Raw genomic sequence first — 144,179 nt, forward strand, 5'->3', positions numbered from 1 at the left:
TGCAAATTTGCCCCCCAACACAGGCTTGTTGACTAGGTATTTAGAGCATAATGGTCTGTATAAATTTTGAAATGTGTGCCCAATAGATAGTGCCATAATTTCTGTAGCGTGTACACTATCGCTAGTCCTTCGCGCTCTATAGTTGAGTATTTCTTCTCTGCCTTTGACAATTTCCTACTTGCAAATTCTATAGAATGATTAATGTCTCTTTCACCTGGTTGGGTCAGCACCGCACCTAGCGCAATATAGGATGCGTCCACATGAACATGAAACTCCTTTTTCCAATCTAGGAACACTAGAATGGGTGTCGTGATCATTTTCTCCTTCAAGATGTCTAAACTGCTTTTGCATTGGCGCAGTTATCTATGCATATGCCTTGATAAAATTTCTATAATATCTAGTATGCTCCAACATTCCGCGCAGCCGTTTTACATTCTTCGAGGCCTCCAAATTAACAATGAGGGCTATCTTGGTAGGTTCTACCATCAATCCCTGCTTGCAAACTACATGACCCAGAAATATTCCATATAGTACATAGAAGATGCACTTTTTCAGGTTAACGGTGATTTGATGTATTCAACAGGTATCTAGCTTGAGGCGCAGACTAGCAACATGGGGCTTTACCAACCCAAACATTGTCCAATCATCAAAGTAGACCTCTAAAAGTTTGTGGATAAATTCCTTAAAAGCAGCAATTACCACTCTTGAAATGATTGCAAGCGCATTCTTTAGCATGAAAGGTATTACCGTATATTGAAAACAACTCCATTCTATTGCGAAGGTGGTCTTACTTCGATCCTCTGACACGATCTTCATCTGATGGTACCCCGAGAACCCATCAATGAACGAGTAGGCTTCCTTCCCTCCAACATTCTACAACACCTCATCTGTAAATGGCGTAGGGAATGGGTCATGGATGCACACATCATTCAACTTGCTTAGGTCTATGCATATCCAAATTTCATCCTGTTACTTATTTTCTTGGACGACCATGGAACTCACCCAGTCTAATTCCTCCACATGTTCAATGATCCTAACCTCCAAAATTTTATCCAACTCCTTGTGCACATTTTCCTTATATTTGGGATTTAATCAGTAGGGGCTCTGCTTTACAGGCTTCACATTTGGCTTCAAAGTAATCTTCATGATGCCCAAATCCCCTACTATCCCCTTTAGATCAGAGAACTTGGTGGGAAACAAGTCATGATACTTGCGCAATAGCTTCACACCCTTATCAACTGTATCTTCATACCAATAGTCTCCTATCTTAGCAAACATCGGCTACGCATCAAATCAAATATTTACCTTCTTAGTCTTTAAAGGCTCTGATATGTCGGGGATTGTTGCCTTAGGTCTCTCAACCTCGTGATGTCCTTCGGACTCAGGAATATTAATGTTTTTGGGATCATCTTCGCTTTCTGTTGTAGTCGCATTATAACATTCCAGCACATGGTGCAGTTGTGTACTCCAATCTGGTTGAACCCATTCTACCGGTTTCTCAGGTATTTTGAATATCGCTACTTTGATTTCTAGGAGTGCCTCATCGATACATTCAAAACCATCTTCAAAACTAAAAGTTAAGATAAAACTTTCCTTCAGGATATCCCATTCATTCGTCCCATGTCGAAGCTCAATTTCTAGGTACCAGTTCATTGGGATGGTATCCAAAGTGTGACAAAAGATATGAACCCATTCTGGTTGCAGTTCCTCTCCCCATGCTTTAGCCCATCACGCCAAATGTTCACACAAATCATCCTTCCCTATGTATTTCTCTCTCATATGGGTATTGGCATACCCAAACCTCAACTTCATCATTCTCATGTATTCTTTCCAATCGGTGAAGCAGTCCTTATGTGTACCCCACCAACGGGCAGGTGTAGCTCGTAGTGCCAGATCTAACGCTTGGAACCGATGCTCTTCTGGCACATCCCTTTCAAACTATTTCAAAAACAAATTAACATCTTCTAAACCATCATAATAAGGAAAATTGTGTACCTCATTGGATATGAATCAAAGTGATTTCATTAACATATTACAACGTAGTGAGGAGACTTCATGTAATCGGTTCTACCAATGCTCAAGCTCCTCATCAAATGAAGTGTAGAAACTATCCCTATCCCATGCGATCCTTCCATCCCCTATAGGTTTGATCCATTCCTCATCGTGTGCAGTGATTTTATAGCTCTAATCAAGGTCATCCTCCTCCACATAATCACAGACTAGTTCAGTATATTGCGCACCTTCAATTGGATCCAATTGAACAATAACCCGAAGCTCCTTTCTTTCGAACAACATTCTGCACTTTTTGAGATTAATAATCACATCCATATCAAAGTCCCAATGAATGCCTAGTAGTGTAAGGTAAGGGTTATTATCGTCAACTATCTCGATCACTTCAAAGTTAGCTAGAACACTCGCTCCTTCAATATCTATCGTTACCCCGCATAGGCACCCCATAGGAATGATGTTTTACTGGTCTCCCCATTCTTTCCCAAGTTTTCTTGGGCAAAACATTTGCATCAAATCCCATATCAAGAATTACATGATCCATTTCATACTCTCCAATTTGCGTAGTTAGTCTCATCTCGCGACCTGTTCGCTTCTTGCTTTTTCCCACTTTGTGTACTACACATTGTTCCAGAGGTTTAATCTTACCATTACAATTATCAATCAACTCCAATAGGCCTTCTACCGCCTTTCTATCTTGTAGAAGCTTCATAAGTCTTCAAAAATGTTGCTAGCAGTGAAGGGTCTATGTCCTATGTACTATTGTTTCCTCCTGACTTCCTAACGTAGAAGCTTCTGCGAACCTCTTTTTAGATGCCATAAGATTTCCTTTACGCGACTCAGATCAAACCCCACTTCCTTCTCAGCAGCCTTGCGTACCCATCCTTCAACTTCTAGCTACTTCCCCTTATCTTTCCCAGTTGCTATACGCTTCATGTCACGATATTGATGCTAGGCTCCTCTTTGTGAGGCTCCGCTCTCATCATTTGGATATTTTGTGTAGGTTTTTTATCTTTCTTTTCCTGCATCGTTGATATAAGTACCGATCAATCTTCTATAACATGGTCAAATTGCGGCAATACTAACAGGACAGGTGCGTCTAATTCTGAAAGTTGTGTGCAAAATGGCCTGCCTCTCCACAATTATAACAAATAATTTCGCGACCCCTTTCAGCTCCTCCTCCTCGTCCTCTTCCTCAGCCTTGGAATCCTCCGAGCACTTCACCCACGCTCTGATTTGAGGCCAATTTTCTACCTGCATTCTATATGTAGGCTTCCTCTCCATAATTAGCTCATAGCTTCAGTACTTGCACTCATCATGCCTGACCGATTTGCAAAACGTGCAAAATAACTGCTGCGGGGTTTGCACAAAATTTTTCAGGAGATTACAGTTATCAGTTATGGGCTTCCTAGAGATTTGACAAATAGCGCACTATAAGGCTACTCCTGTGCTCATCCCAACAGTATTTTCTAACTTTAGGGGGACATGAGCTCCCCCAATAAGATAATTTTGATAGACTAGCCAATGGTCCTTCTCATGACCATGGCCCTTACACTTCAAGCACCAAACTTCCTCGCGCACCTTGGGCTGGACTTCTTTTCCCTTCTTAAGGCTTTGTAACTCCATATGTAGGTTGGCTAGCTGTGACTGAATCTGTTTTACCCCCATATTAGTATCCTACACAAGTGAAGCCTCCAATCTCATGGCGATATCCAAGGCTTCATCTTGCGTTCCTATTTTTTGTTGTGACAGTGCAATCTCAGATGAGGTAGGAGTGAAGCAATGTACTAGTCTCTATGTTGATCATTTGTGATTCTCATATTAGCCTCTTGAATCAGACACTTCATTCTTTGATTAAATTCCCATCCGGACTCATTTACCCTCTATTGGATCTCTTTGAACTCCATCACCATCTGGGCTTGTGAGTTGGGTTTCTTAAATTCATTGTTTAGCGCTTGTTTTGTTTCTAACATAGTCGCGTTCGGTTTACCTGAGAAAAACTTGATATACCAACTCAGTGCCCTGTCTTGTAGCTTTGTGACCAACTACGCTTTCTTCATGATGTCATCAGTGATTTGTTGTGCCTTACATATAGCAACTGGGACACACCAAAATTGCTCAAGGTCTTAAGTCCCTAGATCCTTAAATACAACCATCTTCATGTTCGCCATGTTGAATGATGGAGGTGGAGGTGGAGGTGGAGGAAAAGGTGTAAATGTGTGGGGTGAAGGTGGAGGTGGAGGTGGGGTGGATGGATAATGTATCCCTATGATACCCTGCCTTATGATCTGCATCGTTGTTGGCTTTTGGGGTCCTGACCTAGGTTAAGAGTTAGTTGCACCAACCAACAAAACCCTACACTACTGGCCCTTTCCGCAACAACTCACGTAGCGCAAGCTGCAGCCTCACTCGAAGCAGTATGGGAGGATGTTGGAACCAAGTTTCTAAATCCATAGGTCAGTGTGATGTCTTTTAGCTCCCTAGATATACCTTTGTGTAGATCGATAAGCCCTTAGGGCCCAGTACTGCAACTTTGTTAAAAAGGCCTTCGTACCTTCGCAAAGATCTACAATCAGCTTTTGTGGACCCTTAAGAGTTGATTTATCCACTTACATGTATGAAAAATCAACCCTATATTAATCTTCACTCATATCTACTTAAGTTATTATTAAACACAACAGAATTTATCCAAGTCTTCGAGAACGTACTTAACATGCTTTGCGTACATTTATTAAGACTTATTAGAGAGAATTGTGCATCATTAGATCAATATTCCATAAACACATTATTCATCATAGCATATATCATAAGCAGGAGTAAAGAGGAATACGTAATATTTCTTCAGAAACAACTCTTTATTGATTTCTAGTTCAGAATACAGACTCAAAACTTCCCTGTGCAATCAACTGCAAGGGCCCATGCACTCAGCTACATACTCTACCTAGGCCTTTGCGCACTTAGTTGTAGAGCCTTTCTCTCCTATATAACCCACTTCTTTGATATCACTTCTCTTCTATTGACCCATGACATCCCTCTTCTCTATCTTCCTTAGACTCTCTAAGACACACCTATTTTTACCTTTTTTCATACAATCCCATGGTCCACGGACCATTGGTGGATCTCAAAACCAACTCAATCTTTACATAAATAAGGGGCTAAAACCCCTTTGACTCCTACTCTTCTATTCGCTCTACATCCATACATCATGGAGACTTTACATTATTTATACAAAAATTAGAAAAACTTAGGTTATCTTAACCCCAAAACTTACCTAGGGTACCCCATCCCAACAGGCCCCCAACACAAAGACCGTGACTCACCCTCGAGTCACTCCGCTACCACTGTGATCTTGCTACGAAGACCCCCCAGCTCCACCTAAATCATTGTAACCTCGAAAGCGCTCTACGTTGCTACCTTCTTGACTTCCTCCACTAATTTTTCTGTGGCTAGCCTCATCATCTGTTGTGTCTGTTGCAATCCTTTAAGCTTATCCTAAATGGTAGTCATGACTTGTTAAGCTTCTTTCAACGATGGCTACAACCCGGCCTTTAGCAAGGCCTCCTTCTTCTGTGCTTTTTCTACCTGTGTTAGGAGCTTCTTCCCTTCCTAGAATTTGGCAAGGCATTGCACTGGTGCTATGGAGCACACGATTGCCCTGACTTCGTCGTATTGTTCTTACATCTCCCTTATCTTTGTATTCATTGTATGCAGGTTTAGATCCTCCTGCAGATTGGTCACTATCTCGATGGCCTGATCAAACATCATCACATAGTTAGTGACTGTGGCATCCAATTTGGCCATTCCCTCCTTAATTGCGTCTCCATGTTGCTCCCTGACCTCAGGCAGAGTCGTAGGCTGAAACTTTAATTGTATCTTTGTGATCTTCATGTTCAGCTCAAACTGAACTCGGCCAACCTTTGCTTTAGCTTCGCGCACACCAGCAGCTAATTTTCTAATCTTTTCTTCTGGTTGTTTAGCCTTAAGGATATGAAGCTCAGGCACTATCCTGCATGTCCATGTGACTGCTGATTCTAGTCGTAAACTCTACGCCTACAATGTCTCCTTTTCTTTCAAAATGTTCGTCTTTTCAATGAACAGTTGTTGATTATTGACTTTGATTTCACTGACAGCACTGAGTGCTCATTTTTCCCTGATGCGAAGCTCTTCCACGACTCCCTATAGTAATGCATGCAGCGACTCAAGTGATATCGCAGCAAGGTTCAAGCCCATTTTTGTGACCTTGTCAAGGAAGGCACGATGTTCCTTAATTTTGGCACAAACTGAACCTTTAGGGAAGGGGAATACTTGCACATCCTGCAGACACAGAACCATTTCCGTGATTGTACTTTTACCCTGCACCAAACTACCTTGTGCGTCACTCACCTTCCCAAATCTTCTTGGATCTTGGTTGCTTGGAGCTGCAACTCTTGGAGATCATTTTGAACTCCTCCCAATGTCTACATGTACTTTTTTTCAAACTACTACAGTACTTCTATTGCGGTTTCCCTGACTTTATCACCAATCTCATCAAGATCACTTTCTGTAAGCACCATGGGATCAACCTATGTTTTGTGGGCTTTCTGCTTTTTCTGCATTCCACCTTGTTACTCCAGTTCACGCCTTTTCAAATTGAAGGGGGTGCGTTGCCCTTCCTTGCCTTCGTCGCCTTGTCCTGTAAGATCTTTTGTTTCTATTTATGGTAAAGGTGACTTGTCACCTTTCTGGGACTCGCGATGCTCCTATTATGCCTACTCCTTAGCAGCGCATTCCTTCTCAACGCGAGCCTTCTCTGAGGCATCCTTCTTTTTCTGCGCGGCCAGGTTCTGCGTAGCCTGCTTACCTGCCTCCTTCCTTTTCTTTGTAGAAGAACTCCCCGCACCCATGCTTGGACCAGCAACTAGATCTGAAGGGGTGCGCCACTCTACGGGCCATCTCGCTATCACCTCCTGTACATCCATTTCTGTTACTAATTATGGAAAGTCATGCCACATCTGCGCTGGATCCTTCCGCACTCAGATATACACCCTATGGAAGTCAACCTTGAATGTTACGTAGGCTTACAGTTGTGTGTACAAGGTTGGGGACAACCTCGGATGCTCGTTAACGGCCATGTGGAGAATCGCTTCCATAAGGACCCAAAATATTTTTGTCTCTATAATCTACGTAGGGTCCTTTGTAGCCCATAAGGAAGCAAATTGCATTGCCTCCAACAATCCCTCCTCAAGCAAAGGAAACTAGCTGTCCTCCAGCAACTCCCATGTGACAAGTACAATGGACTGTAAAAACCAAGCGTAGTGAAATGGGTTGGTTTCATCCTGGGCCTCTCGGCAGTTCACAAGGAACTCCTGACAAAGGTATCTGGACCAATTGAACAACACACCCTTCGCTCACTATGTAGCTAGGGATGCAACTGGCACTGGAACTTCATCCACGTGGCACTTCCTCATCACCTTCCCTACCATGATCTGGGTGGCTAACTGTACTGTTGGGTCTGTGATAGACAAAATGGAATACCCTCGTGACCTCTTCACAAGGCCATAATCCCCCTTCATTCTCTCTGCTAGGTCTTTCTCCCCAGTCTTCCCACCAAACTCCTTGGTGGGGTTCAGTCCTTCGTATGGCAGGTGTGTGATTCTATGAATTAGCATGTCTATAATGGGTATAGGCCCTCCTAGCCACAGATAATTGTCGTATACCAATGTGAGAAGTTGGCACACACAAATTTTGTTAATGGGGGTGCGGTGGTAATGTGTCACCCATCTCAAGTTGAGCAACCCTAATTGCTCAACACCGTGGACCCATTCCTCTATTTCCAGCACTGTAACATCTGTATCTTCAAAATAAACTCTCTTCATGTATTTTTTTGTCACCAAGTGTGGGAACTTAGCATGATCTGCGAGGTTCCAATCCTCCATTTTCAATAGTGGGATCCAGGTGAGCCGAGGACCTTCAAACAGAACCTGCTCTGGTAGTAGAGGCGTGGAAATGGTAAACTTCTCTGAATCTAGGTCCTTTTTTATCTTCGCCTTTCCCTTCCACGGAGGGATATATTCGGGTAGCTTTGTGATGGGCTCCGCTCCTTCAGCATCTATGTCTTATGTTCCTTGGCCTTCTTCAGCCTCCAGGTCCACTACCTTCTGCTTATCTGTTGTGAGCTTCTTATCTTTCTTTTGTGTTTTTCTCGCAGTATGCTTTCTTGGGGAAGTGCATACCTGCCCCAGATTTTTCTGCTTTTCCTTTTCTGCAGGTTTCTTCTCTTTCGTGGCAGGTTATTTTTCTTTCTCCATGGTTTGTTTCGGTCTTGGTGACCTCGGTGCTATGGGCACTGTAGGCATAGCTTCTACACTGGATACTTCTGGTCCTGAAGCGTTGGATACAGATACCTCCAAACTCAGGGCTTTGGCAGGGTTGGTGGCAGGCATCCTTTCCATAAATAACTCACGGGCTTCAAGAGAAATGTCTGTGTGTGCCAAGAATTCCTCCCAAAATGCTCAGCTCATAGACAACATATAGAAAAATTTCAACAACAACTATAAGAGCGCAAAGTGTTCTCTGTTGGACTGGTACGCATAATTTATAGGAGGTTTTGAATTCAAATCCAACCGTTCCCCCCAAATATTGACAATAAATGTTGTTTTGGCAGCAGATCTTCAAATATTTTTTCTTTAAATGTCATCAGCTTGCTCCCCTTAACCGTCTTCTGGAGATCAAATCATGAATAGTGACTCCAACATTCACTTTTCTACTATGTTGCGCGGTAATTCCCTCCATGGCATAGCTTCTTACACACAGCTTCATAGGTTGCAACTTCATCACTTTTCGTGCAACCTGCTCGTTGTGTTGTCCTCTGAACTCAGCAATGTAGTTTATAGTCCCACGCTCCCTTGCAACTACCTGGAGTACTAAGACTATCCTACCACCATATAGTCATTGTGCAGTATCCCCTGTATACAATTTTAATCTGCTCGCATTCACTCTTCCCGGAAAGGGTTCTCCATTCAGCTTCGCGAGATGAACTGCACCTCCATTTGTAATTTCTTTGACAATATATGGCCCTAGCCAATGCATCTGGAATTTTCTCGGAAACTTAGTGAATTTAACATCATATAGCAGGACAAGGTCATTTACCTTGAACGTGCAAAGCTTGATGTGGTGATTGTGCCATGCCTTCTCGTGTTCCTTCTATACTTGTTGATGAAATCTTACCAAAAATTGATCCTCTTCGAGCTCCATCAACTGTGCGAGCTTCTCTTCCAGGGCCTCGCGATCTGCCATACCTATGAGGGCTTTTATGCATAGACTAGGCACAATATACTCCATTAGCATTATAGCTTCGACACCATATACCAATCTGAATGGAATTTGTCTTGTCAACATCTTACAAGTAGTCGTATAAACCCATAGTACTGCAGGTATGCACACATCCCAGCCATTTCGTTGTGCATTGCAGATATCCATTAGCACATTCTCCAAAATATTGTTGAAGGCTTCAACAGTTTCATTGGCTTGTGGGTGATACAACGTACTCTTCTGATGGTAGAGGTCTCATTCAGAAAGTGCATACTCATGTCGCTCATCAACATTTTTTGGCAGCCAAATCTAGTTAAGACATACTCAAACAAAAACTTTGCTGTAGTAGCCCCTGTACAATCCTTAATCGGTTGTGCTTCTACCCATCTGGTTAGATATTCCGTCGTGGTGATGATATATCACGCACCAGTTTTCTTCCCTAGGGGTTGAATTGGCCCAACAAAAGAAATCACCCATTTTTCAAATGGTTGTAAAGATACTTAAGGTTGCAGTGGCAATTCATCCCTTCACGATGGTCTTCCAGTTCTCTAACATGCATCGCATGCCTTACAATATGCCTTAGAATCCTTGTGTAGTGTTGGCCACCATAGACCTACGCGCAAAATCTTCTGCGCAGTCACCTTGCCTGCATAATGACCTCCCGCAGCCCCTCCATGAGCTTCAGCAAGAATGCTATCCCTTTCAAAATCTGGCACATATCTTCGCAATATTTCATCTACACCCATCTTATACACGTGTCTCACGATAACTAAAAAATCTACCATGCGCACTACTATTTCCTTCTTTTGTTGACTTGTATACCCCTCCAGTGCCATCCATGTAGTCAAGAAGTGAATAATATCTGCAAAATAATTATCTGCTACGCACACCGCAAAGCGTTACGCATCTGGCAACCCTTCCTCCAAATTATTGGGCTCCTCTCCTGTTTCGATCCGTGACAAATGATTAAGTCCTGCATTTAATCTCCCTGGCTTCACAATTACTTCAAATTCATACTCCTGGAATAGTAGCAACCATCTACAGATTTCCCCCCAACACAGGTTTATTGACCAGGTATTTTAAGGCAGAATGATTTGTGTACATCTTGAAATGCCCTCCTAACAAATAGTGCCTAATTTCAGCCTTCGATAATTTCCTACTTGCGAAGGCTATGGGATGGTCCATTTCTCCTTCACCGTGTTGTGTTAACACTTCTCCCAACACAATACAAGAGGCATCGACATGTACGTGAAACTCCTTTTCCAATCATGGGATACCACGATTGGCGCGGTGACCATATTTTTTTTCAATACATCTAAGTTACGTTGACATTCTTTGTCCCAATAGAATGTTGCATCCTTCTTCAGCAGTTTCTCCATGGGCGCGGTAATCTAGGCATATGCTTTGATAAATTTTCTATAATATCCCATATGTCCTAGAATCATGCGTAGCTGCTTAATATTCCTCAGGGCCTCTAGATTCACTATCACCACAATATTTGTAGGGTCCACCATCAACCCTTGCTTGCACACCACGTGACCCAGAAAGCTTCCTAAGGGAACACAAAAGATGCATTTCTTCAAATTTAGCGCGAACTGGTATCTATGACACGTATCCAACATTAGGCGTAGACTTGCTACATGGCGCTTCACTAATCCAAACTTCGTCCAGTCATCAAAGTATACTTCCAAGAACTTATGAATGAACTCCTTGAACACGGTGATGACTACATGAGAAAATATCACAGGCGCATTCTTAAGTCCAAATGGCATCAAAGTGTATTGAAAACAAACTCACTCCATCACGAAGTTCATTTTTCTCCTATCCTCAAGCGTGATCTTAATCTGATGATACCCAAAAAACCCATCAGTAAATGAGTAGGCCTACTGCCCTCCAACATTATCTAGCACTTCATCGGTAAATGGCATCAGGAATGGATCATGGACACACGCATCATTAAGCTTCCGCAGATCTATGAAAATCCTTGTTTCTCCCTTTTGTTTCTTCTCATGAATGACCATCAGGCTTACCCAATTAGATTCTTCAACCGGTTCTATGATTCCTACTTCCGGCATCTTATCCAACTCTAGGCAAACATTTTCCTAGTATTTTGGATTAAGGTGATACAGTCTTTGTTTAACAGACTTCGCGTCTGGATTCAGGGTAATCTTCATAACACCCAAATCACCAATTATACCCTTCAAATATGAAAACTTGGTAGGAAAAAGATCCTGGTACTCGCAGAGTAACTTAGCAACTTTATCCACTATGGCATCGTCCCAATAATCTCCAATCTTTGCAAACTTTGGTTCTGCTTCAGTACCAACGTTTACTTGCTTCGTCTTCAACGGTGCGGTGATGTCCGGGTTGTCTACTTGTGGGCCTTCGATTTCATGATGCCCTTTTTCCTCTAGAATTTTATTTTTTTTCAAATCTTCATCCTCCTATTCAGTGATTACATTATAGCATTCCAGCACATGGCGCAACTAGGTGCTCCAATCTGGTTGGACCCATTCCATATGTTCCTGCGGTGTTCTGAAGATAACTGCCTTAATCTCCTATAGGGCTTCATCGATTCTCGCAAATCCATCCTCAAAGTTTAAGGTCAATAAGAATCCTTCCCTTAATATATACCGCTCCGGAGTTCCATGGTGGAGCTCTGTTTCCAGATACCAATTCATGGGAATTGTATCCAAAGTATGGAAAAATATGTGTACCCACTCCAATTGCGGCTTCTTTCCCCAATATTTAGTCCATTTTTCTAAGTGATCGCATGGATCATCCTTCTCGCTATAATTTCTCAGTCAATCTAGTGTTAGGAAGCCCAAGCCATAACCTCATCATTCTTTTTTAATCGCGTTATCCATCAAAGCTATCTTTGTGCCTACCCCACCATCGTCCAGGCGTAGTGCACAATGCCAAATCTAATGCTTGGAAGTGGTGATCCTTAGGGACTTCACACTAAAATTCATCCAAAAACTTGTCCACGCCAGTTAAACCATCATAATAGGGTAAGTTTCTTACCTCTGACGAAACACAACACAACGACTTTGTCATCATATTGCATCACAGCATGGATACTTCATGCAAACGATTCTGCCAATGTTCCAACTCTTCGTCTGAATCAAAAGTGCAGGAACTCTCCCAATCCCATGTGATCCTCCCATCAGCCTTCAGATTGATCCAGTCTTAATCTTGTGTTGTTAGTTTGTAGATCTGATCGATTTCATCTTCACTTCCTTCATAATCATGGACTAGTTCAGCGTAGTGTGCCCCTTCTGTAGGTTCCAACAGGACTACAACCCGAAGAAATTTCCTTTCAAATGACATTGTCCTCTTTTTCAGATTGATAACCCCAGTCATATCTATGGCCCAGTCAATTCCCAGGAGTGTGGGGTATGGATTACTGTCATCAATGATCTCTATAACTTCAAAATCGTCTATCGTATTCGCACCTTCTATATCAACTATGACTCCATATAATTGTCCCATGGGGATGATTTTCTACTAGTTCGCCATTCTTAATTGAATCGGAGACCACTGTAGCGCAGGTCTCCCCATCCTTTCCCATGTTTGTTTTGGAAAAACGTTCGCATCGGACCCCAAATCTAAGATGACCTGGTCCATCTCATAATCTCCTATCTGCGTGGTGAGCCTCATCTCACGCCCTGTTCTTGCCTTATGTTTGCCAATTTTTCTAACTACGCAGTTTCCATCAAGGACGTTCTCTTTACTGCCACATTTGTTTATTAGCTCCTACAGGCCTTTCACAGCTTTTCTATAGCACAAAAGTTTCATGCAGGTCTCCAAGAACGTGGTAAGGACAAAGGGATCAACCTCTGTAGGCACGTCGGCTTCTTGCTCTTTGTTCTGGCTTCCTGAGGTGGAGGCCTCAACGAAGCTCTTCTTGGCTTCCATAAAAGTTTCCTTAGCGCACTCTAGATCAAAACCAACTTCCTTTTTTGGGGCCTCGTGGACCCATTTGTCCTCTTCAGGTTGTTTTCCTTTATCATTGTCAGTTGTTATTCCACTTCTAAGCATTATATTCACACTCTGATCCTTTTCGTGAGGCTCAAATCTCATCATCTATAAGTTCTGCGTGGGCTGCTAAGGCTATGCTTTCTTTTCTTGCATCTTAGCTATTCGCACCAGGAATTCTTCTATAGTATGGTAAAACTGAATACAGTACTGACATGACGAGCATGTTTGATTCTGACACTCCCACGCATAGTTCCCTGGTGTTCTACAGTTGTAGTAGATAACCTGACTGCAACCTCTACCAGGTCCTCCTCCTCTGCGGCCTCATCCTCTTCCCTGATAACCTCTGCCGCCCCTCCGGTGCCCTGATCTGGAGGTTGATTTTCTTCTTGCATTTGTTATGTAGTTGTTCTTTCCATCACCATCTCGTACCTTCGATAGTGGTGCTAATCATGGCCCACAAATTTGCAAAAATTATAGAACAGCTGCTAAGGTGTCTGGACAAAATTTTGAAGCAAATGGCAATTATCCGTCGCGTGGTGTCTAGTAACATGGAAAATGGCACACCATAGCGTAGCCCCCATGCCCAGTCCTGTTGGGGCTTCCGACTTTAGGGGAATTGGTCCCCCTCCTGTAATATAATTCGTGAATACAGGACGCTGGTCTTTATCGTGCCCCTAGTTCTTGCACTTCAGACACCAAACTTCCATGCACACCTCTGGTTTAGTCTCCTTGTCTTTCTTCAAGCTCTGTAATTCTAAGCAAAGGCTCTGTAACTGAGAGTGGATCTGTTGTACCTCGAAATTCACATCCTAAATGGGCATTGCATGCAACCTCATCACTATTTCCAAATCTTTCACATGTGTTCCTATCTTTTGTTATGACAGAGCAATTCTTAGATGGGGAAAAATCAAAGCTATAAACCATTCACGATGCTGACCATCTGTGAGCTACATGTTAGCTTCTCGAATTTGACATTTCAACCTTTGATCTAATTCCCAAGGCGTCTCATCAATCCTCATCATGATTTCCTTAAATCTAACTACTGACTGCGAGTCAGACTTAGGCTTACTAAACTCTTTGTTTAAAGCAGCCTTAGTTTCTACTAGCAATGCTAGAGGATTATCAGAACAATACTTAATATACCAAGTCAGCGCGCAATCCTGCAGAGCGGTAACCAATTGTGCCTTCTTTATATTATTATCAGTAATTTGTTGCAGGGTCCACACAGCATTTACAACAAACCAAGACTACTCTGTGTCTTCACTCCCTATGCCTTCAAAAATCAGAAGCTTCATCGCGTTCGCCATGTTGAATGGCAGTGGTGGTGGAGGAGGTGTGGGTGAAGGTGTATGTGGTGGAGGTGGAGGTGGAGGCAGAGTGGATGGATGATGTATTCGAGGAAACCCCTGAGAGATTAGTTGAACATCGCTTCGCAACAGAGTTCGTTCCACTTCTTCGTCATCACTTAAAGGAGGTCCAATCAATGGACTATACTCTAGTCCTAATCCTTCACGATTTCTAAAGAGTTGTCCACTTTGTGTAGCTCCAAACATCAAGGTAATGTCATCACCCATTTTTCACATAACAACATTTTAATCCAAGTATTCAAAGATCTTAAATACTTACCTCGTGTTCCTTTGAAAAATCATCCCTCTGCTTCATTGTAGCTAAATGAGGTATCAACTGCGAATTTTGTAACAAATCCTCCTATAGTTTGATCAAGCCAGTGATCGACAGCCCACGCGATCTTGTCTTCAGAGGCTTCTAATCGTCGTACTAGTTATGGAGTCTATACTATTGGACTATCAAGCTTCCACATCCCTCGATTGTCTACCAGCTTAGCTAACCACTCATATAATTTGATCGGGAAAGTGCAGAAGAAAATTCCATGTATCTCTATATACAAATATCTATCCAACCACTACTCCTTTGACAGGCATGGATTCCTGTTTTCCTGCGTCACAAATTTGTGAATCTTTCTATCCAGCCACTTTTCAATTTCTTTCTTGGTCAGATTTCAATGATGTGACATCCCACATCTCCTTCAAGAAGATCCTGGTCCCGGCAACAGAACCATTTGTTGGCTTAGGGGGTCCTGAGCCAAGTTCAGAGTTAGTCACACCAACCAAAAAAACCCTACAATACTGGCCCTTTCGTCAATAACCCGTGTAGTCCAGGCTGCAGTCTCACCCAAAGCAGTATGGGGGGATGTTGGAACCAAGTTTCTGCATCCAAATATCAGTGTGATGTATTTTAGCTCCCTAGATCTGCCTTCATGTAGATTGATAAGCCCTTAGGGCCTGGTACTGCAACTTTGTTAAAATAGCCTTCAGTCCTTCACGAAGGTCTATGCTCAGCCTTTGTGGACCCTTAACAATCGATTTATCCACTTACATGCATCAGAAAGCAACCCTATATTAATGTTCGCGCAGATCTACTTAAGTTATTATTAAACAAAACATAATTTATCCAAGTCTTCGTGAAGGTACTTAACATGCATTCCGTACATTTATTAGGACTTACTAGAGGCATCGTGCATCATTAGATCAATATTCCATAAACACATTATTCATCACAGCATATATCATAAGCAGGAGTAAACAGTAATATGCTAGTTTCTACAGAAACAACTCTTTACTGATTTCTAGTTCATAATACAGACTCAAAACTTCCCTGCGCACTCAGCTACAGGGGTCTGCACGCTCAGCTTTGAACGCTATCTAGGCTTCTGTGCACTCAACCGCAGAGCCTTTCTCTCCTATCTAACCCACTTTTTCTCTATCATTTATCTTCTATTGACCCATTACATCCCTCTTCTTTATCTGCCTTGGACTCTCTAAGACACACCTATGTACACCCTTTTTCATACAATCCCATGGTCTGCGAACCATGGGTGGATCTCAAAACTAACTTAATATTTACATAAACAAGGGGATAAAACCCCTTTGACTCCTACTCATCTATGCACTATGCGTCCATAATTCGCGGAGACTTTACATTATTTACACAAAAATGAGCAAAACTTGGGTTATCTTAATCCCAAAACTGACCCACGAGACCCCATCCCAACAAGCGCACTTCGTGGTGTCTTCAAAATACTACCTTCGTCATCATTATCAGATGATCCTAATAGCGGACTATATTCATATTCTGAATCTAGGTTCCTTATGAATGCTCTCCCACTTCGTGTAGTCCCAAACATCAATTTAAAGGCATAACCCGCTTTTCGCACAATAACATCTTAATCCAGGTCTTCAGGGATTTCAGGTACTTACCTCTTGGTCCATTGAAAAGCTTCCACTCTGCTTCACTATAGTTGGTGAACGTATTGATCGCAAACTCAATAATGAACCCTCCTAGAATATTATCAATCCAGGGGTCGACAGCCCGCGCAATTTTGTCTTCTAAAGCCTCCAAGCACTTCACTAATTATGGGGTCCACACAATAGGGTCATCAATCTTCCACGTACCCTAATTTTTCGCCAATTTGGACAGCCACTCATGCAATTCGCATGGAAAAGAACAGAATAATATCTCGTGTTTGTTTGTGAATAGGTATCTATTCAACCACTCTTCCTTCGACAGGAACGGATTCCTATTTTCCTGAGATTCAAATGGGTGTGGTTTCCTATCTATCCACTTTTCAATATATTTCTTATTGGGGAACCACTTATGACACATCCCTCAGACCAAGGTTCAAAGTTAGCTACGCCAACCAACAAAACCATAAACTGTTGGCCCTTTCGGAAACAACACATGTAGGGCAGGCTAAAGTCTCACCCAAAGTAGTATTGGGGGATGACAGAACCAGGTTTCTGCATCCAGAGGTCAGTGTGATGGGTTCCTATGGTTTCTACAGCTTAGTTCGGTCTTCGCAGACCCTAATCCTTCCAAAATAGGTAATTGCAGTAATTTGTATAAACCGAATCTATACCTTCACGAAGGCCTTTAAACATTCATAACATCAATAAATTAAGTTGATCTATTACTTTCATGCATCAATTAAGCAGTCATTCATATAAATTTAGATATAAAGAGAAAATAAAGAAATTGCAAAAGTAATTATAGATGCATAGATCGACAAATCATGGATCAAAATTGTCTTTATTAGATGTATTCTTTTAGTTACAGAGTCTTCTTCCCTACGCACTCAGCTGCAGGGGCTCGCGCACTCAGCCTGCGAACTTACCAAGGTCTCCATGCACTCAGCTGCAGGAGCCTTCCCCTTCGCCTAAGTACAAGAAACATACTTTCCTTCCTTAGCTTACTTGCCCCATTCAATGATCTTCTATCAATAAGTTACCTCCTAGACTTGCTATGACTCTTCTATATATAGCCTTCTCTTTTACAATACCGTGGTTCATGGACCATGAGCGGGTCTCAAAAATCCCTATCTTCTAGCAACCTAAGGGGCTAAATCCCCTTTGACTCTTATTACCTTCATGTTATGCTTCCTAAAAACACAGAGGCTTTACAATTATATAAAAATCAAATGCCAAAATTTGACCCCAGGGGACCTTATCCCAACAAATTTAAGAACTGAATTTGAATTTGGTTGAAAAGTTGAATGATTCCATAAAGTTATGAATAACAATGCTCCTTTATCAATTGGACAAGGAAGAGACTAAGGCAGATGGAGGGAAATTTTCTTACTCAAGGAGAAGGTAACATCAGTGTTGTTATGCAATCATGAGCCATAAAACTATGCATAACTGGAGAGACTGGAAGATTAAACTTGAGGTATTAAGGAAAAACACTCAATGAAAACCTTCCCTAAAATTAGATAAGAGCTTCATATTAGTCAGGTTTGTTTTCTTCTTAAAATCTTGATGAGATTTTCATATAAATTTTGTTCTTTGATATTCTTAAGAACCCACTTCATTCCACTTCTGCAGTCCCATGCTAAATTTCCAAATTTGTGACATTGATAGCATTCTATATTAAATAATAGAGAAATTGAAATGTAATAGACATTGGATATTTTTTCTTATTTGCTTGTAATTTTCCTTCTAGGTATTTTATGATAACCTTTGCAATCATTCTTGTAGAATGATCTATAATATCTAGCTTTATGACCAAAATTAGTGCAAGGATAACAATATCCAGATAATAAGGTTTGATACCTGGATGAGAAGAATTTCCTTGATGATTTCTTGAATTTTCTTTGTCATGAATGAGGTTCAATCTTTGGTTGATTCTCACAATTTCTTGCAACAAGAGAATATTCCTTGAAGTCGTTAGAATAACTTTTAGGAGGGGAAGCACTTGCAACATTATTTTAACTTTCATTGTGATTTTTCTTTTTGAATGATGTCACTTTCATATTTTTCTTCTAATTTAGTCTTTTGATATTCACCTATATAAACAAGTCCCCTTTTATCAAATGGTGAGCTTCGATGACTAAGAATGTCATCCAAATAATGAGAACTCTTTAAACTCTTGCATAAGTTGTCAACTTCTTTTTATTGAGACAATTTCTTCTTCAAGTTTCTCACAATCTTGTTTTTTGTTCGTCAATTATATCTTTATTATTGACATTATGATACAGGTGTTGTCCTTGATGGCAACTCACTCAGATGACAGTTCACAGTGCAGCAGGTCAACAACAAAGGATTACAGATCAGACTCCAAATAATGAAGTAAGAAAGGTATACGTTGGTTCACTTTGTCCAAAAATCATATACACGCGGGTTAATAGAACAAAAGAAGCATATAACATATACACACACTTTCACAAGAGGAAAAGCGTGTACATATTGGAAAACCAAGTTTTTGGTCCAAGGTATTTTGATCCAAGGTATTTGGTCTGAGGTATTTGGTCCAAGGTATTGACCCTAGGTATTTGGTCCAAGGTATTGGTCCTAAGTGTTTTGGTCCAAGGTATTGAGAAATGCCTAAGAGTATATAAGGAGGAGAACATCATTAGGCCAAGTGTGCAAGCAATAAGATTCTAAGGAATACTTCTATCTGAAGTATATTTTATGTTGCAAGGTTGTGTTTGGGACTGGATCTGAAATATTTATGTGCACCTTGAGTTCAATGTTGGATCAGGATCATGAGACATGAAATAACTTATTCTTGAATGATCTGATATTGGTTGAAACTAGATCTGATGTTTTGCGCCTGTTTTACTCGTTATCCATCAAGATTTGGGTTTGTCTGAAGTCTGGAATTGCAGCAAAGTTCTAAGTCAATATTTGCAGATCTGTACGCAGGTTCATCTCAGCCAAAGAGCGTATACACGCAAGTTCGGTTCTTTCAAGTAGCGTATACAAAATAAAAGCTTCTTTTTCAGATTTGACTGAACTATCTGATCAAATTCTGTTATTTTATTGTTGTCTGTCAATGAAGTCTTCTTAGATCTGAATGTAAAAACTGAATACATAAGGAGGATGGCATTTGATTGATTGATTGTATAAGTGAGAAGAAGTGATCTCTGTCCCTACCTGTGTAAAGCTCTGAAAGTTGACAGTAGATATTCAATATATTGATAGTTGGTACAAACTTGATTCAAAATTTTATGTTTGCAGTAGTTTTGAAGGTATACGCAGGTTCAATTAATGGAAGTAGCGTATACACACAGTTTGGGTGTAGCCAAGTAACGTATACATTCTAATGCATGATTTTTGAGGTTACAGCTGGTTCTGAATGACGATGCAAGGATCTAGGTTCAGTATAGTGTTCTGGTGTCAGTGATTTGATTGTTTAGATTAACTGAATATTGGTTGATGCAGTTTAAGTTTGCAAGATTTGATGGGTCCAGTGTGAAAATTTGATGAAACGTGTCCCTCAGATTGTGGTGTTGTGATCGAGGAGTATCCAGTTTGAAAATTCATGAAACGTGGTCCCTGGTGGAAGAGTGGAGTTTTCTATAGGCTAGCACCTACGTGCTAGTAAACATATTGACTAGTATGATAGCTAGGGGGTTCTAGCTCCATTCCAGTAGAAGCTAGAGAAAGAGAGAAGGTTGTAACCTTCTGCAGGTAGAAGCCTGTGTACTGGTATGAGTCTACACCAATACAAGATTGTAAACAGATTTTCTTATTATTAAAAGAAGGTAGAGATGACAGCAGCAAGTGGTTTTTACCCACATTGGGTTTCCACCTTAAATTTCGGTGTTCAGGTGTGTTGCTTATGTGTGATTCTTTATTCTTCTTTTCCTACATTGTCTAATAAATCTCTTATATAATGGTTTAAGCTCAACACATGATAAATTGTCTAAATCATAAGTTCTCTACATATACGTTGGTTTCTTTAAGCACAATTGCGTGTACACGCTAGTTCACTTCACTGAAGTAGAGTATATAAATCTGTTTGGGAAATAAAATTATTGATTTGATAATACTAATTCACCCCCTCTTAGTATTATTTCCAACAATTGGTATCAGATCAGGTCCTTCAAAAGAAGCTTGATCGCTTGAAGGGAGATCCATCAACATGAATAATCAATAAAGCATGGGATCCATCAGAACGCTAATATTCAATGGGAGCAACTTTGTTTATTGGAAAATAAGAACCACAACCTATCTACAATCGCTTGGAACGGATGTCTAGGAAATTGTGGAAGGAGGATATACATTTCCAACAACAATTCCTACAGATGTGGCAGGTAAAAAGCAATATGAAACCAATGCCAAAGTTGTCAATACTTTATTGGGAAGTTTGTCACAATCAGAGTTTGTCAAAGTCATGCAGCTCAAATCAGCCAAAGAAATATGGGACAAAATCGTTTTGAGCTATGAAGGAGACTCTCAGGTAAAACGTGCTAAGATTCAAACTCTCATAATTTAGTATGTTTCTCTTAAGATGCATAGTGATGAAAGTATAGCTAGTTACTTCTTACGTATAGATGAGGTTGTTAATTGTATGAAGAATCTGGGTGAAGAAATAAAGGAAGTTACCTTAGTTGAGAAAGTTTTGAGATCCTTGTCTGCTAAATTTGAATCCAAAGTGTCTGCCATAGAAGAAAAATAGGATTTGCATAATATCACTATGACACAGCTTCACGGAATCCTAACTTCCTTTGAGATGAGAAAAGGAGGACCATCAGATATGAGAGAAGCCGCATTTAAAGCTTCAGCAAAAGGAAAGGAAGAACACAATGAATCAGGACATATTTCAGAAGAAGAAGATGAGGTAAACTTTGTCAAGAAGCTTCAACGGGGTTCTAGAAGGTTTAGAGGTAAGCTACCCTTCAAATTCTTTGCTTGTGGCAGAGTCAGTCATTATGCTGCCAGATGTCCTCATAAAGATAAATATGAAAAAGGAAAGGAATATGCAAAAGGGAATAGAAAACAAGTTGTGAATAAAAGGAGTTACTATACTCATGAAGATAGTGATGGTTTATCTAATAGTGATGAAGATGAAACTGGACAAGATTATAGACTTCTCATGGCTTATGATAGCAATGATTTTTGGGATAGTTTAGAAGAGGATAGTGATGGTTTATCTAATAGTGATGATTATAGACTTCTCATGGATTATGACAATGATAATTTTTGGGATGCTTTAGAAGAGGAAGACCTTTATGAAGAAATATCTAAACTCAAAATCTGTTTAGAAGAAAAGAATATGATTACAGATACCTTGACATACCAACTTGTTGAAAAGGAAAAACAGAATGAAAAACTAGAATGTGAAATTGTGGGTCTAAGAAAGGATCTTGAGAAAACGAAACCTCTCAATCTTAGATTTGCTAAAGGATCAGAATCTTTAAATGAAATTATCAAAGTTCAGCGTTCCCATCTGATAAAGACAGGTCTCGGATATACTGAATAAGCATCTTAATCACAGAAGTTGTCAACCTCCACCAAAAGCTATCTTGATGCAGCAAAGACCAGTAAACAGTATGACAATAATCAGCAAAGGCATAAATCAAATGTTGGGTGTGGATCCTGATTATCTTCTGTATTCAAAGGTATCGCCACATTGGACCCCAGTTCGAAATGGGGCGGCAATGCCACCCGTAAAATATTCGCTGCAGGGGGGTTCCAGGGGGGGCGGCTGCGACCTTGGGGGCAGTGCCCCTGAAGCTAAGAATAGATGTAAAATTGCCTTGTAAAATGTTGTAATTTTGTATTCAATCTAGGTCATTGATTAGGTGAAGATCTGACAGTAGAAGTTATGTTTAATTTAGGGTTTTTTGCGCTAGAAGGCAACCCCTCACTATATATGAGGGAATTGTATTGCGTCTATGTATATCTGTATTCTGAGTGAGGAAGGGACAGGAGATTGAGAGTGAAGAGGGAGTTACAACGGATCTGTTGTAGGTTGTATCTCTTCAATTTGCTGGATAATATATAAAGAAGGACTAGCTATTTCTCCATGGACGTAGCCCAAACTGGGTGAACCACGTATATCTGTGTCTCTCTTGTTTTATGTGTTTTCTATGTTTATATTTCTGCAATATTTTATGTGTTCCATTGCTCTGTAATATATAATTCTCTAACAGTAGATCACCAGGAAAATCATACTCAATTCACTCCAAGGATGAATAGAAGCCACAACCAACCTTAGGCAAATCATACTCAAATTTCTCCAAAGATGAATATCAATAGAAACTGCGATCACCAGGTTAATAGATTCGATAGTCGTAGGAACTTCTTTAATGGGCAATGTTTTTCATGTCATAATTTTGGGCACAAATCTGCTCAATGCATTTCTTACAAAACCATCATGACTAGAGAAGCATGAAATCAAAGGAATGTAACAGGAATCAACAGAAGTTCCTATAATAACTTTTCTCCTCTTGAAAATGAAATAGAATGCTCAATATGTAACAACTTTGGTCATGAAGAATCTGAATACAGGAGCAAATTTCAGCAAACGTCTCAAAAGGAGAAAATGCCATTAAATCCCAAGATATGGAGAAGGAAATAATCTCAAACAGAAAGATGTGGTATAGCCTTGTATGCAGAAGGACAAGAAAATCAGTGGTACATCAACAGTGGATGCTCAAAACACATGACAGGTGAAAAAGAAAAACTTCACTCATATAATGCCTTAGAAAAAGAAAAGAATGTCTCATTTGGAAATGACACCCCTGTTGTCATAAAAGGTAAAGCCTCTGTTTTCTTGAAAGAAAAGGTTAAAGCTGGAAATGTTATGTATGTAGACGGTTTAAAGCATAACGTATTGAGTATCAGTCTAATGTGTGATCAAGGAAATGAAGTGGTGTTTCGATCAAATGGATGTGTTGTTCATGAGCTTGATATAGGAGAGATCATGATCAAAGGTACAATAACTCCAAACAACTTATACATACTCAAGGGAGGACAACAACAGTGCTATCTAAGCAAAAATGATGAAAACTAGCTGTGGCATAGAAAATTGGGACATCTAAGATTTTCTCAAATAAGAAAAGCATGCAAACTCAAGGTTTTTCATGATCTTCCAGATATTAGCATCCCAGAAAATACAATATGTAAACCATGTCAAATCGGTAAGCAAACCAGAGTTTGCTTCATGGAAAAATAAGGGTCAGCTAGTAAGTCTCTTGAACTTGTCCATACTGATCTATGTGGACCATCAAGGAAAAGTCACCTCATGGCGAATAATACTTTATTTTGTTCAGTGATGATTTCTCCAGAATGTGTTGGATAGGTCTTCTAAAGCATAAAGATGAATCATTTGAAAATTCCAAGCCTTCAAAGTTTTGGTTCAAAATGAATCAGATCGAAAAATCAAATGCCTCAGATCTGATCAAGGAGGGGAATTTACATTGGATGAATTCTTTGATTTTTGTGAAAAGAATGGAATAAAAAGGCAATTCTCCACTGCAAGGACTCCTCAGAAAAATGGTGTGCTAGAAAGAATGAACAGAACAGTTCAACAAATGGCTCGAGCTATGCTAGATGAATCTGGAACTCCTATAACCTTCTGGGGTGAAGCAGCATTTGGTGTCGTAACTATTCTCAACAAAGAAAATGTTCTGGTAAATAGCCCACAAACTCCACATGAACTTTGGTATGGAAAGACTCCTATTGTAAAATACTTTAAAGTTTTTGGAAGTAAATGTTTTATCAAAAGGACTGAAGAAAAACTTCGTAATTTTGAACCCAGAGCAGATGAAGGTATTATTCTTGGTTATTCGTCCAGAAGTAAAGGATATAAATGTTATAATAAAATACTTGGGAAAATTGTTGAAAGCATTGATGTTGTAGTTGATGAAGCATGCAAAAATCAAAAACAGATAAAATCAACAGAATATTATGACAATGAAGTAGATGGGGATTATTTTTCCACATCAAATCAAAATGATATTGAAGAAGAAACCAATGAAGCACTAGAAGAAGAGATAAAGGTAGAAGAAAAGACTCAGTCTAGGTATGTTCAGAAAAATCATCCAAAAACTCAAATAATAGGGGAAAAAGAGGCAGGTGTACAAACAAGAAGAAATATTACAGGGACCTCAAGCTATCTAGCATTACTATCTTCCACCAAACCTCAAAATGTAAATGAAGCATGCAAAGATGAATGTTGGGTAAAGGCCATGGATGAAGAACTTGAGCAAATTGAAAAGAATGATACTTGGGAATTAGTTCCTAAACCTCATGATAAAAATATTATAGGAACTAAATGGATATTTAAAAACAAGCTGAATGAAAATGGAGAAGTCATTAGAAACAAGGCCAGACTTGTTTGTAAAGGATATGCTCAACAAGAAGGTATAGATTTTGAAGAAATCTTTGCACCTGTTGCCAGACTTGAAGCCATAAGGATGTTTCTTGCTCTTTCTAGCTTTAAGAAATTCAAAGTATACCAAATGGATGTAAAATCAACCTTCCTTGATGGAGATTTAGAGGAAGAAGTTTATATTGAACAGCCAGAAGGATTCATTCTTGGAAATGATGCAAAACTTATATGCAAACTCAAAAAGGCTCTCTATGGTATACACCAACAAGGTTTTACAAAAGGTTCAACAGATAGCAAGTTATATACAAAGATTGAAACTGATAAATTGCTAATTATTATTGTTTATTTTGATGATATCATTTTTGGTAGCAATGAAGAATCCATGAGTTAGAATTTTTCTTCAGTAATGTAGCAAGAATTTGAAATGTCCTTGCTTGGTGAACTTACCTTTTTTCTTGGTCTACAAGTTCAACAAAATAAAGATAGTATTTTTCTGTCACAAACCAAATATCTCAAACAGATCTTGAAAAAGTATGGAATGGAATATTCTAAACCTGTATGTACCCCAATGGTAACAGGATGTAGTCTCAACTCAAATGATGAATCAGCAGCAGTATATCAACCAACTTACAGATCCATGATTGGCAGTCTACTTTATCTAACAGGTACCCGACCTAACATCATGCATGCAGTAGGAATAGTTGGAAGATTCCAAGTAAATCCAAAGGAATCACACCTTCAGGTAGTCAAAAGAATTTTCAAATATGTTCAAGGAACTCAAGACTTTGGTTTATGGTATCCTATAGATGCAGATCTTACTCTTCATGCATATACAGATTCAGATTAGGCAGGAAGTGTTGATGATAGAAAAAGAACTAGTGGTGGTGCATTCTATATGGGTTCCATGTTAGTGTCTTGGTTCAGCAAGAAACAAAGTTCAATTGCTTTATCTACAGCTGAAGCAGAATATGTGGCTGCTACATCTTGCTGCACACAACTACTTTGGATGATGCAAACTTTTCAAGACATTCAGATCACATGTACTCCACCTATCTCCATTCTATGTGATAATACAAGTGTCATCAGTATTTCAAAGAATCCAGTCATGCACTCCAAGACCAAGCACATACCCATCAAGTACCATTTTTTACACAAACAAGTGCTTGAACAAAAGGTCAAATTGGAGTATGTTCCCTCCAAAGAATAGGTTGCTGATATATTCTCTAAACCACTGCCCAGAGAAACATTTGAATATCTCAGACAAAAGTTGGGAGTAGTTGTTGCATCATCCTACTGTTAAATCCAATTTTTTTTAGAGAAAGGTTATTATACGCGTGTTTCATGAAGTATAGTCGCATACACACATGGGTTTTTGTGGGTCAAGGAGCGTATATGTTTGTCAGACAAGAAAAATAGTGGTGCGGGATCTGATATGGGTGCTCTGTCTGATATTGATGATTATTGTCTATCGATATGTTTTGTTCATTAATTTTTATCTGACTGACAAAGATGCCTTGATCATTGACTTGTTAACAATGCACAGGTAGCACAGGTTTAGGGGGAGAATTAGCCTTCACGTACATTCAGCATTGTTGGCATTATGGTTGTTGAGTCCAGCTATGGCTTCAGATATTTATACTATTTGTTGCTTAAGTCATGTAAAAGTCTAGGGTGTGATATGTCTTCTCATACATTTGAATGAGTCCCCTTGGACAAATGATGTAATTTTTATCCCCACTTTGTATGGGATGGATGATGTAATATTTATTATTTTTCTCATGTATAAACAATTGGTATATCCCCACTTGGTTGGGTGGATGAGTCGAATTTGGTATATCCCCACTTGGTTGGAAGATGGATGTATGTATCAGTCATTGGTGATAGGAAGGTCATAGTCACATAGTCGAGTTATAGAGTCATGTTATTTTGGAGAATATTTTTGCAAACTCTGCATGTGCTCAGGAGGAGCATGGACAGTTTTAGTGCATCTCAGCATGAACAAAGGGGATCTCAATCAGAGAATTCAGCATGTACTCAGGGGGAGCATGGACAGCATAATGTATTTCAAAGAGAGAGATTATCTTGGTCCGCCCTTTGCCCTTGATGTCAAAGGGGGGGAGTGCCTTGGTGTTGTTGTTTCCATCAAGTCCAAAGGGGGAGATTGTTGGCATTATGATATAGGTGTTGTCCTTGATGGCAACTCACTCAGATGACAGTTCACAGTGCATCAGGTCAACGGCAAAGGATTACAAATCAGACTCCAAAGAATGAAGTAAGAAAGGTATACGCCGGTTCACTTTGTCCAAAAAGCGTATACACACAGGTTAACAGAACAAAAGAAGCGTATAACGTATACATGCACTTTCACAAGAGGAAAAGCACGTACATATTGGAAAACCAAGTTTTTGGTCCAAGGTATTTTGATCCAAGGTATTGATCCAAGGTATTTGGTTCAAGGTATTTGGTCCAAGGTATTGACCCTAGGTATTTGGTCCAAGGTATTGGTCCTAAGTGGTTTTGGTCCAAGGTATTGAGAAAGGCCTAAGAGTATATAAGGAGGAGAAGATCATTAGGCCAAGTGTGCAAGCAATAAGATTCTAAGGAATACTTCTATCTGAAGTATATTTTATGTTGCAGGGTTGTGTTTGGGACTGGATCTGAAATATTTATGTGCACCTTGAGTTCAATGTTGGATTAGGATCATGAGACATGAAATAACTTATTCTTGAATGATTTGATATTGGTTGAAACTAGATCTAATGTTTTGCGCCTATTTTACTCGTTATCCATCAAGATTTGGGTTTGTCTGAAGTCTAGAATTGCAACAAAGTTCTAATTCAATATTTGCAGATTTGTATGCACGTTTGTCTCATCCAAAGAGCGTATACATGTAGGTTCGGTTCTTTCAAGTAGCGTATACAAAAGAAAAGTTTCTTTTTCATATCTAACTGAACTATCTGATCAAATTTTGTTATTTTATTGTTGTCTGTCAATGAAGTCTTCTTAGATCTGAATGTAAAAATTGAATACATAAGGAGGATGGAATTTGATTGATTGATTTTATAAGTGAGAAGAAGTGATATTTGTCCCTGCCTGTGTAAAGCTCTAAAAGTTGACAGTAGATATTCAGTATATTGACAGTTGGTACAGACTTGATTCAAAATTTTATGTTTGCATAGTTTTGAAGGTATACGCAGTTTCAATTAATAGAAGTAGCATTTACACGCATTTTGGGTGCAGCCAAGTAGCGTATACATTCTAATGCATGATTTTTGAGGTTACAGCTAGTTCTGAATAATGATTCAGGGTTTTGGGTTCAGTGCAGTGTTTCGGTGTTAGTGATCTGATTGTTCATATTAACTGAATATTGGTTGGTCCAGTGTGAAAATTTGATAAAAAGTGGCCCTCAGATTGTCGTGTTGTGATCTAGGAGTATCCAGTCTAAAAATTCATGAAACGTGGTCCCTGGTGGAATAGTGGAGTTTTCTATAGGTTGGCACCTACGTACTAGTAAACATATTGGCTAGTACAAGGGCTAGGGGGTTATAGCTCCCTTCTAGTAGAAGCTGAAGAACGAGAGAAGGTTGTAACCTTCTACAGGTAGAAGCCTACGTACTGGTATGAGTCTGCACCAGTACAAGATTGTAAACATATTTTCTTATTATTAAAAGAAGACAGAGACGACAGCAGCAGGTGGTTTTTACCCACATTTGGTTTCCACCTTAAATCTTGGTGTTCATGTGTGTTTCTTATGTGTGATGCTTTATTCTTATTTTCCTGCACTATCTAATAAATCTCTGATATACTGGTTTAAGCTCAACACATGATAAATTTCTAAATCACAAGTTCTCTGCATATACGATGGTTTCTTTAAGCACAGTTGCGTGTACACGCTAGTTCACTTCACTGAAGTAGCATATATAAATCTGTTTGGGAAATAAAATTATTGATCTGATAATACTGATTCACTCCCCTCTCAGTATTATTGCCAACATTTACTGCTTCTTCTACATGAGATGTTAGTGAGATTACTTCTTCTTCATGTCTCCTTTCTTGTTGATGCAATTTTTCTTCAAGATTGCAATAGTCCTTAGATATTTCTTCTACTTAGATCCTTAGGAGAACAACTTCTTCCTTTGTATAGTCAAGGTATTGATTCTTGTATTCAAGATATTTATTTTCTTGTTTTAATCTACTTATATATTTTAGAGGATCCATTAGTTATGCTTAAAGGTTTACTTCAACCTTTACTTCAATGTATTTTTCATCTTCATTTTCTTTCACATTTTTGGTGCCTTCATCTATTTCCTTCAATTCATGATCATCCTTGTGCTCTTGTTCCACATACTCTAGTTCTTGTTCAACAAGCACAAATCTAGATTCTTCATATATGTTTTGTAGTTTTTCCCAAAGTATTTTAGCTTAATAACATTGACCCACCTTGCCAAAGTACATAATTTGATATACTACTCAAGATTGCTTCCATTTCTTTTTCATTGTATTCTTTTGAATTTATGTACCTGTATTTCTAGTAACAATTGATTCACATACCTCATATCCTAGAGCCATCAAATAGCACTCCATTATGTTTCTCCATTACATAATTTGTTTCATTGAACAATGGATTTTTTCCAACTTGATTTACTTCCAATTTCATGATTGTGGAGAAGATATATTCAAAATGTTTCTATCCTTTCCTTCTTGAATTTTCCATTTGTGTTCCTAGGATCTACCTTCCAGCTATTAGATTGTTCTTAAATGAACTCACTCTAAAAAAAATTATTAGAAATACTGAGAGGGGGGTGAATATGTATTTCTTTTATTTTAAAATTATCCAATTAATATTTTTCTTTGATTAGAATCTCAATATACCATAACACATAAATAATAAAAAACAATTTTATTAATAAGGAAATTGATGACTCCAATCCTATTTTATCTAACTTGTACAAAAAAACCTCCAAATTCTTCAAGACTCAAACCTTGAATGAGGACTCTAATCCTCAAATATCAACCTAGGGTCCAACTTGGTCTCTCATAAGGCTCTAACCTTGTATGAGGACTCCAATCCTCAAATATCAATCTAGGCTCCAACTCGGTCTCTCAAAAGGCTCCAACCCTTTGAAAAAACACTTCAAATATAACTCAGTTACAAATCAAACAAATAGGTCAATGCACTACTTCATGGAGTCTTCTATAATTGCTTCAAGATGTCTCTAATGATTAATCCAAAATCCCTCCAATGTCCACTCCAAATTTTCTTCCATGACTGCTCAAAAACATGCTTCAAATGTTTCTCCATAAAGTCTTCAGGATATGCTCAAATTTCTCTCCATAGTCTTCTCTAAAGTGGTCACAAGTCTATCAAAAAATATGCTCCAAAGATTGCTTCAAAAGTCTTCAAGAATTCTCAAGAGGGTTGCTCCAAATTCTGCTACAAAGATCATAAGGATTACTCCAACAAGCAAGTCTAAAGTTTGCTTCAATATGGTTCTCCAAGGTTATTCCAAAATTTGCTCAATAGTTTGCTTCAAGACACTCCTCAAAGAATATTTCAATGAGCCCTCAAGTCTGTTCCATAAAACTCCAAGTTTTCCTCAAAATGTGTAGCTCCAAGAGGCTCTCCAAGGTTTACTTAGGATGACTTCAATAACTAATTTAGGTTCTTTCAAATAAGATGAGCATAAAGCTCTTTTAAAACACTAATGAAAGTAATAAAGTATGCTCAACAATAGTTGTAATATTGTTTGTAACAGGGATATGGATGTGGTTGGTTCTAAAGTTTAAATCGGACCCAAACAAAGGTTGAATCGTGAGGTAGTACAAACCCAAAACACTTTTGAAACAAGAACAGAGTTAAGGCCAAATCTTAGCCTAAGGAAACCCTAAAACAAGGCCAATATTCTTGAGGATAGGCCAAATTTTCTATGATAAGGAAAAATTTAGAGATAGGTTAATACAAGGTCGAGGTTAGAGGCTAAGCCTAGTTTCTTCACAGACCAAAATCTGCACTTTCCTCAGGTTGATGTTGCTCTCAAATGAAGAACTAATTTTATACTAGGAAGGTCAAATTCTTGTGCTTCAAGGGAGGTCAAATTTTTCTCCAAGAATAGACATTGGTTTTTTCCAAATTCTGGTCAACGAACCTTCAAAAACATTATCAAAACTAGGGATAAAGACAAGATTTTTTGCTTCTTTAAATGGCTTCCAGGTTCATGGGATATCAACCTCTTACTTCCTTCCACATGTCTGAGTAATTTCCCTGCTCCTTGACTGAGTTATTCACCAAATAACCCATGGCTTAGGTGAACTTATATGAGATGGAAATAGGCCTATTTACCTAAAACAAAAATATCTGTTCTTTTGAAGATCCACACCAATTTAGGATTTGAAATGAATATGAAGCTTTAGGTATATTAAAAAATATTTTTTGACTCCCATAAAGTCTTCATTTAAGACTAACTTGGTTTCCCATAATTTGACCTTATTTAAAGGCAACAATAGAATATTAAGACCATGATTTTGTGGGATATGATCTCACAAATCAATTATTCTCAAATATTTCTTTGTCTTTCCTTTGCAGTAATAGTCATACCCAGTTCATGCCTATAATTTATCATGGGGTTGCTCACATTCTTAGACATCACGCTGCAATGATTTAGCATATTACTTCTACATAGATATTTTTTGTACAGTTCATGGATTTGATGCTACTTTGGCCTTCTTCATCTTTGCTCACAACTTTGGCCTTCCAGAGTCTTGTGAATCTCAAGGCATCCTCATGCTAGTTACTATTGAAAAAAGGCTTTCAAAATTGATTGTTTTGGATTTTCCCATGCTTGGACCATATGTTCCAAGAGAATAACAAATAGTGTGACTCGTCTTTCCAAAATGTTCGCATGCATTATTAAACCAGTCCCCTTTTTCTGAAAGATTATTTTTCTTACTACAATTCCTGCAATCATTTTCATAACTTAAGAATGGAATGATTCCATATTAATATTATGTCATATTCACTTTATTGAATGGTTTTTTTCTATACAATATGTAGCAGTTTTTCTTATTACATTTGAATTATATCAATAACCTATGCTCTGCTTCTAGAGTGAAAGAAGAGGTAACCAACAAATAGTGACTAAGTGGATTTATCTTGCAACTTTACTCAAAAAACTTTCTTATGACTTTGGTAGCAATGACAAACATTGCCCAACATTAAGCATCTTCAAAATGTCTAATGATGAAGATTGGAAGTAGCATGGTTATGGAAGTAAAGAAGTTGAAATTAAATCCATTAAATTTTTGAAAGTACTATTGCAAATAAATAGTTTGGTTCAACAACAAGATGAGTTGGAAGAACTGTGGGTGCTAATGAAGAGGGTACTTAACAAATGGTACATAAGAAAGGAGGAACCAATCAGCTACAAAGCATGGCTGAATACAAGGGAAACATCAGCAGAACAAGAATAAGGTAGCAACAAAATAAAATATGGGATCCTAGAAGGACAAGGATAGTAATAAGAAAGTAACATAAATATACGAATGGAAAAAAACAAGGTTTGGGATCTAGGAGGATTGGAACAATTTGAAGACATATGACCAGGAGGTCATAAAATTTTTTAATAGGGAATTTGATGCAGGATCGTCCACCCCCTAGGCAACCATTTTTATTATACCCAAGAGGGTTATGAAATTTTCCCAAAAGGGGAGAGATTATCCCAAATCAAACATGTGTAGATCCAAAAATAGTAAATTTTGATGTAAATGCAAGTGTTCAGGCTCTAGAGAGAATCTAGGTTGTTAGGAATTTTTTTTGAGCTACATGTGACACATTATAAGTGTGACAAATTCTAGGCTGAGGTGTTCGGTAGTTTTCTAGGAGTTGGTATAGATGTCGAATTAGTATTCATTTTGTTGGGATATTTTTTATCCCATAAGAAGTTATATATCTTTGTAAAGTTAGAGGAGAAAAGGAGGGTTTTGGGAGGGTAACCCGAGGAGAAGGGCCTGATAGATAAGTCTGTAGGGATAGGAATACAAATAAAAGGGTATATGTTAGTCTATAAGTTGGAAATAGGTTAAAAAAGTGGTAGAGTGTGTCCATGTTGTGTAATTAGATTGTTATAATGTGTATAAAGTATGGATTAATTAAAGGCGTGTTCATTTTTCTTCCATGAATATCACTACCTTTAAGAGAAATTACATGTCTCTATGATAAGTATGAATGGTTTTACATGTGTGTTTCCCTTAAATCGAAATGAGTCCCTCTACATTGAGTTCATTCATTTCTAGATGAAGAGTGTGAAAACTAAGAGAAACGAAACCCATGTTTATACCCAGAAAAATATCATGACCAAGGTGTGGTCAAATCGTTGATGAGGAATTATCATTTATAGGAAAATGAACCAATTCTCTATGATTGAATATATTTTTGGAGATCTTAAGAACTTGTGTTGTATTTGTTGGATTAAGGCTCTAGAAATATTTGCAGACAACCTAACTATGTGATTGAGCTATGGAATCAAATTGTGGAAGGTGTTGAAGAAAGGAATTGATGCCAAATCAACTCTTCTTTGCATTGTATTTTAATTGAGCAAAGGTTTTGTGTGTGAATATGGATAGAAGTGGAGAACATGGAGTCTATGGGTGAATTTAATGGAGTGAGATTGACCCAGGAAGAGAATTGTAAGACATTGAAGGAGTTCTATTGGATTTTGATTTATATTTTATTTTCCTTATTTAATTTTTACCAAAGAAGCATGATCATAGTTTAGGCATGTTTGAAAGAGAAATTATTTCAGCATTGGTGGACATCACAAAGGAAATAAAATCAAGGGAATTCACTCCTAAAAAACTCAATCTTAGCAAGGTAATACTCACATCCCGATAAGAGGTTTCAATAGAATGGGATGATTTCACTAAGGGTGCAGGCAGGAGATAGTAGATAGTACCAGGAAGCCTCATAGGACAAGCAGTATAGTGTTCTGAAATCCAATCGAACCGTGGATTCCCCCTCCACCACTACAGTCATTGGATTGGGAATATCATGAGTTCATTTGTGCTCCCTACCTTCACCTACATCATCAAGGAGAACCCTTGCACTCCACATCCACTATGGATCTTCCTTCCTCCCATTAGATTTTTCTTATTTAATTGGTGACGAGGGCCCAGTTACACACCCCCCCCAATCCTTTGCCTACGTCATAGGGGGATGACCCCTGTAACCCGTCCACATTGTAGATATTTTCCCCTTGATTGCAGCCATAAATTTGAGGATAAATTCAATCAAGAGTGCCTAGTAATCAACATGGTCACATAGGGGTCGCTCGTGCGAGGCACAAGCTCTTTTAGGGTTAAGCCCTAGTTACTAGTAGTTCGAGATTGAGCATGGGTGTGGTTGTTGTGTAGTAGTTTGGGAATAATCCTAGAGTCAATAGTGCAGTCCAGCGCTTGTGTACAAGAGAAACAAACACCACAAAGGGATGATCTGAATACAATGAGGAAGGCTTAATAAAAGGCACATAGAAGGAGGCTCGATGCGAGGGCATAATTTGTGTGAACTGAGTGTAGGCACAACAAAGGCAAGAAGGAGACACTTGTAGGCTTATTGAAGATTGTAAACAGTATTTCAACAAAGGCATAGGCATCATAAGAAAACCCTCTTGAGAAAGAGGTTCATGGGCTTCATATGTTTAATCTATTCCAGCAAAGGTTATGCATAGGAATTATAAGGGTTCACAATAGTAAGCTACCATTTTGTATCAAATTTGGCTTTGCATCAAGTGGTATCAAAGCTAGCTCTACATCAAGTGGTCTCAAAGTTGGCTTTGTGTTAAATAGGCTTAGAAGGACGCCAATGCTATCCTTCTAGCATTATCATGTTTTAATTACATTTACAAAATTTAGGGTTTATAAAAGGGATGTTAATTATGTCATGTGTTTAAGTTGACATACTAACGTAATTTCCATTTAGTTGGAGCTAGCTTAAGTGGATTGTGAAAATAAATTCCTACATCCCTACCAAATTTAATGATTTTCTACTTGAGGATTCATGTGTCTTAGTGGACTAACTAATGTTATTTCCATTTAGCTTTAGAATAATATTTACAAACCTATGCTAGTTTAAGTGGAATATTTTCTTTGTACATGAATTAGTAGGTCCTTTTCAAACCTAACCTAGCTTAGGTGGATTATTTCCTTTGTAGATGAAATAATAGGTCCAAGGCCTATTATGTCATTTTGATGGATGTTTTATTTATGTTTAGGTACTTTATGTGTAAGGATGAATTCTAGGTTACGAATTTGATAGGTAATGGATACAAATCTTACTAAACCAAAAGAGAGAAAACATCATTAAATCAATATAGAGTGTTTTTTGTAAAAAATTAAACAACTCAACATCAAGTTATAGGATCCTAATCCACAACCTTGTGCAATTTAAGAGGAAAATAGTGCTTCCAATGAACCACAATAATATTTGTTGGAATACACATTAGGGCCCTTAGGATTTTCTAACAATGGCATTGTCAAATCATACAGTGGGAAAATTTCCTTAACACTTATTTGTCAATCCAAGGTAGGTAGTCTTATGATGTGGAGACATTATGTGTGAAAACTAGCTACTTAGGAGTTCTTATGCAAGGTAAAATGCAATTTAATACAAGTGATTCTCATAATTGATCTGGACTTAAGATTGTTTCCAATAGTTTTGAATCCAACTATTGACCTTACTATGGTAAAAATATAGATCCAAATAAATGCATCACATGATCACACTATATGTTTTATGAAATCGTGATTTATTTAGTCAAAGTGGTCAATAAATTCTAATGAAATATCTTAAGGTGAAAACCAATGTTCTAAGGGTAAAAATAAAATGCACTCCAACAATTGCAAATGTTAACTTGAAATTCAAATTCTTTTCAATCCAATCTTCTAATTATCACTCAAAGTATGTTAATTTTTGCTAATTCAATGGCAAAAAGTTAAATTCTGCAACAAAAAATCAATTATAGAAAGTAAATCTAACTTGATCTTGTTCATTAAACAACACCCTGTCACTCACAGACATGTACAGGAAATTACAGGAAAAACGGAGTATTCACAATTTGCATACTAATTGACAAGAATGATTAACAAAATAAGTCTAAACACTGGTAACCTTGTTAAAATAATTGGAAATGAATAAACAACACACATCAGGGGGGCCTTCTAGAACACGTTGTTATACAAGATACTCAGAAGTTGGAAAAAGATATCACACCATGTCACAAAAGAGGTCTTTGATATTAACGCAACTTCAAAACCTTAGTCAAAAATTAATGTTTGTTCCAAAATAACAAGTAAATACAACTGACTAACTTTTTCTCTTCCTAACTCATTCTCTTTATACAAAAGCTATAAAGTCATAACCAAATTTTCCCAAACATGGGGTTCAGTTCAGCATATTAAGCAAATAGAATATCTAAGATAGATAATAGGAATCTGATGTGGCATTGGATAGTCTTCCTTAATCTTTTCTAACTTCAAATCATGATCCTCAAGCCCTGGCATTCGAATTTCACTTATTGGAGGCAATTCTATTGATTTTTCTAACTGATTGCAGGGATTTCTAAAGTAACGCCTTTCGTTGACTCAACATTGACTTCAAGGATGTGACTCACTACAAAAAGGTTGAATAGATATTTATCCATATTATGAACATTATGAACATCCTCCAAGTGTAAGATTTGAATTTTCTTACATGGAACTATATGAACCTTGGAGGAATTACAAGAATTTTTTAACGGGTTGATATCTTGTGATTGCAAGAAATTCCTTTAGCTATTGATTTTCAAAATTGGTAACTCAATAAATTCTGTTAATCAATATTATGAATTAAAAAGAAGAAATTTGTCTAAGAAGGATCAATTTCCATATTTATGTCTTTTATGCCATTATCTCTATAAAAATGGTAAAAAGAAGGGGTTGTTGGCTCAAAAATGAAGATGGAAGGATAAATAAGATGGTGAACAAAATGTCAAAATTGACACCTAACATGCATTATATTTGAGTACCAATAACCACTATAAGAGAGAGAGGGAGAGAGAGGGGGGGAGGGGGGGGGAGAGAAAGAGAACACAACTTTATCAAATATATAATTTATCAATTTCCTCATTATCTTCACCAACTCTATTATACCACAACACAACTCATCATATCAATTCAATCACCTCTTCACATCCATCATGACATATGACAGGACCAACATAATATAGATGCCATGTGGTCGAGCAAACAAGATGTTAAAAAGGGTCGTTATTATGTTCTATTTTATCCAAAATAGATATAGTGCTTGAGTAGCTAACAATACATCATATTCCCAATTCAACCTAACCTTCAAGACATAACATATATAGAAATCTTAGAAATATTATAAAACTAATATTTAAGGAGCCTGCCAACAAAGGATAATATAACCAAGTCAAGGTTTTTAGCCATTACCTTTTATGTTAATTGCCTTAAGTGGGTTCATGGATTCAAAAACATGTTTATTAGTTGTTTATATGTTGGTAATTAGTATCCATTACATGGGGTGGCAGGAGGGGGGGGGGGGGATTCTCATTAATCTTGAAGGAATCATTGAATCTAGTTATGCTTGGGGGCTAGGCCGAAATACCAATAACCAAGCTAAAGCTTATGGAATGCTCCTGGGACTCATCCTAGCACATATAAATGGGATAAAAAAGATTCAGGTGTTAGGAGACTCCATTATAGTTATAAGAAGGGAAAATTTTAAGGATGGAATTTTTCATAAAGTTTAGAAATCTTGGCGAATCTTACTAGTCACTAATTTCAGATTGTAAAAAAATTTGTGATATTTTTGTAGAAATATTTAATTAGTTGATATAATATTTTGGCGATTTTTAAGGTAAAATAATGGTGTACTATAAATTTTGGGCAAATCATTTTAGAAAAAAACAAGGAAAATTAGACCACCTACGAATATTAGCCCCTAAAATTTTCCCTGGTTATAAGGCATATGATTAATACTTCAAAGGCTAAGATCTCTAACCTGAATCAAATCATTATGAGAGCCCGGAACTTGATCCTTGCTTTCGACTCAGTGACCTTCTATCATGATTTGAGGGGAAATAATCATGATGCTAAAAGACAAGCCAATAAGGCAAGCCATCTGGAGGAGGAAAAATGTGTCATCAACGTGTCATATGTAGGTCGGAAATAAAGCCACAATGGATAGAAATGAAATGAAGCCCCATCCTTCTCCCCCTAGCTCTCTCCAGTCATCCCCCCCCCCCCCCCCCACCCGCCTCCTTTCCCCTTTCTCCCATTCCCCCTCCCCTTACTCATTTCCCTCCCCTTTCGCCTTCCATGTGGCCCCTCCCTTTTCTAACCTCCACCTCTGCATTATAACCTTTGCCCTGAGCTCCTTCTCCCCTTGTCGCATCACCCTCTGCAAGTTTCTGCCAGCCATGCGGACTTGCGGCATGTCGGACACCCAAAATCGCTCGAAACGTGGCATCCCATGGAAATGTTTTACCACACTTGTTTCAAGAATAATTCACAGTGTGCAGCCTCATCGTTTCGGCCCTGGTTCTTGGAGAATTAGGCGACGCAACACCTCGGCGCATGCAGGGGTTTGAGTTTTATGGAGAAAAAATTAATTCAAGACCTCAGTGAAGTTGGGCTCGTTCGTGGGAGAATTGTGGGAATGATTGATAGAGATCAGGAGCTTGGTGGGAAATTAATGGAGGAGGGTGGATTTATGATGGAATACTCATGGGATCTCAATTGTAACAATCTTCTCGCTCATCTCTACATCACCTCTAGGTCAGGAAGCAGGTATAAAGTGCATACAGGTATGTGGATTGTGTATGTTATAAGGTCTATGAGTGGGTGATGGCCTGTGCGAAACTCTGGTGGCTAGACAATGGGAAATTTTTGCAACCAAGATAGACATAGCTACTGCAATAATCTAGATGGACCAAGAAATTTGAATCAGCTTATTGAAGCAATGATAAATTGATGTAAAGACCTAATTTTATTACAAACATGCGCGAATTTTTTAATATAAACTATACTCGTTCCGGTTAAAAAAATTATTATTATCCATTACCGTATCCTTCCTAGCACACAATGAATCCATTCATTGATATGCCACTTTTCATTAGAACTATGAATCGTGTCCTTCAAAACTTGTTTATTTTTTTAGTTGTTTTGATAAACCATATGTATTTGATATATGCTTTATATGTTGAGATATGTATTTTGCAATCTAAAAAAATATTTAAATCAAATAATACATACATAACATAAAAAATTATTAAAGATATTATTATGTCGCTGCATAATAATGACATCTATGAGCCATGGCTTTGTATTCGTTTTGTACGTATAAAAAATAGCAAAAATTCCCAAGAGAATGCTCTGAGCACAATCGCCACATCAAGGCTACAAAGCCCGAGGTGGCTGTGATTCCTTCATATTGTCTTTATCGCTAAAACTGCAAGTTAATAGCTGAGGAGATAGAAATAGGTGGCATAGAAAAAAATTATGACTAGCAAGTCAACCTGGCATAAGATGTCAATAGGATATAGAGCCCGAGAAGGTGAACAAAAGTCTCGTTTTGTCCACTTGGACAGTGCCCCATAAGGCCTTACATTAAATGTCCATTTCCCACTAGTTTCTAGCTTTGAATTAAACGCCCATCTGATGAACGGTATCCACATTGCATTAAACACCCATTGGTTTCTAACTTTGAATTAAATGCCCATCTGACGAACAGTATTCACATTGAGTTGGATTAAGTTGTTGTGACATTTGGTCTGAGAGTTCGCCAAACTATTTTTTTCGCGCTTGCGGGTTTGCAGTATGCAGTGGTTTGCATATTGCAGGTGTTTTATTTTTTGGATTTTGAGTTCGACACCATCGCCACATTTACGAAAATGGATAACTCTAAACCGTCTTTGGAAAAATTTGTGGGTAAGATTAGAGTGGAGCAAGGAATGCATCCTCCGTCTAATCCATGGGTCAGTCCATATTAATCAATTTTTTTCATTTATTATCTATAGCCTAATTTTCATTTGAAATCATGGAATCCTCATCCTCATCTGCTTGTAGGTGATGGAGAAGATAGTAAAACCGGTAGCACAATCCTGCAGGATCCATCAGCTAATAAATCTAGAGTGAACTGTGAGTCAAGAGAAATTTGTGGAGGCGATATGCAATGTGGTATTGGAAGTGGCATCGCGACTAGAGAAATCGCCAATGATAGTGGCACACAACCAGAAGACTTACGACGGTAAATCCATCTAAAAGTTTGTCAGGAATTCATAGGCCTCATTCTCTTCTTTATTATCTGTGATCCCAAAAAAGGAATCTCACTCTTTAATTTTCCCATTTTGATTCCAACAATTCCAAGCAAATGTTGTTGTTGTTAAGGAAGGAGTGAGAGCAAGCAAAGGTAGTCTGGGGAATCAAACACGGGCGTATTATCAGAAGGAAGTCTCATAGAAGCATTGTTATGCATAAGGATATTTTCATTATTATCGTTGATAGCATAGACTCAAGGGCACAAGGTAAGGGATTAAAAACACCTAGCCAACCCAAAGCAACGAAACTCGGAGCACACTCACAGACCACAATGATAACCGCACGAAGTGAGGTATATCTTATTGCTTAATTTATTGGTTCTCTGATTCTTTTATTGGATCAAATCCAAATATACCCAAGCCAAAAGGTACACACATCAATAACCACAAAGGGGTTTTATAGTTGTAAGATAGCTTTATGTTTATTTATTATGGAGGTTGGATAAAAATTATTAATAATCATGATGGTGTATTTCAAGACATGCAAGAGCTGCTCCCTAGAAATGATGATGGAGACCTTGAAAACTAATTGGTAGTTGTGTAATATGTTGAAGACATATACAAGTTCTATGGGAAGATCGATGTATGTTTCTCTATTAGTGATAGAAGATTTGTGTGAATGTGAAGGTAAAATTTATATTTTCATTTAGTAATCATTGACAACCCTGTATGTGTGTGCCTCTAGATTATATGAAAAGGAAATATGAAATCAACGAGACAATGATGGAAATCCTGATTAATTGGTTGATAAAGGTACAAATTAGTTCCAAGGTAATTTTCCCATTTTGATCCCAAACATGGAATCACACTCTTTAATTTTCCGATTTTGATTCCAGCAATTCCAAGCAGATGAGGGTGTTGTTAAGGAAGGAGTGAAGGAAAGAAAAGGTAGTCTGAGTCTAATTTATCCAAATAAATTAGTTGTTACAACAATTATAGTTCATATTGTTATATTCTTAGCCTATTTAAGAAAAGATACCAAGCAGTGATGGATACATTGTGACTATTATTTTCTGAATACAAATTGAGACTTGCCTTCTATTTCTTGTGCATACATTTATGTGTGATGTGAATGGTGATTTGTTGTAGCTGATTATCTTAAGGTGTACCAAGAAAAGGTGGAGGGCCCCCATACTGAGCTAAGTACACTATTGTTAAATTATGTGCATAAATGTATTTTAGCATTTTTATTTTCTGTGTTAATATTGTGAATATTTCTTGTATAAACTAACTTGCTTGTCATGGTTATTAAGATAGTGGAAAGGATTTCTCTCAAATGACTAGTTTCAATAAGGAAAAACCAGGTCTCTAAGTTAGAGTCTCTTCTTTGTTAACTAATATTGAATTGAAATCAGTATTTATGCATTCATTTCTTCCTACTTTCTTGAATTAAATGATTTATGTTTTGTTAACTTAGATGAGTGAAATTGGTTTTGTTGAATGAATAGAAACGATAAGGAAGGGCAACTAGGACCTTTGAGACAAGAGCCTCTTCCTTTTTAACAAAAATTGAATAAAATCACTATTCGCTTTTTCATATGCTTCATAGATTAGAATTTCTATGATTTTTTCATATTCAACAATTCATACTTGTAGCTTTACATTTTCAGGTTGTAATATGCATTTCTTCATTTTTGAGTATTTACGAAATTGTTTTCTAAACTAGCTAGGTCTAAGATCTATATATTTTGGTGTGTTTTTAAGTTTACCAACCCGGATTGATATTAAAATACATGATTTAATTTGTTCCAATAAATTAGACTTACAGGTAGTCTAAGGAATCAAACACAGGCATATTGTCAGAAGGAAGGCTCAAAAAGGCACTACTATGCATAAGGATATTTTCGTTTTTATCGTTGATAGCATTAGACTCAAGTGCACAAGGTGGGAGATTAAAAACACCTAACCAACTCAAAGAAATGAAACTCGGAGCACATTCATAGACTACAATGCTAATAGCTCGAAGTGAGGTATGTCTTATTGATTAAGTTTATTAGTTCTCTAATTCTTTTCTTGTTTTAAGTATTGGTTCAAATCCAAATATACTCAAGCCAAAAGGTACCCACATCAATAACCACAAAGGGGTTTTATAGCTGTAAGATATCTTTGTGTTTATTTATTATGGAGGTTGGATAAAAATTATTAATAATCATGATGGTGTATTTCAAGACGTGCAAGAGGTTCTCCCTAGAATTGATGATGGAGACCTTGAAAAGAAATTGGTAGTTGTGGAATATGTTGAAGACATATACAAGTTCTATCGGAAGATCGAGGTATGTTTCTCTATTAATGACAGAAGATTTGTGTGAATGTGAAGATAAATTTTATATTTTCATTTAGTAATCATTGATAGCCCTATATGTGTGTGCCTCTAGATTATATGAAAAGGAAGGATGAAATCAATAAGACAATGAGGGCAGTCCTAATTAATTGATCGAATCAGGTAATTTTGCTTGCTGCCAATTTTAGATCTAGAAGATCTTTATGTGGCCAATTTCTTAAGCTTTACTTAGAAATATTAAATTTTGCAAGTGCATCTGAAATGTGAACTAATGACAGAAACATTGTATCTCTCTCTAAACATTATGGATAGATATCTTTCTATTCATATTCTTAGAAGGTGGCAATTACAATTAGTGGGTATAGTTGTGATGCTTATAGCTTGCAAATATCGAGATACCTGGGCTCCTCAAGTAGGATGACTTACTGACATCCATAAGCATGAGTGTAAGGAAACCTTTTGTATATACCTAGTTGATAGAATACTTGGTTGGCTCTTGAAAAGTTCACAAACACACACTTTCAATATGGACAACAACAACAAAAAAATTCTATCAGCCTGTATGGACTCCCTCTTTAACACCATTAAGTCCCACCATGGAAGGGACATAATGAACAATGCTTTAAATTTTGAGAAGATGAGAATCTCGAGAGCTATTAATAAGCTCCGTAATTTTCACGCTCTCTCTTCTCAAAAACAAATCTCATTGCCCTGATGATGGACTCACTAAGCTAGTCCAAAACTTTGGTTTCAAATCTGTTCACAGGTTTTTCCTCAAAAAAAAAAAACAATCTCTATTCCAAGAGAAGAATTACAATAGTGCATAACAGCTTACGGAATATTGACATGAGAAGAATCAATTCATATTTGGCTATAGGTCAATAAATTAATCTACATCTCAGGATACCAATACGCATCCAGAATTATATTGGCTATGGTAATTATCTCTAACTCATAACTTTCAATTTCATTAAATTACGACATATTTCAAAGATGCAGTGTGAATGATACATTGATAATAATCCTTGGAATGAGTGTACAATATTAAATCGACTGAAATGCATTCTTACCATTCCCACTCCATATGTATTCCTTGTTAGGTTTTTGAAGGCAGTTGGTCCTGAAAAAGTGGTAAAGTGATGAACTCCATTGTTTCTTTTATATTGTCAGAATAACCTTCTAATATGTTGATCAAATCAACTTTCAAAATTCCTATGGAAAATTGAGATTGTGGTCTAAATATCTTTTCTCCTTGTGTTTCCTAATAATCCTCTCCTGCATTGCTAATAAATAAAATATGTTATCTCGATGGTTCAAATTGAAAATATATCATTCTACTTGGTTGAGTTGTGTTTGCTTCATTACAAAATGATCAAATACATTCCAACAATGCTTGTTGTTGTTGTGTCTATACTGCGCAATGCATTTTGAATAAGGATCGATGTTGGAGTAAAACAATTTATCTTCACAAGGGATACTCCAAAAAGTATCTCAATTAAGTCTTCTAATGCTCAAGGCGCCATGTTATTAATGAGTTTATCCTTCTAAAGGATGCTAACTCCTAAACATTTTAGGCTTTTTCATGAATTACGCAATATGTAGATTATATAGTCTAAACATAGTTGACTGACTACAACACTAATTTACTCACAACTTGTATGAAATTGTTTCTAATTCTAAATATGGGAAAGATTAATGAATGTTTAAATTTAGTTAACTTTTTGTTGTGTGCACATTTAATTAACTATGTACATTGTTAAGGGGTAACATTTGATTGACTTGTTCCAAGGAATGAACAAACTTCATGGTTGACTTTCACTTGAGTGCAGAAGGAAATGAGTTGAGAGTTGTTCATGAGAAGCATTCAGATCCAATTTTTGGCTATGTTGTTTTTTTAATCCCTGCCAACTTACCGATTAATTATAGTTACACCACTAGAAATTACATTATCATTTGTAACAGTGATAGCATAGACTCAAGTGCACAATAAGTGGGATTAAAAACATCTAGCCAACTGAAATCAAGGAAACACAGTGCACCATCATTGAATTCCATGCTAACAACTCAAGGTGAGGTATGTGTCACACTCTTACTTTTCTTATTTGGTATTGGTTAAACCAATATACACAAGCCAAATAGTCACCCTTGTCCACTCCAAAATTTCTAGCAAGTTTTATAGCCTTAAGATGGCTTTGTGTTTAATTATGAGGAAAGTTGAATGAAAATGATTAATAATATTGATAGCCTTTACATGTATTTGTTTTTATTTGTGATGTAAGTTGGCTAAAAATGATTAATAATATTGCTAATTAAGGGTATTTCAAGATGTATTCAAGGATTTCCATCAGTTGCTCCCTAGAATTGATCATAGAAACACTGAAAACCAATTGCAGTTCTTGAATGTGTTGAATATATATACAAATTCTCTTGGCCAATTGAGGTATGTTTGTATGTCAATGATTGGAATTTCTTGTGAGTTTGAAAGCAAATTTTTATTTTTCTGAACTAAAAATTGGTATTCATGTATGTCAAGGAAATGAGTTGCATCAGGTTAAAATCAATGCAAAGATGATGTCATTGATTGGTTGATGGAGCTACAACTTTTCTCCTATGATAGTTCCATTTGTTGTCAAACTTAGATCTAGATAAGGTTTATATGGACTATCTCTTTGGCCTGAAGTCAAAATCCTAATTTTTTTAGGTTCATCTGGAGTTTGAACTAATGCCAGAGACGTTGTATCTCATTATGAACATCATTGATAGATACCTTTATGTTCAGAGTGTTGTTGGAGAATCTAATTCCAACCACCTTCTAAGTGTCACATATTTCCATCCAAGTGTCTTAGTTTAGTTTTAGTTAGGCCAGTTTAGTTTAGTTTCACTACAGTCATTTCTACCTATGTCTCCAATGTAATCTTATTTAATTGATTTGTAATATTGAGAAGAGAAATCCTCTGCTCCATGATTTCTCTTCATTCTTTTTCATGGTATCAAAGTGTAGGTTGCATAAGACTCCTTGATAGTAGCAGAGAGAAGAGGTGAGGTTTCATAAGAATCTAGAGAGAGTAATATTTCATTTTTTTGTTACAAGTTTCGTCTAAGTTCGTGGATGAGAGGCCAAGGAGAAAGTACAATGTGAATTTCACACCTGTGAAAAAAGAGAAGTGTGTCAGCGTCACACCTGTGAGAAAAACCAAGTGTCATTTTCGTACCCAAACGAAAATAAGAATGCACAAAAGAATCTAAAATTTACGAAATTGTAAAATATTTAAGATTGACGCACCCCGTGAGTTGAAAAAGTGCGCAAAATTGTGCAAACCATCTTTGTCTGCGATTGTGCCTATCACAAATATTTTTAAATCAAAAAGGAGCATAATATGTTTATCAAGGGTTCCACGAATTTGTCTTTTCACTAATGTGTATGAGGCACAAAGCATCAAAAGTCAAGGCATGAAAAAAAAAAAATCAAGAACGAAAGTCAAAAGGTTTTTGAAAGTACTTTTTATTCGAATTTTTATTTAAAAGTATGAAAAAAGGTTTCATTCTTCATGAACATTATTTTCTTGAAAGGATTCAAGAGTATTATTTTAACAATGTTCGTGTATTGTTTTAAAAAGAGGCTTCGTTCATGTTTCTTTTTAAAAGAGGAAATTAAATTTGTTTGATTAAAATAAGGGGTTTAATTTTTTTCAAAGTTATATATATATATAATGGTTACGAAGGAAAAGCGACACTACTTTGAGTTTTTTAATCAAAAGGGTTCATTTCTAAAAAGAGGGGGAGTTGTGGTTGATTTAAAGAAAAATGAAGAGATTTAGAAAGAGGTTTTTTTTGGCCTTGTATTTGTGGTATGCATTGTTAGCCTAGAGCATTTTTCCTTTGTCAAAGTATTTGTGGAAATGTTTCCTTTGTGATGGATAAATATTGTATTGAAGGAGAATCCATTTGGGATTCTTGAAACACCATTATTGCATGTCACCACCATGAGCCATAGTTACTGTCATTATTGTTAGAACCAAAAGTTGTGTAGTAGAGAAGCCACCATAAAGACATTTTTATTGCAAGCAACCATTGTGTTTGTATATCAATTTGTTTGTTGAGCCACATTCTGTCAGCACTCAACAAATGGGAAAATCCAAGAGGATAAGAAATTTGAAGCAGCAAATAGAGATGTATGAATCTTTTTTGAAAGAATTGGAAGTGAAGAGGAAAAAGAACATCTTTGCATTGAAATGCATAAAAGAATCTTTGGATGAAAACATTCTTCCCCTGATTTCATATGCCAAGACAACTAAGGAGGCTTGGGACACCCTTGAGAGGATTTTTGGTGTAAGGGGGAGCATTGAAGTTGAATATGAACGTGGATCTATAGCAAAATATATACAGTGAAATGAAAAAAAATTGAATCCCACGGTGCTCGACCACATGTGGATGATGTCTATGAAGAATTTGTAGAAGGAGAGAATGAGCATATAGATTCTCGTGAATCCCACTATGCACAGCTGCAAGTGATGAAAAATTGGTGATTCCAGCAACAGAGCTTGCTAATGAAAACTTGGTGATTCCAACAACAAAGCTTGTTGATGAAAATTTGGTGAATCCAACAATAGAGCTTTCTCATGACAATTTGGTGAATCCAACAATAGAGCTTGTTGATAACAACTTGGTGAATCCAGCAACAGATCTTGCTAATGACGGTTTGGTGAATCTAGCAATAGAGCTTGTTGATGGCAGTGAAGTTTTCATTGAAGCAATCATTGCTATGGTGTATCCAAAAATTAATATTATTAATGTAAACTTGGATGAAGAATTGTTGCCTAATGATGAATGGTTGTGGATGATGCAACAAAAACATCATATCGACATGATGTTATTCAATGAGAGAAGCCCACTTGAATATAAAAACCAAGTGGAAGACAACCTGTTTGCAGCATCATAGGTTAGTAGAGAAGAGGAAGAGTCTGAGACAAAGATAGTCGCAGAGGCAAAGAAGGAAAGCCACAAAGAGAAGAAAGATACAAAGGCAGAGGTAGAGAAATAAGTGTAATGGAAAAAGCTCTCATTGCAAAGTGTAAGGAACAAAAACAATGTGGTTTTGCAGATTTTTTACACTTACCATTGATTTCCAATGTGTAGGTACACAGGATGATTATGAAGAAGAGTTAAATTTCCTTGAAACACCATGCCTTGATAAAGTATGCATAGAATCTGCAAAAATGAATGTTGAAGACAGCTTGGATGATGAAAACATCAATGAAATTTTCAAGTATTGGAGTCCTAAAGAAATATTTTTTTATTATAAACTTATGTTGCAGTAAATTGATGATGAAGATCAAACAACAAAAGATGACATGTGGCAGCAGTCCACGTACAAGCCAATTTTTTAAGAAGTCTACGACATGCTTAGACAACCTAGAAAAATGGAAGACCTTCACCAACAAATGAAGAAACTAAGGTTTAAAGAAAACAACAAGAAGAAAAAGCTAAAACAATTTAGAGGCTATAGGATCTGGAAGAAAAGGAAAAGAAAAGGAAATCCAAATGATATTATTTTTTTAAATTGTAAGCCTCGCTGAGACATAGACCAGCATACATCTTAATTAAATTTTTATGTGGTTGTAATTAAGGGGGAGTGTTCGAGAATCTAATTCCAACCACCTATTAGGTGTCACTTATGTCCATCCAAGTGTCCTAGTTCAGTTTAAGTTAGTCCAGTTTAGTCTAGTTTCACTACAGTCATTTATTACCTATGTCTCCAATGTAATCTTATTTAACCTATTCATAATATTGACAAGAGTAATCCTCTGCACCATGATTTCTCTTCATTCTTTGTCAAGTGTTACAAGGAGTAATTTTCAATTATTGGGTATCGTTGTCGTGTTTATAGCTAGCAAATATGAAGAAGTTTGGCCTTCAAAAGTAGGATAAATTACAAGCATATGTCAAGTAAGGATGGGTGTAAGGAAACCTTAATGTATATATCTAACTAATAATATACCTTGTTGGTTGTTGAAAAGTAAATACATTGCAACAATTTGTACTCTGAGAGAAGAATACCCTTTATTTTGAAAGCAACTTAAAAATATATATTATAATGGGTAATAGAATATTGAAGAGCTAGTTCATACTTGGCTACATATCAATGACTTCATTTGCATCTTCCCAAAATACTGCATGCCAGAACAGTTAGTGGCCATGGTAGTTAGCTCTAACATATAATTCTTTAGCATTGGATTGCAACAGTCTCCAAAGGTTCAGTTTGACTAAGAAATTAATAATAAATCTTCGCAGTAGTCTACAATATTAAAGAAACTGAAGCTCAAGCTTATAGATCCCACTTCATATCACCAACCTTGCAACACTAATCATAGGAAAATGTGATCAAATTGTTTCCTTATGACAACAATCAGTACAACTTCAAGCCTAGGTAGAAAGCCACCAGAACAACAAAAATCTAATGAGAAGCTTTAGAAAAGAGATCTCATAAGTTCAACCTATTCAAGATTTGTTTAATGTGTGAACCTTTGAAGAAGGAACATACTGAGGCTTGACTACAAATTCATAAGACCAAACAGAAATTTTCATGTTCTTTTGAGACATGATCATTTTTCTATTCTAGGTCTACTATAATTTTGAAAGTTGTGAATTGTTTATCTCCACCATCCATTAATTTTTGAGTGTAGATCGATGTTTGAGAATTTTACCCTTGTCTCAAGGACAAGACATAAATCAACAGGAAGTGTTGGGCTAAGATTCAAACAAGTTCTTAATGCAAAAGAGTGACAAGATATCTATGTGACCATGTGGAGTCACCTATTATAATGGAATGTTCTTGTATTCATCTCTCAACATTTTATGAGTGGTAATTCAATGGCTTGTAATATCTTTAAGCATAAATTAATAATATTATTGATTGGAGAATTCTTCCATGCCCTGTTTGATGATAAGAATGGATGTATTATATTTGCTTCATGTTTCACACACTATACATTTCCTGCCATGAACTTAAAACATTTAATGTGAGGTTGCGGAAGAACTTCAATTAAAATATGTAGAAATTTCAGAATAGATGAGAAATAATATGAGGTTACAGAAGAACTTCAATTAAAATATGTAGAAATTCCAAAATATATGAGTTAAATGATATCACAAGTTCAAAATATTAATGAATTTTGGAGCAAATTATCAAACTTGATTTCAAAGTCTTAGAGAAGGTGATATCAAAGTTTAGTTTCATTTGCAAATTGTAGGTTCTATTGAAAATATTTGTATGTAAGAATGGCTTGTGTGTGATTAATGCAATCAAGTTTCAATGCACAAATGAAGCATATCTATTTCTAAACCATGTGTACACATAAGGGGAAGCTTTGTCCTCAAGTGGCTAGCAACTACTCTGAGGCACCAAAGTTTCTTTGTATTGAGAATATCATTTTACAGATTTTGATATAAATTAAAAGAATTATTATTTTTCTTAAAAATATTTTAAAATAAATCTAATTTAGAATATATTTAAAAATAAATATTTCTATTTTTTATACAATGTTGTAAAAATGTTTAAATTTATTTGATCGGTATTTCTTTTATATGCTTAATTTTATTTTGATTTATTTAATATTATAGAATTAAGTGCAAAAATATAAAATTTATTTAGTCGTGCTTTCCACCCTTAAGGTTATTATTAAACTTATAATAACAAAAGCCAATTGGTGACAATGTCCAAAAAAAACAAACACAATGACATTACCACCATGTGGCTCTTGTTTACATATCAATGTGCATATTAATAACCATTAATTTTCCATTAACCTTTCATAAACATCAAACCTATAATCACCAAAATATATGAAGACTCAAGTTTCAAAGATACTAACTCACTAACGTGTGGAATTTCCATAGTTAAGAATGTTGTTACATGAATCTATATAGTTAAGAATGTTGAATCTCCATACTAAAGTGAGGTGAATCTCCATGGTTAGAAATGTTGTTACATGTAATTTTAAATGTATATATGTTTAATTTATATATTAACTATCTTTATAATGTGAAATATATCATGAAGTAAACATTTTACTGTTTCTCATGAATTAATACATATCTACATTTATCAACCATTTAATTTATGTAATTATGTTAATAGTAGTATTATAAATAAAAAAATAGATAACAATTTTCATCCTAATTTATAAATCACTTAATTTTTCATTATAAATATTATTTATTATTATTTATACATAACTTTATATTGTTAAAATATTATATTTTTTATATATTTTCTAAAACTATAGATATTTTGTATTAAATCTGGGCATTTCAATCTCATTTTCTTAGTATTAAATCTAGGCATTTCAACCTCATTTTCTCTTAACTCATTGGAGTAACACAAGTGTAACTTTTTATCAACATTCATGTCATACCCTTATTTAGGGTGGAATGGAACCCTCATTATATTCATGAGAATGGAATGGTATCCTCTTTTATATATTCATTGCTTCAGTTTAAAATTGAAATTCCATGGCGATATATAGTGAAGATCAAGTTCATTTGTGTTTTTATTAACAAATAAATTTCTGTAATTCATAATGAAAGTAAAGTTGTTTGTCTTTTAATTAAAAATATTTGAAACGTTTTTAGTAAGATGCATCTACATGGAGTGTTACAGATCCATTTGGGCACATCAACCCCAAATTACAAATCGATACTATTAGGGCCCATCAACCACTAATGTAGTTGTTACATGCCCTAAAGAAGTTGAACATCAGAATGCTTCACTTCCCAAGAAGTTCCATCACTGAAAACATCCAAAAGTTGCCTCTAAGAAGATCAACGCAGGTAGGCCTTCATTAGGGTGCATTGCAATGCAAACCATACACTGTCAGGGTGCTATGCAGCACACTTGGTCCCTCTTTGGCCTACGCTGGGCGAATTTGAGCAAATTTCTGTGAGGGTTTGAAGATTCCTTATCCATTGGAAACCTCTAGAAGTTTCTCAATGCCACCTACTCCTTTGAGTTCGCATTTGGATGAGGAAGGGAGTTAAGGAACATCAATCCCCTATCCCTTATTCCATGGAACTGATTTCTAAATTTAGAAAGGCATTCATTATCACCATTGATGGTATAACCTCCTTCATTCACCTATAAAAATACCACTCATCTAAGTGATCAAGGAGGCTGGAGATTGTAGGGAGATGTTGTTGGTATGAGTTTTGAGTTGATTGCAAGTATTGTAATTATGTCAAAGTGTCTTACTTTTTGTGAGGAGAAGATGGGATTGAACTGGAGGAATGGTGCTAAATCAGGAAAATTGGGTTGTAATTCTTCCTTTTACTAATAAATTATTCAAAGTTTTTCCATATGCTTGTATTTTCTTTTGATGCTTTCATATGCTTATCATGTATCTGATTCCATGCTATTTATAATCAATATATCATTATCATATGCTTTGATGGGTTCTTGTTTCTGTCTGTGTGCAGGTACTTCTCAAGCGACTTAACTACGAGAAGGAGCAACAGAATCGATCAAGGGAGATAAGGAACAAGCGGAAGCTACAAGTAAGTTCTTTGTTCTCTTATTTTATCTATTGTTTATAGGAAAAGTAGAGAATACTTTGTACTGTTGTTTCTAGATTGAGCTACTAGTCTAGAGGCTTAGACGTTTGTCCAAGAACACTAAATTTTCCCAAAACAAATTGGCAACTCCACTAGGGACAAAATTATCCACCTTAGTATCTTATCAGCCTCTTAAGACATTTTTACATACTCTACTTGTGATCGTTCATTGAATTTCAGTCTTCTTTCATTGAAAATTGAGTCGAAACTGTGTCAAAATCACCTTCAGAATAGCTCACTGTCACCAGTGCAAGTCTAATGAAGGACACAGTGCGCTGCAATGCACTACTCACATAGATACAGAGTGATTCAGCGCACTGTCTCTAACTACTGCCTGCGTTGAAGCCTTGAGGGTTAGTTTCCCATCTAGGAACTGAAAGTTTTTGCCAACTTTCTCTTGTTCAAATTAGTTGTTGAATGTCAATGATGTTTTGTCTCTGAAAATAGTTTTTCATCTCCTTAATTTAGCCCTACTTAGACTAGGATTGATAAATGTTTCTTATGTATTTACTTTGTCATTTTCAATCTATAGTCGAAAGTTAGTTTTAATCGATTGATCTTTAGCGAAAGAAAGTGTCGTAAAATCGTCTTTTCCTTCGAAAGTTGAATTGTCGTCAAATCTTCATTCATAAAAGATCGATTGGTTAATATCTGCATATGATTAGTTTTTTCATTGAAAGTTTCGTAATTCCTTATTTCTTTGAAAACAAAAGTGTCGTAGAGTCTTCCTTTCTTTGAAAAGAAATTGTCACAAAATTGTCATTTTTATGAAAAGAGTTCGTTGATCGTTTGTGCATTAGTTTCCTTTTTTGAATCATTCACATAAAGGGAAATTGAAAAGAAATACATGCATTTGCATTGAAAAGAGTTTGTGTGTGCTAAAAGGAATAGTGTAGGGAATTTGCATTTAGATTGTGCTCTTTGTTCTATGATCAAAAGAAATATGATTGCTCTATCCCTAAGTAGTTAGAATTTTCATTGTTAAAACTGAATGGAAAGAATGCTTATCATTATAGTTGCATTCCTAGGAATTTCAGAATATATCACGTGTTGAACTCGAAAGGAAAATTCCTAAGCAAGATTAACATAAAATGAACATCAATTTGCCTAATGGAGCATTGTCATTAACGAAAACATTTAGTGGTTCCAGGCTAGAGACGTGTTCCGGTGTCGTTAAACCAAGCACTTGTCGCTAACTTGTCTGCAATACATCCCGAGTGTGATACCTCATTCCACGTACGTGAGTATATCGTAGCTTGTCCACGTACCTTCGAGTATATAGGGTGGTGTTACAGTACGTAAAGTATATGGGAATGCTCTCACTATGCGGTTTTGCATTAGACAACGCTTATACAAACTAGGCCTCCACGTACCTTCGGGTATATATGGGAGGACAACACTAGGTTGCTATCCATCCTTAAGTAACCGAGTCGGCCACCTTGCAAATGTGATACACCAAACACAACATTCGGGGAGATTTCCTGTCCGTACTTCTTGGTTCACCAGGAGGTATTCTGCAGTTCACAGTTGCCTAGTAAACCTTTTGCCTAGTTACCCATTTTTGTTTATTTATTTTTTGATAATAAAATTAATCAACAATCATGGAGGAACATCAACCCAAACCCCGTTGTTCATGGAGAACAGCGAGCCAACTTCCTTTGCCTCCCGAAGTGACACCAATTCAGACAAAGCAGTCTTGTCTAACAGAGTCTAGTACATCAAGAACTCCTAGTTCTTCATCCAGGTTACCTGAAACATTTATTTCGGTAGCTACAGAGACTTCAATTACTCCGACTATTTCTGTTACATCCATTCCTACAGAAGAAGTTTCACAATTACTTAAGGACATTAGCACTGATCCTAGTGAAATAGTAACCAAGGTTGTCCAACAACAAGTTGATACTCAACTTGAAATTATTCAACAAGAAAGTGCTTCTGAACTTGAATTAGTTAATCTAGAATCTATTCTAGTTCAAATAGAAGTCACATTTGAACATGAAGTTGTTCAGGAACCTCCCTTTGAAACTATTGTTTATTTACCTGAACATCTGGACTTCGATTTTCGACATTCAGAAGTTGTTACCCCTCAGACATCAGTAACTGTTGAAACTACACTTTCATCGACACCAGAAATCTTTTACGGACTTGACGGTCAAGTCCTTCCACCAGGTTTGATTTCCATAGAGGAGGAATTAGTAGGAGAGTCCACATCTGGAACCCTATTTCACTTTGGAACTAGGCTTTATCTTTGCCCTACTACTCCTGATTACTTTGCTTCATCTGATCCTGCTTCCTTTCAAGTACCCATCAAATCTTTAGGACAACTTTTGGGCCAAATAACTATGATTGAACAACCGTTAACATCCAAGAATGTGTCATTTGATGCAGCTGTAGCAGAATCTTTTGTTGTAACTCCTTCGATGTTTTCTACCACACCTGATTCGCACCTGTATGGTGATTCGTCAGTCCCGATTGGTTACCAATCATTATCAAGAACCCACTCAGGGGTTGCTTCTGCACCATGATCATCACCCATGCCCTCAACCAGAATTTTACCTGTTTCTTCTCCAATAGGAACCCAACAGTTTGATCCTACACATCAATATCAGGCTGGGAAATTTGGTCAACAAAGACCTATATATCCATTAAATATTGGATTTCCACCATATGGAGAGCAATTTTCTTTTTCATTGTATCCTCCTTATTCTGGAGGGCAACCATATGGTAATTTCCCACAATATTCGAGTCAACCTAGAATTAGAGTTTGTCAATGGAAACTAGCAATGCCAACTCAACTAAGGCTTGTGTATCCAACACAACCAATGCAAATTGTGTCAACTATTCCTACTACACCTGGTATGACCACTGTGCCATAGTCACAAGCTCAAACTGTTGTATCTCAACCAGTACAAACTGATCCTTCTCTCTTTCAACCACAAGTTTCAAGTCAAGAGGTTCAAGTTTCTCAAGTTGTTATACAACAACCACTTGTTTCTAGAGCTCAGAAACAACCTCAGGTTAATATACATTTATTTGGACTGACCTAGGCTTACACTGGTATAGTTGATTCACAACCTGGTCAACCTTTCATTGCTGGGCAACAATAGTTGGTTCAACAACCGTGGTTGCCACAATTCCAACAACCCCAGTTCCAACAGTTCCAACCTCAGTTTGGACTTGGTTCACAAGCTCAACCTGGTTTTGGTCAATATCAAGCTTATCAAGGTCCTCAACAACAAGGCTTTTCAGGTTATGGACAACCACAAATTCGGTCTGGTTATCAAACACCATATTATACTGGTTTTGTTCAACAACCATACCAAGGTTAACAAATGCAGATGCCCTATGTTGGTCTGCAAATACCTATTGCACAAGCAATTCCATCATACCCTGGGTATGCTCAACCTTACTTGAATTGACAGTTTCCATTCATAGCAACTTTAGAATTACCAGATTTAAACCGGCTCACCAATGATCCAATCGCATATGCACCTTGTTGGCTGGTAATTCTGCATAAGTTACCATCTAATATTCCAAAGTTTAACGGAAATCCTGGAGAAGACCCATCGAATCATGTTATGACCTTTCATTTATGGTGTTCATCCAACACTTTGAATGATAATTCGATCAGACTTCATATTTTCCAAAGAACACTTACTCATCTAGCTACTAAATGGTTCATAGAATTACCGAGAGCTTCTTTCGATAACTTCACCACTTTAGCCACTACCTTTTTGACCCACTTCCAGTTACCTATCAGATACAAAACTGGAACAGAGCTCTTGACCAACTTTAAACAGACTACTACTACCCATATCTCAGATCATATTCATGAGTGGCAGCATCATCGTCGAATGGTTAAGACATATGTTCCCGATCAGCTTTTAGCTGAGTGGTTCATAAAGTCCTTGTTGCCATCAATCACCGAGGATGTGGCAAAAGGAGGAGTCGTCACAGAAGAGAAAGTTATCGCTCGTGCCCAATACTTAGATTTGATTTACACACAATCTGGCACGCTCTATGATAAAATTCCCGATGCACCTAGACCAGCTTTCACTGTTCCACCACCTCCACAATCGAGTAGGGACTCTCATGCCGGTGACGGTGTGATCGGTTCTTCAAGCACACAGGCGGCAAGAAGACCATCTGGTCAAACTCTTGCTATTTCCAATCAAGCTACCAATGCATCAGAAAACACTCATGCCTCAGAGATTAATGTCATGTCATCTGACAAAGGCAAAAATCCAAAGCAACCAAGAAGTAAGAAAAAGGGGAAGAATAACAAAAAGAAACAAGAAAAATCCCTCTCTAGAGAAATCATATGAATCCCCTACCGCGGCAAGGAAACCTCATTATCCATGTCTGATATGTAACAACGAGAATTATACAAGAGATTGTCCACATCGCTCTGAGGTCTCTAAACTTTTAAAGACTTCAACCACATCAACAGTGTTAACAGATCTATTTCCTACCTCGGAGACACATTTGGTTGCAACTGACAATGCTTCCATATCCCAAGTACTCCTGTTGTCTATCACGAGTCCACAAAATGATGTTTTGGTGTCAACAAGAAACAAAGATTATGGAAATCCATCGTTGTCAAATAAGCAGGCCACTGATAAACCTAGTACTTCGACCTCGACTTCACTTGAAGTTGTTCCACCAATTATACCTGAATTGACAATAAAACCACCTAAGGGAGTTGTGCACAAATCAACATTCAATCCTTGTGCTCGAGCAGCTCAAAACTATAATATAGTGGAAGATCTGGCTCAATCACCTTCCGCTATGTCGACACTCGAGGTGTTGCAAAACTGTCCCTCCCAGAAACAAGCTTTATTGTCAACAATAGGTGGAATAGATCCTATGGATTTGAATCTTGTGGTTTTTAACGATGCGGGATATTCACCACAGTTACCGGCACAATTAGCTTTCCTAATCCAAGTAAAAGCTCTCAATAAGAACGTTCACCGAACTATTATTGATGAGGGGGCATCTACTTGCATTATGTCTATGAGCTGCTGGAAAACACTTGGTTCACCACCATTGTCACGATCACCAACTATGTTAAAACCTTTTATGGAAGAACATATACTCCATATGGGATTTGGAGTAACCTGAAAATCGAACTAGGGCGCAAGATAGTTGCTATTGAAGTTGAGGCAATTGACGGACTCCTCGATTACAACATTTTACTAGGAAGGCCTTGGGTATATGCTATGGCTGTTTTTGTTTCCACATACTTTCGTATGATTGCATTCCCTTTCAAGGGTGGAATCACAGTGATTGATCAGCTAGCCTTCTTTGCCAATAGTTCACAGGCTACGGGAAGCATTCCATTGATACACGGAAACCCGCTGTCACTTCAAAGTGTTGGAGTAAGTCTCCTTAAAGATCCTTCCCTAATGGGTACTTTCACCCTCCTATCACCATCTGGTTTGTTGGAAGTGGAAAGAGTGGAGACTTGCAACATGATTTCTTCCACATCATCTAATTTTACAAGAATTTCCAACCACTTTGAAATTGATGGTCATAGTGAGGGGTTGTCGTTCAGCCCCATTGAATCATCATAGCAATCAATTTTTCGGGCTTATGTGGCAAACCCTAATCCACACTCAAAAATTGTATGGGTAGATAGGTCGTCATAATATGGTACCTTTTCAGATCCTTTTTCGCGTATAAATTCTACGAATGAAGGAATTTTCAAATCAATGATGATAGGAGAGGCACCGTGGGAGGATTATCATCATCGTTCCCACCTTCTAGATGACATTGAAGATTATTCAAATGAACTAAATCACCCATCGATCGTTGATTTCTTGTCAAATTCTATAAATACTGTAGATTCTGAGCATAATTTGTCAAACATAGAAGAAACAATTTCTATAAACATTTCGACCAAGCCTAACATCGTAGAAAACATTCATGTCGGCAAATCATGTTCTCCATTAGAACTTGATAATTACTGTGCTCTGTTTCATGAATTTAGAGATATTTTTGCATGGTCTTACGAGGAGATGTCAGGCATTGACTCAAGTATTGTTGAACATGAGATTAAAATGTACCCTGATGTCAAACCAGTACGACAGTGGCTTCGACCTATTCATCCTAAGAAAGCCGCTACCATTAAGCAGAGGTTGAAAAACTTTTGCGTGCTGGCTTCATTTTCCCTATACCTCTTACTGATTGGGTATCTAATATTGTTCCAGTGATGAAAAAACAAGGGACAATTGGAGTGTGTGTCAATTATAGATATGTAAACCAAGCATGTCCAAAGGACAATTATCCTACACCTTTTATCGACCATATTATTGATGAATGTACCGGATGTGAAATCTTTTCATTTATGGATGGATTTTCTGGCTACAATCAAATCAATATTCGCCCACAAGACCAATCAAAAACTACTTTTATTTGTCCATGGGGCACATTCGCTTATCGAAAGTTACCTTTTGGTTTGAAGAATGCAGGGGCTACATTTCAGAGGGCAATGAATTATGCCTTCCATGACATCAAACACATTGTTCAACCTTATCTTGATCATTTGCCTGCTCATTCACAAAAACGGACTGATCACCCACAACATTTGAGAGCAATATTCTTACGATGTCAACACTACAAGATAAGACTCAATCCACATAAATGTGTGTTTTGTGTTGGCTTTGGTCGATTGCTTGGATTCGTAGTTTCAAAAGATGGAATTCGACTCAATCCCATTAAGGTTCAGGCAATCCTTGACTTGCCTCCACCTTCAAACTTGTTACAGATACAAAGACTTCAAGGGAAGGAAAACTTTCTAAGGAGGTTCATTCCAAACTATGTTGAATTAGCTAAAGGTTATACACGTCTATTGAAGAAAGGGGTACCCTTCCATTGGGACCAAGTTGCGCAAGCTTCTTTTGATGCTCTCAAAGATTCTCTGATTAGAACATCATTAATGTATGCCCCAAACTATCAAATAGACTTTTACCTATATCTTATTGCTGTAGATACAACCATTGGTATGGTTTTAGTTCAAGAAGAAAGTGGAACTGAACATCCTATTTACTGTTTGAGTCGTAATCTCAACGATACAAAAAGTAAGTACTCATATGTCGAAAAGTTAGCCTTGGCAGTCGTTCAAGCTGTGCAGAGATTTTGTCATTACATCCTCCTCTGTAAAACTACCATTATATCAGATTGCAACCCTATGACATACATTTTGTCACGTTAGTTGCTGGAGGGGAAATATTCTAAATGGATAGTTATCTTGTAGGATTTTGATTTGGAATTCATCAAGTCTAAATCAAAGAAATCTCTTGTCTTTGCCAAGTTATTTTGTGACCTTCCCTCATCCTCCAATGATTTAACATCAGAAGCATCAATCTTGGATGAGTCTCTTTTTCTTATCTCGTCAAGTGATCCATGGTATGGAGATATACTGATCTATCTCCAGACCCAAGCTTTTCGGCCTAATACCTCTCGCTCTGAAAAGCGACGTATTCAATACCAAGCCAAAGATTATCTAATCATTGGTGATACACTTTACCATCGTGGTTTCGATATGATTTTACGGAGGTTCCTTACTCATGAGGAGGCCGAAAAATCTTTGAATGAGTGTCATTCAGGTGCTTGTGGGGGGCATCTATCTGGTTACACAACTGCATAGAAAATTCTACGTGCTGGTTACTTCTAGCCAACCATATTCAAAGATTGCATTCTTGCTGTCAGAAGTTGCCATGCTTGTCAAATATTTGACCGTAAAACCCGATTACCACCTGCACCACTGCATCTAGTCCATGTTGTTGGCCCATTGGCAAAATGGGGCATTGACTTTATGACATGTAACCCCACCTCGGCCAGGGGGCATGGGTATATTATAGTCGTCGTTGACTATTTTACCAAATGGGCCGAGGTGATGCCAACATTTAACAACAGTGGCGAAATGGTTGCTCTATTTTTTTTTCAACCATGTGGTTGCCAGGTTTGGTGTACCACAAGCCATAGTTACAGATCATGGGTCGCATTTTCGCAATCACATGATGTTTGAATTAACTGCCAAATTAGGACTATCACATGATAGTTCTACTCCATATTACCCGCAAGCTAATGGACAAGTCGAGGCTATCAACAAAGTCCTTAAGCGCATGTTGCAAAGAATGATTGGAGTTCATAAAAGGAATTGTCATTTAATCCTGTACTCGGCCTTGTTGGCATATCGAACCTCGGTGATAAATGTGACCGGATTTACGCCTTTTCAGTTGGTGTATGGTTTGGAAGTAGTCTTACCAATCCAATGAGAAATCTCATCTCTCAAACTTGTGATTGACATGCTACCTGACACTTCTAAAGAAGAAGCGTGTTTCTTGGAATTAATCCATCTCTATGAAACCCATCGTGATGCCTCAATGGCTAACGAGGTGCATAAAAAACGCATCAAGGCACAATATGATAAAATTGTTAAGCCTCGTGTCTTCTCAGAAGGTGACCTGGTCTTGCTTTATGATCAGGATTCTAATAAACTTGGAGCGGGAAAATTTGAACCACTATGGATGGGACCTTACATTGTTAAACGTATGTTGATTAAAGGTGCCTACGAGTTAGTGGACTATGATGGGATTCCATTGACGCAACCTCAAAATGGGTTGTATCTTAAATGTTACTATCCTTAGTTAAGTGTAGTAAAACTCACTGTATATACGCTTTGATTGTGTGTGTGTGTGTTTCTTTTAGAGTTCTTGTTTTGGTTAAGTAATCCACTTCGCATTTGTTGCAGATGTCGAACTTTTTAGAACCATTTGTTGGTTATGTCGATGGAGCTAGTCGTAGTACACAGAATTTATCTTATGCAGCATGGGCCATTCACACTCCAAGCGGTGAGTTAGTGAGTTTTAGAGGGATATGTATTGGACGATCACAAACAATATCGTTGAGTATAACGCGTTGATTGAACTCCTCTCTGATGCCATTTCACTTGGCATACACCGAATCATCATTAGGCTAGACTCACAACTTGTTGTACTACTCTTACTGGCGTCTATACCGTCTGAAACCCAGCAATTCATCGCATGTTCCTTAGAGTTCATATTTTGGAAAGGTATTTCGAGTTTATTCAATATCAGCATATTTTCAAAAATCTAAACAAATTAACTGATTCTCTAGCGAACTATGTGTTAAATAAACATTTGCGACATTTGTAAAGTAAACATTTTCAATTCACATCATCATTTGTACAAACAGTTTGTGTCCAAGACAAAAATCGATCATCTGACCCAAAAAACTCAAAAATGTATGCGGAAAATATCCAAGTAGACTAGTGCTACTCATGATAATAGGTCACAGCCTGTGCTATCATGCGTAGGAGTCTCATCCAACAACTCGGCATGTTAATGGTGTGGTGTTGCAATCGCATAGTAACTCCTCGATCCAGACATCCGAAATACCCAGAGTCAAACCCTCTATGTGATCATGTAGCTCGGCCAGTGTCTCTGCTAAATCCAAGTCTCGGAGAACTGCTCTCCTAAAAGCTCTCTATACTGGCACACATGCCTCTTGTCGATGTCCTGCAGGTCGAACAGGTCCAACATCTACATACATATAAAAATGTTTGTTTAGTCTTGGCAATATAAAAAAAACACAAAAAAGTAGAAACTTTAAAAACAAAAACACTTTGGTCAAACAATTTACCAATAGCACTCCACTGCGCTCCAACCGGTAATATCAGATTTGGATCACCACGGAAATCCATTCCTGAATATGGATATTCTGCGAAGGCCATGTCCTGTCGATCAAACCACTCGAAGAAAGCAGGGGTAAACGAGATCAATGACTGGCCAGCATGCCTAGCCATAAGATCTACCCACCTCTGCATCCATGGGTCTCTAGGTCCAGGTACTCCCAGTGAGATGTGTTGTGGCTGCATGAGTGGAATTCTCTCCAAGGCAAAAGAAATCAAGATAGACCCATAGCAAAAACTTTTTGTTTTTCCATTATTCACCTTGGTCAGTTGTTCTTTCATGGATGAAAGAACTGCCTCACGCCAGTTAAATACCTTTGGATCCAAACACTCTAAAGCATACTGCATATATGACCTATTTTCCAAGTGTAAAGTTGCACTGCCAGCTAGTTTGGTGAGGGGAAAAAGGATTTTTCTCAATGGTAAATCACTAACATCCCTGATGTTGATATTTCCGTCTCTGCTAGGTTGAGCTCCTTCCCAGCAGAACTGTCGTACATAATCTCTCACTAATTCACCTCCTCTGGTGAATCCTAATAATGAGATGGGGGCACCCCGCCTCGATAGTCCAGTCAGAAAGTAAATATCATGGATGGTAAAGGGGATCATTTTTCCCCTAATGTGAAAAACCTGATCGGTAGGATCCCAAGAATGAGCAAGGTACTATAAAAGCTCAATTTGTTGCCGAATGCTGGATAATAAAAAATACTTCAATAACCCACAATTCCTTAGAGCATCAACTGTTCCCTGATTATTTAGGGCAATCATGTCTTGTTCTTCATGCTCTCGTTCTCTCCATATAATCACCATTTTGATCTGATGAATGTCTGAAATGCAACCATTAAACAAATTAGGATCCATTTTTTGCAAAAAACAACGGAAAATTAGGGAGAAAACAGTTATCAAAATTTGGTTTTTGCGCCCATTGCACCCCTCCCTTAGAGATATTACACTGCAATGCAGCGCAACTTTCGATATTGAAAGGGTGCACTGAACTAGAGTGCGAAAAATGAAACCCTAGGGGCCTCAAAAACCAAAATTTTTTGCTTAAAATTGAAAATAAATGGAATAAAATGGAAGAGAACAGGGATAGCTCCTACCTAGTCCAGATGGCACGAGAAACGGTCCACTGAATCCTCCGCAATCAGCTAGTGAATTTTGAGGTAGAAAACTGCTCCAAAGCACCAAAGTCAAAGGGTAAAAGTGAAATCATAAAAATGAATAATAAAACTTGTTTTTATGTTTATTTCATGCACATTAATCGAGTAAACATTGGTTTTTATTCATTTTATCCATTTAAACAAGTACTCCTAATCTATTTTGATGAAGTTTCGAGCAGGTTTAACAGCTGAAAAGTAGAATTTGACATGATCAGGTGTAAATTGAACATCTTTGACCACAAAGAAAACTTTTATCTATTTTTCGAGCTTTGTTAAAAATGAAAAAGGAACCCCCTTGGAGTCCCCTTTAAACTCTTTTCAAACTCTCTAAAAATGAAAAGATCGTCGAGCGCTTGTCTATTCCAGCTCATTAAAGGATTGGAAATGATATCTCTCTTGTATTATTTTACGCTTTTTCGAACTTGAGAGATTATTTTACGAAAAATAACTTGTGGAGTTTCCTTTTCATCCCTTTTCAAACTCTCTAAACATGAAAAGGACTGAGTTGTCTTTGTCGTTAAACTCGTTAAAAACATCAAATAGCGACAAACTTGTCCATCAAGACAAGGCCGAGTTTCACCTTCGCTAGACTCGTTAAAGCATCAAATAGCAATGGATTCGCCCGAAGGGTGAAATTATACAACAAGCATATGTTATCCTCCTCAAGCTTAATAAAAAATAAAGAGGTATTGGTCAGCAATGACTGGGGAAAATGGAAAAAGCCGAGAAAACTTTATGGTAGCAAGTCACTCTTGAACATGACATTTTCACCTCATCATCGTGACTATGTGAGTTGGGTCATTCAGCTTGATGGTTATCACACCGTTGGTCTATCATACCATCCATTGCTTTGTTTTGGGTCAATGCTACCAATTCATCTTAATGTCACCGACATGTTCAAGAGAAGTCATTCAGTTCAAACTTCATCCTTTGTAATACCGTAAACCTTCATTTTCATGACCACCATTCCTGAGCCTTTTTGTCATCAGTCGATTTTTCATCTCCAAAATCATATACCTCGTTTCGTGTCGTAGATGTGGGATACACCAAGGCCCTCCTGCGACAAGTTGCTTCTTGTCGACATCAGCACATCATCCAAGAAGTTGACTCAGAAACACCCCTTCAGTACCTTGAAACTTGCATACATCAATGGCAGGTTTCTTGCTTCCGGCAATAGGTTGACATCACTGGCCTTCGACCGAAAGACTTTGTATGGTGTTCGACATCAAATCATGTATTCACACCATGAAAAATGCACTGTAGTACCTTGAAGGTCATTAGCATTATCATTGATTCCTCTCGCGTCTGTTAATGGCTTACATCATTGGCTAGTAATCAGACGATGTCTTTCCATGTTCAACTTCAGAACATCTATTCACATGGTTAGACTTGTACTTGAGCAAAAGATTGAACGAGATTGAAGATCCCGGATCTAGTTTCATCCATCTGGGTTGCAATATTTTCAGGAGTACTAAATCAAATGTACAATGGCCTTACATTCATGGTCAACCATTCATGGTTCTATATCTGTAGACAACTATATTTGTACATGTAATGAATGTTTATAAGCTGAGCATGGGTATGCCTTCCCTCAGCCAGTTCATGATAAAAGTCAAATTATCATGATATATGTATTATAATTGATGCAGGTCACCTTCCGTTTCAAAACCTCCTCTCCTCATGATAAAGCATTTCACTCAACATATATATTTTCAACTTCATGCTTTAGGGGGCAACTGTTACAGATCTATTTGAGCACATCAACCCCAACTTACAGATCAATACTATTAGAGACCATCAACCCCTAATGCAGTTGTTACATGCCCTAAAGAAGTTGAACATCAGAATGCCTCACTTCCCAAGAAGTTCCATCACTGAAAACATCCAAAATTTACCTCTAAGAAGATTAGCGCAGGTAGGCCTTCATTACGGTGTGCTGCAATACAAACCATACATTGTCACAGTGCTATGCAGCGCACTTGGTCCTTCTTTGGCCTGTGCTGGGCGAATTTGAGCAAATTTCCGTGAGAGTTTGAACATTCCTTATCCATTGGAAACCTCTAGAAGTTTCTCAATGCCACCTACTCCTTTGAGTTCGCATTTGGATGAGGAAGGGAGTTAAGGAACATCAATCCCTTATCCCTTCTTCCATGGAACTGATTTCTAAATTTAGAAAGGCATTCATTATCACCATTGATGGTATAACCTCCTTCATTCACCTATAAAAAGACCACTCATCTAAGTGATCAAGGAGACTGAAGATTGTAGGGAGATGCTATTGGTATGAGTTTTGAGCTGATTGCAAGTATTGTAATGAAGTCAAATTGTCTTGCTTGTTGTGAGGAGAGGATGGAATTGAACTGGAGGAATAGTGCTGAATCAGGCAAATTGGGTTGTAATTCTTCCTTTTAATAATAAAGTATTCAAAGTTTTTTTCCATATGCTTGTATTGTCTTTTGATGCTTTCATATGCTTATCATGTATCTGATTCCATGCTATTTTTAATCAATAGATCATTATCATATGCTTTGATGGGTTCTTGTTTCTGTCTGTGTGCAGGTACTTCTCAAGCGACTTAACTACGGGAAGGAGCAATGGAATCGGTCAAGGGAGATAAGGAACAAGCGGAAGCTACAAGTAGGTTCTTTGTTCTCTTATTTTGTCTATTGTTTGTAGCAAAAGTAGAGAATACTTTGTACAGTTGTTTCTAGATTGAGCTACTGGTCTAGAGGGTTAGGTGTTTGTCCAAGAACACTAAATTTTCCCAAAACATGGAGGGGAATTTTTCCATCTTAATTTGCAATGTGTTAAAATTTATTTTTACAATAAGATAAGAAGAATTTAAAGATGGTCATTTCATAAGTTGGAATATAATTTTTATAAGTAATTTAGAATATAATTGTTTTTAATATCAATATTTGTTTTGAATGGTATGTTGGAGATCCTTTCAATGGCTTCCACAAATTTTTTATGATAGATTTTGATCATAATCTTAGTCATATCTTTAATAAAACATATATCAAGTGGGAATTTATCCAAATCATGGAGTGCAAAACTTTATTGTCAATGTTCATGTCATTTTTCTAAATTTCAAGTAACTTTAGAGTAGAAAGAAATCATACTTAAACAACACCTCACTTAAATGCAACATTTTATATAGAGAGGAATGTTTTGTCACCACAACAAGCAAAACTAAACAAAGAACAAGAAAATGCTAAAAAAGAGCCTCTAATTTGCACATCAATCCTCAAGATAGTATAGATAAGATTCACATACACTTTATTTGTTTTTTCCCTAGAGAATGGTGCCATTTTCAAAATAACTTGCATAGCATTCAAAATTTAAAAAATTCCATCTATTACAAGTTTGAAGCATTGGTACCTTGACACCATAATTAGCTCAATACCTACTTTCTTATTGCCACAAAATCCTATCTAATTTTATATATTGCAACCCCCAACACTAATTTATCCCCTTGCCCTTAACTGCTCAAATTCATTTTATTATATTGTAGACACTCTATCTAGTGTAACTCATTATAATGCACACCACACAAAAGTATATGGGATAAGTATACACCATGTAGGTGCAAAACATGGATTTGCTTCAAATCATTAATTAGTTTATTGGGTCATTGGATGTTTCATATGTGGCACTCAGGGCCACACTCCTAATTGCCTCATGGATCCAAGTTAGAAGCATTTTTTTATTTTTTATGAGGAGAGAATGATGTTTCAACTTACTCTCCAGGTTGTTTGTAAGAAACAATAACATAGTTAAATTTATCCCTATTTCATTGATTAAAGTGAACTTGCAAATCCAATTAATGGTTCTGTATTCCACTCATCAACATGCATGTTAATATATACAACTATAATTCCACATCACACCAGAATATATTATAAATCAGTGAGAAGAAACTTTGTTAAAGAAAATAAAGAACCAATAATTCTAAACAATAAAGAGTTGACCCATATCTTCTTATGCATGATCAATGTTGATTACAGCATATGTGTCACTAAGTTTGAGATAAATCGCAAAGATAAACTAGCAATAGCAGATTGATCACCACACAACCACCTACAAAAAGTGGTGAAATTGGACAATATTATGTGAAAATAAAGCCTTCTCTATGGTTCCCTTCTATAATTGGCCAACATGTCTTCCATTTAAGTAGACTCCATTTTTTTATCCAAAATATTTAGTGCATTGAATTCTTTATATGAGTAGGAGAGGGAGCCCCACTTAGTGTGCATTGACTTATCCCTGTATGTGGAGGGTTACCAAGATAAATTCATGCATCCCTATCAAATATAAGGGTATTCTACCTGAGATTTCATGTATATTAGTGGACTAATTAATGCAATTTCCATTTAGTTTGAGCAAGATTAAATGGATTACCAAGCTAAATTCCTTTATCCTTATCAAATTTGAATCTAATGATATTGTTGACATTATGACTAATTGTTTCTGAGAAAACTAGTATTCCTAAAGAATGCTAGCCCTCTAGGTTTGGCAGCTACCCTAGAAACAACAGTTTAAAGCAATTCAATGATTTCTTCTATGTGTAATAGATAAGAGAAAGATAGTGGAACCAACCTAGAACTTCCGCTTAATCCCTTGCTTGATCTCTCTCTCCTTTGGCAGATCCTGCAACTCCTCCCTGTACTTAACACGCTTGGAGAGTACCTGCACAAGTACAGCAACAAAGAACCGTCAAAGCATCGTGATCTATTACAACATAAACATTACAGAATCAGATATATAATGAACAAATGATAGCATTCACAATTGCACAATCATATGGGAGAAAACTTGAAGAGCTTTATTAATAGAAAGGAGAATTACAACCCAGTTGTCTGATCCAGTGCCATCCTCCCAGCTTCAATCCTTCTTCACCTCATGAAATAGCAAGATCACACCAACAAGAATACAATGCTCTCTCCTCAATGACAAACTATCAGCACTTCCTTGCAATTCACAATATTCTAGCCTCTAGATCTCTTGGATGAGGGATCCATTTATAGATGTTTGCAAGGGTGTGAGTCATCCATGGGGTTTGATTAGTGTCATTCCACTTGTTACAATTGGTTCCACAAGAGAAGGGATTGGAGATGGTTTCCTGATTCCCTTGGTCATCCTTGGGCAAATTCAGAGAGGCAAGTGGCACAGGAGAAGTTTCTAGAAGATTCCATGAGCAACCAACTAACAAACTATCCTGGAAATTTGTCCATCCTCGCCCATCACACCCTATAGAAGGCCTAAATAGTATGCATCACACCCTGGCAGTGTACCACTCAGTATGCATCGCAGTTTATCAGTGGAGCAGTCAGTATGGTCCAGTTTAGGCAATTTTTGGATGGTTTCTCAGATGGAACTTTTGGGGAATGATGTATTGGGATGACTATGTTCCTTTAGGGTATGGAACAACTCTTTTAGGGGTTGATGAGCCCAAATACATTGACATATAAGTTTGGGGTTGATGTGCCTAAATATGTATATAACACTAATGTGTTGTCCTTGATGGAAACCTACTTGATAATGTTTCCAACATGATGGTTATGCATATGCTATATGTGAGGTAGACAAAATGTTAAAATTGGAAACTAGGGCAAAACTCCATGTGGGTCATCTTATTTATGGCAGCTGATATTTTTCTTGGATCCCTCTCATCAAGAGGTGTAGTATTGATCTAAATATCATCCGATTCCGATAAGTATTCATGGAGTTATGAATTTATTTGTGTTATAAGACAATTCATCAAGGTCGGCCAGCAACCAAATAAACCCCACATGTGCCCAACGTTTTAGTATAAATAGAGGTGGCCTTCAAGTCATTTCAACACACACTTGGGATCTCTTCCTCTCTCTCTACTTGTCTTTTGGTTTTAGTCGGAGTAGAGATCCTAAGGGATAACGTTGCCCTGATCCAAAGGGCAGAAAGCGGGAACTGCTAGAAAAGTGGGAACTGTCGGAAAAGCCGGAACTGCCAAAACTACCAAAAAAGCTAGAACTGTCGGAAAAAGTTGGAACTATCGAAAAAATCCGGAACTTCTGAAAAAGCTAGAACTGCAGGAAAATCCGGAACTGCCGGAAAAGCTGAAACTGTCGGAAAAGCCGGAAAAGTCGGAACTGTCGAAAAAAGCTGGAACTACCGGAAACACCAGAAAAGCCGGAACTGCCAGAGAAAGCCAGAACAGCCGGAACTGTCGGAAAAGCTAAAACTTCCGGAACTACTGGAACTACCGGAACTGTTGGAAAAGACGGAACTGCCGGAAAAAGTCATAACTGTCGAAAAAGCCAAAAAAGCTAAAACTGCCGGAAAAGCTAGAACTGTCGGAAAAGCCAGAAAAGGCGAAATTGTTGAAAAAGCCAGAACTGCCATAAAATCCAAAAAAGCTGGAACTGCCGGAAAAGCTAGAACTGCTAGAAAATCTAGAAAAGTCGGAACTGCCGAGAACTACTGGGAACAGCCGGAACTGCCGGGAACAACCAGAACTGCCAGAACTGTCGGGAACAGCCGGAACAGCCGGAGCATCTGTCTCCGAAGGAGAGCAGCATGCAAGGGACAACTAACTAACATTGGGATAGTTGTATGGTACTTAACAACAAATACACCAAGCATGCAATGTTACAGCTAGCATGCAAGGGACAACTAGCATGCAACAGCAAGCATGCTAAGGACAACATGCAAGCTAGGGACCACAAGCAAGCAAGGGACAACAAGTAGGAAAGGTGCAACTGACACATAGGTCAGGATGGCCACATGGTGCAGCAATGCCACATAATGCAGTACAGTGATGGGTATAGTCATGATTAATGAAGCGTGATGAGATGCAGCATAGTGATGATGGGTGCAACATGGTGCAGCGCGGTGAGGTGCAGCATGATGACGAAATGCAGCTCAACGATAGGTGAAGGAGTCACCTTGGAGAATCAGTGGAAGCAACATGTCTTCAATTGATCTCATGTATCATCTTCTTAGAGATGATCTATGCTCTTATCTGGATAAGTCAAAGTGTTGACTTATGTTGTAAACATACTATCTCTCTCTCTCTCTTGAACTATTGAAGAACATATAAGAAGAATTGATCAAGGGTTTCCCCACATTGGGGTTTTTCCCTGGCTAGCACCACATCTTGTGTCCTCTTGTCTTGGCTTGTCTTCTGCAATTTATGTTTATGTTCTATCTGCAGTTTACTTTAATACTAATGTGATTGATAATCTGGAAAAGATATGGAGCTAACTATGAAAATTGAAATAATTTGCTCTAAGCATAGAACATACCTAAAATTAACATGGTATTAGAGCTGAGGTGATGGCAATGCCCAAGCAAAAGTGAAAGAGAAATCACCAAAGACAGTTGGGAAAAAAAAAAAAAGGATCAATGGATTCCTCATCCCTCTTCAAATTCACCAAGGGTGAAGTTGAAGCAAAGAATATTATAAGAATGGCGCAGCGGAATATGGCCTACCTAAAGATCACTTCATTGGAAGACTGGATCTCAGGGTGGAAGGAAAGGCAGATAACTAGTTCGGCCATTATGCGAAGGAGTGTCTGAATGGCAGGGACACATCACTTGATGATGATAACAATAATTCCAGGGACATCTTCAATGATCAAAGGAATGACAGGTAATGCAGGTCATCAAGGAAATGGCCTACTCTTCAAAGAAAGCAAGGAACCCCAGGTATGAAGAATCCAATGTTGTTTCTGATAAGATAAAGAAGCGTTATCTTGTATTGGCCCTCTCCTTCAGATTCTTTGGGAATTTGGCTTATTGATTGTAGTGCTTCAAGGAACTTCATTGGATAGATGGGTGCAATCTCTAATTTGGTAGAGATGGAAACAATCATGGGATTATACTTGGAGTCGATGCCACCTATCCCGGAAAGGGTGTAGGGAATGCTAACCCTCAATTGAATGAGGGTAACTCGATTCATTTACAGAATCTCTTTTATGTACATGATCACAAGAAGAACCTGGTGTCCATCTCGGAAATGGAAGTCAAAGGTTTCAGGGTGGCATTCATCAATGGAAAGGTACGTGTTAAGAAAAAAATAGAATTTTCAAAGATGCTTTTTTCTCATGGGTTCTGGGTTGGCAATTTGTATCAAGTTGCAGGATGGTCCATTGGGTATCATGTCAATTGAAATATCGCATCTATAATACCGGAGATCTACCTATGGGGACCTACCCGATGTGAGTCAGATGGTGATAGGGATGTTTGAATTCAAGTAGAGCATGAAGGTACATGTCTGAGATGTACTGAAGGAAAATCTTATAAGGGGACCATTCCCCTCATGCAGTAGGTCCACAGGTTTGGAACAACCCGAGGAGTTTGAGATTCATGATAGGGAATCTCATATATACAGGTGGAAGAAAGCCCTCTATGGCTTGAAGCAAAACATCCCGAGCGTAGTATGAGAGGATTGATAGCTATCTGATGAAGTTGAGATTCACTAGGAGTGAAACCAATCCAAACCATTACCCAAAGGTTGTGGATGATAGACCTCTCATACCAACACCTTATGAGGACGACCTATTTCTGACAGGTGCAGACCCTCTCATTTGCAGAAGTAAGAGGGAGTTGGATTCCGGATGTGGAATGATAAACTGCAAGCGTGTGACTACCTCGAGGATCTTAACTTTCAGAAGTTATATGGTAGTGATGTCGGACCAGATTTGGGAAATGCCTCTGAGTTTCATAAACTCATTCGCGTTGATGTTCTTGGTGAACTTTCCTCCGGACATATGTTTTGAAGTTAGCATGGTGAGCTCATATTTGGTTGAGCCTCACTGGATTGGTGCCAGGAATCTTCTGAGATATCTTTGGGGCACAATCTCTCATAGATTGAGATACACTGCTGGAAATATGAAACTGCATGATTATTGGAATGCTGACTGGGTAGGCAGTGTGGAGGATCACTAGAGCACTTCTTATTGCTGGTTCTCTTTGGATTCTGCTTCGATATCATGGATGAGAAGGAAGCAGAAGTCGGTTGTTATAAGCACCGCCGAGACCAAATTCATAACTACGAGTATGATCTTGTGTGAAGCTGCATGGTTGCAGAAGCTCTTAAGTGAGTTGTTTGTACACATGATGAATACCACTATGATTCTCTGTGACAACCAAAGGTGGGATTCGATTATTGAGGAATCACATATTCGATGATTGCTCTAGCAGATAGACATCAGATACTGCCTTATCTAGGATATGGTAAGTCGATGAGCAAGGAGGCTCCATCGCATTGAGTCTGATGTACAGGTCGCAGACATTTTGTCAAAACCCCAGGGAAAAGTCAAATTTGTGACTTTCCCAAACAACTTGGAGCCATTGAGAGACCTTCTTATAAGGTTTCTGCATGTTGCATACATTGAGATCTGGGGGGCTTGGGGTACTTACTGGACAACATACGACCATAGGGCGACTCACCCTCCCCTGGTGGTGCACTATGTACAGGATGACAGGTTCAACCTTCCCCTGTGATACCCCGTGGCGACTGTGGAATAAGATGATTAGTTCTCTTGTGGGCCGGGATGATTAGTTCTCCCGTGGCAACTGTGGAACAGGATGATTAGTTCTCATGTGGGCCGAGATGATTAGTTCTCCCGTGGAAACTGTGGAACAAGATGATTAGTTCCCCTGTGGGCTAGGATGATTAGTTCTCCCGTGGCAACTGTGGAAAAAGATGATTAGTTCTCTTATAGGCCAGGATGATTAGTTCTCCATGGCATCCACTGGACATGATGATTTGTTCTCTTGTGGACAGGATGATTAGTTCTCCTGTTGAGGCATCTTACCCATGTAGTCTGGGACTCATGGGAAGTACCTATCATCTGATCAATGAGCATGGAAATGAGGATAGGGACCATAGTAGTTCTATCGATGGACGCATCATTGTATCTACCGCACTCCCTATGCTAGGCTGACCTCCATTGATCTGGGATCAATGAAACTGATCTGGGATCAGTATGAGTGGTTTGAGACACTCTCTTGTGACATTGATCTAGGATCAATGAAATTGATCTGGGATCAGTATGAGTGGTTTGAGACACTCTCTTGTGACATTGATCTAGGATCAATGAAACTGATCTGTGATCAGTATGAGCGGTTTGAGACACTCTCTTGTGATATTGATCTGGGATCAATAAAACTAACTTCGGGTCAGTAAGAGTGATGTGACACACTCTCTTCAGATGAAACTGACTTCAGGTCAGTAGAGAATGGTATGAGACATTCTCGATCAATTCTTCTTCTTCATGGTTTAGCTGAGCAGAGCTCAGCATAGCAGAGAAAAGCAGAGCTCAGTAGAGCAAAGCAGTGCAAGCCACTGATGGTTAGAGATATTACAGTCGGACATATGGATCAATGGATGGAGTTCTCCCTAGTTGAGAGGCAGTGTTAAAATTGGAAACTAGGGAAAAACTCCATGTGGGTCATCTTATTTATGGCAGCTGATATTTTTCTTGGATCCCTCTCATCGAGAGGTGTAGGATAGATCTAAAGATCATCCAATTCTGATAAGTATTCATGGAGTCATGAATTTATTTTTGTTATAAGACAATTCATCAAGGTCGACCAGTGACCAAATAAACCCCACATGTGCTCAAAGTTTTAGTATAAATAGAGGTGGCCTTCAAGTCATTTCAACACACACTTGGGATCTCTTCCTCTCTCTACTTGTCTTTGGGTTTTAGTAGGAGGAGAGATCCTAAGGGATAACGCTGACCTGATCCAGAGGGCAGAAAGTTGGAACTGCTAGAAAAGCGGGAACTGTCGGAACTACCGGAACTGCCGAAAAAGCTGGAAAAGACGGAAAAGTCAGAACTGTCAAAAAAAGTCGGAACTACTGGAAAAAGCCGAAACTACCGAAAAAGCCGGAATTGCCGGAAAAGCCGGAACTGCCAAAAAAGTCGGAAAAGCCAGAACTACCGGAAAAAGCCCAAACTGCCGGAAAATCCGAAAATTCGGAACTACCGGAAAAGCCAGAACTGCCGTAAAAAGCCAGAATTGCCGGAAAAGCCGAAAAAGCTGAAATTACCGAAGCTGCCAGAAAAGCCGGAAAAGTCAGAAAAACTGGAACAGCCGGAAAATCCGGAATTGCTGCAACTGCCGGAAAAGCCGAAACTGCTGGAAAAGCCAGAACTGCTAGAAAAGTCGGAACTGTCGGAAAAGCCGGAAAAGTTGGAACTGCTGAAAAAGCCAGAACTGCTGGAAAAGCTGGAAAATCCGGAAAAGCCGGAACTGTCGGAACTACCGGGAATAGCCGAAACTAACAGAACTGCCGGGAACAACCAAAACTGCCAGAACTGTCGGGAACTGCCGGAACAGCTGGAGCATCTGTCTCCGAAGGAGAGAAGCATGCAAGGGACAGCTAACTAACATTGGGACAGTTGTATGGTACTTAGCAACAAATACACCAAGCATGCAATGTTACAGCTAGCATGCAAGGGACAACTAGCATGCAACAGCAAGCATGCTAAGGACAACAAGCATGCTAGGGACAACAAGCAAGCAAGGGACAACAAGCAGGCAAGGTGAAACCAACACATAGGTCAGGATGGAAACATGGTGCAGTAATGCCACATAATGCAGTACAGTGATGGGTATAGTCATGATTAATGAAGCATGATGAGATGCAACATAGTGATGATGGGTGTAGCATGGTGTAGCGCGGTGTGGTGCAGCATGATGACGAAATGCAGCTCAATGATAGGTGAAGGAGTCACCTTAGAGAATCAGTTGAAGCAACATGTCTTCAACTAATCTCATGGATCATCTTCTTAGAGATTATCTATGCTCTTATCTGGATAAGTCAAAGTGTTGACTTCTGTTGTAAACATACTATCTGTCTCTCTCTGTTGAACTGTTGAAGAACATATAAGAAGAATTGATCAAGGGTTTCCCCACATTGGGGTTTTTCCCTAGCTAGTGCCACATCTTGTGTCCTCTTGTCTTGGCTTGTCTTCTGCGATTTATGTTTATGTTCTATCTGCAGTTTACTTTAATGCTGATGTGATTGCAAATCTGGAAAAGATATGGAGCTAACTGTGAAAATTGAAATAAATTGCTCTAAGCATAGAACATACCTAAAATTAACACAAAAGAATATCAATTCAGAGACAAAGGAATGATCAAATTGAAGTTTGGAAACTATATGCGGGTCTTGTGAATAAAGTTTGCGCACATATGCGGGTATGGTAAAGAAAAGTCGCATATAGTTTCCACACCATGGTATTGTCAATACAAGTGGTCTTTACCATGGTATTGGCCCATAGTAATAAGCGCGGCAACATATATTTGATTTCGTCAAAGAATACCATCAGAATTACTAAGGTATTGGCTAAGGCCTAAGTTATATAAGGAGATGGAGAAAAAAGTGTTAGGTGTGCATGTTTTGTGTTTTCTATGAATAATTTGATCTGAAATGGGTGTGCACAAAGGAGCAGGAAAAAGACACATGATCTAGAAAAATATGAAGTATCGTATCATATGTACTTGTTTGATTTTCTTATTAAAAATATCTAACTTTGATAGATCTGTCATGTTAATGATACTCTAACATGAATATGAGACAGTAAGGGTGTGATGTATATTATGTGATTGCAGCGAAAGCATGAATCAATGATTTCATATCTATATGTTGGTTTTCCTCTAAAATATCACGTACATACGTGGATCTTCTTATGAATAGTCATGTATATTTTCTAAAGTATGGACATATTTGTATGTAGGTGTCAAGTATGAAAGGCATGTACATACACAAGAGTGCTTTATAATAGTCGTGTACATCTACTAGGGTTTTACAAGATGAGATTATGATAATGGTTGATATGTTCCATTATGTTTATTGTTGTCTGTTGATGAAGTCTCTCTTATAATAATACATGTTTGACATTATTGTTTGGGCTGAATTAATTATGAATTATAAGTTGACTAAGTGATGATATTGTTGTGTGATAATTCGTATTTGGTTTAGTGATTTATGTTGGCTTTAGTATGTGTTTGGGTGATTGATTCAGTGGCATAGTGATCCAGATTCAGTTATCAATATTTTGAGGTTGGTACATGGGCATTCTTCAGGAGAAGCACGTGCATACGCAGGTATGATCAATAACAGTAGCGTATACAATCTGATGCATGTTTGATAAGGGTTTGCAATGGAAGCAGATGGTTTCTGTGATGGAACTAGTATATTGATGAGTGGCTATGCATTGGTATGATTTATTCTGAATTGATCAAGTTGCAATGGTTACATTAGAATATTTTATGATCCAGTATTTCAGTAGTTGATTTTAGAATTGTTGAGAGTGGATCCAGTTTGAAACATTCTGAAAAGTGATCTACAAAGAGTTGAGGATAACATTATTCATAAAGGGGGTTATAGCTCCCTTCCAATAGGAGCTGGAAAATGGGAGAGGGTTGTAGCCTTCTATAGGTAGGAACCTGCGTATTGGTTAAATTTTGCACCAGTACAATATTGTAATAAGATTATTTTTAATAAAAGAAGAAGACAGAGGCGACAGCAGTGGTGGTTTTCTCCCACATTGGGTTTCCATCTAAAAAATCTTGTTGTTCATATGATTATCTGTGTTTATGTTATATTTGCATCTTAACTACTCACTATTTAATTGATGAATAATGGAATAATAATGCACTAATTAATGTTGTACAGAAGATCAGATAAGTTATCTAGATATACATGAGTTTCTGTAGTAACAATCCCATACATACACTAGTTTCCTTTACAATAGTCACGTATAATAATCAAAATAAGAAATTGAAATTAAAAGTAGGTAAAATACTAATTCACTCCCCCACCCCTTAGTATTTTTCCTAACAATTGGAATCAAAATGAGCAATCAAGAGGGAGTAGCATCTATTAGGCCACCATTGTTTAGTGGAACCAACTTGGTTTTCTAGAAAGTTAGAACAAGAGCTTATCTGCAGTCACTTGGAGTTGATGTTTGGGAAATCGGTGAAGGAGGCTATCAATATCCATCCTCCATTCCTACAAATGAAGAAGAAAATAAACAATATGAGACAGATGAAAAGGTTGTCAACACTCTATTGAGAAGCTTGGCGGAATCAGAATTTGTGAAGGTTATGTCGTTGAATACATCAAAGGCTATATGGGACAAGATCATTCAAAGTTATGAAGGTGACACTAAGGTAAAGATTGCCAAACTTCAAACATTCAGAATTCAATATGAAACTCTCAGAATGCATAGTGATGAAATTATTGCAAGTTTCTTTCTTAGGGTAGATGAGATCATTAATTCAATGAAGAATCTTGTTGATGAAGTAAAAGACTCAATGCTTGTTGAGAAAATCCTAAGATCTCTAACCCCAAAATTTGATTCGAAAGTATATGTCATTGAAGAAATGTAGGATTTGAATAACCTTATTGTTTAACAGCTTCATGGGATATTAAAATCTTATGAAATGAGAAAAAGGGATTCCTTGTATATCATAGAATCATCATTCAAAGCTACTTCTAAAGGAAAATAAAAGGAGGATATTAATGAGTCAAGTTACTTATCACATGAAGAAGAGGTGAATTTCATAAAGAAACTCCAAGTAGGAAATGGCAGATTTCGAGGTAAGCTTCCTTTCAAATGTTTTTTCTTGTGGAAGGGTTGGTCATTATGCTACTAAATGCCCTTATAAAGAAACCCATGAAAAAGGGAATAATTTTGCAAAAGTAAATTTTAGAGGAATGTTTAAAAACAATAAAATTTTCTACACACACGAAGATAGTGATGGTCTTTCAAATGGTGAAGAAGGTGAGTCTGATCAAGAATATTAATTACTTATGGAATTTGAGGATAAATGTATTGATGAGTCTGATGATGTTTTATGGATTCCCTAGAAGAACAGGATAATCTCATTGAATAAATAACTCAGCTTAAAATTCATCTAGAAGAAGCTAAATTAGCAAAAGAGGCATTGAAGAAACAAATTCTAGAAAGGGAGAGGCATAATGAAAAGTTAAAACTAGAAATAGTAAGTCTAAGAAAGGAACTTGAGAAAACAAAAGGTCTAAACCTTAGATTTGTTAAAGGATTTGAGACCCTATAAGAAATCATCAAAGTACAATTCTCTCCTCTAATTAAAAAAGGTCTTGGATACAATGGAGAATCATCAAAGACTGTAAAATCTTTTGAAATAGGTACAGGAAGCTATATCAATGCAGTAAATGGGTGGTATTCAACAAAATTCCAACTCTTAGCAAAGGAATGAATGATCAAATGTCTCTCAGGTAACCTATCCTTACCACACTCAAAAGGGAAACTATACAAAAACGTACTATGCTCCCAGGAATTTCTACTACAATGGTCAATGTGAGTCACTTGTCAAAATTCTGGTCATAGGGTTGCTCAATATGTCACTTATAAAACTATCATGACTAGAGAAGCAAGAAAACAAAAGAATGAGATTGGATTAAATAAATAATCTTACAATACTTTCTCACCTCTCCAAGATGAAACAAAATATTATTTTTGCAATAATTTTGGGCATAAAGAGACTGAATGCAAAAGAAGAATGAGACCAACTCTTTAGAATGGACAGAAGGAAAAAACATCCAAGGTATGGAAAAAGAAAACCATAGAATCTAAAAATTGTGGTTTAGATTTGTATGCAGGAGATCAAGAAAATATATGGTACATTGGTAGTGGATGCTCAAATCATATGATAGGTGATAAAGATAAGTTTATCTCCTTTAACGAAATAAAGAAAGAAAAGAACATAACTTTTGGAAATAAATCACTTACTGCTATTAAAGGGAAAGGAATTGTTTTGCTAAAAGATAAGGTTAAAGTTGGAAATGTTTTGTTTGTTGATGGATTAAGACATAACTTATTGAGTGTTAGTCAAATGTGTGACCAAGGGCATGAGGTTGTTTTCAGATCAAATAATTGTGTGGTACGGAATCTCAATACAGGTAAGATCATAATAAAGGGAACAAGAACTCCGAGTAATGTCTATGTCTTGGAAGGTGGCCAAGAACATTGTTACTTGAGAAAATTAGAGGAAATTTGGCTTTGGCATAGAAGTTTGGGAGATATAAGCTTCAATCAATTACACAAGTCAAGAAGAATGGGAGCATTACATGACTTTCCTAAAATCTCTCTGCCAGAAAATAGCATATGTAAATCATGTCAATTCAGTAAGCAAACTAGAGTTTAGTTTAATTCTAAAGAAGGTACTTCAAATAAGCCACTTGAACTTATTCATACTGATTTGTGTGGTCCTATGAGAAAGAATTCTCCTCGAGGTGAACAATACTTCATATTATTCATTGATTATTTTACTAGAATGTGTTGGATTGGCTTATTGAAACATAAAGATGAAGCATTTGATAAATTCAAAGTATTCAAAGCTTTAGTAGAAAATGACTTAGATTTAAGAATCAAATGTCTTAGATCTAATAGAGGAGGAGAGTTTGTATTAGATGCATTTTTTTACTTTTGTGAACAACATGGTATCAAAGGAAGTTTTCTAAAGCTATAACTCCTCAACAAAACAGATTCTGGAGTGCCTCATACCTTCTGGGGGAAGAAACACTTACAGTTGTGAATATCCTCAAAAAAACTCATATTTGGGTAAATAGTGATAAAACACCTTATGAACTATGGTTTGGTAAGCCTCCAACTGTCAAACATTTTAGATTTTTTGGAAGAAAATTTTAATAAATAATAATGATGATAAGCTTGGAAAGTTTGAATCTAGAGCTGATGAAGGAATTCTCCTTGGATACTCCTCTAGAAGAAAAGGATATAAATGCTACAATAAAGGGCTTCAAAAGATTTTTGAATGCATTGATGTTGTAATTGATGAAGCATCAACAGGTATCAAAAGGGAAGAACCAGTAGATGAAGAACTTGTTTCTACTACAAGCCAAGAGGTTGTAGGAGAGGGAATTAAAGGAGCACTAGAAGAAGGAATTGAAAGCACATATGCATCAAAAAAGACTCTGTCAAGGTATGTTCAGAAAAATAATCTAGAATCTCAAATTCTAGGTTAAAAGGAATCTAGTTTATAAAGTAGAAGAAGTCTTGTTGAAATTTCCAGTTACCTAACCTTACTATCCATAATTGAACCTCAACGTGTAAATCAAGAAAGAAAAGATGAATGTTTTTTTAAGGCAATGGATGAAGAACTTGATCAAATAGAAAAGAACCATACATGGGAGTTAGTACCAAGACCTCATGATAAAAATATTATTGGGACAAAATGGGTGTTCAAAACAAACTAAATGAAAATGGAGAAGTGATTAGAAACAAAAGAAGACTTTTCTGCAAATGCTATGCTCAACGGGAAGGGATGGACTTTGAAGAAACATTTGCACCTATAGCTAGACTTGAAGCCATAAGAATGTTTCTTGCACTTTCTATCTTTCATAACTTCAAAGTATTTCAAATGGATGTTAAATCTACATTTTTAAATGGGGATCTAGAAGAAGAAGTTTATATTGAACAACCTAAAGGATTTATTCTAGGAAATGATAAAAATCTTGTTTGCAAGCTTAAGAAGGATTTGTATGGATTAAAAAAAACTCCTTGTGCATGGTATTCTTGTCTTGAAAAGTATCTTCAATAGAAAGGTTCAAAAATGGATCAACAGACAGCAACCTATATATCAAATTTGATACAGATAAACTTTTAATAGTTGTTGTTTATACAGATGACATTATATTTGGAAGTAATGTAGAAACTATGTCACGAATTTGCTTCTATTATGCAGCAAGAATTTGAGATGTCTCTACTTGGTGAGATAACATACTTTATTGGTCTTCAAGTTCAATAAAAAAATAATGGTATCTTTCTCTCACAAACCAAGTACCTCAAGAAGATTTTGAAGAAATATGGAATGGAATACTGCAAGCCTATATGCACACCAATGGTAACAGGATGCAATCTTAGTTCACATGATGATTCTCCTTTAGTGAATCAACCAGAATACAGATCTATGATCAGAAGCTTTCTCTACCTTACAAGAATGAGACCAGATATTATGCATGTAGTTGGGATTGTTGGATGATTTCAAGAAAATCCTAAAGAAACTCATCTCCATGCAGTCAAGAGAATATTCAAGTATTTACAAGGAACTCAATATTTTGGTCTATGGTATCCCAAAGATGCAGATTTTTCACTTCATGCTTACACAGACACAGATTGGGCAGGTAATATTGATGATCGAAAGAGTACTAGTGGAGGAGCATTTTATTTGGGACCTCGCTTGGTATCATGGTTCAGCAAAAAACAAAGCTCCATTTCTTTATCTATTGTTGAGGCAGAATATGTTGTTGTTGCATCTTGTTGTACTCAACTTCTATGGATGATGAAAACATTGCAAGATACACAAATCAATTGTCCTCAATCTATACATATTATGTGTGATAATACTAGTGCCATAAGTATTTCGAAAAATCTTGTCATGCACTCAAAAACCAAGCATATTCCCATCAAATATCATTTTCTGAGAGAACAGGTGCTTGAACAAAAGGTCAAACTGGAATATGTTCCTTCAAAGGAACAAGTTGAAGATATATTTACAAAGCCACTTCCATGTGATTCCTTTGAATATCTCAAACAAAAACTAGGAGTGTTCTCTACCACATCACTTTGTTAATTATTCTGACAAATATTTCATGTTCAGGGGGAGCTGAGACTAAAAATTGTTACAGTTTACTTTCTGTATGCGGATCTCATAAAGGAAAGTCACATATATACGCAAGCTTGGTTCTAGATAGTAGTGTATGTTTCTCTACGATGAAGAAACAGTGGGATAGTCTCAGGGAGAGGTTCTGGTATATTTTAGTTAGTTGTTCTTTGGCCCTTTGGTTCTGGTATTGGTTGGTTACTGTCTATTGATATTCAGATGCTACTTAGAAGTGATATTGTCTTATGATGTTTATGATTTGTTGTTATTGGTTTGACATTCCTAATTGATGAGTTGGATAGACCTTGCAGTGATTAGTTGGCACAGTTCAAGGGGATCATTTGACATATATCTAGAATTTCATTGTTTACATTATGATTTCTTGAGATTTCCCTCTTACATAATGATGCTTATGATGTTATTAATGACACGTTTTTTATGGTTGTATGTTTCTTAAGAATTTGATTATGTTATGTTGCTTTATGATGATTTCCTTGGTTCTCCTATATGATGGTGATACATGATGATGATGTAGGATCCTATATGATATATGATCATTTCTAAAGACTCTCATGGTATTGCTATCTCACTATTGACATCTTTGATGTTAGTCATAAATGTCATATATGTGTCTCTTGATGTAAAGGTCATGCAAAGACCTGTGATGAAATCATTGTAAATTACTCATGTTTGGACTATCGGGGTCAATTATGTATGTAATCCCATTATTTTGGGCATTTCATGTAGTGTTGAATCAAATATATAACCCCATTGTGTTGGGTGATTGATAAGTGATGCAGGAGCATCAAGACCATATTTTTCATTTGTAAATATGTTAAAAGGGGGTGTGATGATTTTTAATATTTTATTAATTAATTTGTTATTTTTAATAAAATAGGAGAAAGTGAGGATTTTGTAAATATTCTTTTAATTAAAAGAATATGAGAGAAAATAGAGTTAGATAGAAATTCTAGGAAGTGGAAATGCTATGTACGGGACTTAGGTGAGTCCACACCTAAAATCTATTTAAATTAGATTTAGTTTCAATATTTTAGGGATAAAATCTAGATTGTAGGGGTGTTGAGATATTTGAGGACTTTGTTGAGTGATTAAGGGGATTTGAACCTAAATTGGTTCAATTCAATTTGTATAAATTTATGAGCCTCAAAGGCAAGGAGAGGGAGAGAAGGATGAGGAGTGAGTGAGAAGAGTGAGTAAGGTTTCTCCTTGGGAGCCTTCGGCAGTTTGTAAAAGGGCCATCGATTGTATATCTGGCCATGAAGAGCAAGTTCTGTGTAATGCTTGTTTTATGTAAATATATGAATTCAGTTCTGTAGCATGTTGAGTTAATCAAATATTGAGATATGGTTCTGGTTGCAGAGACCGATGTCATATGACCTTGAAGTTGCATGAAATGATTATGGTTCTTAATGTTCTTAATTTTCAATGCGCAATTGTGTATGTGCCGGTCGGCGAAGGCACCTTTCCGTATTGATTACTTTGATTCTTGTTCTATGGTGGCGCGCTTGTATGCGGTTTAATTCAAGTGTTGATGGCTTTGATTTTTATTTTGTTGTCGCGCATATATAACTCTGGTAGTTTTCTTTAAGTGGCACAGGGGAAGCGCGGAACCGTGCCGACCTGACTGTGTAGAGGCGCGCGGATATACAGTCATCGAACATGGAGTTTTAATGTAACAGAGTAAATTTGAAGAGTGCGTTAATATAATTTACTGCCTGTGTGTATCTGGTTTGAACTGCCGTCGCATCCAATTAAGGATTATAACAGTCGGAATGATGGTGTAAGTGGAATTATATATCTATGTTAATAACCTGGAAATTTCGTCATTTATATATCTGATGTATGTGTGATTACCGAGCGGTATTGGCGTAAAAGACATATGTTATACATATGCCAACTCACAACCGGAACTGCTCTATTTATATAACCGGGTTGCGAAGAAGGTTGGAGGAGCAGAGGTCGATATATTCAATTCCAGTGCGACATATATATATCTGATGTGTAAATGGCGCAGTTTGATAACTATCGGCATATCAATTTAGATATGCAAACAGCATGGTAAAATCATATGTGCAGGGTTGGCGTGGAGCTGTATGCTAGTCGGAGCAATTCAATCGTTGGTTGTGCAACCAATATATCACTTCGAATGTGAAGAGAATGTGCGTAGGGAAAAACAGATATCTGTGAAATTCCGCTTGTAACCAGCGCGCAGTGGTTATATATACGGTAATATGTAACATCTATGCGCATAACCATTCTTCAATTAGTCCATTTTAATAGGTTTCTTCTAAGAGTTAGCATGAAGAGCGCTGGTATTTTGTTCAAAGGGAAAGGCTTTGTTGTTTTAAAATCAGTTTAGATATAAAAGAATTTGAGCAGAGAATTGGATGTATAGCGGTGCATGTTTTAAAGATCCTGGAAGAGCAGCCTGGAGTGGCTGGGTTGCATCAAGTGGTATCAGAGCTGGAATAGCTCTGTTTGGAGGATGAAGTTTTTTTTTTATTAATTGCATGTGATAAGATCAGATTTTGAGACTGATGAATGTTGCAGCATAGAGATGCCGTGCAGGTGGGAGATGAAGTGAGATTAATAGGATCTTGAAGGTGAGATGTTTTTTTGATTTGAAATTTATGATTGAGGTTTATGGTTGCAGAGAAGACGATGGCATTGAACTTGGAATTCAGCTAAAGGCTAGATAAGGAGGACAATTGCAGTGTCCTGAAGAAGAAGGTGAGTTGAAGAGACAGCCTAGAGAGTGAGCAGAGGAGAGTGCTCAAAGAGGTTCCAGAGGCAGTGAACCAAATACTTACCAAAAGACTGAGTGAGGAGGGCTTGGTGAGGTAAGTGGCGGCAAGATAGGACTTGCTGCTGAAGAGGCTTTAGTACAACTCATCGTAAAGTGAGTGAGGAACTCATAGAGATGGAAAGGATGATGACTAGTGACAGTCGTCACAAAGGTTCTGAAATAAACCACAGTAGAGGACAAAAGCAAAAGGATGCCAAAGCAGTTGGCATACAGAGACAGTTAAGCAAAGAGGAATATGAAAGGGAGAAGGCTGAGATAGCGATTCAGCTTGAGGTGTTAATGGAGATGTTGCAAAGAAATGAGGTAGACCAGAAGCGTGGTTATGTCATGAGGAAGAAGTTGAGGTGGCGGAGACTACAAGAGAAGTGGAATCATCAGGTAAATTTGCAGTTGATAAAGGAAATAAGGGAACTTGAACAAGTTATTGATGCCAGGCAGAGGATAGAGAAGCTCGAAAGAGTTGAGCTACAGTAAAATGAAGATGCTGAAGAAGATGTTGAAGTTTCGTTATGTTACCCAGAGAGTGGACCATTACTTTTTGAAAGTGATGAAGAGCTAGAGGAGTTGAATCATATGAATGATTCAAAGTAGCCCGAAGATTTGATGACTGAAGCATCAAACAAGACCGTAAGGTCTTGTGATTTTAAAACTAATGATTTGTGTGTAATTGCAGGTTTGGAAGAAGTTGCAGGTGATGAGCAAAGGAATGTTGCAGAGGGAAAGGAAGATTGGGAGGCCGCAACATTTATATTAGCAGCAGCCGAAAAGGTGCAAACCAGCAGTAAGGGTGAAGAACAAGCAAGAATGAGAGTTCAGCAATCAAGGGATGGAAACAATCAGCAGACAGAGGACATACTGGACAGAGAAATTGAGTTGATAAGGAGGTTGATGATAAAGACATCCCAGAGAAAGACAACCGAAAGAAAGAAAAGGAACGATAACAAGAGAATGACAGTGAAAGATTGCAAGAGCAGAGCAAGTGGAGCACTACAGCACAAAATATGGAAACCTGGAAGACAACAACATATGACAACAGCAGTGAAGCAATCAACAAGCACGAAAGAATTACAAAATAAAATTTGGGATCCAGGAGGAGATATCCAGACTTATGACCAGGTGGTCATGAATTTTCTTACATGGGGAGTCTGATGCAGGAGCATCAAGACCATATTTTTCATTTGTAAATATGTTAAAAGGGGGTGTGATGATTTTTAATATTTTATTAATTAATTTGTTATTTTTAATAAAATAGGAGAAAGTGAGGATTTTGTAAATATTCTTTTAATTAAAAGAATATGAGAGAAAATAGAGTTAGATAGAAATTCTAGGAAGTGGAAATGCTATGTACGGGACTTAGTTGAGTCCACACCTAAAATCTATTTAAATTAGATTTAGTTTCAATATTTTAGGGATAAAATCTAGATTGTAGGGGTGTTGAGATATTTGAGGACTTTGTTGAGTGATTAAGGGGATTTGAACCTAAATTGGTTCAATTCAATTTGTATAAATTTATGAGCCTCAAAGGCAAGGAGAGGGAGAGAAGGATGAGGAGTGAGTGAGAAGAGTGAGTAAGGTTTCTCCTTGGGAGCCTTCGGCAGTTTGTAAAAGGGCCATCGATTGTATATCTGGCCATGAAGAGCAAGTTCTGTGTAATGCTTGTTTTATGTAAATATATGAATTCAGTTCTGTAGCATGTTGAGTTAATCAAATATTGAGATATGGTTCTGGTTGCAGAGACCAATGTCATATGACCTTGAAGTCGCATGAAATGATTATGGTTCTTAATGTTCTTAATTTTCAATGTGCAATTGTGTATGTGCTGGTCGGCGAAGGCACCTTTCCGTATTGATTATTTTGATTCTGGTTCTATGGTGGCGCGCTTGTATGCGGTTTAATTCAAGTGTTAATGGCTTTGATTTTTATTTTGTTGTCGCGCATATATAACTCTGGTAGTTTTCTTTAAGTGGCACAGGGGAAGCGCGGAACCGTGCCAACCTGACTGTGTAGAGGCGCGCGGATATACAGTCATCGAACATGGAGTTTTAATGTAACAGAGTAAATTTGAAGAGTGCGTTAATATAATTTATTGCCTGTGTGTATCTGGTTTGAACTGCCGTCGCATCCAATTAAGGATTATAACAGTCGGAATGATGGTGTAAGTGGAATTGTATATCTATGTTAATAACCTGGAAATTTCGTCATTTATATATCTGATGTATGTGTGATTACCGAGCGGTATTGGCGTAAAAGACATATGTTATACATATGCCAACTCACAACCGGAACTGCTCTATTTATATAACCGGGTTGCGAAGAAGGTTGGAGGAGCAGAGGTCGATATATTCAATTCCAGTGCGACATATATATATCTGATGTGTAAATGGCGCAGTTTGATAACTGTCGGCATATCAATTTAGATACGCAAACAGCATGGTAAAATCATATGTGCAGGGTTGGCGTGGAGCTGTATGCTAGCCGGAGCAATTCAATCGTTGGTTGTGCAACCAATATATCACTTTGAATGTGAAGAGAACATGCGTAGGGAAAACAGATATCTGTGAAATTCCGCTTGTAACCAGCGCGCAGTAGTTATATATACGGTAATATGTGACATCTATGCGCATAACCATTCTTCGATTAGTCCATTTTAATAGGTTTCTTCTAAGAGTTAGCATGAAGAGCGCTGGTATTTTGTTCAAAGGGAAAGGCTTTGTTGTTTTAAAATCAGTTTAGATATAAAAGAATTTGAGCAGAGAATTGGATGTATAGCGGTGCATGTTTTAAAGATCCTGGAAGAGCAGCCTGGAGTGGCTGGGCTGCATCAATAGGAAATTTTGGTTGAGTCATAGAGTAATGTAATTCCTTGAAAATATTCCAGAAGATTCAACATAGGCTCAGGGGGAGCACGGTCAATGTTCATATTCAGCAGATCATACCTATAGTGATCCTCTCTACAAAGGGAGAAAGAAGTATTTATTCAATATTGATCAGCCCTTTTCCATTGATGTCATAGGGGGAGAGTAGCTTGGTTTTTGGAGCAGAATGCTTGGAGAGAAGCTCGGTATGTCTACAAATGTGTTTACAGGTATCTACAGTTAGTGGTGACCAAACACCAAAGTGGTTTCCATCAAGTCCAAAGGGGGAGATTATCGTCATTATGACTAATGTGTTGTCCTTGATGTCAACCTACTTGATAAAGTTGTCAACATGATGGTTATGAAGATGCCACAGATGAGGTAGACAAAGGAATATCAGTTCAAAGATAGAGGAATGATCAAAGTGAATATTAGAAAGTATACGCGGGTCCTATGAATAAAGGTCGCGTACATATGCGAGTATGGTAAAGAAAATTCGCGTACAGTTTTCGCACCATGGTATTGTCAATACCAGGAGTGTTTACCATGGTATTGGCCCATAGTAATGAGTGCAACAATAGATATTTGATACCGTCAAAGAATACCATTAGCATTACTAAGGGATTGGACTAAGGTATTGGCTAAGGCGTAATCTATATAAGGAGATGGAGATCAAAGCATTAGGTGTGCAAGTTTTGTGCTTTCTATGAATAATTTGATCTAAAATAGGTGTGCACCAAGGAGCGGGGAAGACAGATCAGGAAAAATCTAAAGTATGGTATCATGTGTACTTGTTTGATTTGCTTATTAAAAATATCTAACTATGATAGGTATGTGGTGTTAATAATACTCTAACATGAATATGAGACAGTAAGGGATGTGAAGTATATTCTGTGATTGCGGCGAAAGCATGACTCAGTGATTTCAGATCTATACGTTGATTTGCCTCTAAAAGATCGCATACATACACGATTTTCTTCTAAATAGTTGTGTATATTTTCTACAGTATGGACAGATCTATACACAGGTGGCAAGTATGAAATGTGTGTACATATGCAAGAATGCTTTATAAGAGTCGTGTACATCTACTAGGGTTTTGCAGGCTGAGATGATGATAATGGTTGATCATTTTTGTTATGTTTATTTTTGTTTGTCAATAAAGTCTCTCTTATAATAATTTGTGCTTGACAGTATTGTTAGGGTTGTGTTGAGGCCTCGAAAATCGCTGCAACAACATTGGGGGATAACCACCTGATCCGGACCTTAAAAGCAGCTCCTTTTCCGTTTGGTGTGGTGGCTCCGACTGTTCATCTAGGTCCAGTTACCTTCTCCCTATTGCTATTGGTTTATAATGTATCTTTAACTACCAATAGACAGGGACATCAGATCACTTCTTCTTGCTGATCAGGCAAGAGAATGACCCTTAAGCTGATTTGGGTTCAGCCAAGCCACAACTAAAGTTTTGCCTCTTTGAGGAGAGGACTTAAAAGAATGCAAAATTTACTCTAAATGCAAGCTTATTCTATGATGCAAGCAAAAGAAACTAATCTAAATCCTATCTTAATTAGGTAGATATAGATCTAACCCAACTAAGAGCAAGATAATTAAAGTATTGAGATTTAAATATGTTTTGTTTATAATGAATATCAAGTTAATGAAGTAGTTCTATTAACTGATATTATAATTACCAAAACACATCCCATTGAGACCTTTTAACTGAAATAATAAACCAACAAAACTCAGGAAGAAGTTCACATAAATGATATTGATTATCAAATCAGCAAATCCAATAATTAAACAATAATATGTGGAAATAGTTCACAACATATTACCATTCAATAAATCAGTTTTAATAAGGCAGATTTCTGAGTAAATAGTTACTCAGAAATCAGAAATTAATCCATAAGAACAGAGATATATAATAACAAGATTGAGACAAATTACCCATTTTGACAATAGTGCACAAACATGAATAAAATGACACATTCCTATTACCATAAAAATAAAACTGATATTTGAAACAGTAGTATTAGAAATACCAATTTATTGCATCCATTTATCTGTCCTTGGTCTCCAACAGCCCTTTACATTGCTTGAATTTCTGTCTTCAAAACTAGAGCCACAATAGTGCAAGCTTTGTTCTTCATGCATAATTCAATATACAAAGGGAAAATCCTCAATAATCCCCCAGATCTGAGATTTTTCACTCCTCCCTCCTACAACTATAAATTCCAATTACAATAGTGCTTTTAGAAGCTCTAAAATTGCAGAGGAGAGCATCCCTTTTTTACATTCTGCAATCTGTTATTTATAATATTTGTGAAGGAATTTTTGGAGAGGAGAGTTTGTTGAAGAGAAATCTGCCAAATATAATTTTAATTGCTCCTAATTCTGATCTTCAATTGCTGGAGCATTCTCATTGCTTGAAATCCTTTTCTCCATATCTTTTCCACTGTTTTCCTGCAAAAGAAATCAAAATAAATTAAAATGCAATCAAAATATCATTTCTGGCAATTAAATCAAACCCAATCAAATTCTATTTAAATAAATAATTGAAAATAAAATATAAGCTCTGTATTGATGCTTGGAATGATTTGATTGGCAAAGGATATCATTGGCCAATGGATCTGCAATTAGAAGAGGCTTTGGATAAATAAAATTGAAGAAAATAACTCAGAAAATTGATTTTGTCTTCAAAATTCGGAGCCTGATCTTCTGCCTGATTTTTGGCCCAATAAATGATCAAATCTGTTGGTGAAACCTCCTTCAAAATGTTCTCCTTGATTTTCTCTTTCCAATGAGCCGTCCTGGACCTCATTTGGCCAAGTAGAACTCAATTTATGAGCTTCCAAAGTTGATGGGTCAAATTTGATGTAAATCTGGAAATTCTGTTGCTGGGCTAAAAAATGAGAATTCGAATTAAAAATTAAATCCTAAATTAATCCCTAATTAATTCTAATTTAATTGTTAATTATAAACTAAACTATTTATTAATTTAACTAACTAATGATTTATAAACAAATCCGTTCTTAATTAAAAACTAATCAATATTAATCTAATTAAAAACTAATTAATGTTAATCTAACTGATATTTAAATTAATTAAATATTACATATAATTAATATAATATATTACAGATTATAATATATTACATATTAATTAATTTAATTAATATAATATAATATATTACATTTAACATATATAAACTAATATTAAAGATATACTAACCTAAACTACTTTCCACTCATACGTTAAACATATCACCATATGTTAATATATTAAAACATATTAAACTAAACATATCACACCATACGTGAGAGTTTAAAGGAATAAGTCATTGAACCAACCATGTAAAACTTTGATTTTATTCTTTTTTGTTATCGGCACATTCCTCATCGGCACATACCTTATCGGCACATCGCATCGGGGGATGGAGGGGCTCATTAAAACATGTCAAGTGAACTTCCCCGATGCGATATCGCATCGGGGGTATGGCTTATGGGTATGTCGGGGGCTTTTAAAATGTTTCACATAAAATTTCCGATGCGAAGTCCCGACGCGATCAAAATAATTTTATTATATGTTTTTTTTTTGTTTTAAATTTTAATTTAATTAAATTAATTATATTATATATTAATTAATTTAAAATTTAATTTTAAACTTAAATTTTCATTTTTTTGTTTTGTTTTTATGAACATAAGTTTTTAAACTATAGCTAAAAATAAAACTACAGCCACTTAGAAAATAAATGAAAAATAATAAAAATAAACTACAGCCACTTGAATGTTTGGTTTTTCGAGATTAAGATTTGATTAGAAAATTGGAGTGAATTTCTTAAGTCCCGATGCTTAATTATTTGGCTGCATAATGAAAAATGTTAGTAAAACTCTCTACGAGTTAATATTTAAACTAAATGCGATATTGTACATTTTATGCATTTTTAACCCAGGCTAGATAAATGATGAGATTTCAAAGGAGTGCCATTTTCAAACCAGTTGACCAAATGAGGTGAAACAAGCGTCAATGTGAAGCTTATAAAAAATCGATTCTAACAAAGCAATCAAAACAAGAATCCAAAGAAAACTAAAAATTAACGAAAGCGTAGGGCAATCAATTAAAATAAAAATCAAAAAGGTGCTTAGCCAAATTTTTTATAGAAAGGGTCCCCATTATTCGAAGCGGACGCATCAATAATGGGGGGTGTTGTATTTTTACCACAACAATTGGCGACACACGGGAGAAGAACCAGTTATCTCTGTTATGAATGAGATTTTCCTAAAATTAAAGCAAAAATAATTAAAGAAGAGAAGATTATGCTTGAAATGCTTGACTTAGTTCATTAGTCTGAATAAAAACCAGAATCATCTAACTGTAATTTTTCTTAAAATTCCTCATAAATTAAAATATTTTGAAACTTTATATCAGTTATTAATTAGCTGAAGGGATAAAGCAGGGGTCACTTTACAGCTTAGCTTTCAAAATATACTCGTTTGTCACAGGTAGAGCCACTGTTGCCAGCCAACGTCTATAGTTTCGACAGGGTTATCTTTTAATAAAAAATGATTCAAAATCCCATCTGTTTAAGAATTATTGATCTAGAGATAAATCCATTTATATATGTATTACTTTTTTTTTTTTTTTTTTTTTTTTTTTTTAAATCTTAAAAGCCATTGTCCTAGTATGGTAGCCAGATAGTTGACAATGTCATTCACTGGTTAAAATTGGACTGAACAAGCTGGCTCGTGATGAGACCCCTTGTCTTATAATTGTTTGCAATCATAAGCCATTACCCTGGTTTGTTTAGCAATGTTGGTAATGTCAGCCTATTTTCCCCTATGATCATGGTAAGCAGGCTCACGATGAGACCTCTTATCTTTTAAGTTTAAATATATTTCTGGATTATTCTCTAGAAAAATAAGACTCTTTGAGACAGGGAGAATCATTGACTCCTTAAGAGTTAAGAATGACAATTTCAGAGTTAAAGGTGCTTTGCTGTAAAGTGTCTTTACTTGGTTAAAAATAACTTTTCTTGACTGATAATAGAACTCTGAAAGATCTTAATAAAATTTTGAAATCTCAAAATGATTACAATTTGATGAAAAAAAAAAAATTTCAGATTTTATGATACTTTGCCAACTTCTCTTGATTGGTAATCTCTTCCTTAAATATGTTTACCTTTATAATAAGAAAATAAAACTCTTTTAAGAGATTTAAGAAAAAGCTAATAGGTAACTATTAAGAATTTTTTCTCCATGAATGCTGACCATAGTTAGGTAACAAGAAGGCCTTTCATATAAATCACAGCAAAGTCACCAAAATCAAAATTGAAAACAAAAAGAAAAGAATTCTTATGCTAAAGTGAAAAAAGAAATCAGCAAACAAAAATAAAAATAAGAACAAAGAAATCTCTAAGAATGAAAAGGAAAATCTATGTTTCGCAAGATAAACTCAAACAAGAATGTTTGTACCAATGCCTCAACAATATGAAGAAAAAGAAAATAAGCATGTAATCATTCCTTCTTATGTTGAGAGTTAGAAAAACATACCTTGCAGAGCTGTGAATGCTTTAGGCTTTTAGATAACAGTGATCGTAAAATTCAGCCACAATGAATAATTTCTGTTTGATATGAATCTTCTTGTTTCCAAGCATTATCTTAATCATTTTCTAAAAAAAGGAATGCTTAGAGAAACAAACTAAAGGTTCAGAAACTTCCTGGTGTGGCTGTTTCAATGAGGATTATTGCTGCTTCTTGAAATAAAGCCAGGAGAAGAGTATGGACTTTCGAAAATATGATTCAGCAGAAGATTGAAAAATTTTGTGAAGAGCTGCAAAACAGAGTTTTATATCAGCATAATTTAAAAACAAAAATGAAACTAGAATGATGAAATGGAAATTAATGAAAATGGGCTCATGAATCTTACCATTGGATAATTGTTTTTGATCTTACCTGAAAGGTGTCAATTTCTCCAAACTAACTGATTAATTAACATTAAAAACATGAAGAAGTCACACTAACCAAAATCTTGTAACCCAAAATCATTATTTATTTTATTTACACTAAAGCAAGCAGTAAAACGTAAAAATGAAATGCCTAGTGTTCAAGGGAGTTGAAATTAGAGCAAATGCATCAAAAATGAGAATGAGAATTTGCAGCAATGACTGTTTCTCAAAATATCATAAATTTCATATAAATTCCATGATTTTATAAATAGTTAGGAATCAAGACCAAATCTACGATAATAAAATTTAAATATGAAGATAGAGAGGTCTTGAATTCCATTTTTAATTATGGAATTATATATTTAAACTAAAATGTATGAGAAATTGAAATAATTTGAATATGCTGCAAATTGGTCATTAACTGCTTTCTTACCATAGTGGTTACCCAAGCTCGCTTTTAAAATAACACATTGCCGTATCGGATGATTCACATAACATGTTTCTTCACCATGCTTCAAATTTAATCTGCAAAACTTCGCCTTTATTGCTATGCCATATATTGATTAAATGTTAATGGCTCAAAGGCATGCATTGGAAGCCATCGCATCGGAGATTGCAATGGCAAATTACTGATAAGAACATGTGCAATGAAATGAAGTGATCACATTATTAAAGAAACATTATATCGGGGATTAGAAAATATTTACATTGTGCTTCCCGTATCGCAAAACGCACATCGTAGATCCAGAGAAGTGACGTGAGCATAATAAATGTGATGAAATGATTGCACTATCGGTGATGCGATTGATGTCGTAGCTTAATTGGCAATCGGCAAACTTTAGGTACCCGATGTAACACAATATGATTGCTGCGATGCCGATATGCGATGAAGAGCGGACCCGATAACTTTTTATGATGGGATTTTAATAACATATCGGATCCGAGATATCGGCTATAAATAAAACTGCAAGGAAGCGATTGCGATATCGGCGATACGATGGATGACGTAAATCGGTGATCGGCAAATCTTAAGCACCCGATGTAACACAATATGATTGTTGCGATGCCGATATGTGATGAATGATGTGGCTAATCGGCGATCGCGATCGGCAATGTTATGCGCACGATTTAACAATTCTCAATATGCCGATATGTGATGAAGAGTGGACCCGATAATTTTATGTTGAAAATTTGATAACATATCGGATCCGAAACATCGGCCTCCTTTAAAGTTATACTCCTACCATTATTGCGATTGAACAGACGCGATATTTTATGAATTTGATTTGAATTTCATATCGGGTCCGGAATTATGTGTTTATCGCAATATCGGTAAAGTCGATTATCGGAGATAGGCGATTCATGTTTATGGAAGTATACTTCACTTGGAAAGCTCCGATAAGCGAAATGCAATATGACATATGAGTAAGATAATACATCGGAGGTCTTTAATGAACAATTTGTGATCAAAAGGAATGCTAAGAGCTACTTCCGATGAAATGTTGTGATGCGAATGGCCTTATGATATTTCTTGAAATTTCAATTGGATTTTCTAATGAATGAAAGCAAAGCTAAAAAATGCTTAAACTCTAATGAATCAGAATTGAATTTCCCTGAACCTGTTTGCAAATTTAAAATGAGTTTGCTGCTTACTTCATGTTTTGAAAACAATGAAAACCTGCAAATAAAACAGAACACGAATCAAAAATAAACTAAGAAAAATAGAAACTAATAAGAGATGAGAACGAACTTATAAATGCGTACCTGAAAGGAATTTGTCTGTAAATTTTACCTGATAAATCTTCAAATTCTTCCTTTGATTAATCAAATTTTCCCTTCGTTTCAAATTATCTCATTATTTATTCTAAATCTAAGTGTGCAATCAGCCTAAACAAAATCTGTTTATTCATGTTCAGGAAATATAAAATTTATCAGAAATAAATATTAAACTATGCTTCCCTTTCGAAGTGAAACAACAATTTATTACCTCTGCTCATTGCGAATTAATCTTGATAAAAATCTGTATTGTTATAGTGGCTGTTCAATAATGCCTTTAGTAAATAAAGATGATGCATTTTACAGCATCAGATAATAAACTAAAGATGAGATTAAGCCACTAATTGTAGAAAAATATCAAAACAGATTTGAATGTGTGCACTCGGCAAAATGGGCATTCTTAAGATCAGCTTTTGGCAAATTCCGAGGAAGATAATATGAACTTCATATGATTACTGTGACAGGTTAGACTGACTAATAATGATTAGAATTAGGCTTATCATAGTCAATCACACATCTCATGGGATAATGGGATCATGAAGCTTTTATATCCTCAAATCCTTACCATAGAAATTTCAAAAGAAAATCTTAGAAGGAAATCCCGAAATGAAGAAAAGTGGCTTTGAGGCAATCGATGCCAAGTGCAATTTTAATTGACTTTGATCAAGATATTATTCAAAATAGGCAGAGTAGAGAAATCGCTATAAGAAATTTCAAAAAGGAAAGCAAGAATTAAAATTTTCTGATAAGGAAAAATGTTTCCACTGAACATGTATGAGAAGACTGATTGCTTTGTTTTATTTTTTAATCTACAGAACTATTGCAAATAAATTAACTACATAAAACAAACTAACTAAATTAATTCTCCTCCTATTCTAACCATATACGTGAAAATGACTAGGTATAGTCATATTTCCAGTGTAGCCATTTTCTCATTTTTATTCCCGCGTTTATGTACAGTTCAAATGTTAGTAATAAAAATACAGATTTGACTAAACTAAGGAAAATAAATATGAAATCAGAATGTACAGTTATTGTTAGGAATTTAATTAAAATTTCTCTCTCCTGAAATTTCCTTTCCAATTGACTACCAATTAGATCATAAAAATCTGGATGGATTTCTATTAAGGATTGAGAAATGTTCAAAGGAAGAGATAACAGGCCAGATTGTAAAGATGAGCTTTTAGATTCTTTGACCTGAAAAAATTTGTTAGTGTTATGTACAAATGTTAAATCATTGACAATTTTCCTTGAAGGAAAAACTTCCAAATAATCTTCAAATGAGTCAATGAAAAATGAATGGAAGTTTGTGAAATGACATGGAAAATTATTAATTAAATTGAATAGCTGGCTAGATTGCAAAAATACATTCTCTTGTCGACATTGCCTTTGAAAAGATAGAAGCTCTTGATGAAACATTAGCATTGATTTAAATTGGAATATTAATATCTTTTGATGCTGATGATTATAATATGAAACTTGAATTTCCCGATTGGGCAATGCATCAATTGAGTGTTTGATAGTAAGGTGTTCAATATGCCAGCGAAGAGTGTGAAAATTTTGCAAAATAAAATCAGAAAATAAATCTAAGCTTAAACAAAATAGCTGTGAAAGAAAAACTAAAATGAAATCACTATTTTTACAACTAATTTTACAACACAATTTGGATTGATTTGAAATGATTTCATTTTCACAAGGAATGGCCAGAATTATGGAATTTGAAACATTTCGAATTCCAACTTGTGAAATAGAAAACGAATTATGATTATGAGTAGGAATGAGAGTTGGATCATGATATGAATCATAAATTGGAATGTTTTCTTGAATGGTGAAATCATGAAGATAATCTGCTGCTCTAAAATGAGGATTAGTTGGGATAATTTCTAAATTGAAGCGTTCCTCATTCTCAGATGTTATTTGAATTTTATCATGAGGATTCTCTTGGGAAAAATTGAAATCAACATCCTCAATATCAGAGTAATCATCATAAATGACCTCACAAGACTCTCTAGAATTCCCTTCAATTTCATCCAATATATCCAAACAAGGAGGAACAAGCATTTCATGTTCATTAATGGCAAAAGAATGATCGATTATTATTTCTTTATCTTGATAAAACTTTAATGGTAATTCATTTAAATCATCCTCTTTAATTTCTGAAATATCATTGATACTAAGGGGAAAAATATTACCATTATTGAAAATATCAGTATAAAGGGAAAAATGTGAACCTGAAACAATGTATTTAAAACTGTCTCTGTTTGAGAGCTCTTGTGCGTTATGCTCATTGTAAATTTCAGATTGCAGATCATTCCTTTGCGTGCATATGCTTTCTTGAAGAATGCTGCTTTGCTGCTCTGATTTCGGCATTTGTTCATCATGGAGAAATTCAGAAATTTGTACAGCAGTTTGCATTTTATTTGCTTTGATTGCTGCTTGTACTTGCTGATTTGCGATTTGATTTTCCGAATAGCTTTCAGATTTCAAGACGGCTTTTTCTCCAAAATTGTTGATGTTTTCTTCTTGCATTTGAATGGAAATATTTTACAAGTTTTGTGAAACCGCTTCATCACAATTTATTCGCACATCCAAATTGGGATTCTCATTTGTATTGGAAGGGGATGGAACAAAGCTTGAATCAATTTCATATGGATTGGGAATGGTTGGAAGAGAACTAATATATTTAAACCAATCTAATGATTCTTCTTCTGTAGGTTTATCTTCGTCACTAAATCTTAAACAATTCAAGTGAAATCGAATATGAAAATCATTAACAGATTCATTTTTAAACCTTCGTAGATATTCAATTTCTTCACATACCTGTTCATAATTATAGCCGTCAAATTTACAAATGAAAATTGTAACAAATTGATCCCAACTGTGGATTGAAGCAACTGGAAGAGTTCTGCACCAGCTTCTGGCTTTTGCCGCAAATGTGAGAGTAAAAATTCTGCATAAAATGCCTTCATCAATTCCTTGAAAATCATAATTTGAAACAATTTGAATAAATTGAAAGACATGGTTAAAAGCAGAAGAATTTCTCTTACCATTAAACTTTGCCTGAGACAAGAGTCTTACCACTTTGGGTGGAGTATTGGAGGATGCATGTCCATGGATACAACTCCAAATTGGAAGTTTGAGAAGAGCCATCACAATAAATAAAGAATTAAAATTGAAAAGACTCCAACAAACAAATTTCTGAGGGCCTCCTTCTAGCGCCATTTTGTTGAGGCCTCAAAAATCGCTGCAACAACATTGGGGGATAACTACCCGGTCCGGACCTTAAAAGCAGCTCCTTTTCCATTTGGTGTGGTGGCTCCGACTGTTCATCTAGGTCCAGTTACCTTCTCCCTATTGCTATTGGTTTATAATGTATCTTTAACTACCAATAGACAGGGACATCAGATCACTTCTTCTTGCTGATCAGGCAAGAGAATGACCCTTAAGCTGATTTGGGTTCAGCCAAGCCACAACTAAAGTTTTGCCTCTTTGAGGAGAGGACTTAAAAGAATGCAAAATTTACTCTAAATGCAAGCTTATTCTATGATGCAAGCAAAAGAAACTAATCTAAATCCTATCTTAATTAGGTAGATATAGATCTAACCCAACTAAGAGCAAGATAATTAAAGTATTGAGATTTAAATATGTTTTGTTTATAATGAATATCAAGTTAATGAAGTAGTTCTATTAACTGATATTATAATTACCAAAACACATCCCATTGAGACCTTTTAACTGAAATAATAAACCAACAAAACTCAGGAAGAAGTTCACATAAATGATATTGATTATCAAATCAGCAAATCCAATAATTAAACAATAATATGTGGAAATAGTTCACAACATATTACCATTCAATAAATCAGTTTTAATAAGGCAGATTTCTGAGTAAATAGTTACTCAGAAATCAGAAATTAATCCATAAGAATAGAGATATATAATAACAAGATTGAGACAAATTACCCATTTTGACAAAAGTGCACAAACATGAATAAAATGACACATTCCTATTACCATAAAAATAAAACTGATATTTGAAACAGTAGTATTAGAAATACCAATTTATTGCATCCATTTATCTGTCCTTGGTCTCCAACAGCCCTTTACATTGCTTGAATTTCTGTCTTCAAAACTAGAGCCACAATAGTGCAAGCTTTGTTCTTCATGCATAATTCAATATACAAAGGGAAAATCCTCAATAATCCCCAGATCTGAGATTTTTCACTCCTCCCTCCTACAACTCTAAATTCCAATTACAATAGTGCTTTTAGAAGCTCTAAAATTGCAGAGGAGAGCAGCCCTTTTTTACATTCTGCAATCTGTTATTTATAATATTTGTAAAGGAATTTTTGGAGAGGAGAGTTTGTTGAAGAGAAATCTGCCAAATATAATTTTAATTGCTCCTAATTCTGATTTTCAATTGCTGGAGCATTCTCATTGCTTGAAATCCTTTTCTCCATATCTTTTCCACTGTTTTCCTGCAAAAGAAATCAAAATAAATTAAAATGCAATCAAAATATCATTTCTGGCAATTAAATCAAACCCAATCAAATTCTATTTAAATAAATAATTGAAAATAAAATATAAGCTCTGTATTGATGCTTGGAATGATTTGATTGGCAAAGGATATCATTGGCCAATGGATCTGCAATTAGAAGAGGCTTTGGATAAATGAAATTGAAGAAAATAACTCAGAAAATTGATTTTGTCTTCAAAATTTGGAGCCTGATCTTCTGCCTGATTTTTGGCCCAATAAATGATCAAATCTGTTGGTGAAACCTCCTTCAAAATGTTCTCCTTGATTTTCTCTTTCCAATGAGCCGTCCTGGGCCTCATTTGGCCAAGTAGAACTCAATTTATGAGCTTCCAAAGTTGATGGGTCAAATCTGATGTAAATCTGGAAATTCTGTTGCTGGGCTAAAAAATGAGAATTCGAATTAAAAATTAAATCCTAAATTAATCCCTAATTAATTCTAATTTAATTGTTAATTATAAACTAAACTATTTATTAATTTAACTAACTAATGATTTATAAACAAATCCATTCTTAATTAAAAACTAATCAATATTAATCTAATTAAAAACTAATTAATGTTAATCTAACTGATATTTAAATTAATTAAATATTACATATAATTAATATAATATATTACAGATTATAATATATTACATATTAATTAATTTAATTAATATAATATAATATATTACATTTAACATATATAAACTAATATTAAAGATATACTAACCTAAACTACTTTCCACTCATACGTTAAACATATCACCATATGTTAATATATTAAAACATATTAAACTAAACATATCACACCATACGTGAGAGTTTAAAGGAATAAGTCGTTGAACCAACCATGTAAAACTTTGATTTTATTCCTTTTCGTTATCGGCACATTCCTCATCGGCACATACCTTATCGGCACATCGCATCGGGGGATGGAGGGGCTCATTAAAACATGTCAAGTGAACTTCCCCGATGCGATATCGCATCGGGGGTATGGCTTATGGGTATGTCGGGGGCTTTTAAAATGTTTCACATAAAACTTCCGATGCGAAGTCCCGACGCGATCAAAATAATTTTATTATATATATATATATATTTTTTTTTAATTTTAATTTAATTAAATTAATTATATTATATATTAATTAATTTAATTAATTTTAAACTTAAATTTTCATTTTTTTGTTTTGTTTTTATGAACATAATTTTTTAAATTATAGCTAAAAATAAAACTACAGCCACTTAGAAAATAAATGAAAAATAATAAAAATAAACTACAGCCACTTGAATGTTTGGTTTTTCGAGATTAAGATTTGATTAGAAAATTGGAGTGAATTTCTTAAGTCCCGATGCTTAATTATTTGGCTGCATAATGAAAAATGTTAGTAAAACCCTCTACGAGTTAATATTTAAACTAAATGCGATATTGTACATTTTATGCATTTTTAACCCAGGCTAGATAAATGATGAGATTTCAAAGGAGTGCCATTTTCAAACCAGTTGACCAAATGAGGTGAAACAAGCGTCAATGTGAAGCTTATAAAAAATCGATTCTAACAAAGCAATCAAAACAAGAATCCAAAGAAAACTAAAAATTAACGAAAGCGTAGGGCAATCAATTAAAATAAAAATCAAAAAGGTGCTTAGCCAAAATTTTTATAGAAAGGGTCCCCATTATTCGAAGCGGACGCATCAATAATGGGGGGTGTTGTATTTTTACCACAACAGGTTGATATGATTATGAATTAGAAGTTAACTAAGTGATGATATTGTTGCATGATAATTTGTATTTGGTTCAGTGATTTATGTTGGCTTCAGTATCTGTTTGGGTGACTGACTCATTGGCACAGTGATTCAAATTAAGTTATCAATATTTTGAGATTGGTACGAGGGTATTCTTCAGGAGAAGCGTGTACATACGCAGGTGTGATCAATAACAATATCGTATACAATATGATGCATGTTTTATCATGGTTTGCAGTGGAAGAAATTGGTTTATGTGATGAATTTGGTATCTTTATTTGATGAGTGGATATGCATTGGTATGATTTATTCTGAATTGATCAAGTTGCATTGGTTACATTAGAATATTTGATGATCCAGTATTTGAGTAGTTGATTTCAGAATTGTTGAGAGCGGATCTAGTTTGAAACATTCTGAAAAGTGATCCACAAAGAGCTGAGAATAATAGTATTCACAAAGGGGGTTGTAGCTCCCTTCCAGTAGGAGTTGGAAAATGAGAAAGGGTTGTAGCCTTCTGCAGGTAGGAGAATGTGTACTAGTTAAAGTTTGCGCTAGTGCAAGATTGTAAGAAGATTATTTTTAATAAAAGAAGAAGACAAAGATGAAAGCAGCGGTGGTTTTCTCCCACATTGGGTTTCCACCTAAAAAATCTTAGTGTTCATATGGTTGTGTGTGTTTATGTTCTATTTTCTTCTTAAATTCTCATTGTTTAATTGATGAATAATGGAATAATAATGCACCGATTAATGTTGTACAGATGATCAGATAATTTATCTAGATATACATGGATTTCTGTAATAACAGTCACGTACATACGCTAGTTTCCTTTACAACAGTCGTGTATAATAATCAGAATAAGAAATTGAAATTGAGAGTGGGTAAAATATTGATTCACCCCACCCCCCCCCCGCCCCAAAAAAGTATTTTTCCTAACATATATTCTAGCTAAGTTGTCATGTGCCTTAGTGGACCAAATAACATCATTTCCATTTACTTTTAAATGATATTTTCAAACCTAATCTAGCTTCAATGGAATACTTTCTTTGTACATGAAATAGTATGACCTTTTCAAAACCAAGCTAGATTAGGTGGAATATTTCCTTTTTACATGAAATAATAGGTCCAAGACTTGTTATATCATTTTGATGTCTAATTTGTGGTTAGGCACTCTATGTGTAAGCATAATGTTTAGGTTATAAATTTGAAAGGTAATGGATACAAATCTCACTAAGCCACTCGAGAGAAAACACCATGACATCAATATGGAGTTTTACCTATCAAAAATAAACAACTTAATAACAATTTTTAAGATCCTAATCCATAACCTTGTGCAATTTAAGAAGAGAATGTGTGTTTTCAATTAACAACAATATTATTTCTTGCAATTCACATTAGGGTTCATAGGATTTTCTAATGATGCCATTGTAGTCTAGCACCAATATTCAATAGAGACAGGGAGAGCACAAATCTATCAATTCTATCATTTGTCACTTTCATCATTATATTTTCCAACTCTATTATACACACAACTCATCGTATCAATACAATCACATCTTCATATCCATCATGTCATAAGATAGGACCAACATAAAATGGACACCATTTAGTCCCAAAAAAGTATGTTAAAAAAGGTTGTTATTCCATTATCTTCTATTCAAAATAGAATAGATTAACTACTCAAGTAGTTAACAACACATCATACCCCAATTCAACATAATCTTCAAAATATAACACACAGAGAAATTTTAAAAATAATATGAAACTAAGAGTGAAAGACCCTACCAACAAAGGATAATCAACCCAATTCCAAGTTTTATCCTTCACCTTTTATATTTATTGCCTTATGGGGGTGGCGGATTCAAAAACATTTTCATTAGTTGTTTATATGATGGTAATTATTATCCAATACCCTCTCTTTCCTAGCATGCAATGACTCCATTCATTGATATGTCATTTTTTCGTCAAAAATATTAATCGTGTCCTTCAAAACTTGTTACTCATTTGTGTAGTTATTTTTTATAAAATATGTACTTGATAGATGCTTTATATATTAGGGTATATATTGTAAAATTCTAAAAAAATGTTTGAATCAAATAATATACATAACATATAAAATATTAAATATACTAGTTATATATCGAGGTGAATATTAATAACCATTAAGTTTATTTTAACCTCTTATATGCATCAAAATGAGAATCGCCAAAATAAATGAAATGACTAGCTTCAAAGGAATAAACTTTGCAAAACTCAGCTACATTGGTGGTGTTGATGGACATTCTATTCATTTAGCACCCTTTCAGATCCTTGGTGGGCTAAACCAAGAAAAATGGGAACGTTGCCCAAACTTTATAGCCTTCTTCGATTATATTACAACTTCGAAGCACTACAACTAACATTATGTGGCTAACTTGAATATATATATATATAGAGAGAGAGAGAGAGAGAGAGAGAGAGAGAGAGAGATAAGAACCACAAATGTCTATTACAAATTTGAGCGATTAAAAAAAATCTAAAGCAAAAACTAGAAAAATAACAAATATCAAACACATAATCTTTGTGACCAATAATAACAGCATATAATTACATTCATATAAGAGAAATTCTATTATAACCTTTATGGTCTAAAAAACTCATTGTTTATGTTTTAAGTAAAAAATTATTAACAGGAAATATGTTATATACAACATGAAAGAGCTAGCAATCAAAACAATTAAAGAAAAGAAACAATAAAAATATAGAACCTAGCATCGTGGGATAAGAAACAAATCCTTCATTGAGTATATTTGAAAATATTGTTGAGATATAATAAACCCAAACTATACAGATTAAATAATTTGTAATATGTAACTTCTTTACAAATGACTACATTTATGAACCATATAAGTCAAATGTAAGTAAGAAAGAACAATAAATGAGTCTTTCCTTTGTTGTAGTCGGCTCATTGAGACATTTTTGGACATTGGTATGCTACTTACTAAGCAAGTGAGACTATCATACCTCCATCAAATGCCACTATTTAAAATAATCTCATACTTTGTGTAGAAATTATGATCCTTTTTTCCTTTGTTGAGCAAGTATTTATAGTTGAACATCCTCCAAGACAGTTATATAATTTTTTCTTTATTTAATTCTATTTTAGTTAGTTATCAAAATGGTTTGAATGAATAAGGAGGAAAACAAATAAATGTTGGGCTTCTTGTTGGGAATCACGATTGTCATTAGTCTACCAAAACCCGCAGGTGTTAGTCAATGATCGCATCGCCAAAGATAAAGATCCACGAGAGGCGGTCAGTCCATGTCGTGAAACACGCAGGGAACATTGGTTTATCCAGTGTCCAACAATCTCCCCCCCAACGTGATTCGTGTGTGTATCGAACATGTGACCTACACTCTGATACCACTAGTTGGGAATCATGATTGTCGTTAAACCAAAACCTGCAGGTGTTAGTCAAAAATCACATCGCCAGAGACAAGGATCCACATGAGGCAGTTAGTCCAACACTCCTAAGAAATCGGAATCATCACATGAATCAAAGGGGAGGAATAACCCACATCCATTTTGCATTATAATATTTCATAAACCATTAAAAATCATATCAAAGATGCATGATATTTCCATATGTTGTCCACATAGGCATGAATTGCTTTAAACAATCAATCATTAAGTTGTCTCCCATTAAGTAGTTGATATATATATATATATATATATATATATATATATATATATATATATATATATATATATATATATATATATATATATCTTGAATATCCACACATGTTGATCACCAAAAAGTTATCAAAAACTACCACCAAAACCATGAAATAGTCAAAAACTGAATCAATAAGTCAACTCATCAAAACTTAGATGAAAATCAGTAGAATTATGTTTTTCTTGAGACAAATTTTTCTCCATTGGAATCGCTAGTTGTTGGGTACCAATATGCTCCTTTTGTGGGTGTAGTTGTAGATACAGGGTTGGAATCTACACATTTAGATTTAGGAGTAGGCCTTTCAAAATTGGGCCTGACATAACTCACATGCAATGGTTCAGAACTAGTGAATTTGGAAGTGGAGTGAGTGACAACAATATTTTTATCAGCGGAGACATTGACAAGATTGACATGAGTGTGAATATGGTGAATGAGTAGTAGGGTGAATATGCTGAATGAGTGGTATGGGTAGATGTGTCACGAAAAAAGTTATTGTGAACTTTTATCCTATGAGTGAGGAGGGTTTGGTGATGGGTTCCAACCATCAACATTATTCTAGGCATCACTGCCAAGATCTTGCATGGGAATCTCATGAATATTTGGATCAGGACTTAAAGGAAGGGAGGCACTTCTATGAAAAACAAGGGGATGACAAGTCACACTAGGATAACCCATGAACAAATGTCCAGTAGTATCCAAATGATGAAATTCTTCTAAATCGACATTGAAATGCACTAAGAAATGAATCTTTTTATTTCTTGAAATATCCCACAAAGCATGGGGCCAGATTCCTTTGCCTCGGCCCCTGCAATGTCTTCTTGGAGTAAAATTCATTTTTGTGTGTAATTTAAAACATTAATAACAACAACAATCAAACCAAGTTGATACATAACATTAGCACATTTCCATTTAAAATTTATAGAAGATATGTATTTAAAACATAGACCAATAAATCTCATGCATAAGGGATTGAGGACTGATGAGGTGAGAGGAGAGGTTTAAATGAGCAATGAAATTCAAATGGAATGAGGAAGATAAACCCTTATAATTTCTAAGAACATGCCCTTTTTTAATTGGGGAAAATTTCATATCTTTATTCTGAGTTTTTCTTTTCTTCTTTTTATTTTTTTCAAAAGACATTTCTCACATGTTTGACCAATTTTATGTCATATACAAAATTAATAGAGGTTACTATAATTTTTAAAAACAACATTGTCATATTTCAATATGACTGCAAACCATGCATCATTAGGATTAGGATTTTTTTTATAAAAACAAGGTTTTTGACTCTGAGTGGGTATAAAGTGAAAAAACAAGGGAGATGGAGGTAGTGAATAAACTCTTGAGATTCATAATTAGGAAGAGAGTGTGAAAGGAAATTCCAGCTGATATGTGTAGGAATTTTTTATGTGAGGTATGTGGATTTTGACTTTAAGCTAAAATAATGAGTAGAAATAGAGAAAGATTGTGTATACAATGAATTTACAATCGAAAGAAGGGTTTTGAAAAATAATGAACCAAAATTCAGACTTGATCCTCTCATTTTGTAATAGCCCCTAAGTTAATTTTTCAAAATTTCTCTGCAAAAAGTTGATTAACAATATTTTTGACAAAAAACCTAGGTCAAAGTAAGGTTTCAAGCTTCTACATATCATAAATTAATTGATAATATGAATACAATTGAAATATTTTGTAGAGAAAATATGACTTCTGTCAGCAAATTCATAATGGTAACAAGTTGTATGGACAAGGTGAAGGCAACAAAAAAGAAACATAAAATCATTAGCTAGTTCCAAAACACAATTGACTGTATAATTAACCATACATATCAATTTATTGTTTATTCCCTTGAAAGGTTGATACACGCATTGCAAGAATGCTAAGTAGTCATCCCACGAGCCAACTCACAAACTACCCTTGAACTCACAGTTTACCACAGTAGACAGCACAATAACAATACAAATAGCAGTGTAAATACTTCCCCAAATGAACCCTTGGTTTCCAAATCCAAAATGTAGTTCCCTACAATAAACCCTAACTACAGAGAACCATTGATTTCAATTACGGACTGGAGCATTCAATTCACTGGTCAGAATTTCCCATTCCAAAGCTCAGCATTTAAGGCTGGGAGTGCCACCAACCCACCACATGCTTAATGGATTCCAAAAATAGCATGTTAACTGGAGGTGAATCAAATCCAAACCATGTAAATTAACCATGAAGTGACAGAACATACCATCAATCGCCGCGCGGAATAAACTTTGCAGTCAATGCTGGAAAAATTCTATATATCATACATACACCAAGGTTAATGTTGTAGGAATAAAACCACAACTCACCAAAATAAAACAAACCATATGCAGATGTGTCATATAACTTCAAACCCTAATACGCATGTGTATCGTACTTTGACCCCACCGGCATAAATCATAGTAACTATAACCACAACTTATAACCCCATTTATATCATATAGGTATACCATGTTACATAAATATTATATTTGATTAAACATTCCTTTCATTGCCATGTGTATCATAACCAACATCAAATTTCTTATAATATCGATGCACGGCTAGAATTTGTAATTATCTTTTTGATTTTTAAAAGTAGACATATGATAGATCGGAGATTTCCACAGTTATCCATATTGTTGATGGAGATTTCCGGAGTATAATTGTGTAATCTATTAGAATCGTACAAAGTTTGGAATGGTGACTCCATCCATTATCAGGGAACAAAGAGCCTTGTGAGTAAACGAGTGTTGAAGAGCCTATTTATAGGAGAAAAGATATTAATTATTCGTTGAATTAACATTGGATTAATGGTCAAAAAAATAAATAAGTTCAATAGAATTAATATTTAGAAATTATTTGACCATATTTCTTTTTTTTTTACAAAAGTAGAAAGATAAAATATATATTTATTAATTGAAGGGTTGAAGAAAATTAAGAATTAATGTATAAATTAATTAAATTATAATTAAGAAATTAAGAATTCAACTAAGAATTAATTAGTAAAAGGGTTGTAGAGAATTAAAATAATTAAATAATGAGAATGGGTTAAAATTGACCAAATAAGGGATTTTAAATCATTTAAAGAATTGATTAAAAAAATTAAAGAATAAAATAAAATTAATGGTTAAAAGTAGAAAGTTTAAGGATTAGAATGAAATAATGAGGCTTTAAGAATCAAAAGGGATTTAATTAAATAAATGGGAGTCGTTTAACGAGGCGGAGGAATTGCCAGGACAGCCAAAAGTGGTTGGGATCCGGACAAAATAATTTCAAAAAATCTTGTAGAGGCAGTGTTTGAATCGTTTTTTTGATGGTGGAAATTGATTCAGCGCCATCAAAAATGTCTACGACACCTAAAATTTTAAACTTTAACAACGATAGCTTTGATTTACAAAAATCCTTGCCGGATTTTCTTTAAATATGACCAGAATTTTCATAACTTTCAGGGCAACTCCTCCGCCTCGTTAGACTACGCGAAATAAATGTAATAGTATGAATTGAACATAAAAAATTATAGAGAATAAGAATTAATTAAATTATGAGATTAGGATTGGTTTATAATAAAATTAGAAATTTCTAATTAAAGACTGACTGATTGAATTACAAAAATAATTAAAAATAGAACATTTGTAATAAAAAGAAAAGGAAGGTTCATAGGGTTAGGAATTAATGGGTGAGATGGTAGATTACGGGTTTCCAAGATTGGCTAAGCCTATAAGCATCTTCCTTGTTAAAGTTGTTAGGATTCTTTTCGATTTCGAGGGCTTCTCGAATAATCTGAGAGTTGTAGAATGGTATAGAGGTGAGGATTTTTTACTTATCGAAACATATTAAGTGTTTTGATTTAAATGAATGTTCGACGATGGAAGATTTTAAAATATGGTTATGGTTGGTGTTAGTCATGTGCTCCTTGAGGTGGCTGATGAGCACCCGTATTGTAGCAAGAATCTTGCAACTCCTGGGGCTACCAAATTTACTTTATCAACCCGTGATTCGTACAAACTTGGAGGTGACAATGTTGTATACTCAAGTAAAAGTGATGGTTTTGCTTTTTGTCACTTGTTCAACTGGCAAGAGAGGCCACAAGGGTTTTCAAGCCAGACTTCTATGGATTCATAAGAAGCTTGATTACTAATGAAAGAAAGAGGAATCTACTCTAGGAGAAAGCTTGTTTACTACAATAATGAAAAAGACTGAAATCCAATGCTAAAACACATCGTTTCCTAACTAACTGCTAAGGAACTATGCTTTACAAGAATGCCAAGCTAACATCTATGAAATGCTATTGTCCTAAAAATGGAAGTTCAAAACATCAAACATCACTACTGTGCATGTACAGGACTGAATTAAATCTGTTTTTTTCTTTCTACTCTTCTTATTGAAAATCAAGTGTGAAAGTTAATCTCTTTTGGTGATGTGGTAGGTGGCTTAGGGATGCTGTAGGATGTTTGGGAGGTTTAGGAGACCCTCAGGTGACCTTGTGTGGCTTCCTATAGGTTTTCCCTCAATTCGGCCTCAAAATAAGCCACTACAAGAAAACCTACAGGATGTCCTAAAAGCCTACAGGATTCCCTGTATTTCTACAGGATACAGCCGAGAGAAAAATAATGGGTGGTGAAGGTGATGGAAGGCTTAGGGAAGGTGGTTGGTGGGTGGAATTGAGTGATAAAATGCCTAGGGTCACTCAGAACTCAAAACCAAGGTTGGGAGATGGTTGGATTTGCTCAACATGCTTGGAGGACTTTCTATGTAAAATGATGAAATTGGTGAAGGTCTTGGTGAAAGCAAGGAATGATTACAGATGGATGAAGTTGGAAGGTGGTTGCTTACTATGAGATCTCTCTCTACTTCTGAAACACCTTCTCTGCATCAAACATTTACAATTGCCAAAAAATCATGTAAATAAGAAGAATTCTAATAAGCTAGAAAAACAAAGTTTAATGAGCTAGCTGCCTACTTCATGCATGAGGAAGATTGCATAATAAAATGGAATCGTTGATGATATCTATTGGAAGAATGAAAATGGAAGAAATGGTAATTAAATCCTACACTTGCAAACTGATCAAATGCTAGTTCAAGTACAGTAAACTCTAAATTTTATGAGAAAGTAGAAATCTATCTTTTTGGGGTTGCATAAGGGTCCTTTCCTCAAATCATGATCCACGAAGGAAGAGGTGAGGCCAAGACACCTACTGACATCTTTTTTATGCTCCTTTTATCCCTTCTAACCTGTTGTTGAAGTAAAGCACAAATGGAAGCAAACTAATAAACAAACTAATCACATCTACACTACATGCAATGAAATACTTCTAAGGACAATTTAACCATGAATCTATGAAACTAAGCTAAGCATACATATTCAAGAAGAGAAGCCTTTGCTGCTAGGGTTGGGTCCTAACCAAAGAGCTTCCACCCTCTAAGTTAACTCAGTGCAAGCTCAAGAAAAATCTCATTCTCATTATCAAAACATAAAATTACATAGCAATGTCTTCCACAAGTCTAGAGCTCGAAAATAACTAGAGTTTTTACAACAAAAATTTGAATCCTAATGAGGCTCTAGGCCTCTTTATTTATACAACTGAAGTCCCCAACGACTTCCTTAAATCTAGGGAGGCTCGGCTCCCAAACTCGAGATGAACTAACTCTTTGACTATCACTTGCTCGGTTGCCTTTTGATCTTCATGACTTGGCTGCTTGTACTCCAAGCTGGTGTGATTGATGGAGGAATATTCGAATGAGGGAGGAGTAAATGAGGAGGATTTACCTCCTATAATATCTCTCCCTTGTCCCATTCGAGTTTCAAACCTTAATCTTTCCAAAATTCCTTGATTTTCTCTTTCAAACCTGCATTCAATGCATATTAGTCCACTAGGCATAATATCTCACTTTAACTCATCTCATTAAACAAAATATAATCAAAACATGTAATAAATTGTGAGAAGAGTTGATTTGACTAAGCTAGGAGGTGACTTAAGGTCCATATAATTACCCAATGATGAGGCTCATCAGTGGCCTTTAAAAGGACGACCAGTTTAGCCAATGTAATATTTTTCACAAGAACAAGGGATCTGGTAAACCCCTTATCCTTGCATAGGATCAGATATGTCTTTGGTTGATCAAAACAATTGCTTGAGGGTTTCATGGGGTTTAAATATGGTTTTTGTGTTTTTCTTGGTGAAAATTTTCACAATATCATCAGTGGTTCCTTTAATGTATGGGAGGGTGACCTTGCCAAAGGAGGGAAAGGAATCCAATTTGTTGGATTTAGGGTGAGCAACAAAATGGAAGGTCTTAAAGATTTGAGAAGAATAGCCATTATCTTTGAAATCCTTGACTAGATGGAAGTTTTCCACTGGAAGAAAATGGGGAGCAGATATTTTTAAAGGAATCACCCTCCCATACATTAAAGGAACCATTAATCATATTACAAAAATTTTGGCCAAGAAAAACATAGAAACCATATTTAAACCCCATAAAAGCAATTTTTCTGATCAGCCAAAGACATATCAGATCCTATGAAAGGATAAGGGGTTTACCAGATCCCTTGCTCAAGGAGAAAAAGGCTGACACCAACCATAACCATCTTTCAAAATATGTCATCATCGAACATTCATTTAAATCCAAGCACTTAATCTATTTCGATCAGTCAAAAATCATAGCCTCTATACCATTCTACAACTCTTCGATTATTCAAGAAGCCCTCGAAATCAAAAAGAATCCTAACAACTTTAGTAGGGAAGATGGTTATAGGCTTACCCAATCTTGGAAACTCATAATCTACCATCTCATCCATTAATTCCTAACCCTATGAACCTTAATTTTCTTATTATTACAAATGTTATATTTAAAAAAAAAAATAGAATTCAATCTATCATTATCTAATTAGAAATTTCTTATTTTACTATAAACAAATCCTAATCTCATAATTTAATTAATTCTTATTCTCTATAATTTTTTAATTAATTTTTTATGTTCAAATCATACTATAACCCTTATTTAATTAAATCCCTTTTAATTCTTAAAGCCTCATTGTTTCATTCTAATCCTTAAACTTTCTACTTTTAATTATTAATTTTTTTTAATTCTTATATCAATTATCTAAATTATTTAAAATCCCTTATTTGGCCCATTTTAACCAATTCTTATTATTTAATTATTTTAATTCTCTACAACCCCTTCTACTAATTAATTCTTAGTTGAATTCTTAGTTTATTAATTCTAATTTAACTAATTTATAGATTAATTCTTAATTTTCTTCGACCCCTTTCAATTAATAAATATATATTTCATCCTTCTAATTTTGTCAAAAAATAATAATAATAATTTCAAATAATTTATAAATATTAATTCTATTGATCTTATTTAATTTTTTGACCATTAATCCAATGAATACCTAGATATTTTTCTCCTATAAATAGGCTCTTTAGCATTTGTTTACTCACAAGGCTCTTTGGTGCTCTTTGGTCCCTGATGATGGATGGATTCACCATCTGAAACGTCAGACAATTCTCATAGTTTACATAATTCTACTCCATAAATATCCATCAACTATGAAACCAGCTTACAAAAAGATAGAAAAGATAGATCAACGCCTTAGAATTTAGCCTCTTCGAGGGAGAAACCTCCTTTACATTACACAAATGAACAATTCTTGGATGATACAAATGAACAAGACCTCCTTTCTATATATAGGAGTCTAAGGGGTCATAATATAATCAAAGCCGACATAACAATAATAATGTAAGGGCACAATAATAACAATAGTTGGCTTCTATGGGGCACAATAGTAACAATATGAGGACTACATGGGTACAACAATATAATAAGGGGGTTGTACTAATAACAATAAGGGGTTACACTAGTAGTATAGGGGTCTAACATGCCCTTCTCCTTCAAAAAGTGTTGTCCTCGACGCTTGAGTAGTTCTTGATGCTTATGTATAAATTCTTCTCCTCCCATGTGAAATCTTCAACGGATAAGTTTTTCCACTTGATGAGATACTCTGTAATTGATCTATTTTGTAGCTTTTGATTTCTCGGTTCTGTGACTTCTTCAGGTTCCAATATGATTTTTCCTTCCTTGTCAAGTTCTCGCAATATTGTTTGAACTGGGATCTTCTGAAACTTTTGAATGAGTTCCCACTCCTTTAGGCATATGGCTATATGTAATGCCTGATGTTTGGAGGAACACTTCGTGGAACCAAATGAATAGCATGATCATGATCACGAATAGGTGGAGGCCTAGGAGTCTCAAATACCTTGGAATGATTTTCCAAAACATTTTGGATATTTGGAGAAATACATGATTTCGATGTGGGATCCTCTAGTGAACATAATTGTGCAATTGCACCCCGTTGTTCTTTATTTAGAAGCTTTGTCATGCTATTAGAGTTGATTATCGTTCCAGGTTTTCCTTCGATACCCCTCAGTTCAACTTCCTTTCCTTCCCAAAAAAATTCAAGAAAAGTTCTTGAAAATTAAAAGCTATCGTACCCAAAGATTGTAGCCATTAAACTCCTAGTAAAACATCAGCACCACCCATTGGAATGGAAAGCATTGGGATATTCAATACATATTCTCCCATGGATAGCTTGACATTATGGCACTTTCCAAAGCAATTATGGTTCCTCCACTTGCAACCATAACTTGACACTCCGGTGTTGGATATGGGAAGCAATTCAATTCCTTGTCTATCTTACAATCAATAAAATTATGGGTACTGCCCGAATCAATCAACACTCTTACCTTTTTCTTCTTGATATGTCCTTCTATCTTGAGAGTTTTAGGAGTGGTAATTATTTCCAATGCTTTACAAGATATGGTTGGATTCATTTCTTCTTTCTCTGGGGTTGATTCTTGGTGTATATACTCTTCTTTTGAAGTTTCTTAATCCTTTTCTTCCTTCTCTACAAAATCAATGTAAAATAATTTCTTCTCAGCACACTTATGACCTTTAATGTATTTGTTATCACAATTGTAACAAAGCCCTTTTTCTCTTTTTTCTTCCAATTGTTGTGGTGTAACCCTTGTAGGTTGTGGAAGGTTAGTAGAAACAACACTTCCATATTTATAGTTGTGAGGGGTAGACTTCCTTGTTGCCATAATTTCACTTTCAATTTTTCTTGTCAACTCGAATGCCTCCTCCAATGAATCAGGTTCCCAAAAACGAACCTCATGTTGAACGTTATCCTTTAAAGTCCTTATGAATACATCAATCCTTTGCTTCTCTGGAATATCATTTATCCTTATATTCAATTTTTTTAAGTCCTTAATGTGCTCTACCATTGAACACTTTTGTTTGAGATTTATCAATTGGCTAAAGAAGGTGTTTTTCTTTGTATCCTCATAATGTGTTATCATTTCCTCTGTGAAAATTGACCATGTAACAAGTTGTATACAAGAACAAAGCCCTTTATACCATAAAAATTAATCTGGTTCTAAATATGAAGATGCAATACATACCTTTTGTAACAGTGGTACACCATGTAGATCAAAATATTGCTGCATCTGAAGTATCCAATTTACTGGATCCTTGCCATCAAACTTCCTCATATCGCATTTTCTTGATTTTAGGAGTTCGATCTTGAAACAACTATAACTCTGTAATTTTGGCTCTTCCAGCTCTGAAATTTCGATCTGCAGTAGCCCTCTATGTCTTCTTACCAATGCCACCAGTCTGATAAAAATTGGATTCTCTAAGAAAGAGTTATGCACAATCTCTCAAGATGGCCTGATTATATACCTTTTCAGAAGAGCTAACTTGTATGAAGTGCCACGTGTCACTGTATTGACTTTCGAATCTAAAAAATATATACAGGAAACTACAATTCGTCCTCTTTCTGTAACTTCTTACGAAATTTCAATCTGCTGCTGAAAATAAAAGTTATGACGATTTTCCCCAAGTCACCTGTTTGGAATGTAATTCGGGAGTCTGCAAAAAGGCCAATTTCCTTAGATTATATATCCACAAATATAGTGCGAAAAGCTCTGAAATTCAGACCCAAGGTTCAGAATGATTTTGACCCAAATGGGTTTTTTTTGTAGCATCTGAAACATCGCAGAAAAAAGGTTATAGAGAAAATTCCATGATGACCTGTTTGGAGCAGCAAAACCCTAGAATCTAAAGCTCTTATACCAAATGTTATGAAAACAGCTCACAAAAATATAGAAAAGATAGATCAACTCCCTAGAATTCAGCCTCTTCGAGGGGGCAACCTCCTTTACATTAAAAAAATGAACAATTCTTGGATGATACAAATGACAAGACCTCCTTTCTATATATAGGAGTCTAAGGGGTCATAATATAATCAGAGCCGACATAATAATAATAATGTAAGGGCACAATAATAACAATAGTCAGCTTCTATGGGGCACAATAGTAACAATATGGGGACTACATGGGTACAACAATATAATAAGGGGGTTGTGCTAATAATAATAATAAGGGGTTACACTAGTAGTATAGGGGCCTAACACTGAGTCGCTTACACTTATGCGTTTGCTCTTCAATGTCTTCACAAATTTATTAGTCATTTTACTATTAGACATGGTCCAATTAGCATCAAGTATTTTTTGCCATAAAAACATATGCATTGACATTCACTAATGAAATATTAAACTTCCTATAGTGTCCTTCCTCATTTTTTCATGGATAATCAGAACCAATCAAATTTTAGGGTCACTTTATGATGACGAGGCAATGGCAGAGGCACAATTTTGTAGCATAATAAAAAATCTCTTTTATTTTAAAACCAGTACCAACAACCATCACTCACTCACATGCCACCACCATGTATTTCACAAAAAAGAAGGGCCATGAGGTACCACTCACATGGCTTGACTTATCATCAAGTCAACTACAACTTATGTTTCTATCTCCCACTTCTTACCATTGATTCCCTATTGTTGTTTATGACTTTGAGACAACCTACAATGCCTATAATTTCAACTTTTTGAAGGCTTATAATTCTAGCAACCATTAATTTAGACCAAAGAATATTAGAATTGGTCAAAAAATCCTAACTTTCTCCTAGTGGGGTTTAACTGGTCATGTCCTTTGCAGTGTAGCTTAGTCAAACTCAATGACAGTGTTTATTTTTTTTAATACCTCATGTTGTTTGGTAGTGTTGTCGTGAAAACACAACACCCCCATTTTATTTTATCATAATAGGCATGGGGACCTTTTTTTCATTTCATATAGAATTTGAGTGTGTTTACTTTATTTTAAAGTCTAATGTGCCTTTTATTTACATTTGATTTGTATTTACATATTTTGCCTAAGTTTGCTTAATTTTGATTGTTTATAAACTTTGTAATAAGTATTTGTTTTAAAACATCTTAGATTAATAAACATAGCCCCCGAGACCAAGATATTTATTATCATTATTATTAGTGGTTATATTTTCCAAATAGTGGCTTTAGCTTATAAAGCAGGTGTGTATTTTGATAAAGTGGTTGTATTTTATTGGACAGGAGGCTCATATATCACGTAACCCTTCTCCGCTCCCTTTTATCGGAAATCACATATTGGAATTTTTGTTATGTGTTACCACATAAAATCCCCGATTTCCAACTTCTGATACAGCACTTCCTCCATATACCACTGACATTTCTAAAGGCTTCCACTCTAATCTCTGATATGTCATTCCCCCTGGACTTCCGACTTGCAATATGTCTTCTGCTCCAACCTCCGATATTCCATATTTCTGATATGTGATATGCTACTTCCCTCCGACCGTCGATATCCTTGAAGGACTCTACTCTGACTCGCTATGACCTACGACATGGCAGACCCGATATAGTTATAAAACAGACTTTAATATAATATCACATCCACTTCCATATCACAATTTTCGTTATGTGCCACCATTTTAAATCACCGATAAATGGATGTGATATAGTTATTAAAATATTTTTAATATTATTTCACATCTGACATATCGCAATATTGTAGTGTATGTCATATCGCAACTATTTTAAAAACATTGATTGTCGATTTGATTATGGATGTGATATAGTTATTAAAAATAGTTTATTATGTTATCGCATTCGCTCCATCACAAATATTTTTTGTTTTTCATTTTTAATGTTTTCATTTCAAACCTATGATTCCACTCCACGTCTGACTCTTGTCATTTCTATCTGGGTTGCTATTATAATAATTAAATAGTCTATTTCATTAGTTTTGTGGGAGTTTGTTGTGTTAAGTTTTCGATTTGTTTTTTGGTAATGTTTAGTAATGGAACTAAATAAGCTATGTTTGACTAAAACGGTGATGAACCCAGGGTCGATAAGGATGAAGTAATAGCTCAATCTGAGGTTTCTAATTACTCCCTTCCATATGATACAAAACAGTTCTAAACTGGGAAATTGTTGTGACGGAGACTAAACATCAAATCAATCCTTCAGCTAAAGACAACACTTCTTTGCAACGATTTACAAATTTTACATGCAACCCAATAGAAGAAAAGAACATCCATATTCATTTACTTTTATTTCTCATTTGTTGAGAAACCGAAGGGATTTGTTATATTTGTAACTCGGTATAAATATCCATGTATCCAATGACATGAGGGATATTGCGATCCAAACACAGGGGACTCTATAATAATTCAATTTGTAGTTTCAAACTATTGTAGAGCGTAGAGATTTTTATTATAGAGAATGTATATCAGTCATAGATATTTTATAAAGGGACTTTGAACTATTGTAAGCACTTTCATTAGGAGTAAGAGATACTCTCAAAACTGTGGTAATAAAAATTTGGCATGGTTTTAATTGATTCTCGTTCTTGTGTACTTTTACCGGAATGTAGGATTATTTTCTCACTGTTAGAGTTTCATTATTGATTCTTATCTTTATTTTAAAAAATATTATGTTTCTTTGATATTATGCACTACTGTTGTGTCATTGACATTATGTTGTTGAAACTTTGTTAAAGTTATCTTTGCAGGGTAAACTGAGATAGAATCAATCTTAATTCATTGAAATATTCTTCTGGTGACTGATATCATTCATTTGCAAGCTTATTTTTCTTTCACTTTTATTAGTTAATGTGAATTATTTCCTTTAATTGATACAAAACCATATAATGAATTATGTCAATTTTTTCCCTTTGTTTTAGTTAACTTGCTCTCAGATTAGGAGAAGGATATCCCTTCCAATTTCGAGATAGGATTTCATGATTTAGAATAGTTTTGCATGTATATCTTATTTTTCTTGATTCCTCTCTTAGAGAGGCAAAAAAATCATTAATTACGGTTTGATCAGCCTTCAAATTGATAAAACCTTTGTGTTGACCTATCCCTTAAATTCACATCTTTAAAGATCAAGATAAAGGCAATGTATTATAGTTGTAAATAGATTAATTCTTAGTTTAGGTTATATAAGTATCAGATTAGTTTTTATTTTTCTTAGATGAAAAGGTAATTGGACCCATAACTAGTTGGAACCACCATTTCAATGGAAAAGGAGTTTCTTTAAGTTCCCGACTGGCTAGTCTCCCCTAATGTTGTGGCGGACATTTTTGTCGATCAAGAGGTAGTGACTGGACAAAATTGTTAATATATGGTTGTACCACCCCAGATGCATGAAATAGAATCTCTAAGTGTTTTGTTATGTTCTCTAGATGTTTTCCTTGATCTTAGACCTTGAGATCAATTATGAGGTCACATTGCTTAAAACTATTGGAATTGGGTTTGAAGGTCATGATGGTTTTTGGAACTCAACAATATCCAACCATTTCTATTTTGTGGGATGAATGAATATGGTATGTTCTATCTAATCCAGGTGGATATTGGTGGCCACCCACCAATTTCAATTCGACCCCCACCATTGTTTCTTTCAGTTTTTCAATTTCCTTAATTGTAGCATAGTTTACTATTTTTAGCAGTTTTTCGAGTCCTGAACTTCCGGAGCCGCTTTGAGGCCCTAAACGATGTTTTTTGGGAAAACTAGGAGCATCATGGGTCCTTCAACCGATGTTTCTCTTCCCAAAGTTGTATTCCTCAGATAGGTCTTTCTAACGAGGTATTGTGCGCGTCAAACGGAGATCATATGCCAAAGTTACGACCCTGGGAAGTTGATGTACCAATTTACCCAAAACGGGGCCCATAGTTTGGCACTTCATCTCTTAGGGTTAGGTTTTTGGATGTTTAGGGTTTTCCATTATTTCTCAACAATAAATAGGCCTTCGAGCCTCATTGTAAGACAGCTCAGAGGCATGTAGCCGCCACATCTCTTCTTAGAGATAAGCTACCATCACCCTAGCTAGTTTATTTCCATTTTTGTTTGTAAGCATATTCAGTATTTTGCAGTAATGAAATGAAGTATTATTTCTGTTGCATCTCTGTATGTATGGTTATATCTGTAATTTGTTGTGTTCCTGTTTAAATCCATATCCGTGGTATCAGAGGGGTCTACTCTTTCTCTGTATTTCTTTGCATGTCCCCAACAAGGTCGGGCTATAAGGAGTTAGGGCTTGAACTGGTCGAACCTTTGCAAGACCAGCCTCGCAAATCCTGACGGCCTCCCATGGCGGATGAAAAGAAAGATGAGGGGTAGGAGATCCTATCAAAATCTTGTTGAAGAGGCCCTAGAGTGACAAAGGAACGCGATGATGGACAACTTTGCCCAGATCCTTCAGCAGCTACCCATGGGTGACACATCTACTTCCAACAGCTACTCTGGAAGTGCCACACCCTTTAAGGTACAAGTTAACTTTGACATTCCCATATTTGAGGGTCAGATAGATGCAGACGCTGTAGATAAATGGTTAAATATGCTAGAAGGGTATTTTTCTATTCATGATTTTTCCAGTCAGGAAAAGATTACTTTCGCTCTTCTCAAAGTCGCCCCCCACGTCAAGGACTAGTGGGAAACCTAATGCGAGCAGAAGGATGAAAGTACGGCCTCATTGTTTTCATCCACACCCACTTGGAACTCATTCCAGACTACCATGAAGGAGCAGTACTACCTTGTCGGAAGCTATGAGGATCAATACATAAAGTGGACCACGCTGTGGCAGGGAAGGGACAAAGATGTGCAGGAGTTTACCAATATTTTCCATACCCTTCGCACAAAGTTAGGTATCAAGTATTCGGAGCAGCATTTGGTACTCAAATACTTTGGCTGCATGCATAGGTACATCTAGGACAAAATAGAATTCTTGAACATCTCCTCGCTCGCAATGGCATACCAATATGCAACCGTCAAGATCGAGCAAAATTTTAAATAGAAGAAGCGAGACTTTGGATCTCTAAATCCGAAGCAAGGGAAAGGTGCCCCCAAACCGCAGAACAAAGGACAAAGCTAAGGCAGGGCAACCCAAGACAACCTACCAAAGCTGTAAGCAAAGAACAGTGCCACGAAGCCGAAAAGGACACATGAAAGTGGTGTGAGTTCCATAAGAGCTCCACTCACAACACAAGTGAGTGTCGGGCCAAGCAGTCACTGGTGGCCGAGCTAAAGGTTTCAAAATCAGATGCATGTTCTGACTCTGGGTCAGAACCCGACAAGGGGAATGACAAAGGGATCAAATTATCGATGCGGAGCCCAACGCCAACATTGCCACCACAAAGATCCAGAAGGAGGAACCCGAAGATCTAGAGGAGGAGGAGCACCTCTTCCACTCGCAAATGTGGGTAAAGGGCTCCCCGCTATAGTTCATTGTCGACAATAGGAACCAAAAGAACCTCATTTTGGTAGAGGTTGTGAAGCGGTTGGGCTTACTGACCACATCACATCCACAACTGTACACCATCGGGTGTCTTCACCAAGGACGGGACCTTCGCGTGAGCCAGCAGTTTCGCCTTCCATACAACATCAAGCCCTTCATGGATGAGGTATTGTGTGGCGTTTCTCCCCTTGATGTTTGTGATGTATTATTAGGCCAACCATACTTATGGAAGTGACATGCTGTGTATGAATCAAGGCCTCATGATGTTATTGTTACTTTGGGAAATAAGTTGTACAAGATACCAGAGGTAGCACCGCCTACTGCCATCTCTTTGGTTACTGCAAAACAATGCAGTAAGCTCATTTCCAAAACTGGGAAAAAAAATTCATAATGATACACCCCCAATGAAAGAAGAAGATGGTGACCATGACCTCCAGACAGGGCCCCTCCGCACGACAACTACAGATGGACAAGGTCGTGGAGGAGTACGAGGACATCTTCAACTCCCCCGTAGGGGCTCCTTTGCACTGTCAGGTCAAGCACTCCATCGATCTGACCCCAAGTGTGCCGCTTTGGACCAATCTATCGGCGCTTTGTTCTCGAGAACAATGAAATCAAGAGGCAGATTCAAGCGCTACTGTAGAAAGGTCACATCCGTTTGAGTTCATTGCCCTATGGGAGCCTGATCATGTTGGTACAAAAGAAGGATGGGACTTGGAGACTTTGTATTGGCTATCGGGCGCTAAACAAGATCACTATCCGTAATAGGTACCCGATCCCACAAATTGATGACCTCCTTGACCAACTAAAGGGGGGAAATATTTTAGCAAGATCAATTTGAAGTCAGGATATCACCAAGTACCAATCGAACCCTTCGATGTGTGGAAGACTTCCTTCAAAGCCAAGGAGGGCCTTTTTGAATGGTTTGTTATGCCTTTCGAGTTGACTAATGCTCCTACAACCTTCATGAGGCTAATGGATGCCATCTTGTGGCCATTCAGCAACTCATTTGTAGTGGTATACTTGGATGACATCCTGATCTTCAGCCAAAGTTCGGAAGAGCACCTCCACCACATCCGACAGGTTCTCCAAACACTGTGGCAATACAAGTTATGTGCCAATTTGGAGAAATGAACTTTTGGCATGACCCAGGTTCAGTATCTCGGATACATTATTGATGAACGGGGGGTGAATGTGGATCCAGCCAAGATCCAAATCATTCAAGATTGGCCATCTCCAACCACTCTAATAGAGCTCCATAGCTTTTTAGGTCTTGCCAACTTCTACCACAGGTTCATGTTGGAATTTTCTCATATCACTTGGCCCTTGAGTCAAGTCACCAAGGGAAGAGAGAAAGAAAAATTCTTTTGGTCTGAATCTCAACAAAAGGCATTCACAGAGTTGAAACATCGCCTCTGCTCGGCACCAGTGCTCGCATTACCAGACTTGCAACAACCATTTGAGGTCGAGACAGATGCCTCTAAATATGCTATTGGGGCAGTCCTTACTCAACACAGGCATCTAGTAGCATATCACAGTGAGACCCTTTTAGACACAGTTTGGAAGTATCCCACTTATGACAAAGAGATTTATTCCATTGTGCAGGCCTACCGACAATGGAAGCATTACATTTTGGGGAAGGAAACAATCATCCACACAGACCACCGGCCCTTGCAGTTCATACAGACCCAAGGGAAATTGTATATTGATCGACATTAGAAGTGGTCCACATACCTGCAACAGTTCCATTTAAATATCAAGTATAAGAAGGGAAGCACCAGTAATGTTGTAGATTGCCTCAATCGACCACCGATCATGGCGTTAACCACTGTGCTCAGCTCTTGTGGGCACGAGACTTCTGATTGGCCACTTCTCTACAACAGTGATCCAGAATTCAGCCACACATACTAGACACTCTTGGAGGGTCGGCATGTTCTATATTTTTACCTCCAGGGTGCCCTATTATGCCACATGGGTCACCTTTGTGTTCCTTCAAGCAAGTGTGCCAAGATTATTTTGGAAGCACACTACAGTTGAGTTGTTGGGCATTTCAGGGTCAATAAAACGCTGGCAGTACCACAGAAGTATTTCTATTTTCCAAATCTTCAACAAGATGTCAGGAAGTACATCAGATCATGCACTTCCTGTGTGTAGAAATTTCTCTACAAATCTAGCTCTCAGCTACCATGTAGAAAATATGTTGTAGGTTAACCCCATAATGCAATATAAATCAAAGCAGAATACTATAACCTACTTATACTATCAAAGTTTGTGGAAGCTTAAAGATCGAGCTGAACACATATAACCAGAATAAGAAGAATCAATGCACAATACACATGAAAATACTTCGAGGAAAGCCTTAGCTAAAAACCCCACTATCTGTATTATCATACAAGGTGGAAATACATAGTAATTATACAAAGCCTTAGCTCTCACAGCTAGCCAGCTCTCAGTACAATCCTCACAGATGCTCACAGACAATCCTGGCTTCTCAAAAGCCTTCCTCTCTACCCTCCAAGCTCCTATTTCCTTACATTGTTTCTCCTTGTGGATGATCTCCTATTACCAAGTGTAACACTACCCTCACACACTATCAGAACTGTGCGATCCTCAAGGAATGATTCCTCTCTACATGAATGAGTTTTATTTATAAGAAAACACATGCAACTGATAGTACATTATCCTTGACTTTAATCCAACTGGGTCTTTCTTAGAATAGACATGCATGAGTTTCTGATGAGGGAATCTTCAGTTAACTAGAGTACACTAGTTGAGTGGATGCATGCATCAACGAACTGTTAACTCTCTATTAATTCCTCAAACAATTTGGAGCTAATTTAACTAGACTTAACTCAGTAAACTGAGTTAACTAATTTTAACTCAAATATAAATCAATCTTATCTCCTTAATTTAATGGATAACTCAATCTTATCTCCTTAATTTGAGTGATAACTCTTGCATGACTTCAGAAATACTTCTAACTTGAGTTTCTCCAACTAATTAATTCCTTGTGAATTAATTAATTGTTTCCAAGTAGTTGTTAAGACTAAATTCGATTTTAGTTCACAATTTAATTCAAGGACAAATTAAATTGGAATATTCTTATTGCCACATTTCAACACTCCCTCTCAACAAGAAAAGGATTATCTGCCACCCCAATCCTATCTCTATGGAACTCGAATTTACACTTTGACAATGCCTTTGTCAAAATGTCAGCGTCTTGCTCCTCTATCGAAATATACTGCAGCAACATGATCCTCCTCACTACACAATATTTGAGATGATGATACCGAATATCAATGTGCTTGGACCTATCATGAAATACTGGATTCTCAGAGAGTTTGATACAACTCTAATTATCACAATAGATCACAGTTGGATCCATCCTCTGATCAAACAAACCAACCACGATTTTCCGCATCTGGATGGCCTCACATGTTGCCTGACTTGCAGCCATGTATTCTGCCTATGCCAAGATGAGTGCAACTGACCTCTGTTTCCTGTTGTACCAAGAAACTGTCGTTGACCCAAGGTTGAAAATCCCTCCTGATGTGCTCTTTCAATCTGATGGACTCCCTGCCCAATCTACATTAGTGAATCCCTGTAGTTTCACTCCCTCTGTCCATTTGTACCATAATCCATACTGAGATGTGCCTCTGAGGTATCTTAATACATGCTTTTCTGCCTTCCAAAACATCTTGGTAGGCTGAACCATCATTTGACTCAGCTGGTTCACTGCATAGCACAAATTTGTTCGTGTGTTCACTAAGTACATCAGTGAACCCACAAGCTGCTTGTACACATTAGCTTCCACTACTTCTCCTAAAGTAGCATCCTCCTTCCTCCAGTTACCTGCTAGAGGAGTCTGCATGGGCTTGCACTTCTCCATATGGAATCTCCTGAGTATCTCATTGGCATACTTGCCCTGAGACACAAACAACTCCCCATCCTTCTGCCACACTTCCATGCCAAGGAAATAATGCATGAGACCCATGTATTTCATCTTGAATTCTCTTGCAAGGTCCTCCTTGCAAGACACGATCAACTGATCATCGCTAGTCAATATGAGATCATCAACATAAAGTATGATGATCAACAGCGTACCTTCCACCATGATGTGGTACAGGTTCACATCCGCTTCACTATTTGTGAAGCCCAACCCAGTGAAGTAGTTGTCTATCCTAGTGTACAAAGCACAAGGTGCTTGCTTCAAGCCGTACAATGCTCTCTTGAGTCAGCACACATGCGACTCACGATCGAAGGTCTCAAAACCTTCTAGTTACTCTATTTACAACTCTTCCTCAATCTGCATTCTTCACATCCATCTGATGGATCTTCCAACCCATCTGTGCTGATAGTGCCAACATAGATCTGATAGATGAGTACCTTTTGATAGGAGCAAAAGTCTCATCATAATCAATCCCCTCGACTTGTGAGAAGCCACGGGCAACAAATCTTGCCTTATGCTTCTCCACACTACCATCAGCAACTTGCTTTACCTTGTAAATCCAATGGGAACTCACAACTGACTTGTTCTCTGGTATCATAACCACATCCCAAACACTATTATGAATTATGGAGTCATACTCCTCCACCATAGCATCAACCAAAATCAGCTGTTTCACTGCTTCCTCAAAGGAGGATGGCTCGGTCTCAACACATTCCCCAGCAAGGGCCATGTATCCAGTGTACCTCTCAGGTGACCTCCTCTGTCTGCACTGAGAAGATGGTGCTCCCACATTCTCTCTCGCATCCTTCAACAATCTAAAAGCTTCTCTTGTGCACTTTCATCCATCTTTGGAAGACTCTGCTTGAGTGGATGTATCCACTCCTGGAACCTCTGCATGCAGCTGCTCCATATCAGTCTTAGGCTCCTCCTCCTTAGGAACCAACAGTTCCTCCATAGCCTGTAGTTGGAGCTCCCTTTCAAGGGAAATTTGCATGGCCTTCTCCTCATCACTGGAGATCTTTGCGAACCACTATCCTCCGACTAGTAGGCAAGTACACCCGATAGTTTTGAGGTGTATTAGTGTACCCCACAAATATCCCCAACTTTGATGTTGGCTCAAGCTTCTTCCATGCATCCTTTGTCACATGGAAACATACTGATGAGACAAAGATCCTGAAGTGACCCACATCTTGTCTCTTACCGGAGAAAGCTTCCCCTGGTGTCTTCATCCCAAGTATGTGATGTGGGATTCTATTATGCAAATAGACCGTTGTGTTGCATGCCTCAAACCACAAGTGAAGTGGTAGGCCTTGGTCATGCAGCATCGCTCGTGTTGCCCCTACAATAGTTTTGTTCTTCCTCTCGGCCACCCCATTCTACTGTGGGTTATGAGGTGTCGTCAACTCCCATTTAATTCCTTTTGCTGCACAGAAGTCCTTAAGCTCTTGAGAGACATATTCTCCACCGTTGTCACTTCTCAAGTCCTTGATATTCTTCCTTGACTCTTTCTCGGCCAAATATTTGAACTCACAAAAATTTGTGAAGGTTTGGTCCTTATTCTACATGAAATAAATCCAGCATTATGAGAATAGTCATAAATGAAAATCACAAAATACCTTTGTTTCACAGTGGATGTCATCGAGAATGGTCCACACACATTAGTATGAACTCGCTCTAAGATAGCCTTTGCTCAACTGTCTCGATCATGAAAGGAATACTTGGTGTACTTTCCCAATGTACAACCTTTGCATGTGTCAACTTTCTCAAGTTTACCTTTGGGAAGTCCTATAGATATCTGTTGCATTGTCTTCAAAGCCCCATGATGAAAATGGCCCAACTTCCAGTGCCACAACTCGCCAATGTCTTGGCTTTGCACCAATTTTGCGTTCGTACTCAATGTTGTACAATCATCTACCTCTAGTTTATAGAGATTCTTCACCCAAATCTCTATCCTCTTGGTCTGAACCGTGGCTATGTGTCTTATGAACACCTTTCCTTTACTAAAGACAACATCGTAGCTTTTGTCCTCCAACATCACGACCGATACCAAGTTCTTCTTCAGTCCAGACACATACTTCACATCTGTCAAGATGAGACAAGATCCATGCTCCCTTTGAAAAGCAAATGTGCCCACTCTGAAACACTATACCTTCCATCGTCACCCATATCTATGTGCATCCTGAATTCTTTCTCCTCCAAGGTACTGAATAAATTTTTATCACCAGTCATGTGGAATGAGGCTCCACTATCAAGATACTAGACACACCCCATCATTGATGACACCATGCATGTGATGAGGGTAAAGTCCATTTCGAACTGAGAGGCTAATGCCACACCTTCTGATCCTCCCGAGGATCCCTTCTTGGACTTCTTTGATGGGAAATTAGTCGCACAATGTCCCATCTTATGACAATTAAAGCGTCTTACTTTAGACATGTCACCCTTCTTCCCTCCATGAGAAGAATTTGATTTAGAATGGGAAGCCTTCACCTTCCCTTTCCTTGCCTTACCTACTAAGCCCAGATTTTCTTCATCATCATCCTTGGATGAAGAACCATCTCATGTGCTCCTCTTGATATCCTCTTGCATAAGATATGACCACAGTCGTTCCCAATCCGACAGTTTCTCCCTTCCATTCACATAGTCGTCGTAGCTATTCTAACTCTTTGGAAGGCCAAGGAGAGTGAGGCTCACCATATCATCATCAGCAATAGTTATTCACACACTGCTAAGATCATCTCTATAGGTGGTGAGCTTGTTCAGATATGTGGAAATAGTATCACCCTTCTCCATCTTGATTCTTCAAAGCTACTGTTCTGGTAAAGGTCCTTTAATGTATTCCACATTGAAAATGGAGTATCCTTCCCATGGAGACTCGAGACAATATGGTCTCGAACTCCCTCAAGGATGATCCATCTCACCTTCGCCACACGCTTCTTCCACTCAACCAAATCTTGTGCATTAGTTGAAGTTGGATTTGGGATTTCTTGATCAATGAATTCCTTCAAGCCATTATCTTCTAATACAATCTCCATTCTATCTTTCCATGCTATGTAATTTGAGCTACCTTCCAGGGCATACTCGAGTCTCAAGCCATAGAACGCCATTGGCAAACCTTAAGGTATGATATGAATTCAATTTGCACCTGCAACCCCGAAATTCAAACTTCAAATTATCTTCACAGTATACTCTTCACAGCTCCGATACTGTTAACGTGGTTCTAATACCATGTAGAAATTTTTCTACAAATTTAGCTGTCAGCTACCATGTAGAAAATTTGTTGTAGGTTAACCTGATAATGCAATATAAATCAAAGCATAATACTATAACTGATAAGAGAGGAATTTGTACCCTCACTTGATTGATGCTTAAAAACCAACTTTTGGTGATCCAAAAGATTTTTCAATGGGAAGGCCGTGATCCGAATTAGATCCTAAAGAACTCTCTAAGTTTTCATAACTCTGTAAAATTCATGCCAAAGTTTCAAAGTCTTACAAAGGTCTAGCTTATCATAAATATCCTTGAACAGTTGTAATTTGTGAGCAGCGCCAAGCAATGAGGACCCTTGGTCAAGCGCGCCGACCGTTGGCCCATGGTAATGTGCACTGCCACAAAACAGCAAAACAGGAAGCCTTTTGAGAAACAGCAAGGTTTCTAATATGCGATTAGTTACAAGTCGCCAATCGCATATCATTGGGAAAACCCCTCAGAGAAGAAAAAGCCCCAAGCGACCTGGACCCAAAAAGTCAAAAACTGTACGGAATTCGCCGATTCTGTCAAAGGCGGGTCCCAAACGAAAACCGACAGGATATCGGAAGGGCTTCGAGTGGTAAACGGTTTCAACCAAGTCCTACCCAATGCCACACATTGGGTGCCACGCATCCGACAGAAGAGAGATAAAATTGCTCACATCATATGGGAAAACATCATGCAACTTACCCACCCGATATGGATGGAGACCGTAGGATCTGGAGGCTCCAGATCGACGGCGGACATGCAATCTAACGAATGACCAGATTCAATGGGGTGAACAGGTCGAGTTGTATAAAGGTTTGAAGTCCGGCATGAATGATGAGTTGGCAGAGGAATCATGTTCGTGGGCATTCTGGGAAGTTAAATGGAAATAACGGCAGTTCAAACATTTCCAAGAGAACTGACACTCAGTTCGTTATGAAACAGGTGGCCACCTCCCTGTGAAGCATTACACAGTGATGATGATGCAGAACAGGGGAATTCAAACAGACAGAGGCAGAAGAACCAGAATGCTGGGAAGTGGAAACAAACATTTAGGAATCAGATTGGCTTTAAAGCCACGAACTAACAAAGACAAAGCAAGCAGTGAGGAAAGCAAGTAATAAAGCTAAGAGAAGAGAATAGAGAGAGGAAGCCGAGTTGACCTGAAGGCAACATCGAGCTAGACAGAGCCAGAGAGAGTTAGAGAGTATGTATACTCCAGAGAAGGATTGAGAGGTTCAAGCGAACTCCTCTGTACATGCCTGTCATGTATGAGTCTTGGATTGGGCTCATACTACTGTGACCAATAGAGGTCGAGTTTCAACAAGGAGATTTTGTTTACTCCAGAGACTTGGGGGATCCAAGTCCAGTCCTACTGATTTATATCTATTGAGTGAGACTCAAATTGAGCTCACTATTGTAAAACTCTGCTTTGAAAACATAATAGAGAGGCCACCACTGAAGGCTGGACCAGGAAATGTAGCCCAGGAGCATTAGGTGAACTCCTTATTAAACTTGTTTTATTTACATGTTTTCCTGTTATGTTTTCTCTAACTGCTTCAGTGTCTATGTATTTCGCAATCTTATCAATCCGTAGCATAAAGTAACATAGGCACATCCATGCACATGAGTCTGTAATACCTTTGATTCTTTGTCCTGGATAAATTCCAGATCAAGTGGTATCAGAGCTCTAAGTTACTAAGGTTAGACAAGCTTGTGCTGGGTTTTGTTGTTGAATGCTAACTAGATCAAAGCTTGAACTAGGAGAAGGGGAGTTGGTTGAAACTAACCCTCAAATTGGAAGAGTCTATCCTAAGAGGAAAATGGTCAAAAGAAATTCCCTTGGAATCAGACCCTCAGTTCCTTGATAGTTTCATGACCATGAGAGCCATGGTAGAGGAAATGTATAGAGAATTTAAGAAAGGTAGAGAGGAAGATTCATCAAACTCCAAACGAGATAAAGGAGCAAAAGAATCTCTCCTCCATGACCACTCCAAAGACAAAGGGAAAGAAGAAAAACTTCCCACACCTCCTAGTAGCCCTGAAAACAAAAAGAAAACATCTTCGACTAAATTAGATGTTAAATTTTATTTACCAATATATGATGGAGAGTTGAATGCAGAGAAGCTGGATAATTAGATTAGACAAATTGATGTTTATTGTAGAGTGCATAGCATTGATTCAGACAGTAGTAAGATTCAGTTGGCCAACCTACACCTTGCAAGCACTGCCTTGGTATGGTGGGAAGGCAGGACACAAGCAAAATGAAGAAGCATGGTAAAATTCTTTCTATCTGGAGTGACTTTGTTTCTGCAATTAAAAAACAGTTCTATCCACTAGCTTATATGCAGCAAGCCATGATGAGATGGCAAACTCTTTACCAGTTAAAAGGGCAAAGTGTACAAAGTTACGCTCAAGAATTTAGGAAAATAGCTTTGATTCTAGGAATTTCTTTAGACTCACTTGAAACTCTGCTGAAGTATATAGGTGGTCTACACAGCTACACTATTCTCATGTTTAATCCCACTAGCATAGATGAGGTATCTGTTCAAGCTACACATCTAGTGGCTAAAGGCAAGAATGTGAACCCAGAAGTTGGGGGATCATCAAAACCCATTGCAAGCAAGAATAAGGAGAAAAGAAAACATAAATGGAAAGAGAGGAAGACGAATACCGTACAAAATACCAAATCTTCATGCACTCACTGTAAGAAGGATGGGCATGATGATGAACAATGTTGGATTATGCATCCAAAGCTGAAACCCAAGAAGTACGATGGCAAGGAGAAGAAGGTTGTTGCAGCTATTCAAAATGATTTGGGGTCAGACTCGGGAGATGAAATGAAAATTGCAGCCACAGGTATAAAAGGTAAAAATTCTAAAGCATCTGCTAGTAATTCTGCACAATCTACTGATAATGAAGAAAATGAGAGGAAAAGATATGAGCTTTTTCATATTCGAGTTGTTTCTAAGCATCAAAAGATTGATACTTTGTTTGATAGTGGCTCACAAGTAAATTTAATTTCTCAGGTAATTGTAAAGAATTTGGGATTACTAACCACACCTCACAAAAATCCATATCCATTAGGTTGGTTATGTGATAAAGCACAGCTACAAGTGACTAGACAATGTAAACTTAGGTTTTCTTTTGGGTCAGAATTTGTAGATGAGGTTGAGTTAGATATTGTTCCCTTGGATATATGTGGAATTGTATTAGGAAGTCCTTACTTGTATGATAGAAAATCCATTTTCTATAGAGCTGAAAACAAGTATCAACTCGTTAAAGATGGAATCGAATATATTGTAAGAGCTCATAAACTCAAAAATAATTATACTCTCATAAACTCAAGGTAGATGAAAAGAATTGTAAATTCATGCCAAAAAAAATTACTGATGGTTGTAAAGGAAAAGAAACCTGATAAAACCAATGTATTTGAGGGCTATAATGCTAAACAACAAGTTGATTTAGAAAAAGTTGTTTCAGAATATGATATACTATTTCAAGAACCTAAAGGTCTGCCACCCAAAAAGGAAATAGTACATGATATTAATTTGTAGCAAGATGCTCCATTGCCTAACATCAAAATGTACAGGTTGTCCACTTTAGAGAATACAAAAATCAAGAAGCAGGTACAAGAGATGCTCGAGAAAGGTTTCATAAGACCTAGCACATCACCTTCTGGGTCTCCAATTGTCTTGGTGAGAAAGAAAGACGGCTCATGGAGAATGTGCATTGATTACTGAGCACTGAATAAGATAACAATCAAAAATCATTATCCCCTTCCTCGCATAGATGATCTACTAGATCAGTTGAAAGAAGTTGTTTATTTTTCCAAGTTGGACTTGCATAGTGGTTATCATCAGGTCAGAGTTGCAGAACAAGATGCATGGAAGACTGCTTTCAAAAAAAAGCAGGGATTGTATGAGTGGTTGGTTATGCCTTTTGGCTTAACTAATGCTCCTGCTACTTTCATGAGAATAATGAATGATGTACTCAGACCTTTTATTGATGATTTTGTCATTGTATATTTAGATGACATTCTTATATTTAGTAAAACATGGTAAGAACATTTAAAACATGTCAAGGAGACTCTAGATGTTTTGAAAAAAGAGAATCTTTATGTTAAGCTCTTAAAATGTGAATTTGGCAAAACATCTTTGAATTATTTGGGTCATATTGTTGGGGGTGTTGAATTGAAGATAGATCCCTCTAAGGTTGCAGTCATTATAAACTGGCCTAAACCCAAATATGCTACAGAAGTTAGAAGCTTCTTAGGAGCAGCACAGTATTGGAGAAAGTTTATTTCTAACTTTTCCTTTATTGCAGCTCCCTTACATGCTTTAACAAGATTGAAAAAGGTGTTTCAATGGGGAGGCAAATAGCAGAAAGCCTTCGACGCCTTAAAAGAAAAGATTAGTACAGCACCAGTACTAGCACTACCCGATCTTCAAAGACCATTTGAGATTGGAACGGATGCGAGTGGCTATGCCATGGGAGCAGTGTTGATGCAGCACGGTAAACCCATATGTTATCATTCTGAGACATTTAATTCTGTAGTAGTTAATTATCCCACATATGATAAAGAATTATATGCATTAGTACAGAGTGTGAAAAAGTGGAAACATTATTTAATGGGCAAAGAGACAGTTATACATATTGATCATAAACCACTTCAATATTTGCACTCACAAACTAAGTTGCAGCAATAAAGACACTATAGGTGGATGGGTTTTCTACAACAGTTTCATCTTGTCATCAAATATAAAAATGGCATACACAACAAAGTTGTAGATATGTTGTCCAGACCAATCATAAATGCATCCACTATACTTAAGCATAATTCAGTATTGCTTGAAAGCTACATTGAATAGTATGCTCAAGATATAGATTTTAAAGATATATATGCAACTTTAAGTCATGGAAAACAAGTAGAGAAATTAGATTATCATGTTAAGGGCCAGCTCTTATATAATTTGGGAAAGTTATGCATTTCTCAAACAGAAAGAGTAAAGATAATTCGAGAAGCACACACTTCTCTAATATCAGGTCACTTTTATGTAAGTAAAACAGTTGCACAGCTGCAAAGATTTTGTTATTGGCCAAAAATGCATGAGACAATTTCCAGATATGTAAGAGGGTGTACCATGAATGCTAAAAGCAAGCCCAGCAATAGAAAACTAGGCTTTTACACTCCATTACCAGTTCCTTCTCACCCCTGGGAAAGTGTTTCCATGGACTTTGTTGGGGGACTGCCTAAATCTAGAAAAGGTCATGACTATTTATATGTTGTTGTGGATAGGTTCAGAAAAATGTGTATTTTAATACCTTGTAACAAATAGATTACAACTGAACAAACTACAAAGTTGTTCTTTCAGCATGTATGGGTTCATTTTGGATTACCCACTTCCACTATATCTGATCGAGATACCCGATTTGTTGGGAAATTTTGGTAAAGTTTGTGGGAATTGATGGACACTAGACTGAAGAAGAGCACAGCTTTTCATTCACAAACAGATGGCCAAACAGAAGTGGTCAATAGGATAGTCATCCAGTTGCTCAGAGGCTATTGTAGCAAGCATCCCAAGCTTTGGGATGAACATTTATGTTATGTGCAACATGCTTACAACCAAGATAAACATTCTTCTACACAAAGATCTCCTTTTGAGACCTATTTTGGTTTCACACCAAGGTCTCCCTTGGATTTTGTCTTTGGTAAAGACATAGAGGTTGAGGGACACAGTGATGTGGACAAAGCAACCAAGTACATCGAACAAATCCAAGAGATTCACCAGGCAGTATAGGAATAGCTGGAAAAGAGCCAAACCAAGTACAAGGCAAGGCATGATAAGCATCGGATTGAGCATAGTTTCCAAGTTGGTGATCAAGTCTGGTTGTATATTAGCAAAGACAAAATGCAAGGTGAAGGTAAGAAGTTGAAGCCAATAAGGTATGGACCTTTTAAGATACTTGAGAAAATTGGTGAGAATTATTTTCACCTTGATTTACCAGCTTACATGCACATCTACTCAGTTGTTAATGCAGATAGCTTAAGACTATTTGAACCTTCATTAATTGAAGATCCCGAAGAGCAGAGTCAATGTCCTTTAATTGATGATTTGTTACCGGAATATCTCAATGAGTTGCAGGAAGATACAGTTCTGGACAAGAAGGTGAGAATTACATGCAGGGGGGATGTTGAGTACCTGAGGATTGGACTCAAAGGTTCAAAACCAAGCAGTGCGAAATGGATAGAAATTGGGCAAGCAAGGAATTTGTACCCTCACTTGATTGATGCTTAAAAACCAACTTTTGGTGGTCCAAAATATTTTTCAGTGGGAAGGCCGTGATCTAAATTGGATCCTAAAGAACTCTCTAAGTTTTCATAACTCTGTAAAATTCATGCCAAAGTTTCAAAGTCTTACAAAGGTCGAGCTTATCAGAAATATCCTCAAACAGTTGTAATTTGTGAGCAGCGCCAAGCAATGACGACCCTCGGTCAAGCACGCCGACCGTTGGCCCAGGGTAACGCGCGCTGCCAAAAAACAGCAAAATGGGAAGTCTTTTGAGAAACGGGGGAGGTTTCTGATATGAAATTAGTGACAAGTTTCTAATCACATATCACTAGGAAAACCCCTCAGAGAAGAAAAAGCCCCAAGCGACCTGGACCCGAAAAGTCAAAAACCATACGGAATTCGTTGATTCCGTCAAAGGCAGGTCCCACATGAAAACCGGCAGGATATCGGAAGGGCTTTGACCAGTAAGCGGTTTCAAACGAGTCCTGCCCGATGCCACACACTGGGTGCCACGTGTCCTATTATCACTCAGGTTGTTCCCTTTGACTCCCAAGGGAATACGGTCGAGGTAACCACTAACCAATCTTTGGGTCACAGGTTCTAGCCTACCTGTAACCAGAGAGGGCTCTCTCTTTGTGATTTAACTTTGTTTGTATAATATTTTAGGCTAGTTATGATGGTCAAGGTTTTGTTTTGAATTTTGATGGATGATGATTTCAATCAGAACAGATATAGGTTTGCAGGGTGATCTAGGCCATTGGGCATGGAGTCAGTGATGTTTAATTGCTTGAAATGCCTGTGTTGAAACAACAGTGATGCTACAGAGCCTGATAAGTGTCTAAGGAACAATTCTTTAAATTTGTAATTTGATGTGATGGAATCAGGGCGTGAAAGGCAACTAAGGATCTTTCAGTAAGCTGATATGGAAGAAAGTGTGAATATTACTTAGGAGCATTGAATAATTCATGTATAACATTCATATTCATAGAACTGATACAAACATGAGCAATTAAGAATTCATGTTCATGATTAATTCTGAAGAAAACATTATCAACGATAGAGATGGAGCACATGGTGTAATCAAACATTTCCTGTACTATTCTTTTTCTCTATTGTTAGATTGGTGAAACATGTATATGATTCAAACAAACATAAGAAGATAAAACATAGATTAAGAAAACTTATTGTTCCATTAGACAGCACAAGAATTCTGCAACAGCACGCAGAGCATCATTGAGACATCAAGCATTCAGGAGGTAATGAGCTTTTCCAACCTTTTTCATTAGATCATCTGAAAATATACAATATATTGTCTTTAGAGAGAAAATCACCAACCCCAAATACGTTGCAAGGGGAGGTATATATACAAAATTTAGATCATAAAATATCTAGCTGGTGAGTTAATGGCTCATTAATATGGTGCCAACTCCTGGAGAATTGCAGCTGAGAAAATAAATGCTGTAGTAATTGCTTAGTGTATTAGCTGTCCAAAATGGTCAGAGAATTTTGACTTTGTGACCGATGGAGTCGGCTTAAGCCGCATTGCCCAAAATTTGTGCATTTCCTATGTTTTGGCTTGTTGTCGCTGTCTTCATGCTGAGTCACCCTTTTTTGGCCGCCTTGTATGCTTTCCAGATTCTGTTCTTTGACTTTGGCTGACTTGAGGCTGACTAGGACCAACCAACTGAGATTACTGAGGCAAAATTTGCAGCATTGCCTGCCACCAATCCTCTTTGGGCAGTTGGTGTCTTCGTATTTTTACCAAGGTTTCATCTGCCTTTGTATACCTATAAAAATTTGGTGGAACCTCAAATAAGTGATTGATCTCATGTTCAATAAAAAATAGATTTTCAAGCTTGTCATAGAGGCCCTACCCTGTTGGAGGCCCTGTTTCTTCAGAGGTACTGGCGGATGCAGTGATTTGATTTTCAATAAAATTTGTCATCCTGGTAGCATATTGCTCATGGGGGAGCAGTCTTCCTGTGCTGGTTAGTAGGCTGGGCAATCCCTTTTCTTGCAGTGCTCCCATTTTGAGCTTGTATTCATCCACCTCATCCTGCATTTCATGACAATTTTTGAGGGTGAGCACTTTTTTAGCTGTAAGGACAGCATCTGTTCTGTTAATGATGTTCAGGGCTGCCAGTTCCTCCTTGGTCTGATTGTTGAGAAAATTTATCATTCTGTTGGCCTGCTCAGGCCTGTTCCCTAGTGCTTTTTTGGCTTTCTGGCTCTCAATTTGTGCTTGGCCAATCAATTCCATTTGTTCATGCACTGTCTTGATTGACTTCCATTGTCTAGTAAGGGAGTGGTCAATCCGGGCCCACAAAATCCTCTTTATTTCTGCCGGAGTATTTTCAAGTTTGAGCTCTTTCTCTAAGGCCTTTATTTTGTCTTTGAGGGCCTTAATTTCTCTGGTCTGCTCTGCTACAGTCATCTTTGATTTGTCATATTTAGCCTCCAGTTCTGCCAATTTTTCCTTGGCTTGCTTGATCTCGGTCGCCTGAAGTTCCAGCTCTTTAATTACCTTTGTCAATTCATCCATGTTTAAGCTGGACTCAGGAGTTGTTGTTGCTACTGCTGCTGCTTCCGTTGCTGCTGTAGTTGTTGCAGGGGTTACTGCTGCCTCCGTAGTTGTTGCAGGGGTTACTGCTGCCTCTGTAGTTGTGGCAGTGGTTGAGGTAGTCTGAGGAGGTTGGCAGATTGATTCTCCCTGTTTGTCTTGCAGTGCCCCTTCTAGCTCCTTCTCCAGATCAATAACTCTTTGATTCAGTTGCATGATTAGGTCCAATTGATCTTTAGACTCCTTTTCCTTTTGCAATTCTGTTGTTTGAGGGTGCTCAGTGGGAAGCAATTTTAGTCTTTTCCTCAATGCAGCAATATCATCTTCTTTCTTTTTCATAAGGGCCCTCACACCCTTTGGATCCTTAGGATCATGTCCTAGGTCCACAATGATGTCCTCCAGTGTTTTAATCCTGTTGTCCTTGGCCGTAGAGGACATTCTCTCGAAATCTAGCTGAATATTGGTGTTCTTCAGCGATTCTTTCAATTCATGGGCCATTGTGGCCCTGTCTACCAGTGTGGCATAGACCATTTCCCCCGTTTGCTTGTGCAGCTCTATCTAGTCCATGGGGTGAATGTCCTTTGCCATGACTTCCATCTTTGCTTTTACAAAATCTGCAGCTGAGTGAGGCTGCGGTACCTTGGGTTTGAAGTGGCTGAGGATTATCTTCTCCTCTTGTATATCATACACTCACATCAACCTCTCTTGTTTAGTTGGTGTTGCTTTGAGGAATTGCTTGTATACCTCTACTTTCAACAGCTCATTTTGTGCTTTTATCTCTTTGAAGGAAGCCTTGGTTCTTGAAGGCTTCTTGCTCTGCTGAGTGGAGGAGGACACCTCCATGCCAAGCTGTACTCCTTGCTCTTGTTGAAAAGAGCTTGTAGCTATTTGCTGACTGTCTCCTCTTTCTTTCCTTGGGCTCTCAAGGATTTCCTCGCTGCTGATTTCTTCTATGACCGGGGAATCAACCTTTTGTCTCTTGGCTTCAGGTAGCTGGGAGGATCCACTAGCAGGTGTGGACTCTTTTCGGTCTCGTTTCTTGCCCCTTTCCTCATGTGCAGGGGTCTGCAATGCAGGCACTATTGGCACTGTTGGTGGTTTTGTTTGTGGTGGAGGGGTTTGCTCTTGTTGCTGCCCAATTGAGGAGGCAGGCTTTTCTCCTACTATCTCTTCTTCAGCACCCATTATTCCCTTGCCCTTATCTATGCCTGATGCTGACGTAGACGGCGCCTGGGTGGCTGGTGCAATTGTAGTAGTTGAGGTGCCTTCTCCAATTGGATGCGGCTGCTTGAAAATTACCTGCTGCACAGAATCTAAGTCAAGAGTTTTTCCAAATCCTTGACATTTCTTTGCATTATTTCTTCTTGAGTTAGTTCCTCAATTAATGTGTCTTGTAACCATTCTTGTTGGTTGGCATACTTGTCAATTTGTGGAATTTTACAGTGCTTATAGCCTAGCAGCCTTTACTTGACTCTTCTAGCACTGATGAAGCCTTCAGGGTCATAAGGGACCCACCAGAAGCTTCTTGATAGCTTGTATTTATCTTTGAGAATTTGCTCAGCCTATTGCCATCCCTCTTTCTTGTTCATGATAAAGGGGCCCAGGTGGTCTTTGAACTTGAGGTGGGCTTTCTTCTCGGCACTATGAAAGTGGGTGAGGTCAGAGTTAATAAGCTGCCTATAGTACTCCAAGGCAAACAGTCTCATTGGTACATATCTTGGGAGCCTATATGGATAGAGCTCACAGCCATAAATTCTGATGACTGTATGATTTTGGTATAGGTACCAAACACCTATTTTATAATTTTTGGACAGCTGCAGAGTTTTCTGGATTTCAAATGACAATCTGGGAGGAGGGGATCTCATCAATAGGCAAGAGACCGGGTACACAAATTGGTCAATAAATTCACTGTATGAATATGGTGAATCTTGGACTTGGTGGAAAACTGATGACCAGAAGATGACAGACCTTCTTTCTCCCCTAGAATCCAGCTTCTTGATAGGGCATTGAAAGGCCTCGAATTGATAATACATGAACAAGTGGTAGATATATGATGAATATTTGAATATACCCTCCCTGTCCACTTTAAAGAGTTGGTCATGTATTTTGTTGGCTATGAATTTAGCAAAGTTATATTTGTAGGCAAGAGGTTGGCCTGGGCTGTAAGCAGCTAATAACACCAGCACTGTCTCATCAACGTGCTCGCTGGTTTTATAGCCCAATACATAGGAAATCATGTCAACCAGAAGTTGGCCTACATCGGTAAAATGGACATGCAAGAAAGGAGGTGGCCCTGTGGGCTGGCGGTCAGCTCTCATAAATGTCTTGGTGATTTTCTCAATGTCAGCAGTGGAAAGCTTGGCACCTGTATCCAGTAAATAGTTCATGGAGAAGGGAAACAGCAACTGAGTTTGCTTGAAGTTGAGCATCTGGTTGATGGAGTCAGGAGTGATGTGGAAGAGTATTCTCCCTGATGGAGACTTGATAGCTCTATGATTTGGATCATAATTCTCAGCACATAAGCGGATGATTTCTGGAAAAATGTTAACAGATGGGAGAAAATAGTGAGGCAGATTGGATTCCCATATCCCATATGTGTCATTGTTGCTCAAATAGTTGTCCCTCAATTTCCGGAAGGTCTGTAAATGGTTCCTGTCACCCACAAGGTCTTGGATAAGGTAATCTCTGTCAGCAAGAGGCATGGCCTCAAGCTCTTTGTTAGGTGGATTCATGGGGGCAACACTGAGAGTTGTGGGTGCAGCCATTGTATAGCCTTCAGGTGTTATCTTTAGAATGCAGTTTCTGAGAGTAATAGTGTGAATGTAATAGCTTGTAAGGCTTTTTAGAAGTCAGGTGGCAGACTGAATGCAGATGATGCCAGATATATCTTCAAAAGAGGATTAAGTAGAATAAGCAGACTTGCCTCTGATTTGCTCTGGTAAATTCACAAGGATTATGGATAGTGAGGATAAATTGCAGAGGGGGGTAGGACAATAACTTGGTGAAATGAAGTTCTTGAATTATATGCTCGGCAAAAGGGAACAATGTCGGGCAGTTAGAGGGAAAATCGCAAATTAAGGCCGAGAATGATTGTTCAACAGTGAATTTTGGACAAGGGGACAATGTGGATTATTTTGGGCCAGCCTGTACTGAATGAAAGCATTTAATTTAGGAATTACCACGTAAATAGTGGAGAACTTTGCAGAGAAATGGCAAGAACACAGGCAAATGGGTAAATTTTGGCAAATACCTGGATAATTAGCGCCGAGAACTGCCGGGTTGAACAATGGATGAAGAATGTAGCTGAATTAGTGAGTGGCGGCGTCCCAAGCTTTGAATTCGTAGTGTGGAAGAAATTTTTAGAGTAAACGAGTAAAATGGCTCCCTCTCTTTTCCAGCGAAAATGACAAAAAACGGTTCAATTGCGCGTTTATAATGACAAATTCAGCACATATGGGTTTTGGCGCTTTTTCGCGATGACTTCAGCATGACGTCATCAGCGGGCCCGGGTACGGATGATGACGTGGGTGCTGAGTTGGATGCCAGCGTGGCAGGACACGGTGGAGGGACGTGGAGGTGGCAAGATGGCGTGGAGGGCGACGCGGCGAGGTGGCGGGGGCCTTGGGCCTGACGTCATCATGACGCGGGAGTGACGCGACAAGGGAGGCAGATTGCGGGAGGGCGGTTTCCGGTTTCCCCACACCGCTATTGGGGAAAGGCGGTAATGGGGAGAGGGGCTCCGAACAACCCCATTGGCCGCCACGCGTCCTGCGTATGGTAGCAAAACCACCTGCTCCCCGGACGCTAAACCACGGCAGGTTCAGAACTAGAAATGACCGCCCACCTTTGGATTGGGGGCAGCGGAAGATCAGCGGCTGGTAGGCGCCCCGACCCAACGTGCAAGTTTGGGTGGGGACCCGCTAGACAATAAAATAATATTTAATACGGCGGGTTCAAAACTTTGGTTATGGAGGGTTTATTGGGTTTTTAACGCATAAAGTTTAATGCGGCGGGGTCCAACAACATTTACACATTAGGTTTGAGCACGGGGGGGTTTATAGGTTTTTTCAGGAAAATGGTAGGTGAGGGTTTAGTGTAGGCTATTAATCTAACCAGGGGTTAGAGTAATCCCAAAGTAAGGGTTGACTATAGTCCCTGATGGACTAAGGTCTCCCATGAAAATGCTAGTTAGCTATAATGCTAAAGGGGGGGGATATGTATATGTTTTCTGGGTTTTTTGCATAGAATGCTATAATAATAGGGGGAGGGGTAGCACTTAGGGATTTATATAGTAAAATTAGAAATCAATATGGATTGGGGATGTGAGAGAGGAATAGAGAGCTAAGTTTAATGAGTAAACTTAGATTTAGAAGCAGATGGGAGTGAAGAATGATTTTACACAAGAAATGTGGCTTCTTTTCGGAGAAGGAAGTCACAACTTGACATGAAATTCACAAATGAGAAATGTAAGGAGGACTGTTTAGGCAGATCCTACAGTGCTCAAGGGGATGTTAGTAAGAAACTTTTGAAGGGAATGAGGGAAGTTAGTGATGGATTGGTAGTTTGCCAAATAGGCCATTGCTCTTGCCTTTCTCCTATTGGTGAGATCAGATGTGATTTTTCCTATGTCATATGCTTATATCTTGTTTTCTGCAACCTTCAACTGCCTACCCTGCCTAATATGCCTAACATTCTTTCTTCCTTTGGATGGGTGCACTTAGCCTTGCAAACCCTGATAATTCTCTTTTCTTTTTGCTGTCCTCCTATCTAAGTCTACCCTTGTGACTTCCAAGGGCCCAGATTAAGCAGTTGGGCTCCTTCCTTTCTCTATCCACCTAGTCATCTGTCAAGCTTGAACTGTTTGAGCAGGTACTTCCTCCCTAGTCTAAGACATGCAATTTAAAACATGGTATGGCCCAGCTTGAACTGTTGGACCACCCATCAAGGTAGCAGTGGCATTTTGGCTTAGCCACTTTCATGGTCTTTGTTTGGGGTTCATTTCATTTATTTTTTCTTTTGACCAGTTCATTTTCTTGCCTTTTGATTATTCTTTTAAGGCATACCCTCTTTACATTTTTTAATTGTCTGTTTCCTTCACAAAAATGGAACCTTAGTACCCCGAAATATGAACATTTTTTTGCACTTCCAGTGTCAATCATGAGAAATGACAACCTATTGGTATAGGAGGCTAACAGTGGCTCCACTTGGGGATGGCTTTTCCAGATGAAAAGCCAAGAACAGCAGGTCAGATTGCCTAATTTTTCCATTCTTGCTGCAGTCTGAATTTTTCTGTTGTTGGAGACTATTGACCTGGATCTTAGATACTTGCAGGCAATACCCACTGAGCTGATTTGCTATGAAGTTACAATTCTGTTTTTTACCTGTTTCTCAGAGTTTCTCCTCATCACTTTGATAGTTCCCCAGTGCTTTTCCTTTCTTTCCAATGCTAGTGATCAAAATATATTCCAAAAAGAAAATAGTGCAGTACCCTGGTCTTTCTCAAAATCTGCTCCACTTGGTGCTTTATTTATCTGCTATAAATGAAAATACTGGAAAATACAAATATTTATGTACAATATATGACTGTTCAATGTTTGATCAAAGGGGGTCAAAATAGTGCTTGAGCATTCTCCCATTGACTGGGCCTTCCTCAGTGTTTGAGCCATCCAAAATCTTTAGAAAATAGGTGTTATTACCTTGTATAGCATAAATGACATAAGGTCCCTTCCACAAGAAATCAAACTTACCATGTTTCCCTTTGTCCTCCCTCCTGGAATCCCATCTTAACACTTTGTTTCCTATAAAGAAATCTTCAACCTTGGTTCTTTTGTCAAATATTCTTTTGAGCTTTTCTTGCAGTACTTGGGTTCTTTGATAGACTTCCTCTCTCGTTTTCTGTAGGTGAATTGTCTAATTGATTCTTCTTTGAATGTCATTGGGCTCAGCTTGTATTTCTTGCAGCAACTTGATTACAGGAATTCCTAAAGATGAAGGAAACTTTGCTTCCATCCCATAAACTAGTTCATATGGACTTATGCCAATTGAACTCTTGGTGGTTAATCTGTCTGCCCACAATGCATTCACCAACTTCTTGTGCCAATTCTTTTTATTTTCCTCCAAAACTTTCTTGATGATATTGATGAGGCTTTTATTGGAAGATTCTGCTAGGCCATTTCCTTGAGGATAGTAAGCAGTGGAATGACCTAGGGTAATATGATACTTGTGACAAAAGTTGATCATTTTTTTGGATTTGAAAGCAGCATCATTGTCTGTAATAATTTTATCTAGACAGCCAAACCTGGACAAGATGTTGGTTTCTAGGAATTGTATAATAATGGAGTCATTGGCTTGCCTACAAGGGATGGCTTCTATCCATTTGGTAAAATAGTTTGTGGCAGTGAGAATCCACCTATGCTGGCCGGAGGATGTAGGGTGGATCTCACCAATAAAGTCTAAACCCCATTGCTGGAATGGTCTCTCAGTTGAAACTGGTTTGAGTGGCAAAGGCAGCAGCTTTCTCTTGCCTTCAAAAATTTGGAATTTGTGACAAGACATTACAAATTTATTTACATCAGCAAACAAAGAGGGCCAATAAAATCCAGCCCTTAGGATTTTATTAGCTGTGGACTTCCAGTATAAGTGTCCTCCGCAGTCACCTGCATGAAATTCTCTGAGGACCTTGTCAGTTTCATCTAATGTTAAGCAATTGAGTAAGATCCCTTCATGATTTCTCCAAAACAAAACACTGTCAATAATACAAAACTTTGATGCTTTCATTTTCAATAACCTTTTCTTAGTTGTGGACAACCCTGGAGGAGCTTGCAGGTTTAACAATACAAAACATATATCAGTATACCAGGGGGATTGCATAAAGGCTTGGTTGATGTGTGGAGTCGCCATCTCCTGTTCGTTGTCCAGTTCATTAATGTCAAGAACTTGAAAATTGGTTTCAACCATCAACTTGGCTAGACCCTGTCCTTTTATCAGTTTGGTAGGCTTGATTTCCATGTCATATTCTAAGATTTTGGCAATCCATTTGCCTCTCCTACCTTCAATTCCTTCTTGGGTCAAAATGTCCTTCACTACTGCATTTGGGACATAGGCAATTATATGGGAGTACAAGATATAGATAATAAAGTCTTTGATTGCTTTCACTAGCGCATAGGCTTGTTTTTCCATGATCTGGTATTTCAAGGGGGCATCCCTAAGAGCTCTGCTAAAGAATGCAATAGGTTTTTCACAGCCTTGGTCATCTTTTTGTAACAGAACAGCAGCGATTGTATGCTCAGAAGCAAAAGAAAAAATGATGAAATCCCTATCAAACCTAGGGCTTGTTAGGACTGGTGTTAGGATAGAAATGCTTCTTTATTA

Source organism: Pinus tabuliformis, chromosome 5_2, assembly GCF_031772625.1.
Source record: "Pinus tabuliformis cultivar Carrire ecotype Pingquan chromosome 5_2, CPIR1, whole genome shotgun sequence".
In the NCBI taxonomy this organism is placed as follows: Eukaryota; Viridiplantae; Streptophyta; class Pinopsida; order Pinales; family Pinaceae; genus Pinus; species Pinus tabuliformis.